This window comes from Pinus tabuliformis, chromosome X, assembly GCF_031772625.1.
Source record: "Pinus tabuliformis cultivar Carrire ecotype Pingquan chromosome X, CPIR1, whole genome shotgun sequence".
In the NCBI taxonomy this organism is placed as follows: domain Eukaryota; kingdom Viridiplantae; phylum Streptophyta; class Pinopsida; order Pinales; family Pinaceae; genus Pinus; species Pinus tabuliformis.
The window spans coordinates 1,696,719,479-1,696,863,657 of record NC_142308.1 but is presented as its reverse complement, the minus strand read 5'-3'; the positions used below and the strand labels follow the sequence as shown (position 1 = coordinate 1,696,863,657).

At 38.3% G+C, this 144,179-nt stretch overlaps 2 protein-coding genes across 2 annotated transcripts; both read right to left on the bottom strand.

Moving 5' to 3' along the window:
* Positions 1-26,345: 26,345 nt before the first annotated feature.
* Positions 26,346-134,434, bottom strand: LOC149146540 (uncharacterized). The gene is made up of 4 exons (XM_089449359.1): positions 133,950-134,434; positions 69,499-69,595; positions 27,037-27,096; positions 26,346-26,722 (listed from the first exon to the last, which is right to left on the bottom strand). Exons 1-4 carry the CDS (start codon positions 134,228-134,230, stop codon positions 26,642-26,644), a joined length of 519 nt encoding a protein of 172 aa, XP_089305485.1. The 5' UTR covers positions 134,231-134,434; the 3' UTR covers positions 26,346-26,641.
* Positions 123,568-124,324, bottom strand: LOC149146541 (uncharacterized). The gene is made up of 2 exons (XM_089446386.1): positions 124,188-124,324; positions 123,568-124,091 (listed from the first exon to the last, which is right to left on the bottom strand). Exon 2 carries the CDS (start codon positions 124,077-124,079, stop codon positions 123,663-123,665), a length of 417 nt encoding a protein of 138 aa, XP_089302512.1. The 5' UTR covers positions 124,080-124,091; positions 124,188-124,324; the 3' UTR covers positions 123,568-123,662.
* Positions 134,435-144,179: the final 9,745 nt, after the last annotated feature.

Genomic DNA, 144,179 nt, shown 5'->3' with positions numbered 1-144,179 from the left:
AAGAGGAAGTTTCGAATGAGGAACATACTGATGATGATGAAGTTGTAGAACTACAAGGAATGTGGGACTTCATTCTTCTGGATGAAGAAGATAAATATTCCTTACCAGTTACTACTAGAAGTAGAAATCAACTCGATCCTCCACAATCCAGTTCTAAACAGAAAAACCCAAGCCCAACTCCTAAAGATAAAATCGTAGGTAAGAAATCATCACCAAAGGCTACTCAGACAAACCTAGTCCAATTTGATTCAACAACTCCATATAAAACGCTTATCATTTCCGATGAAATGGAGTATAACATTGTTGAAGACGTGAAGAAAACTAGGGCTAACATTACTTTTCATGAGCTGAGCAAATTAAAGCATCAATAGAAACTTCTCTTGAAAGAGCTCCATGCAGTACCTATTACGCCTCTACCTGCCACTGTAATCTCACAAGCTACTCATGAAATGGGAAGATCCCCAATTGGTATGTCAAGTAAAGTCGATCCAAATGACATTGCTTTAATTGGAGGAAGGTCAAAATCCCATACTCCTCCTTTTCTCCTTACCTTTGAAGTTTTCAATAAAAATTTGCATAACTGTTTGGTAGACTTTGGTGCTTCATCTAATATTTTGCCTAAGACAGTATACGCAAAGTTAAATGTCCAACCTCAAAAGTCTGTAGTACGCATAGTACAGTTAGACCGGTCTCAAGTCGAGGTTATCGACGAACTTAATCAAGTGACCATAAGGCTTTCATCAAATCCAAAGGTATGTCAAGTCATTGATATACTTGTTGTAGATATCCCTGAATTTTATGGATTAATTCTTAGCAGGGATTGGTCAGAGAAACTTCATGGTTACTTTGCAACCGGTTGGTCTCTTATGTGGCTCCCTTACAACAGTAAACCAAACCAGATAAAGGTTGAGCGAGAAAGACACCAAAAGTATATAGTAACACAGTTAGAAGGAGAAAATGAACCTATAGCGTACAACAATAATATAATTGGAAACTATTTTGTTGATTCTTTCTTAAGGAATTTCAATGCTCATACTTCACCTTTTTTAGAAAATTCAGTTTTATCTCAGATAGAATTTTTTTCTCAAACGGATACTTCTAGATGCATTGACTTTGTAGATAGGCCTGTAAATAAATTTTTGTTTTGGAAATTATTTTTTGATGGCTCTAAGTCTAATGATGGAGCAGGAGCACGTTGTATATTAATTAGTCCAAAAGGAGAGAAAACCATGCTAACATGTAGACTCGAGTTCGATTGCACAAACAATACTGCGGAATATGAGGTTGTAGTTCAAGGGTTATACAAGGCAATCGGGCTTGATATCAAATATCTACAAGTCTTTGGGGATTCTGAGATTGTTATTAAGCAGGTAAGAAATACTATACATTGTCTATCAAGACACTTGAAGCGTTATCAATTGTTAGTACAAGACCTGACTTCACACTTTATAGCATTCAAAATTTCATCTATTCCTAGACTCCAAAATGCTAGTGTTGATCTCCTTGCTAATGTAGCTTCCAAGCTCATTCCCTCAAAATACTATTGTCCAGATAGATTCTCAGTTGAATTAATCTTTAAACCCTCCATCCCGGATAATGTCACCAACTGGAGAGTTTTTAACGATGATCCTGATATTGTAAGTTTACTGACTTCAAAAGGCTCTTACAGTAATCATATAATTGATGAAAACCAACATGACAAGCAACTAGAACAAGGAAGCACCAATAACGCTATACCCAAATCTGTATTCAAGTTGGAAGACCTTTATGAGTTAAAGGATAGATTCAAAAGGTCCACCAATTCAAAACTTCAGAGTTCAACTCTGAGATATGAATTAGTGAATCTAGGAACTGACATAAAACCCCAGAATATCAACTTAGGTCTTGGTCTAGCTCCCGAGGAAAATTCAGCTTTCATTCAACTGTTGAAACAATATAAAAATGTATTTGCCTGGAATTACGATGACCTAAAACCCTATGACACTTCAATCATACAACATACAATTCCAATGATCATTGACGAAAAGCCAGTCTAGCAGAAGTTGAGGAAAATCCATCCTAATTTAGAAAACCAGATTAAGTCCGAGTTAAACAAATTATTGAAAGCCAAAATTATTTTTCCTGTTCAACATTCTAAGTGGGTTTCCAACTTGGTACCATTCAGAAAGAAAAACAGAGATATCCAGATTTGTATTTACTTTCGAAATCTCAATAAAGCCTGCCAAAAGGATAATTTTCCACTATCCCCTATGGAACATCTATTACAAGCAATTGCAGGGTCTAAACTGATGTCATTTTTAGATGGATTCTTGGGGTATAACCAAATTTTAGTCCACCCAGATGATCAATTGAAGACGACATTTAGAACGAAATGGGGCACGTATGCATACCAAAAAATGCCACTTGGGTTGATTAATGTCGGTGCCACGTTTCAAAGGGCCATGGACATTGCGTTTAAATATTAGCGAATAAGTCAGTGGTGATTTACTTAGATGACATAAAAATTTATTCTAAAAAAAATAATAGTCACCTCAGAGATTTAAAGTAGATCTTCCAACGATGTCAAAAGTATGGGATCTCACTAAATCCAAAAAATTCATTTTTTCATTAAGTGAAGGAAAGTTTCTCGGATTCATAGTGTTTAAATCTGGAATCCATATTGATCCAGATAGAATTAAAGAGATTTCTAATATATCCTTACCCCATAACAAAAAAGCAATGCAATCCTTCCTTGGTCAAATCAATTTCGTTAAAAGATTTGTCCTCAACTTCTCAAGAATTATGTCACCTCTCCAAGCAATGATGAAGAAAAACTCTCTCTTCAAATGGGGTCAGGCAGAACATGAAGCGTTCAGCTTGATAAAGCAAGCGATTATAAATGCCCCATCTCTAGCGACTCGAAACTTTTCTGATCCTTTCATTTTGTATACATTTTCCTCTTAAAAATCATATGCTGCAATACTCACACAAGCCAATCAAGATAAAGTCGAAGCCCCAATTGCCTTCTTCAGCTCAAACTTGCAAGGAGTTGAATTAAATTACTCCGACGTTGAGTAATAGGCTTATGTTGTATTCAAAGCAATTAAACACTTTAGACCCTTTCTTCTCAAAACTCATACAAAAATAATAGTACCATTTCCAGCGGTAAGAAATATTTTGGTACGGAAAGACTAGGGTGAAAAGGGAGCAAATTGGTTCATAGCCCTGCAAGAATATGACGGTGAAATCAAGACAACAAATATTGTAAAAGGTCAAGGTTTTTGCAGGATGTTGGCTGGAGCATCGCACATATCAGAAATACAGTCCCCAGACAGTGAGGTACAAATGTATGAAGTAAGCCAAAACGATACCAAATCAAGATATGTTGATATCATGTTTTACTTAAAGAATGGATATGCTCCTTCACATTTGAATCATACAGAGAAAAGAGCACTGAGATTAAAAGCTAAGCAATATTAATTGTAAATGACATATTCTTTAGGATGAATTATGATTTTGTCCTTCTTAGATGCCTTGAGAAATCTGAAACTGAAAAAGTATTGCAGGAACTTCATGATGGACCAACAGGTGGACATTACGGAGAAGATGCAACATCACACAAAATCTTGCACGCAGGATACTACTGGCCAACATTATTTAAGGATGCACATAGCTATGTAAGAAGATGTCAGATTTGTCAAGCTACTGCTGGAAGACAGAGGAAACCATCATTGCCATTACAGCCGGTCAACATCGATCAACCATTTGAAAAATGGGGATTAGATATAATAGGTGAGACCGTTCCTCACTCTTCTAAACAACATAAGTGCATCTTTACAGCTACCGATTACTTTATCAAATGAGTAGAAGCAGTCCCACTCAAGTTAGCCAACTCCGAAAGTATCATCGAATTCATAGATCAATTTATAATTACCAGGTTTGGCTTACCTTCGGCTTTAATGTTTGATAATGTATCATATTTTTCTAGTAATTCTATGACTGAATTTGCACTCAAAAGAGGTTTTAAACTTAAGTATTTTGCCAATTATTATCCGCAAGGAAATGGATTGGTTGAATCAACAAATAAAAACCTTATCAGAATCATTAAAAGGACTATTGATCAAAATCATAGAAATTGGCATAAGTCTTTGATGTATGCTCTTTGGGCAAATCGAATAACTCAGAAAACTTCTATTGGCACTTCTCCACTTAATTTAGTTAATGGGAAAGAATTGGTCCTCTCAACACATCTAGCTATTCCTTCTTTAGCCTTAGTTCAATTCATCGAAGAAACTCCTTCCTCATCCTTGCAATTAAGACAATTGCAGATTCTTAAGCTAGAAGAGGAACAAGAAAAGGCCAGAATTACCCATGCGCATCATCAAAAATTAGTAAAGGCTTCTTTTGTTTCAAACTTGGTAACTAGAAGAAAATTTTAGCTTGGAGACTTAGTATTGAAATCAGATAAAACCCATGAAGAGAAAGGCAAGCATACTAATTCCAACTGATGTTGCTTGGATCATTTCAAATTGTTGAAATCAACTTTCATGTTACAAGACTTAGCAGGGAAAAGAGAGTCTTTACCTGTTAATGGAAAAATCCTTAAAAAATACTTTCCATAGAAGATGACCTCTTCTATTTTTGTAAATTATTATTTTTAGTTTTTTTTTTTTTTTTTTGATAATAAAACAAGTTGAAAAAGTTTACCTTTGGTTTCCACGAAAAGAGTAGTGTCTCTTTTCAATTTTGTTTTTTTTCTTGTGTAAGTGGAAGTGGTTAGGAAAATTAATCTTTATTTTTCAAACATATGGTCAAGTGCTATATTCCTGAAAGTTTTTACTTATTCTTTTGTTTCAACTTTACAAGTTTTGATTAAAAAACAACCTTAAGTAGAAGTTTGCTTCATATCAATGATGAAAAGTATCAATAACAAGACAAAGATTCTCTACAAAAAAGCTATTTTTAAAACTCTACAATTGCCATCCAGAAGAACTCTTAAGGAACCAATGACTTCCTCCCAACTTTAGGAAATTGCAAGATTCAAAGAGTAATCCATTTATGCACTTTAAACTTAAAGAATAAGAGGTCTCATCACGAGTCGACTTATCATGATCATAAAGATTATAACTAACTGAGATTGCTAAAACTGCATACCAGAACAGGGTAATGGCTTGAGATTATTTCAATCAAAAGACAAAGGGTCTCATCTTCAGCCAGCTTGTTCAGTTAAGTTATAAATCAAGTGAATGGCATTGTCAATTTTGGCCACCAAACCAAGACATTGTTCTTTAAGAATTAAAAGAAAAGAAAAAAACAATAAGTATATATCAGGATTTACCTTTGAAAACTGCATGCCTCTTAAGTAGGATATTGGATCATTGTTGGGTAAGAGGTAACCCTGTCGAGGATATGGATGTCTGCTGGCAGCAGAGGCTCTACCTATGACAAATCAGTACACCTAAACTGATCTACATAGATATCTTTTTTTTTATTTTTACAAACCAAGTAATGATTGATGTAAGTACAATCACTGACTTTGGGAAGAATATAATTAGAATTAGGATAGTTGGAACAAGATATGGTTGCTAGAAAATAACATTGTTTACCTTATATTTCTACAATAAAGTTTCATTTTCCAAAACCATTTCTATTTTAGAAGTTTTAGAAAAATCAAAAAACTATCAGAGATAACCAATTATTTCAAGTGAATCGCCAATTGTTGTGACCATCAACAACCTTCCTTTTTATTAGTGTTAACAATAACATTAATAAATGGGGACCCTTCCAGAAAATCAAAACTTAGCATTTAATATTGCCTTTTGTTTAAAATAAAACAATATATCAAAGTGAAACTTGCTAAAACGTGTAAATTTACCTTTTTCATACTCCAAGCGCTATATGACCACAAGACCTAAGGAAAAAGCTTTATAAGCAAAAGCTCTCAAATATTAAGTAAACCTTTCACAAAACCCACTTTTTAACGATAGTATCACATCGCAAAAAGGTTATGGCGGGCATCTCTTACACAAAGAACTCCTCGAAAACGTGATCTGCGAGAATGCGAGATCTTAAGTCCCACAACCTTATCACATCGCAAATTCTAAATTTCTCGATGCCACTTTACGTAGCACACTTCAATATCGCAAAATGTGATAACCTCTCACAAATCGCATATCGCAGCCGCCCGATGAAATAATGGTTGTTAATGATAATAGGTTTTGCAATATTGCAAAGCAAATCGCAAAATCATTTTATCGCAGATCTAAGGGCGCAGATTTCTATGACAATACTTTCCATCGTTTGATGCAAAGTTATGAGCATTAAAGCTTAGCTTAACGGTCCATTAGTGGTTATTTATTAAAAATGATTCAGATCAGGGTAAAAGGACCATCTCACGCAAGGTGATATCTTTGATATGATTTAAAGAATTAAAGCTTTCACGTCACCTTATTTTTCTATTGATATTTCCTGTATTCATTAGCATCTTAATCTTATCCTTGCTCTCTGCTTTCAATTTTCAAGAGCAGTACGCAGAGCATAATACACAACGATATGGGAAAGAAAAGCAAAGCACCTGCATCTGAGAAAACAGAAATGACTCCATTATTCATAGACACCACTTGTACTAAGGAAGCAGGGATATCTACCTGGGAAGCCACGTACCGACTGTTAGAAGAGGAAAACCTGAGAATTATGAAGGTTACAGTTACAATAGATGGACGCGGCTCTTCCGAAGCATCCCTAACTGAATTTCATGCTCATTTTTACATCGTATTGCGGCGAGGCCAAAGATACTCCCCTACACTAATATGGTTAAATGGGTCATAGATCATGCAGATATATCTGATAGAGAGTTCAAGACGGCCAGTCAACTAGTCATGGGGTCATTTACGCCAAGCAATTTGAGATGCATGTATCACTTGCCAGAACCTCAGGCTTCCTACAACAAGCAATTTGTAGAAAAATTCGCCAAAGACAACAAAGATTTGGTGGAGTGCATAAAAAGTTGGTCTGCAAAGGAGGAACCACTAAAGAAGGATAAAAATGGTATGTACACCACTGGCTCCCTTTGCTCTCCTTATTGTTTTGTCGCCACAATGTTGTGTAGATTGTTTGGAAGACCAGACATAATAAGTTTTCATCAGAGTGGTTACCTTTATTGGATGTGGCCACCAATGCCACCATAATGGATTGGGCCCAAATTTTATCAGATAATTTAGCCTCTGCCATTTTAGGATATCGAACTAAAAGAAATTTTTCTCAGAGGGTTTACCCTCCATTGTTCTTAAGTGCCTACATCATGTACACCATTTGTTTTGTCTCCGATTTTCCTATCATGGGGTGGAAATGGAAAATACATAACCCTCTTCCTATTCAAGTTTATCACAAAGAACTGTGGGAATCCAATTCCGTCCCACATTTCTACAAGATTTTTCATGGAGTGATGCTCCCTATCCATAGAATGCTCTACAACAAAGACGCCCCAAGATTCTCCCCAGAAGCTGAAGTTGACATTCTCCCTGTGGGAAGGTGGTTCGGGGAGGAGTTATTCACATACATTTAGGTATTTGGTAGCATTTCTTCGCCTCACGTGCTTCCTTTGTATGTCCCCGACAAACTAATGGCTAGAGAGATAGCTTACCAGACCTGTGGTGTTGGGGGAATGAGCAAAGTGCTCAAAGATTCTAAAAAGGCCATTTGGCCTCAATTCCTTGTATTCTGTGGGGCTTTTGCATTATTTGACTTAGTTCATGCTTTTAAAAAGGTTGATAATATGCTATGTTTACAGCTACCAAAGTTCCCGGGGAGGCAGTATGATCACTTTGGTGTTATAAGGAATTTTACCTCAATGGTCAAAATAAAAGTGTTTACCAATGAAGAAGATTTCTTTGATGATGTCTTTGCATAGAAGCACACTTTCAGAGAGGTTCTACATATGGCACAAATTCAGTTTGATCAAGAAAAACTTCAAAAGTTTAACAATTATAAAGAACAGAGGTTAACAAAGGTCCCATTGGACCAATTGCGCATTAAACCAATAAGGGAACCCACTCCCAGTATTAACATAAGTGGAAGTTCAGAAGAAGAGAAGTCTAAATCAAATTCCAAAAAAGAATTGATTGAAAAATCCGGTGAGCAGTCCAAGAGCGAACACAACAGAAGTGAGGGGTCAATTAAAGACACAGCTCAATCTAAAGAAAACCCTGATCAACAGGTTTTGTGCTTGAAACAAGCTGAGACTCTCGCTCCCCTTGCAAAGCCAACCAAGCCACTTGTAGTGGATCTAGAAAAGGAATGGGAGAATTTTAATGAGCTAATCAACACTGAAGAACAAAGTGCAAAGCCACTGACAAACCTAAGAGAGACAACCACGGAAATGATAGTAGAAGGGGCTATTAATACTCAAGAAACAGAGCATATTCTTGTTGCTTTGTCATTCGAAATTGTACTGAAAATAGAGGATATTTCTCCTCTGGATATATTTTATAGCACACAACATAAGGTTGTCATCAGGAGGCAAAGGAAGAAAAGAAAAATAGATTGCGTGCTCTCTCCAAGGCTGAACCTCTTGATGTTCTTTGGAAAGACCCAACTACAGACCCATCGGAAAACCTAACCAGGTTCTTTCAGATCGCAGGGGCATATGCTTCTGCAAAAATTGATAAAGCAACTGAAGTTCAAATGCTATTAAAAGAAAAGGAGGATAAGATTATGTTTTTGGAACAACAACTATAGCAGACCAGCATCAGTCAAGAAGCATAGATACAATTAGCAAAACTCCAGCAGAATTTCCAGCAAATGTAATTGGATTATCAAAGCAGTTTGGCCAATAAAGAAGAACAATTACGGACCATGATAGGACTGCATAAGGATGATCCTAAGATTGAAGAATTTATCACAGAAGCACTCACTCTTAGTGCCCAACTATCGCAACAGGAAGAAACACTCTGCCAAAAGATCTCGCAATAGAATTCCCATTGCGAAAAAAACGATAACATTACAAATCTAGTCGTAGATTTATGACTGGATTATGATTCAATTTTTAAGAAGGTTTCTGACTTTTTGAGCTGTCAGAGATCAAAGGAAGTATAAAGAGCGGAATTGCCCAGAATCGATGAATCTCATAAAGAAATGTTATTTGCAAAATGGGATTCCCGGCTTAAAAAAGCAGAAAAGGTGATGGAGGAAGCAGCGACAGCAGCAAACAACGTCATCGAGTGCATCAATGAAAATTTGCACAAGACAAATTTGATATCAGAGACCACTCCAGGATTCCTCCCAAAGGCACAATAGCTTCAAACAAAGTGGAAACAAACAGCAGAAGGCAAGGCTAAGTCAATTAAATAGGTAAGCAAGGTAAATTGGGACACATACTGGCAGTACCTGGTAAAGCCACATAGCCAATGGATGACCCTGAAATGCCTCATAACCTCCGCCGAGAAGATAGTGCCAACTCTTGCCAATTCCGTATTTGCAGGACAATTAAAAGCTGAAGTCGGCCAACCGACGCTCTTGAAGCCGATGATGGATATTTGCAATTTAAAAGAACAGATGCATGATTTATCATAGATACAGTTTAGTTTTATTTTTAGTTCATTTTTTGCTTAAAATGAGAAAGGTGGTTTAAACATCCTCATCTATTTGTGTAATATTTATTTTTAGATTTCATTATAGTAATATTTAAACCCCTCTCATGCATTTAAAGAGGGGTCCATAATTTTATCAAAAACAATTCTTTAGAACGCGCAGTTTGCCCCCCATTGAGGAGGTTTTGATAAAATGAATGGAACGAGATTTATTTTTATATGAGTTTGATGTCTGCTACTGAAATGCACTTTTGTACTCTTATTGAATGTTGAGTTATTTGAAGATAAATCTATATCGCTGAAGCTCATGAGTAGAACCTATTACCAATGATATTTTTATCTCCTAATACTTTTTACTTATGTGCCAAGTGATAAATTATTTTCTGTTATTGATATATGAAAGTTTGAATGTTCAGTTTTCATTATTGCACTTCTGTATGGTGATAACTATTCTTTTTATGGTGAGTATATGAATAACCCTTATGTGATATGTTTCTCATAATTGTTTCGGCTAACTTTTTATACGAAACAATCATTTTTAATGGATTCCTTTCTTGTAGTGATTGAATGATTTTTATTATCAATTTATGTTAGAAATTATTGTAGATCGCATAAGTAAAACATTACTCCCGGGATAGTTTAAAGTTAGATGTTTTCTTTCATTAGAATAAATTGCACATCTTATTTAAAAGGTAGATTAGATTTAGAATAAGCATTCACCCCATAAACCTTAAAAAGAGAAATATCATCCCGTTAGTGCACCATCATAAACAGATTGGGAAATTGGTCCCATCATCCCCAGTCGAAGCCACTATTCCAAACGGAAAAGGAGCTGCTTTCAAGGTCCGGACCGGGTGGTTATCCCCCTTGTTGTAGACCCGATTTTCGGGCCTTCAACACTGTGATACATACAAATAGGCATATACAAAGGATGAAGAATTTAAGTGTTTTAGCGGGTTTAAAGCAAGAGTCATGTGCACAATTTGTGGCAACACGGTTAAAAACCATCTTCAGAATGGGTTACTTTGTAGGTTAGATAAGTTATGTGTTCCTAAAGGTGAGTGATTGCAACTGATCAAAAAGGCTCACACCTCTAAAGTTGTAGGGCATTATGGTACAGGGAAGATAATGGGAAACTTTCAGAGGTATGTGTAGCAGCGTAGGATATATGAAGAGGTGGCTAGGTTCATAACAGGATGCATGATTTGTTGTACCAACAACCCTTGTAACAGAAAATAGGGCCTATATCATCCCTTTCTTGTACCTACTCATCCCTAGGAAAGGATTTCCATGGACTTTGTAGGAGGTTTACCAACAACCAAGAAGGGACATGACTACATGTTTGTGAAATTTGATAGGCTTAGGAAGATGTGTGTTCTAATGCCCTATAAAAATACCATTAGTGGGAAACAACAAGGGAACTTATTCTTTTGATAGGTCTGGGTGCACTTTGGAATACAAAGGAGCATCATTTCAAACAAGGGCAGAAGATTTCTCAATGCATTATGGAATACATTATTATAGAAAATGGACACAAAGTTGTTTCACAAAAAATTGTGTCGTGTGCAATGGATCGTTATATAACTTACAGTCTATCTTAGTAATTTTTTCGATGGAAAAATTGGAGCCATATGCTTACAAGGCCCATTTATGGGGCAAGTTCCGGTGTGGCGATTTTGGATTTGGAACCTTCCAAAGCGAGTTTGAGGCATAAAATAACACTTTTTGGTGACAAGACATTGCAGTCATAGACTATAGCCCTTTAATGTTGTTCTACACTCTTAAATCTTTCCAATGGTGTGAAAATATCCTCAATTAAAGTTCGTATGTGGAATTTATGCCCTCCACAAGTTCATATACATTATTAATGACTAGGGTATCAATTGAAAGCCACATCAACCCCCAATTTTCACACATTTCGGGCTAGTTCTTTGTGAACTTTTAAAAAGATTCCAAAGGGTCAAAATGTTAGGGTCCCACCCTAACCCCCTTATTTATGTAATGGGATCACGTCATAGTCAAGAGTCAATAAAGCCCATATTAATAATTGTAAGTGGTTAATCTGCAATTAAGGACGAAACCACAGTTAGTTGCAAATGGGTCGTAGTATTAGATAGATGGTATTAATAAAACCCACGGTATTGGCCTGTGGTATTGCATGTATGAGTCATATATAAAGGATAGAGACTCCCTGCGAGGAGCATCGTGTCTTATTTTGTAGTCGAGCTCTGCTCTATTGGAGGTTGCCCCCTTGAAGAGGCAAGTGAACATTACTCTCTGAATAATAAAATCATTGCTATTATGTGTTCTGGGTATCTTTTCTTCGCATATTCTGTATTTGGGTATCATTTCACAGGTTAAGAGCATAACACAAAAACCCTAATACTAATTGAGGGTTGAGGCATGGAGAAACTCTAACCCTAACCCTAAAATTCTAGCAAACTATGTTAATATTGGGCCTATTGTCGCAAAATATAGCAAGCCTTGGAGAGGGGTACCATTCAAGGCTATCACTAGACTAAGTGACAACAGTGGGGTAATGGCCCACTTTCACCACATCTAAAATCCCTTACTATTTATGGATTTTCACCAATGGGAGGATCCTCGGAATGTATAGAGGTCACCTAATAGGTATTCTAAGTTTAAAGGTGCAAGGTGACAAGGAGGCCTCCAAGGGAAAGACATAATTTAGGTATAACGCTACAAGAGGAGGCAATTCACTTTCCTTGAAAGGGTCCAAATTAGGGCAACCCAAGACCTAGAGTTTTATTGATAGGTTGAGAGTTGGAATCACCATAGGTCTAGGTGCAAAGAAAGGGATCCCAACATGAAACTCTCAAGAGGACCCCAAGTTGCAGCTATAACCAAACTTGGGTTTAAACTAGGGAAAACAAATAGGGAAAGAGAAATTAGGAATTAAATTGGAATGAATTCCAATAAATGGAAATTATTTTGTGGCAACCACTCAACCGTCTATGAATAGACTTTCCAAGACCTAAAATTCCTCCTCCTTGTCAATTCGCACTAGGCCCTAGCTAGTTTCTTGGCCTTAAGGGGGTCGAATTAGGAAAGAGAGAGAAAAGAGTAAATTTTATAGATAAAACTTGACTTGATCACCAACAAAGTATGGTCAATGTCTAGTCTTATGGTTGATGGAGCCTATGGATTCTTTAGGTTGGGTAAAACTTGCAAAGGAGTAAGGATATTTTGATGCCCTAGCATCAAAACTCTAACTATTAACTTTGTGAGGGACCAAAATTCACTTGGGAGAGATAATGTAAGATCACCAAGCACATTTCCATTCACATAAAACACAATGAGTAATGAATTCAATAATATGACTTAGCTTCCATAAAATTGATATTCAAAAAAATTAGGAAACAATATTCAACCTAGATCACCAATTTTTCCATACATTAGGCATGAAATCAGAAATTTTCAATAAAAAAAAAATATAAGACAATATGCATGTACAATCTGGTCATTGATCAAACTTAACTTCTCCAAACACAAGACAATATCTCCAAGACAAAATTTTCTCCATAGATCACATCTCTCCAATAGGAAAAGAGGTCGAAATTCTCAAGTAGAGAGGCCAAATTCAAAAGTGATGATGATAAAAAATGAAAATATCCTCTCCTCTATTTACATGAGGAGGACAAGTCTAATTTTTGGTCTAAAAGCCCCTAAAAGACAAGTAAAGAATAATGATGTTTTGATTTACAATCCAATCCATCTAGCTTAGACAATAAATCGAATGAGAGCCCACATGTGTGCGTCGCAAGGCCTCAAAAGGCTAATGTCATCCAATGAATGAGATTCATGTGTATGCATTAAGGATTTTGAGTCCCAAGTATGGTGTAGAAGCCTCTAAAAATTACTATTTGAGGGTTGGACCTCAAATATCCATGAATATCCCTCTATGGTCCCAAAAATCCACTTGGGGAACCAAAAGGTGGTCTCCTATGTCTTATACTACTCAAAATGTTCATTTTTGCTCCAACATTTAGGGCTTTCGAAGTGCTACTAGCCCTCCCATGTATCATAAGGGGAGAATATCCTCATTTGGTCCCTGAAACCGCTGCCACCACTCATATGGTGCTAGGTCGACATGGGCGCACGTTGGGTATAAGTGTATCATCTTGAAGAATCATCAAATATAGTCCAAAGTGATAGAATGTTTTGGGTGTAGGAGGTGCCCATGGGTAGGTGTGATATGGTTCTACTTCTCGGAGACCCAACTGGGTGTCTATGGGTAAGGTTCCCAGGTCATGGCCTATTGAACCACCTGTCAATCAAAACATTAAGTCAAGCGAAAATAACCAATCATCAGGGACAATACTCATTTTTGCATCTAAGTGAATCAAGATTGAATTTAAAGGGATATTTAAACTTCAAATATGACTTCCTTTCCAAAATTGGGTCTTTGAACTCGCAATGGTGTTTCCTCCCTAGGTAAGAGTGGCTAAAAATAACCCTATTAGGTGTTTCCAATGCCCAAGGGGAAGCAACATTTCCTCAATCCACCCTTCTAAATAATGATGGTATGGAGGGGAGAATACTCCATGGCCAAGTGCCATGGTCAAAGCGACCAACATGATGTGTATCCACATCTTCAGTGTATAGATGTGAGGAGGGAGAAATCATGGATGCATGAGTTACCATCTTGGCCTTCATTTTTCCATCCCTCTTGTGTGCCTTTTAAGATTTCTTGATTTTTCTTTGTGTTACTACTCATATATCAAATGGTTAGAGGATGCTTTGAATTATGTATAGAATTTGTATTAGCCCTTAATGATGAGTCATTTCATTGCTCATAAGGGTTGGGACATGCAAGGGTTATTTTCATGGTGTATAGGAGCAGCATATGCTAAGGAACCGGGTGATTTCCATAATGAGTGAGGAAGAGCTCATGCTATGTTTTTGCTCACATTTTAATGTGTATGTCCCTTTTCATTTTAATATGATTTTATTTTATTTTGTGGCCATAATATGCTTTTATTTTTCTTTTAGCTGCATCAACTTCCCAAGGTAAATTTATGGGGCCTACCCAGGTATGAGGATGTATGGGTGCCAAATATTAGAGAACCAATGGTCAATTGAACCTAAATAATGAAGGTGGAATATGGACTTTTAGTGTGAGATGGAAAGTGGTAAGTATGGAATAGGGATAGATGGAACATGTTATCTCAATCAAGGCCTCCTGAGTAGTGCCCCTCCTATACCCATTGGGCCGTTACGGGAGGTCCCATTGGACTAGGATTGAATATTAGCCCCCCATTTAAGGTGATTGAACGTGATCATGGTCAAAACCCCTCCTCCTTCCAGGTCACGCCATAATCAATATGAAAATCCCAAATACAAACAAGCATAAGCACCCAATTGCAAAATGAATAAAGCACCTTTTGATCGAAATCCCACTTTCGTTCATGATCTCTTGCTGGATGGGTGAGAAAATATATGACTAATGCATGCGGCGGAGATAAAATGGCATGTCATAAGCTAGTGGTCATTGTCAAGCGTTGCATGGCTGGTCGGATTGATGTGAAAAATAGGAGAAAAAATTTCTCCTAGAGGGTAACCCTTTTTGGTGTAATAGGGTCGTTAGGAAGAAAGGGGTTTCCTCCATTCTTTTTCTATTATTGTTTTTAGAAAATTAGAGCATCTAAGAGTAAAATAATAGAGAAATTATGAGATTGTATAGAGCCATCCAAGCCATAGTGTCCATGGAAACTCCATCGTGAGTTACCCTTTCTTTCTACTTCCATTTCATAATTAAGAAAAAGAGAGCATAGGTCTCACCTTCAAGCTAGGCTTCTCACAAATTGGGTTGTTGAGGTCACATCTTATGTTCATTTATGTGGATGGTGTGTTTATTTTCTTGTTCTTTCATTCAATTTTAGCTGTTTCCATAGATTTGAAAACTAAGCTAGTAATAATAATTTTGAAATCTAAGCTAATAAATAACACAATAAAATAATTTAGAATATTTGCAAGATATGTCGTGATGAACTATTCGTAAGTGGACTATTTTTCGACAATTTATTGATCATATTGGCATTATAGTAGTTTTGTTTGGGGAATTTGTGGGAAGTTGCAACATCTAGGAATTGGATTGAAAAGAATGTCTCATGACCCTTATCATGGTGGAACTAGCAAACAAATTTGGACCTCTTGGGGAGGTTGGTAGCTCTAACTCAGAAGTTAGATTGGATGAGGCATCGTGAGATAATGATGACCCAAAAAAGGAGCTCGAAGAGGAGATAGAGAAAGAGCCATCAAGTTCCAATCACATCACATCTTCACAATCCCTATTTAAAATGAAAGTGAAAATGGACATCAAACCCTACCAAGGTGAGCTTGATGTTGTTGGTTTTTATATAACATAGGGATGTATTTCCTGTTAAAATTGGAAACTAGGGCCAAACTCCATGTGGGTCATCTTATTTATGCCAGATGATATTTTTCCTTGATTCCTTTCGTCTAGAGGTGTAGGATTGATCTAACGATCATCCGATTCTGACAAGTATTTATAGGGATATGAATTTATTTGTATTTACTTGACAAATTGTCAAGGTCGGCCAACAGCGAAATGTGTGGCACACATGCTCAGCGTTTCATATAAATAAAAGTGAGGTTGACGTATTATTCACTCATTTCATCTCCCACACATTCTTCTCTCCTTAGCTGATTAGGTTTACACACAAGGAAGAGAAGCTCACACATGGGAAGAAGGAGGATGCAGAAGGGAAAGGAAGGAGGACGCAGGAAGACGCAGAAAGGACGCAGAAGCTGCAACAAGATGTTTTCACCAGTGTTGACCGAGTGTTGACTTTTCAGGAGTGCGGTTTTGGTGTGGCTGCCTCTCTTAGGCAGGCCGTAGTTTTTGGCACACAAACTGAGGCAATCTGACCTCTGGTTTGACCAGCGTGCACTGCCCTAGTTTGTGGTAGCAAGTTGACTTCAGTTGACTACAATTTGACTATGTTTTTCGGACTGTTTATGGGTTGCCTCTTCTTAGTGTTGGAGGCCTAGATGACTGGGAAATTGACCAAGCATATTTGAGGTCAATTTCATCTTGATTGACCAAATTTTACTTTGCTAGTTAGGGTTTGTTGTTGTCATAAAATTACAGATTTATGTATTTGTACTATTTCTCTCTATTGAACTATTGAAGATTAAAGAAGAATTGATCAAAGGGTTTCCCCACATTGAGGTTTGTCCCTGGCTAGCCACCACATCTGGTGTCTCTTGTCTTGGCTTGTTTTATGTCGATCTATTAATGTTCTATCTGCATTTTACTTTACGTTTATGTGATTGCTGAACAATGGCTAATAAGAAGAAATTGAAGCAAACTACACTAAGAATAAAACATACCATAAATTAACATGGTATCGGAGCTGAGGTGGAGACAAAGCCCAAGCAAGAACAAGAGCATGAGAAATCACTAAAGGTTATTGAAACAATCCTAAAGACTTAATGGGGTCCTCATCACACTTCCCCGCAGAACACAAGCTCCATGAGAAGTCCAACTATCACGGATGGAAGATGTCTCTCGATCTGACATTGGAAGAGCAGGAAGTGTTGGACCATGTGAGAGGAAGAATCATTGAGCCTCCATCAAATGCATTTGTTGCTGCTAGGAACAAGTGGACCAGGGGAGAAGTCAAAGCAAACAAGATCATCCGGGACTCTATCGACAAGCGTCTGGTGGCCTATGTTTCCAAGTTGAACACCTCCAAGGAAATCTACGATACACTGGTAAGCTTATTTAAAGTTAATGATGCAAATCAAGTTTTGTTCCTTAAGAATACGTTGAAGGAAAGTAAGAAGGGAAATGATGAGAGTATGCAAGCCTACTTCTTAAGGATCACCGAGATCAAGAATGATCCCCTATCATCTGGGGAAGTCATTCCTAACAAGGAACAGACCATCACTACTCTCGGAGGGCTCCCATTTGAATGGTATATATTCAAAACCACTCTTCTCAACAATAATGTAATCCCAGGATTTCAGGAATTGATGGTGGGATGCATTCAAGAAGAAACAAGGATGGAAGAGAAGGAAATGCCTGCACTTAGAGGCAATCTCGATGCATTCTCCTCTCATGCTAAAAGGAGAAATAATTCTGGGACAAAATCTAAGGGAAAGGTCGGATAGAAAGGTGGAAGGAAAGGTAGATGTTACATTTGCAACAAAATTGGCCACTATTCGAGGGAGTGCCCTGATAGAAAGGACACATCTCATGACGATGATCAAAATCACCCCCGAGGCAATTCCAACAACAATCAAAGGAGGCAGGTTCAATGGAAAAGGAAAGAGGAATGTTGGAAATCAAGGAAGTGGTCAACCCTCCAAGAAGGCAAGAAACTCCAGGTATGAATCTAACGTTGTTAACAATAAGCAAGATGAATATTATCTACCAGCGGCCCTCTCTACTACTTCTCCCCCGGACTCGCTGGGAAATTGGCTTATTGATAATGGTGCCTCAAGGCACTTCACTGGTTACAAAGAAGCTCTCTCTAATCTGATAAAGAATGAGACCAACATGGAAATTATTCTTGGAGACAACTCCAAATATCCCGTGAAAGGCGTAGGGAATGTCTCCCTTCAATTGAATCAGGGTAATACAATTCATTTGCAAGAATTCCTATATGTACCTAATCTCAAAAAAAACCTGGTGTCCATTTCGGAAATGGAAGACAAAGGCTACAAGGTGGCCTCCATCGATGGCAAGGTACGCGTATGGAAAAATAATTTCAAAGATGCTTTCACTATTGGGTTTCGGGTTGACTCTTTATATCACATCGGAGGAAGTCCGTTGGGTGTCATGAGCTGTGACACATCTCTTCAGTCTGAACTATGGCACCAAAGGTTTTCCCACCTTCATTGTAAAGCTCTACCTGATGTGAGACAAATGGTGATTGGGATGCCCGAGTTCAAATTAGAGCAATAAGGTGTATGTCCAAGATGTGCCGAAGGAAAGTTCAAAAGGGGACCATTCCCCTCAATCCATAGCAAGACCTTCGATATATTGCAGTTGGTTCACTCCGACATATCTGGTATGATGCATGTGAATTCTTTGGGAGGATATTTATATTACCTCACTTTTATAGATGATTATTTTCGCAAGACTTGGATATACTTCTTGAAAAAGAATGATGAAAAGTTCTCCTGGTTTCGTCACTTCAAAGCCTTGATCGAGAATCAAACCGAAAAGAAGATCAAGATCTTAAGGACTGATAATGGGACTGAGTATGAATCCAATAAGTTCCATGACTTTTGCAAAGAGGCTGGCATTAAGAGGGAGACTACAACACCATATACCCCTGAGCAGAATGATGTGGCAAAAAGGAAGAATCATACGATTGTGGAAGTTGTTCGCGTTGTGCTCCATGATCAAAGGCTTCCGAAGTTTCTATGGGCCAAAGCTGCGAATATTGTCGTATATGTTCAAAACTGATGCCCTCATCAAGCATTGGGTTCCAAGACTCCCGAAGAAATGTTCACTAGTGAGAAACCTAGCATATCTCATTTTAGAATTTTTGGAAGTCCTGTATATTTTCACGTGCCGAAAGAGAAAAGGAATAAATTGGGTGCATCTGGAAAGAAAGGAATCTTCGTGGGCTATAGCGAAAATACTAAGGGCTATAGAATCTATGTGGTTGGTCAAAGGAAAGTCGAGATTAGCCATGATGTCACCTTTGATGAAGATATGGATCTTAGCAAAGTTGACAATCTTCCTATACTAAGGAAATCTGGAGAAGTTGACACCAGGGAACTAGAGGAATATGAAGATGAGACGATGCCCGATGTAGAAGAACCTATGGATCCTATTGATCCCCCTCCGCAAGAGCCTTCCTCTTCTAGGAAGAGGCCTTCATGGCTTAGGGGGACACCTAATGATGCCAAAGGATACACTGCACCCAGAGGGGACTTTCCGAGAAAGTAAGAAGTCGGCCAGGTATCATGGATACTTGACCATCATGAGCACGATCATTCAGAATAAGCCTTCATCGTTCGCAAACGCTGTCAAGCATCAAGTATGGAAGGATGCTATGACTAAATATTACGATTCCATCATGAAGAACGATGTCTGGGATGTGGTCCCCAAACCCCAGGACAAAACAGTGGTTACTTTGAAATGGCTTTACAAGATAAAGCATGGCGTTGATGGAAATGTTGAAAAGTATAAGGCTCATTTTGTCGCTCATGGCTTCTCTCAGAAGGAAGGTATACACTATGATGAGATATTTGCACCTGTTGCCCGATACACCACCATCCGCTCTATCATAGCCCTTCCTGCTTCACAGGGATGGAACCTACATCAAATGGATGTCAAGACCACATTCTTGTATGGTTCGATCAAAGAGGAAGTCTATGTGGAACAACCCGAAATATTTGAGATTCATGATCAAGAATCTCATGTGTGCAGGTTGAAGAAATCCCTCCATGGGTTGAAGCAAGCACCCCAACCTTGGTATGAGAGGATCGATAGCTACTTGATGAAGTTGGGATTCACTAGGAGTGAAGCCCACCCTAACCTTTACTTTAAGGTTGAAGATGACAAACCTTTCATACTGGTGTTGTACATTGATGACCTCTTTCTGACGGGGGCAGACCCTCTCATTCACAAATGTAAGAGAGAGTTGGCTTCTGAGTTTGAGATGAAGAACCTGGGACTGATGCACTATTTCCTAGGACTAGAAGTCTGGCAGAAGCCAGGGGAGATTTTCCTATCTCAAGGAAAATATGTGGTGAAGATATTGGAGAGATTCGGCATGGTGGACTACAACCCTGTGACTAACCCGATGGAGCTTGACTTCAAGAAGTTAGGCGGTAGTGCTGCCGGACCTGTTTTGCAAAATGCTACCGAGTATCTCAACTCATCGGAGCATTGATGTTCTTGGTGAACTCTCGTCCAAATATATGTTTTGCAGTCAACATATGGTTGAGCCTCACCACACACATTGGATTGGTGCCAAGAATATGTTGAGATACCTTCGTGGCACAATCACTCATGGGTTGAGATATATTGCCGGCGATGTGAGACTACATGGATATATCGATGATGATTGGGCAAACAGTGTAGTGGACCAAAAGAGCACTTCCAGGTGTTGTTTCTCTTTGGGATCTACCTCGATACCCTAGATGAGCAAGAAGCAGAAGTTGGTGGCTTTGAGCACCGCTGAAGCAAAGTACATAGCTGCAAGTATGGCCTCTTGTAAGGCTATCTGGTTGCGAAAGCTCTTCAGTGAATTGTTTGGATTTACTACCGTGATCCTGTGTGACAACCAGAGCATGATTCATTTATCAGAGAATCTCGTATTTCATGATCGCTCCAAGCGGGGAGCCTTTATGACTTTGTGAGGCTATCTGGTTGCGAAAACTCTTCAGTGAGTTGTTTGGATTTACATTGGATACTACCGTGATCCTGTGTGACAACCAGAGCATGATTCGTTTATCAGAGAATCTCGTATTTCATGATCGCTCCAAGCGGGGAGCCTTTATGACTTGGTTGGATCATAAAGGACTTTTACCAAAGGAGACTGATATGTTTGCCTTAAGAGCCATTAAATATTTTGGCGAGAGGTAAAAGGCCCTAGTTACTCACATTTCCCACCCCAAAATGGACATATCTATAGACATACATCCGCATCACAAGCTCATGAACTTTTCTTATGGAGGAGAAATTTCAGCGAAAGGGAAATTTGGCGCAGCCAAGGAGAATACCTCTCTCACTAAGAGGAAGTGTTGACTTTTGCGTAGCATTGATAAATATTCCCGCATGCTAAAAGGCCTCCTAAGTTGGCCTAAAAAATTATGGAAATTAAAATAAAATAAATTTTATTTTAGGCATCATGTAGGCTCAAGAAGTCAAGTTGACCCAACCATGAAAGGGTGTCCTTGGTAAAATTTATCCATTCGGCTTTTATATATATACATGATGTGACACTTCATTTGATCACCCACTCATTGCCATCATCTATCTTCTATAGTGTCGACACATGGGAGCAAATAGAGGACAAATTGACTGAAGTTTGGACTTGGATTTTGGCACAAATTTCTAGATAATTTAGAATTGTTAACCTTGCTTAAAAACAAATTCTCCTAGAAGAAAGGTTGTTGAGTTTTCTCCCAAGTTTGGATTTCCAAAAGAAAAAATGTTCTCTATTGTGCATGGTTGCCTCTTTATGATCATTGTTCCCGCTACATTTACTATTAAAATTTTTGTGTATAATTGTTCAATTATATATTAGATAAATTGGTTGAAGATCATTAGGTCGTAATTATCAAATTAGAAGATTGGTTTTTACTATGCATATTGTAGAAAATTCAACAAATGTTCAGTTGAATCATTGGTTGTAGCAATTAGAAGTTTTGTTTTAGTGCCCATAACATAGTAAAAGAGTAAAATATTTCATTTGCTTGACTGAAATACAAACATAGACACCTAAGCTGGAGGGTGATCCACTACTAAGTGAGAGGAGTTTAAAACCTCATCAAGTCCCAATTCTACCATGTTGGGCATGTAGTGGACCAAAGCATATGTTCACATCACTTCAAGCAAAGGCAAGGGTGGAGTATGGAAAAGTACACCACTAAGTTCAAAAAAATGGTGATTATGTTGGGTATATTTCCAAGATCCAAAATGTACTCTTCAAGTATTTGTGGGGTCCACAATGTCATTTATGAAAAAAAGTGATGCTATTCAAACCTAGGATAGTTGATGAGGCATGTATCAGTACCTAGAGAATATAAGAAATAAGAAAAGACAACTATGTGGTTCCAAATAAGAAGACAACCAAGAAGCTTCCAAGGATGGAAGACGAAATGACACGGAAATAATATGATAAGAAGAGAAAAACTATTGCACATCAATAAAATGATTCAGACAACAACTACAACCATTGTAATATCAAAGGTAACATTGAAGATAAGTGTCAAACGTTGCTTCCAAGGTTAATCCAAAGAACTATAAGAAGGATGCTAAGAAGAACCTATTAGCATAGATTCAGGAACTTCACCTCTAGGATAGCGTCTCCATGGATTTTGCTGGTTGTTTTCAAACAATTAGGAAGGGACGTGACTATCTATTTGTGGTAGTGTGACAAATTCAGTGAGATGTGCATTCTTATGCCTTGTTGAAAGACCATGAAAGGACAAGAAACAATAAGCATGTTCTTTGAAAAAGTTTGGTTGCACTTTGGGATACCAAAGAGTATTATCTTAGATACGGATACAAAAAAAATCAAGGCAATTTAGACTACACCTTGGCACTAAGATGGGCACTAAGTTGAAGAGATCTACAACTTTCCATCCACAAACAGATGGGAAGATGATTGTGGTCAATCAAACATTGGTTTAACTTCTGCGTTCTAGTCAAAAGCATTAAATGACCTAGGAGGAAAATTGTATGTGCATTCAACACTTTATAACAAATCGGTCCACACTTTCCCAGTAAGTCCCCTTCTAAAATTTGTTTTATGTATTTGTTGCCTTCATCGTTGAATGCGTATGTAGGTAGCATGGTGAAGCAAGGGAAGACATCATATGAAATCCTCTTAAAGCAACAAAATGGTTGAAAAGATTAGGCAAATCCATTGCAAGTATATGAAACATCGAAGAAGTCATAGGAAAAGTACAAGGCCCAACATGATCAACGCACAATCAAGAAAACATCCAAGGCAAGAGAGTGGTTTTGGTTGAATTTGAAAAACAAAGGCTACAAGTTCTTAGTAAGAAGATTAAAGCTCTATGATATGGTCCTTTTGAAGTATTAGAGAGTGCAAGTGATAATACCTATCGACTCGGTGTACTACCATATATGTGCATTTATTCAATAGTTAATATGTTATTGGATTAAGGCACTGAGGAGCAAATCCTACCTATTATAGAGGACTTAGCACCATAATCTTTGGGAAATTTGAAAAAACATAAAATTTTGTGGAATAAGTCCAAAATTACCAGATATGGATAACATGAACTCTAGTAGATAGGGCTCAAAGGACAACTTCTATCTAAGGCCAAATGGTACTCGGGGAAAAAGGGAGGAAAAAAAAAAGTTTATTTACCTCATTCGCTAAACGCTTTTAGGGATCAAATGCCTCCCTAGAAGTGGAGGTATGATCCAAAAGAGATCATTACATAATTTGTCATCTATCTTGGTACTTTTACATGTAAAAATTGGAGGAATCGTCTTATAGGGCCTATTTTAGGGGCATGTCCTAGTTTGGTGAATTAGAATTCAAAACCTTTGAAAGCTAGTTTGAGGCATTAAACAACACTTTTTGGGGTCAAAACTTTGTAAGCATTATTCACAACCCCTCAACACTATTATGCACATCAAAAGTTCTCCAACTACGTGAAAATTACCTCAATTAGAGTTTATATACAGAAGTTATGTCTTCTACAAGTTAACTTGCCTTGTTCAACACCATAATATTAGGTGGATGCCACGTCAACCCCCATTATGCACACGTGAGTCTAATCACTAGTGGATATTCAAGAAGATTTTAGAGGTTAAAAAACCCTAATGTTATGCACACATGTGGAGCTAATCACTGGTGGATTTTCAAGATTTTAGAGGGTAGAAAGCCCTAATCCTAGTCAAGGGTTGAGACTAATGTATGTAAACAAGGTAAGTTATCATATTGTTATCTTCTTGAAACCAAACTTGTCATCACATGTTGAATTGCTTTGCACTCTATCTCAAGCTTATCAATTTGATATTTTTACCAAGTGACCAACTCTAGAATTTATCATCATCATCATGGTCTTCTTCCTACAAAGACATTCTCATAATTGTGTCAAAAATGGAAGTTTGTCTCCCCACAAATTCTCATGTCTCCTTAAACTCCAACAGATGCTCATTAATTCACAAATGGGCTAACTGTAGTTTTCCATCATCCCACATTCCAATTCTATAGATGATAATTGAAGGTAATTCTCTACCTAGGCTACCTTTGTTCTCCCACAAAACTTACCCCTAATTTCTTGCAATCTTACACTACTATCTCAATGCCCAAACTAACAATTCAATAGAGTTGTAATCATAACCAAGGACTACCATAAAATCAAAAAAAAGTATTCAAAAGCCACCAATTGACCTCTACAATAAGGCCAAGAAATTTCTCCCGTAAATTCCAAGTCTATCCCACCATTTCTTCCCATGAATGTTGAGCTCAACTATATCCACCAAAACTAAGTATGAAACAAGCAGGGAATGCACCAAAAACACAACTAGAGCCAAATACAAACGAATAGGAGGAATGACAAGCTTGACATGTGATATTATCCCACCTTCGTCTCCCTACAATGAACCTAAACTATATGTGCCTAGTCCCAACATCAAATACACTAGCCCAGTGTAGGAATGTGAGTGAGTTACTCCAACTTAAGTCACAACCTACCTGTAGAAGGCTTCATTAACTTGTATACTCGATGATTCCTATACCTTTTAACATGGAAGAAATCAACACTTGTAAACCTTTTAACATGGAAGAAATCAACAATTGTAAACCTTTACCTCAGATTGGAAGAAATCAACACTTGTAAACCTCTTTACCTCAATATATGTGCCTAGTCCCAACATCAAATACACTAGCCCAGTGTAGGAATGTGAGTGAGTTACTCCAACTTAAGTCACAACCTACCTTTAAGTAGAAGGCTTCATTAACTTGTATACTCGATGATTCCTATACCTTTTAACATGGAAGAAATCAACACTTGTAAACCTTTTAACATGGAAGAAATCAACAATTGTAAACCTTTACCTCAGATTGGAAGAAATCAACACTTGTAAACCTCTTTACCTCAATATATGTGCCTAGTCCCAACATCAAATAGACTAGCCCAGTGTAGGAATGTGAGTGAGTTACTCCAACTTAAGTCACAACCTACCTTTAAGTAGAAGGCTTCATTAACTTGTATACTCGATGATTCCTATACCTTTTAACATGGAAGAAATCAACACTTGTAAACCTTTTAACATGGAAGAAATCAACAATTGTAAACCTTTACCTCAGATTGGAAGAAATCAACACTTGTAAACCTCTTTACCTCAGATTGGATTGTAGAAAAGAGCCTTGCTAACTCGCAATCCAGAGTGAAGCAGCTTATGTGCTTTATAATAATTGCAGTCTCCAATAATAATCAAGCTCCTAATATGCCCATCAAAAAGCTAGAATCCTTAATAGAGAGGAAGTGCTTTAGCTTGATTTTTTATCTCTAAACCTAAAGCCTATTCAAAACTAATTTCATGATTTCCACTTGGTTCTATAGTCAATTAGCTCAAATATTGCAATGTAAAACACTCTATTTTATGTTAAACATAAAGATCATTAGTATACCTTGACACGGTTTGCGAACCAATTTTTTATTAAAACATTCATGTTAAACAAAAACGTTTATCTCAACAATTTAACATATATAATACCATAATTTTAAACCCACGAAAAAAATTGTATAAATAAGTAATAATCAAAATTATTATTTTGAAACCTTATGAATTATGGCACTCATGAATTATGGCACAAAATCAAAATGAGAATATATATATATATATATATATATTCCATTGCACCCAATGTAATCTAAGTTAACATAGCTGCATGATAACATATAGCAAAATAAATATTATTCAGTTTGGCAGAACCTGGTATTCACCTAACCACAACCTAAAATTGAATCCTTACTCTCAAACAATACGAAACTAATTAAATGTGCAAAATACTTTGCATTGAGAGGAACTTCGTGTAAAAAATTTTAAAACAAATCTAAGAGAATTGCTTTTGGAGCCCTTCATGCAACGAACTATTTTCGAGCAAAATAAAAATTCGCATCAAGACTTCCTTGTTTAACCGTCATAAAAATTCACTTTTGCAATTGTTTGATTGATATTTAGCTTGGTATTCGATATAAACAACATATATTCACGTTGTGCCATACACAACATTTACAAAATAGTTGGTAACCGAGGTTTCAAAATGTGCCCCCATGGCAGATAAATATTTCGTTGTACCTCCTACATTACAAAATAGATAACCTGAAAACAGAACCAAGGCTAACTGCCATCATTTTATCTTTTCAATTATCTCTGATATCGTTCCATCCAAATCCCACTGTTTTAGTTTGGTGAAAGGCCTCGGCATATCCTGCAAAGTCCACACCACATTATTAAACTCCGAAGCTTACATGGAAAATTATAGCCTACAATAGCTTAACCATTCGTTCCAAAACAGTTACTGGCCATGGAGAAATTCCAACGTTTATTACTTTCGTATTAAAATCTTCCCATATTGAAGTCCTAACACAATGTGATTTCTCTCTTCCATGAGAAAAGATATCAAAAGACCTACTATTAACAAAATGATTTGAGCAATAGATGAAAATTTGAGAGTCAAAATAGTAGGCCTCAAAAGATTAATTTGGAAGCACAATATTAAGTTCACGCTATTGCAAACAGTACCTGAAGAGAGAGGAATATGTTTCCTTCTCCATCACGAATCTCAAAACATCCTCTTCGCGGCTGCAAACATGAGGTCATAAGCATATAGAAAACCATATAATATTATCAAATTGAGAAAATATAACCGGAAAAAGACAACAAAGCACACTGCAGCAGTGTGAGTTGAAACAAACATTAACTGCAACCATTTATTTTTCAATCAGATTAGTTCAGACAGTATTTTTCCATGTAGGTTAGTTCACATAGTATTGCAGAAATTAACATCAGAATTCAAACCTGCTAATATAAAAAAGACATCAATTTCAAAGAAACCAAAAGATTGACCCATGAGATTATGATCACAAGCATGTTCAAACAGCAAGTATAGAAGGCATACTGACTTGGTCAAAATATAGAACCAACAATAGTGATAATTCAATAAGTGAAGTTGTGAATAACTCTGCAGTGCAGATGGCATCTATTCTACGGCTGAGGTCAGATACCATATAGTCAAATTTTAAGTAATCTTCACCATGCAGCACTGTGAAACTTCAAAACCTGGTTAATCAAATGACTTTATCATTCATATCTAGTCAAAAGAGGTCCAAGATTGTCAGACATTATCTCTGGCCAAATGATCAAGAACAAGATGTGTGCATATCAAAACATATATTATATAAGCAACAGTTTATTAGCATGACTAGAGCCAAAACAAGAACCCAATAGAGTAACATGGGCTAGATATACCGATCTGTTTCGTAGTCATTTTAAAGAAATTATTTGCAAACTATAGATTGATAAAATCTCCAGCATCTCACACATTTCGAGTTCCATGTAAGTAACCCAAAGTATAAAAAAGATGAGCACATAAGCATGTTTGTTGGAAAATTTTGTGGATGCTAGTATATGGTTCCATGGTTCCAATCCTTAGGTGCTTTCTCTATTTCATCTTGGAATGACTTTGTCACTAAGTTCAAAAGAAGATGGTTCAAAGAAACGGGATGTTGTTGAGTTGTACAAAAGCTTCCTCTCTAGTAAAAGAGAAAAAGAAGAACATGTTAAAGAATTCAATCAAACATTTAACACCCTTGTACACTTGATTCCCAAAGAACTAAGACCCCCAAACAAGGTAGTTCTCACGGTCTACTTTAATGCCTTTAATGGGAAGTTAGCATTTGATGTTAGGAACAAGAAGCCCATTGATCATTCTCAAGCCCAAAATATCACCTTTGATCTTGATCAAGCCATGAAGGAATCATCCGTTAATATTGTGAAATTAGATGATCAAGACACCCCTATAAAAGAGAATGAACCATCTCCTAGTGAAGACTTTGTGTTTGCCAAAAACCAACTAGTTTAAAAAGAAAAGGCACAAGGAATAACCTCCCAAGATTGTAGAGGTAGATCCTCGTGTTGACCATGTACATGTCAACAGTCTGAGAAGCAGAGAGTACAAAGCAGTGGACAAATTTTTTCAAAGATCATTGTCATCATTCAGCATCAATTTTATCATTGTAAACCCAATTTTCGCTTTTATGTTGTAAATGATTCTACTATGACTATTAAGCCATGTAATAACACCTAGGTAAGCCTCTGATTCTTCTCAAAGAGTTTCATCCTAGGGAGTTGTTTAACCTCCCCAAATTATGTGTATTTGTAAACACAGATAATCCGCAGAGTTTTCTCTCAGATATACCCCAAAGCTAGGGTGGAATTCTTTGACAATTTCTTAGGTGAGTCTTAGTCTTTATCGAGTCTATATATTTTTCATACTAGATCATCTGTTTTGTCGCAGAATTGGGTAAAGTCTTGAGAGTCTGTGTCAATGGGTATTTCCCCTTCTATGGTTGATAATGTAATATTTGATGTAAAAGTGTGTTTAGGAATAATTTAGTGAATGGTTATTCATATTTAGACACCATGACTAAATTATTTTATTATAAACACACTTGGAGGGTTGAAAAATATTTATTCTCCTCTTGAGTCTTTTAATTAATTTTTCTAGCAAAAATAAAAAGAAATAATTAGCTATTAAATTAATTATTTGAGTCAAAAAATAATTTGAGAGAAATTACATTCTCTCCAAGTGGAAATCTCTGAAAATTAGTGAATCAAAAAAGAATTAAATTTTGGAGATCCTCCACCAAGGGAAAAATGGATATTTTAAGATAAATTGACCCATTGGACCTTGGTGGGTATGTCACAATGAATTTTTTGAGGATATTAGTCCTAAATATTATTTTTTGAATTAATAAAAAAGGGTTTTTAAGAGAAATTCGAAATTTTCCTCAAAATAAAAAATAAAAATCCAATTGCCCACAGGGCGTAGAATAGGCGGTGATGTGGTGTACTGTTAAGTCACTCCGTGATGTGAAGGTCACTAATTCGAAACTTCATGGGCAAAAATCCAGTCATGTTAAAGGCTAGTGTGGCCCAGGCCGAGTGTGATCCTCGGGTGAATTTGATGGCTTAGATGCCCCTGGATCGCGTTTTCTCAAGCCACAAGTCAAGCATGGTGTAATTGTTAAAATTGACAACTAGGCCCAAACTCCATGTGGGTCATATTATTCATGGCCGATAATATTTTTATTAGATTCCTCTCGTTGAGAGGTGTAGGATTTATCTAAAAATCATCCGATTCCGATAAGTATTTATGGAGATATGAATTTATTTTGATTATGGAATAATTATCAAGCCGACCAGCGACTCATGTAGGCTCAGAAGCCCAACAGACGCATCTATTCATCATCAACACTTGTGTATAAATACAGGTGGTCTTTTCCTCATTTGGACACACTCATCTCATCACATCTCTCTCTCTCTCTCCTGCGCAGAAAAGAGACTCTTCTCCTACTGCGTAGAGAGAGACTCTTCTCTCACACGTGTAGAAGGAAGGGCGCAAATTTAGGGCTGCAACTGCAGATCCAAAGTTTGATCAGCGTTGACCATCAGTCTCCCTCTCAGAACTGCGTTGTAGGTGATCCTGACTCTCTGTGGAAGGCTGCATTTTTTGGTGAAGGAATCAAGCCGATCCAACGATCGATTTGCAAGATATTGCCTGCCCTAGTTTAGGGCTGACCTAGGATTTGATGCTGCTGATGTAAATCAGATTTATGTACTATTTCTCTCTGCTGAATTATTGAAGATAAAAGAAGATTTGATCAAAGGGTTTCCCCATATCGGGGTTTGTCCCTGGCTAGCTGCCACATCTTGTGTCTCTTGTCTTGGCTTGTTTTTTGTTGATCATTTAATGTTCTATCTGCACTTTACTTTATGTATAGGTGATTGCTAATCTGTGGACAATAATAAGAAAGATAAGTAAACTGCTCTAAGCATAGAACATACCATAAATTAACATGGTATCAGAGCTGAGGTGAAGACAAAGCCCGAGCAAGAGCAAGAGCAATCACCGAAGAGAAGATTGGCAAGGCTATCCTAAAAGAACTATGGGGTCCTCAACACTCTTCCCTATCGAAGACAAGCGCTGTGAGAAGTCTGACTATCACGGATGGAAGATGTCTCTCGATCTAACCTTAGAAGATCAAGGAGTGCTGGACCATGTGAGAGGCAATATTGTTGAGCCCCCATCAAATGCACCCACTGCTGCCAAGAACAAATGGAAAACCGGTGAAGTCAAAACAAAGAAGATCATTTGGGACTCTATCGACAAGCACTTGGTGGCCTACATCTCCGACCTGAACACCTCCAAGGAAATCTACGATAGACTGGTGAGTCTATTTAAAGTTAATGATGCAAATCAAGTTTTGTTTCTTAGAGATAAGCTGAAGGAAATCAAGAAGGGCAAAGATGAGAGCATGCAAGCATATTTCTTAAGAATCACCGAGATCAAGAACGATCTCCTATTTATTGGAGAAATTATTACAGATAGGGAAATGGCACTCTCAACCCTTGGAGGATTACCATCCGAATGTTAAGTGTTCAGGGCTACTCTTCTCAACAATAATGTAATTCCTGGTTTCGAGGAATTAATGGCAAGATGCATTCAAGAACAAACAAGGATAGAAGAGCAAGAAATGCCCATGCCTAAAGGGCCTCCTGCTGCCTTTTCTTCTCATGCTAAGAAAAGAAATAATTTTGGGACTAAATCAAAAAGAAAGGCTGGACCAAAGGGGGGAAGAAAAGGGCGATGTTACATTTGCGATAAAGCAGGTCACTATGCAAAGCAATGCCCAGATAGAAGGAACTCTCGCTAGGACGACGATCAAAATCCCTCTCATGGCAATCAAAGGAATGGCAAATCTAATAGCAGAGATAAAAGGAGTGCTGGAAATCTAGGAAGAGGACAACCATTCAAGAAGGCTAGAAATTCCAGGTATGAATCTAACATTGTTGACAATAAACAGGATGAATATTATCTACCAGTTGCTCTATCTACCTCTGCTCCTCCGGACTCACTGGGAAATTGGCTTATTGATAGTGGTGCCTCAAGGCACTTCACTGGTTACAAAGAAGTTCTCCATAATCTGATAGAGAAAGAAACTAACCTGGAAATTGTCCTTGGAGATCATATGAAATATTTCGTGAAAGGTGTAGGCAGTGTCTCTCTCAAATTGAATGAAGGTAATATGATCCACTTACAGGATGTATTATATGTACCTAACCTCAAAAAGAACCTGGTGTCCATCTCGGCAATGGAAGACAAAGGCTACAAGGTGACCTTCAGGATGGCAAGGTACGTGTATGGAAAAACAATGTTAGAGATGCCTTTACACTTGGGTTTCATGTTGATTCATTATATCAGGTCGGTGGAAGTCTGCTAGGTGTCATGTCTTGTGACACATCTCTTCAGTCCGAACTTTGGCATCGGAGGTTTGCCCACCTTCATTATAAAGCTCTACCCGATGTAAGACAAATGGTGACAGGGATGCCCGAATTCCGAGTAGAGAAAGAAGGTGTATGTCTGGGATGTGCCGAAGGAAAGCTCAAAAGGGGACCATTCCCCTCAAGCCAAAGCAAGACCTCTGATATATTACAGTCGGTTCACTCAGACATATCTGGTATGATGCCTATGAACTCCTTGGGAAGATATTCATATTACCTTACTTTTACAGATGACTATTCTCGATAGACTTGGATATACTTCTTGAAAAAGAAGGATAAAGTGTTATCTTGATTTCAACACTTCAAAGCCTTAATCGAGAATCAAACCGAAAAGAAGATCAAAATCTTAAAGACTGATAATGGGACTGAATATGAATCTAACGAGTTTCATGACTTTTGTAAAGAGGTTGGCATTAAGAGGGAGACTACTACACCATATACTCCTGAACAGAATGGTGTGGCGGAAAGGAAGAACCGTACGATTGTGGAAGTTGTTCGTGCCATGCTCCATGATCAAAGACTTCGAAGTTTCCATGGGCCGAAGCTGCAAACACCGCCGTATATGTAGAAAACCAATGCCCTCATCAAGCATTGGGCTCCAAGACTCCTGAAGAAATGTTCACCGGTAAGAAACCTGACGTATCTCATTTTATAATTTTTGGAAGCCCTGTATATTTTCATGTGCCGAAAGAAAAAAGGAATAAATTGGGTGCATCTGGAAAGAAAGGAATCTTCGTGGGCTATGGTGAAAATACTAAGGGCTATAGAATCTATGTAGCCAGTCAAAGGGAAGTCGTGATTAGTCATGATGTCACCTTTGACGAAGATATGGCTCTCAACAAGGTGAACAATCTTCCTACTTTAAGGAGCTCTCAAGACGCTGACACCAGGGAACCAAAAGAAAAAGATGATGTAACAATGCCCGATGTGGATGAACCCATGGATCCTATTGATCCACCCGAGCCTTCCTCTTCTAGGAAGAGGCCCTCTTGGCTTAGGGGGCTACTCGATGATGCTGAAGGACACACTGCACCCCAAGGAACCTTCCGTGAAAGTAAGAAACCTAACAGGTATCAGGGATACCTAACCATCATGAGCACGATCATACAAAATGAGCCTTCATCATTCTCAGATGCTATCAAGCATCAAATATGGAAGGATGCTATGACCGAAGAATATGAGTCTATTATGAAGAATGATGTCTGGGAAGTAGTTCCCAAACCCCAGGACAAGACAGTTGTCACTTCTAAATGGCTTTACAAGATAAATCATGCAGCAGATGGAAGTACGGAAAAGTATAAGGCTCGTTTTGCCGCTCGTGGCTTCTCTTAGAAGGAAGGTATAGACTGTGACGAGATATTTGCAAATGTTGCCAAATATACCACCATCTGCTCGATCATAGCCCTTGCGGCTTCACAAGGATGGAACCTACATCAGATGGATGTCAAGATCACGTTCTTGCATGGTTCGATCAAAGAAGAGGTCTACGTGGAGCAATCTGAAGGATTTGAGATTTATGATCAAAAATCTCACGTATGCAGGTTGAAGAAGGCTCTCATGGGCTGAAGCAAGCACCCCGAGCATCGTATGAGAGGATCGATAGCTACTTGAGGAAGTTGGGATTCACTAGCAGTGAAGCCGATCCTAACCTTTACTTTAAGGTTGAAGATGACAAACCTCTCATACTGGTGCTATATGTGGACGACCTCTTCCTAACAGGTGCAGACCCTCTCATTCACAAATGTAAGAGGGAGTTGGCTTCTGAATTTGAAATGAAGGACCTAGGACTGATGCACTATTTCCTAGGACTTGAAGTTTGGCAGAAGCCAAGGGAAATTTTCCTATCTCAAGGAAAATATGTGGTGAAGATATTGGAAAGATTCGGTATGGACTACAAGCCCGTAACTACCCCGATGGAGCTTGACTTCAAAAAGTTAAGTGATAGTGCTTCTGGACCTGTTTTACGAAATGCCACCGAGTATCGGCAACTCGTCGGAGCATTAATGTTCCTAGTGAACTCCCGTCCAAATATATGCTTTGCAGTGAACACATTAAGTCAACATATGGTTGAACCTCACCACATACATTGGATTGGTGCCAAGAATCTATTGAGATATCTTTGTGGCACAATTACTTATGGGTTGAGATACACTGCTAGAGATGTGAGACTACTTGGATACATTAACGCTGATTGGGCAGGCAATGTGGTGGACGTAAGAGCACTTCCGGGTGTTGTTTCTCCTTGGGATCTGCTTCGATATCCTGGATGAGCAAAAAGCAGAAGTCGATGGCTTTGAGCACTGCCGAAGTAGATTATATTGTTGCTAGCATGGCCTCCTGTGAGGCAGTCTGGTTGTGAAAGCTCTTCAGTGAACTATTTGGATTTACATTGGATACCACCGTGATCCTATGTGACAACCAGAGTGGGATTCGTTTGTCAAAGAATCCTGTATTTCATGATCGCTCCAAGCATATCGATATCAAGTACCACTATATTCGAGATATGGTGCAACGAGGAGCAATAAGGCTCCAACATATCGATACAGATGAACAGGTCGCTGACATTCTAACAAAGCCCCTAGGGAAGGTCAAATTCCTGACTTTCTGAGAACGACTTGGTGTCATTCAAAGGCCCTCTTATGAGAGTCTTGTATGATATATTGAGCTTTGGGAGCTCTGGGGGGGCGCGGGGTACTTATTGGAGCGACATATGACCACAAGGTGACTCACCATCCCCTGGTGGTCTACGTGTACAGGGTAAAAGAATCAAAACTTTCCCTGTGACACCCCGTGGTGACTATGTAGCAAGATGATTAGTTCTCCTGTAAGGTCTGGATGATGTGTTGTCCATGACGATTGTGTAGCAAGATGATTCGCTCTCCTGTGAGGCCTGGATGATGTGTTCTGCATGGTGATTGTGGAACAAGATGATTCGCTCTCCTGTGATCCAAGATGATTAGTTCTCTGTGGCATCCACTGGACTCTCTTGTAGGACAAGATGATTCGCTCTCTTGTGGGACAGGATGATTCGCTCTCTTGTGGGACAGGATGATTCGCTCTCTCGTTGACAAGATTGATTAGTTCTCCTGTCAAGGCATTCTACCCATGCACTCTGGGACTCATGGAAGTACCTCTCATCTGATCAATGAGAAGGGAAATGAGGATAGGGACCATAGTAGTACCGATGGATGCATCGTTGTATCTACTGTACTCCCTATGCTAGGGTGACCTTCATTGATCTGGGATCAATGATACTGGTCTGGGACCAGTGGTAGGAGTTGTTCCCACTATGACACTGACTTCGGGTCGGTTGAGAACTGGTCTGGGACCAGTGGTACACACTCTAAGACTGACTTTGAGTCAGTGGAGGATGGTATAATACATCCTCGATCATTTCTTCTTCTTCATAATTCGGACAAAGCAGAGCAGGGCAAAGTAGATCAGAACAGGGCAGAACAGAACAGAGCAGAGCAGGCAGAATAGCGCAGAGCAAAGCAGGGGTCAAGCTGTGTAGGGCAGTGCATTTCATGGATGAATAGTAGCGACGGACAGACGAATTGCAGATGGAGTTCTCCCTAGTTGAGAGGGAGTGTTAAAATTGGCAACTAGGCCCAGACTCCATGCGGGTCATCTTATTCATGGCTGATAATATTTTTATTAGATTCCTCTCGTCCAGAGGTGTAGGATTGATCTAAAAATCATATGATTCCGACAAGTATTTATGGAGATATGAATTTATTTTGATTATGGAATAATTATCAAGCCGACCAGCGACTCATGTAGGCTCAGAAGCCCAACAGACGCATCTATTCATCATCAACACTTGTGTATAAATACAGGTGGTCTTTTCCTCATTTGGACACACTCATCTCATCACATCTCTCTCTCTCTCTCCTGCGCAGAAAAGAGGCTCTTCTCCTACTGCGTAGAGAGAGACTCTTCTCTCACATGTGTAGAAGGAAGGGCGCAAATTTAGGGCTGCAACTGCAGATCCAAAGTTTGACCAACATTGACCATCAGTCTCCCTCTCAGAACTGCATTATAGGTGATCCTGACTCTCTGTGGAAGGTCGCATTTTTTGGTGAAGGAATCAAGTTGATCCGACGATCAATTTCCAAGATATTGTTTGCCCTAGTCTAGGGTTGATCTAGAGTTTGTTGTTGCTGATGTAAATCAGATTTATGTACTATTTCTCTCTGCTGAATTATTGAAGATAAGAAATAAAAAATAAATATAAAAAAAAATAATAAATAAATAAATAAAAATAAAAAATAAAAAATAAAAAAATTGATCAAAGGGTTTCCCCCTATTGGGGTTTGTCCCTGGCTAGCTGCCACATCTTGTGTCTCTTGTCTTGGCTTGTTTTTTGTCGATCGTTTAATGTTCTATCTGCACTTTACTTTATGTACATGTAATCTGTGGATAGTAATAAGAAAGATAAGTAAACTGCTCTAAGCATAGAACATACCATAAATTAACAATAATCTCTGATGAACTCAAACCACTTGACAAACAAAACAAAAAACAAAAAAAATCCAATCAATAGTGGAGATCAAGTTATTTCAATTAAAGATCGATCAATGAGATTATTTTGATGAGAATCAAACCAACTAGCCATTATTTTCCACTATGAGGGGTTTTCTTCTCTCATTTTCTATAAAAGGAAGCTATGAATCTCCTCATTTCATCATAGGATGATGTAACAATTATTTGATGTACTGAGTAGGGCTCTGTTAGTTTTTTTTTTCACTCAATGAAAAGTCTTTGGGGTTCAATTCAAGGTGTCTCACACTTGTTGATTTGTGATACGTGCTGGATGTTTTATTGATATGCTTTAAACTATAATGTTTATTATTATATTTCAATTGTTAGTAATAAAAACATCTATTGGTAGATGTATCTCGCCTTATAGGTGTTGGGCTACAATAAGCACTCTAAATCTAGCGAATTCTGGCAGGTATCTCAAGGCTTATAGATCTATTGTGTGAATCAAACCCTTTTTGTTTAATAATCTATCATTTGAAGTGCATTGAGTTTCAAGTTGCTCCAGCACTTGCCTCCGAGTTCACAGACTGTGAAGGGATCACACCCCTGTTTGGGTCCAAGTCTTAATCTAAAGAAAATTTTATGCAAGAGGACTTTGAAAAAAATTAAAAAATTATTTTCTCATTATTTTCAAATTTATTTACTTGTGCCATAAAGTTTTAATGTGCTAATAAGAGTAAGTTTAGTTTGTAAATATTGTAATATTTTGTGTAAATTATTTCTCCACTAACCCTTGTATTCTAAACTAACCAATTTTTTTTATAGCTATTGGGGTTTTTGGCCTTTTTTGGGGGTTTTTTTTGTACATATTGGATTTTGGGCTCTCTATTTCTCATTTGTGCAAGAAATAGCTCAAGTGTTTGAAGCAAAGATCATATTTTGGGCCATTCGTTCAAGAGGAGGAGGTTGATTTAGGTCGTAGAGGGTAAGATCTAGCTCTTCCAAGTCACATTCGCTCAACGTCTAGCTAAAAGAGGGAGGTTGCAACCCTTGGAGACATTTTTGCAGTGATTTTAGAGGTCAAAAATTAAAACTTTTGTGATTGCAATGGTGTCGTGGAGTTTTGAACTCTGGCCTGGCCACAACCCCTAAGAGCTCTCGTTCCTTAGCCGCAACCCTTCTGAGGGCTTTTCCCTCTAACTGCAAGCCTTAAAGGCCTATTTCTTAGCATTCGTAGGCCTCTAGGTCCTTTTCCTTGTGAGTCGCAACCCTAGGGGGGCTTGTAGCCCTAGGCCACATGCCTAGGTGGCTTTCCTTCCCTAGCCACAAGCCTATTTGGCCTTCTTCCCCTTAGTCGCAGTCATTTCTTGGCATGTTTCTAAGTTTGGCACTTGCTTTTGCCACTTATATTTGTGGTTGCAGGCTTATGGTAAGTTTGGCAAGGGTTTGAGTTGATTTCCATAATTATTTTGCCATTGATCCATTGGATTTTCAAGCTAACATTTGTTTTGCAAACTCATCATTAGTTTGAAGAAGTTTTCAAGGGCTCAAAGGTTCTCTAATCAATCAACCAACCCTAGAAGCGCTAGTCGTCCTCATCAAAAGGCTAATCAATCACTTAGTTTGAGGTTTATCAATCTAACATTGGTGTTGCAGTTGTGTGAAGTCTAAAGACACCTTAGGAACTGAACTAGCCATCTAGGCTCTTAGGCCAAGGGTTTTCTCTCTAATCCTATTTTCTTCCTCACTGTTTTAAAATCAGATCTGAAGTCATCCCGTAACAGTGGTAAAATCTTTAAATATAAATCCTAATCAAGACAAAACACATTAACATAAGCCAATAATCATCACATATTTAATCTCAAGTGATAAGAAATATTTATGTCATTGCATTTATGGTGTTCTAAGTGATTTTCAAGGACTGTCATATGGTGTATGAGGTCTGATACATGCCTTGATAACTCTGGTATAAGTCATAACAGTGATAAAAGGGCATCTTAGGAGCCTCTAAATGCATAGCAATTCATTTTGCGGTTTTGAAGCGCATCATTTCTCTTATCTTAAGCTACTGTCAAAGTGATTTAACTGGATTACTCTAAGGTTTCTTTTCATTTTGTGAAAATATAGTGAAGAAAAGTGAGTGTTGTCTTCTTGCTAGTCAATCCTTGCATTGCATCATTGGCATAATTTTGCTTTTGCCTCTATTTGCATCTTAAGATTGCAAATAAGTGCTCTCTAATGTCTAAAGAAATTGTGCTCGAAAAATCAACCTCGTTGTTAAAAAGTGAATCTACTTGCATATCTTGATCTAAGAAGCTTGAATGATTGTTAATGCTCTAAAAGTTCTCTTGGTATTGCGTAAGTGTATCTTGTTCTTTTTCTTTTGTTACCATTTAAGAGTATTAGAGCATTTGTCATGTTAAAGAGCAAAATTTCAAAGTAGTTGATTTTTCCTAATTACTAACGTGACATAAGATTGCTCTCGCTCCTTATTGTTGTCATTGAGATTGCTAATTGATGAGATCACCTTATAATCTCTTGTGAGCATCATATTTTAAGTTCATATCATCATCATCTTTGGAGCATTAAGGTAAAATTTCAATAATAATCAATATTGTGGTCTTAAGGGTGACTTCATTCAAATCTTATAATTAAATAATCTGTATTGGAAGTTACCAATTGTGTTTGAAGCCTTCTTGTCTCATTTTTGGCATTGCTCATTGTCTCATTTTTGGCATTGCTCATTGTCTCCTTTGATTTCTAATTGGCATCAAGTTGTGAGGGATCCATTGATAGATTTGTGTTACTTGCTTTCCATTAGATATTTGTTGATTTTGGGTAGCATCGGATGTGCTCTAGCTCCGAAATTTTGTGGAGGGGCTAGAACACGTGAGATCTCTAGAACCTAGAGATTGTTTAGAGAAATTCCACCCATATGAGGAGTTATTAAAATAATTAATATTTTTAATGGGTTCGTAAGTCTAAACTTAGGAAAATAAAAATATTAATGTGTATTAATAAGAATATGGGTGAGAAGGTTCTAAATGACAAGGATCAAGTTGTTTTAATCTTAGCCGTTGATTAGAGATTCAATCACGGCTGTTGATTCATCAACAAGAAAAGTATAAGAGGAGGTTTGAGGGTCAGTGGAAGATACACCAAATTGATCAAAGAGTTCGATTTTTCTGGGGCGAGGTTTGCTGAGAAAATCAAGCTAGTGATTTGAGTTGCAGTGAGGTGCAGTTCGACAAGGGAACTTCAGTGTGAGGCCAAAGAATACATAACAGAGAGAGTGCAATCCCAGAGAGGGTGACACAAAGGTCGTAGGGGCTGACGCAGGTGACGTAGAAGTCGTAGGGGCTGACGCAGGCCCTTAGAGGCAACACTAGGGAGATTCTGTGGGGCAGAGAGGGAGCAGTTCAGCAAATCGACTTTCTGAGCAAGGGAGGCTCACTGTGGGGGTGACACAGCTCCTAGAGGAGGTGACGCAGTTCCAGCGCAGAGCTTGGAGCAACCATCACTGCCCAGCACTGGGAACAGCCAGGTCATCTGTGGGGTTTGATCATCTAGTTGTTGAATTTGCCGAAATATCTGTCTCTGGATAGAGGTACTTCTGCCAGGATTTTTCTCTGTTGGGTGAGCCATATCTGGCACCCTAGTTGTATTCAAGAATCTGCTTAATAATACAAACCCTCTATACGTTGCATCAGCTTTCCCGAATTGGGTTTTTCCGAGGACAATTGTCCAAAAATAATGGTGTCCCTTGTGTAATTGTCTCAGTGTATTTCAATTCATGATTTGTATGTATGTGTAGGAGATGTTAAACCAATAATTGAAGTAGGGGTTTCTAATGTGTAGATTCAAAAAGTTTTACAATATTGATTTAGAGCACTTGTATTATTGGGATTATTAGTTCATTGGATAAATTTTGAATTGGTTTATAGTGAAGCACTTTGATTCACAAATCAAGTGGTCTACTTACACATTGCTTTAGTTGAAATTGTTCCTATAATTTCTCTCTAAATACTTCATTTACGCTCTTGTGTTAAGCATTGAATCTTAAGTGATTTAACTTGAAGTACTTAAAAATCATTTAATAATCTCAAAGCCATCACTCATATCTAGCATATCATTTTAGGACTATAAGTGCATCAATAAAACATACCTCCAAGCATAAGCTTGGTTGTAAGAAGATAGGACAACCTTTCTCGCCCAACTTGTGAAGTTCAAACCCTCATTTGTGGTTAACAAAGGTTAACTTGTTCTCTTGCAGACAAACCCTTGCAGGAACAAAGGCACTTGGGTGGTTAGAACCTCACGGGAGGTATCATTAATGAGGCTATAGCCTCCTCCTTGTGGGATTCTCTCTACAACCTACATTTGAGACTAACTTCAAAACAATTGAGAAAAAAGATTCACCTAGATAGGGCATTTAACTAAAAGTAACTAAGAGTTTGCATCTCACTTAGTTCTAGGACTTGCACTTCATTTAGGAAAGATTTGCATCCTACAGCAATTATTCATCCAGTAACTTGGATTCTAATCTATATTGAGCAAGTAAATAATTTGTAAAGGCATTGGTCTCATAACCCTAAGAAATCCTTTAATTTAATCAAGTTGTGCTAAATAATCAAACTTGCCAATTTTCCTTAACCAAGTTGCTATGACATGTAGTTGTGTCCCCCGAACCCATTATCTCATCCATAGGGACTACCTATGGAAGAATCTAGGGCAAATTAAGTTATCAAAATTCTTCTCATCATGATAACTATTTTTGAGGTACTTTTAACTTTTTCTCATTAGTACAATCTTCTCTTGTTATTATTAGAGTGTGTCTTCTTAGTACATCAAATAGTTACCAAAACAAAAGAGACAAGAACACAAGATGTTGACTTTCTGCCAAGGCTAAAACCTCTCACTCTTTGAGAGGAAAACCCACACAAAATTCTTGTTATAGAGATTCTAATTGACGAATACCAAGACCATGACCCTTGACCTATTTAGCCACTCCAAGATCAAGACACCAATCCTCTTCTTTGTTATTGTTGAGATCATCATCACTGATACTACAGTCATCATTGTTGCAACACTTGAGGCCATCACTATTGTACCACCAAAATCATTACCGTTGCACTATTGCTGCACCTTCACCGAGATCTTCACCATAACAACGAGATCCCTATACAGTGATATGTATATATACATATATGAGAGTTGCACTGAGATCTTTATCAAGATCATGACCCAATAACTATGTCTCCATCAAGATCATGATTGTGTCTATTCTGAGACCATAATTACATCCATGCTGAGATCATGACTGCGACTAGAATGTATGTCGAGACAGAGTGTGTCATTGTAGGATCACCGAGATCCTCTTCATCTCAAATATGCCAAGACTGTGACTACGTCTAGAAGGTATGCCAAGACAGTGATCATCGAGACTATAATTACATTTAGAATGTATGTCGAGACAGTGGTACCCATTCCGAAAAATACACAGATAACCCATCCAAAAGATAGAGAGATATCCATATACTGCACCATGGACATACTTCCAAAGTTACCTCATTGTGGCATACGAAACCCTTCCTATGACTGCCATCCGAAAAATACAAAGATATCCATACACTGCACCATGAACAGACTTATGAAGTTACCTCACTGTGGCATACGGAACCCTTCCTGTCACTGCCCTCTGAAACTTCGAAGGAATCAGAGTTATGCACCTGCCTTTTGCAAATACCCTAGTTGGGTATTTATAGTAGTTTGACCCACATATTAAGCCGACTTGACAGAGGGAACTGTTGTGTCTCTTTATCTGAGCCGACATGACTTCTTTTTATCTTGTTTGGAGGCCGACTTCTTCAAGAGGGATTGTGCTCGTCATTGGAGGGATTTTAGACATTTCTATAGACTTGTATACATTGAACATAGGCTCAAGAAGAGCTCTTCATACATGACATTAATTCTAGACTCTAAATGACAAATCCTATTATTCTAAAATCACTTGCTCATGAAACCCATGAAGCAAGTTTACAATAATAATTTTGTTTTCTTTAATTCATCATTTACATCAGCCATAATTACATGTCATTATGAAGACCGAACCTAGTTACACTTTCTTCAACACTACCCCCCTTAGCTTGTTTTTGGAAGACAGCTTAAACGAAGAGGGTCAGGATCAAAGTGACAACCCCTGCCCTGAGCGTTGTTGCATTCCCCTGTACAATTTGAGCGACAACACCTCCCATCATAGTTACCTTAGGTATAAAAGACCCTTTATGTTGCTTTAAACATTAATGATTGTCTTAAGGAATTGTATCTTAATTCTAGACCTCCAACTAGCCTCATGCCCTTAAGAATTATGCAAGAGCTAGGACTCTAGATATCCAGATTTATTCAAGTAAATGTATCATTGAGTCTAAAGAAGTTGAAGTTCATGGGTTAATAGAAGGGAAGAAACTATGTTTTTAATGTCATCCTAAAATGAAATCATCATGAATATACTCGTTGTACAAACCCCTCCCTCATGGGGAATGATTTTATCCAAGCAATTAGTGCAAGGCCTAAAAATTACCACTAACAAAAACAAGTCTAGTATATATGATCCTATGGGAGAAAATTGTTATGCTATGATATCTAAACGTGAGTTTACTATACCTATGATCACTTGCTCATGAGAATCTAGTGAAGAATTGAGGGAGGAAGATTATGAGTTCAGTGAATGGAGAATATTCAAGTATGAGCCCATTGAAACCCATGTGCCCTCTTGGATTTGGATAATGTATTTTGATGGGGCAAACTCAATGGCTAGTTTTTGGGTTTCTAAAGTTCTCATATCCCCATCCGAAACCTATATGGTGTTTTCCTTAAGACTCCAGTGTGAGTGTACTAACAACGTGGTTGAATATGAAGCTCTCTTACTAGGGACTTCTGGCTGCTCAATTAAGGCAAATTCAACGATTGATCATAATAGGTGATTCGTACCTAATTATCTTGCAAGTAAGGGGGAGTTTTAGTACCAAACATGAAAGGTTAAAACCACGCAGGGAAAGGGTTACTCATATGATTAAGGGTTTCCAAGAGGTTTCATTCTGAGTTGTCCCTCGATCCCTTAACTACATTGTCGATGCTTTAGCTGTGGCCGCATCAAATTCCAAATGCATTGATGAAAATATTTCTAATTTGGGAAATATGTGTCGTAGACACCATATACTGATCTTCCATTCCTGATTACATTGAGCATTGGCCCGTATTCAAAAGTGACACGGGGAGATAAATAATTGCCTCCAAAACCATGATGAATCACACACTGAGAGGAGGATTTGGTCAATGAGCAACACTTCAATAGGGATGACCACAATATAACCAAACCTGAAGATCACAATTCACCCAATACTATGGACCTTAACCTAGGAACTACATCTTCCCCATAAATAATCAAGATTGGAAAGGCATTGGCTAAGGAAGAAAGGGATGAGCTTAAATGATTGCTAAGAGAATTCAAAGATGTCTTTGCTTAGTCTTATGATGATTTGAAAGCATATAGCTCGGAGATTATACAACACATTATCCCTCTTAAAGAAGGGGCCAACCCTCTGAGGCTAAAATTAAGACGAATGAATCCTAAGCTTGCCCCCTTTGTTAAAGAAGAACTTCAAAAGATGGTTAATGAAGGTATCATTTCCCATGTTCGTCATTCCTCCTGGATTTTTAATCCCATGATTATCCGAAAGAAGACTGGCAACATTAGGATGTGCATAGACTTTAGGGATATTTACCAAGTGTGTCTAAAAGAGAATTACACATTGCCAAATACAAAAAACTTGCTACAAAGTATAATCGGTTCCCAAATGATGTCATTTTTGGATGGTTTCTTCGTATATAATCAAGTTGTTGTAAAAGAGGAATATCATTTAAAAATTGTGTTCACCACTCCATGGGGGACCTCTATGTATCTTACGATGCCCTTCGAACTACTCAACACTTGTTCCACTTTCCAAAGGGCCATAAATTTTGCTTTCAGGGACCTTATAGGGAAAATCATGGAAATATACCAAGATGACTTAACCATGGCATCCAAAGAGAGGAAGGATCATTGCAAGCATCTATGAAAGGTTTTTGAGAAATGTAGACATTATAACGTATCTCTCAACCCTAACAAATCCATTTTCGGGGTCGAACAAGGAAAATTGTTAAGACATGTTGTATCTAAAGAAGGGACTAGTATTGACCCATAGAGCATTGAAGTAATCAAGAAGATACCTCCCCCCAAGGACAAAGGATCTTTAAGGTCATTCTTTGGAAAGATCACTTTCGTAAGAAGATTCATACCAAACTTTGCAGAGATCGTCAAACCAATAAATGACTTGTTGAAAAAGGATGTTTCCTATACATGGGATATTGTGAAGAATAGATCTTTCGAGGAAATCAAAGAAAGAATTGATTTTTCCCCTGTCCTAGCTAATCTTGATTATGCTAAAAACTTCATCATCTATTTATTTGCTTCTAAAGTTATTATTGTTGGCATACTCATGCAAAAGTATGGTGAAGGAAATGACCGACCTATAGCCTTCATGAGCAAACCTCTTCAGGATATTGAGACAAAGTATACTATCACTGAAAAAGCAAGCTTATGCCCTTGTCAACTCTCTCAAGTACATTAGAGCATATGTGGGGCACAACAAAATATATGCCTGCGTTCCTTACCCTGTTGTGAAAGATGCGTTGTCACAAACTGACTACCTTAGATCAAGAGGGAATGGGTGGCAAAAATACAAGAGTATGACTTAGATATTTGTCCTAAGAAGATCATCAAGGGCCAAGGTTTGGCCGAAATGTTGACCGAAAGTAATAGTGAGGCTATCCAAGAAGGAGAGAAGGAGTAAGTATGCACCACCGCCATTGAACTTGAGAATTATGAATGCTATTCCAACATCATCTATTACTTGTGCGACTTATCTGCCCCTCCTCAACTGGTCAATGACAAAAGAAGAGCTCTTATAATGAAGGCAGTCAAATATTGCTTGACTGAAGAAGGCCTTTGTTGGATGACCCCTGACAGAGGGATTCTCCGATGTGTAAGTAAAGAAGAATCCAAAAATGTAATAAAGGAATTCCATGTTGGATTTTGTGGAGGACATTACGTTGTCAAGACTACCGCACACAAAATCTTAAGGGCAATGTATTATTGGCCACATATTTTTGTTGATACTTTGAATTTTATCAAGCGATGCCAACCATGCTCATTATTCGCTAGAAAACAACAACATACTGCTATGCCCCTAAAGAATGTCTTTGTGAATGTACCCTTTCAACAATGGGGTCTTGATTTCATCAGTGAATTCAAGGATAATTCAAGCAATGGGCATAAATGGAACGTCATTGCCACTTATTACTTCACCAAGTGGGTTGAGGCGATACCTACCAAGAAAGCGATCGATCAAAGTGGTCATGGATTTCCTTGAGGAAAGAATCATTACCAAAATTGTTGTCCCCACCAAGATTGTGACTGATAATGCAAAAGCATTTGATTTTATGGCCTTGAAATCTTGTGTAATAAAATATGGAATAATCTTGTTACACTCATCTAACTATTACCCTCAAGGAAATGACCAAGCTGAGTCCAGCAATAAAAATCTCATAAAAATAATCAAGCGAATGGTTGGTAAAAACAAATGAAAATGGGATAGCAAAATCAAGTACGCTTTGTGGGTCGATTGTACCAACGTAAAGGCCTCAACAGGATATAGCCCGTTTCAATTAGTTTACGATGTGAACCTAAGTTGTCAGCCCTTGAAAGCTTAAAGGCTTTTCCTGACCAACAAGATGTCATACAAGCCTGAATTGACCAACTCATCGAGGCTGATGACATTAGAAGGAAAGCCCTTGACCAGCTTGGCCGCAACCATGAGAAAATGAAGAACACTTTTAATAAACATGTCAAAAATAAAGTCGAAAACCTTGTTCTTTTATGGGAGAAAAAAGCTCGGTATGCACAAGTTGGACAGTCTATGGGTTGGTCCCTATAAGATATTTAATGTAGCTGGTATAAATTTCTAACATTCAAAAATTCTCAATGGAGAGTCCACTCCCCTCCCTGTCAATGGGCAGCTCCTCAAACAGTACTTCCCTTGAGGCACTTGATATTGTATTATATATGCATGTTAGAGTAGGATGCATTGCATATTGATTTTTGCTTTAGGAATTAGTCTCATATTATGTTATCATGCTAGATTAGGCGCATTTAAATTTAATTTGCTTTATAGAGTAAATTTTATTTCATGTTGATTTTACGAACTAACAAAAGCATAGGCGATCAAAGGATGCCATAAAAACATGTTGCGACACAAAGAGATACCCACCACCTATCAGTGACCCTTATAGGAGAATTTTTCTCCTAGATTTGTCTTCAACCAATAGCTAGCAGCCCCTTTACAGCAACAAGATAGCTTGACGTGCCACCATTCTCTGCCACCCGAGCTAGCCATTGTGTGACCTCGCCCATCTGTTATGATCATATGTTTGAAGGTGGGCCTCCCTACCCCGAAGGTATGGCTTTTCATTGTGTAATTTGGTGTTTATGCATTTTTTCTTGGATACATTTGGACATGGATTAGTGGGGTGATTCGGCGAAAAGAATGGCCTTGGATTGTACCCTTGTTCCCTTGTGCCAACTTGGTGGCTAATCTTGTATCCTAGTCTCGTGGGATCTCCTCTATTGGCTACTAGCTTTAAGAGTGGCACTACATGGGAAACCCGGATTGTGGTTGTGTGGTCCCGCTCCTGACACCACATATCTCACTCCCCTCTGCTCATTACAAGCCATTTCCACACTTTTCCCATCAAGGTCCACATTTGTCGATTGAATCCACAAGTTGTTGGTCTCCCCCTCCCCTTGTCCACACTTTGGGTCGGGCTTGGAATGATGCCCCAGATGTTGATGCAACTAAAAAGAAAGATAAAACCATAATTTGGGCCCTTACAACAAAAAATGTACCATAAAATGCAAAAGATGACCAAGACATAAAAATTTAGCGAGTGGGAAAAAGCCAAACATGAGCTCTACCCCCTATCACTGGCCATCACCTTGGCTCCCCGGGCCCTATGAGTGCCCCCTGCATCATTAAGGAACCCATGATTGTCCCAAACCCTGGTGGGGGATGAACTGCCCAACCTTAAGGGGATAATCACTACTTTATTATACAAATCATGCTCACATCCCCCTCAAGCCCTGAGCAGTTAAAATAAATAAAAATCAATAGAAGGAAAAAGGCATATGAAGAAGGGTGGAAAAACAATGGCTAGGGTAACTCATGTACCACGATTACTCCCTCTTACATTCATACACCCAATGTGTGGGCTACCTTCATTATAGCCACCCTTGTACCATGGCATGTGGCTTGGAGTCTTCCTTGTTGCCCCACTCCATTCCACCATCATTTCACGTGACACCTACCATTTGACGGATGTATACCATTCCCCTGTTACTCCCTTAGAGGTTGAAACCACCTAATATGGTCATTTAATAACCTCCCTTGTTGAGCTTGGTGGCACCTGTACACTCTAAAGTCCATTTGGAAGGGCATGCCACTATGACGTGTACACTTTTGCCCCTGGCTAGCAAGCTTATTTACTCAATTGCATTAATGGATTGTTGTACTAAAAGGTGAGGAGACGCATTAGATCTTATACAGGATTGCAAGTGGGTCTCTGTTTGGACTTGGTCTCCCTATAAGGCGTCCAAGCCCTCCAAAGAGTCATAATGGCAATTATAGGGTGAGCGTTGAGAGACATGGACCTCCACCATAGCAAAGCATTGATTGCCACGCCATGTGCTTCTTGATGATGCACTTGGACCATGTTGCCCAGACAACCACACATTTGCACCTAACGCTTGGCAACTAATCGAGGGCCCAGATGGGGTTTTGTCTCATCCAGAGCACATGGGAGGGCTTGTCTCATCTTCTAGTAAACATTAACAGAGCATTGGCATGATATTGAGCCACTTGAGACCCATGAGACCTTTGATTGTGCCCCACAACCACTTGGGAGCACCACATGATGTTTTTGCTTGGAAATCAGGGGGCCACCCCCTTGATTATCATTTTCGGAGCCCTCATCTTCATCATGGCACTTAAGACTCATTTGGGCCTTCCAATGGCCCTCTTGGCTGTTATTATATCATTTTGGCTAGCACTAAATGGCTTATTCTTCACTTATTGAGCTATTTGGTCGGCTTGTCACCAATAGGGTTGTTATCTGCACATTAAAATATTTTTAGAGGCTTAGTTAGGCTAGTTAGAACATTCAAACTTGTGAGAGGCTAATATAAATAAAGGAGAGATTCATTTTGTAAGTCATCATCATTTATATTGGGATTTCTCATGTAAAATAATTTGAACCTGCAATTGATGGATGAAATTGGTAGTTTTTGATGCATTTTGATGTGTTGTATTTTCGTAATCTTATCTTGGAGCTTCTATTTGCAAATTTGATGGATGGATACACTCGCATTATCTTGTAAGTGTTATTTTACGCTATATCGTTACATTGTTACATGCCTAATGTATGGAATGTCTTGTCATGATCTTGTATGTGCCCTATTTTAATGTGAATTCATGAAAACACTAGTCTTATTGAAGTATTGCATGCATTAGCAACTAGATAATGTGAATGAATGTCCTAGAGGCTCATTATGCATATTGCACCCTTGAATCTCCATCAAACTTTTGCCAAATGAAGTATAAATACCTATTGTGGTCGAGTTGTCGCCTCTTTACGGTTAGCAAGAGCTACATAGGTCTCCTTGATAGAGCGAAGTTCTCTCATCAAAGTAAATCTTGACTCCATTTCTCCCAATTGACAAGGCACCGAGCCTTAATCCTAGGTGATCCACCTTAACCCATTTCCTTTCATCCTTCACGAAAATCTACCCTAACCCTAGAAGCACCTTAGAAAGGTCACCTTGAGGTGTGAGTTCGTAGACCACTGCGATGTAGTTTCCTTTAGCTACACTCAAAATTTGAAGCAATTCCTGTGGCTAGTTTGAGAGAAACCTCAAGCCCTAGATTCAACATTGAATCCACCCTTAAACTTCTTTAATTAGCATCATTCCAAAGGTCATTTGCTCTTAAAAGCTCAAAGGAAGTTAATCATTTTTGTGACCTTTCTCATCCTTGCTTGACCTAGTAATCTCCTTAAAGGCCATCCTCTTGCAATCGTTACAAGTCCTAGGCCTTGCTTGGATTTTCCCCTAGGTCTCTCTATTGGTGTCAAACCCTTATATGTTAATCATCTTACAAAACCCTTAGAGATGTCTTTCCTCCTTAGGAAGCCTTAGGTATAGGAGTATTTCTTGCAATTGAATAGCCTTTCCTCCTCGGCCTAGGCCTCCTCCTAAACCTTTCTTAGAGAGCCATTAGCTTCTTTTTAGAGCATTGAGCCATTATTTGAGTCTCTCCTTTGAATGGGCCTTGGAAATCACATCATACCTTCCCATTGATCCTATCTTTCAAGTGATTTCATTTATACTGTGATTCCTCCCATCGTTGAAATTCCATAAAGAGCAGGGGGTACTAATTGAGGAGACAGTGGGTCTTTGTCCCTCTGTTGTCATTTGGTCTATTAGTTGTCCCTTAGGGACCTCTCCTAGGACCCCTACTAGATTGAGTGGTAATAGATACCAAAGCAAAAAACCATAATCAATTAAGAAATTAGATGACCTTAAAAACCATATGAAATAAAAGTTTCAACCCAAAAAAACAAAGCAAAAGCATTAACTACAAAATCAACAAACAGAGAAGTGTCAAGCATTAAGTGTTAAAATGGAAAACTTAGCTACACCATGTGCAACCTCTACATTGTTGATTTCTAGTAGCATCAGAGGTGCTCTAAGCCTCAAAATTTGCGTGGAGGCTAGGACACATGTATTCCAGAAAACATAGAAATTGTTTTGGGAAATTCCACCCAAACGTAGTTTTATTAAAATAATTAATTATTTTTAATGGATGCCTAAGTCTAAACTTAGTAAATTAAAATAATTAAAAGGTATTAATTAAACTTGGGGTGAAACTTCTAGAAGAAGAAGAAGATCAAGACAAAATGATCTGAGCCAAGGATTAGAATATAATATGGGTCGTTTATTGATCAACGAGAGGATTATAAGAAGAGGCTTGATGGGCATTTGGAAAATACATCGAGTGAGGGATCAGAGATCGAATTTCTCAAGAGAGCAGCGCAACAGTTGTCGGAGAGGTCATCGAGGAGATTTCTTGCAGTGAGGGGCGGAGATAGTTTCACAGTTGGAGAGTTTCCTAATCTGGGGATACATTGCAGAGGAAGCGGAGAGAGATCTAGAAGAGGCAGCGCAAAGCTTGAGAGGAGATTCGAAATTTGCTGGAGAGTCAAGTTCTAGAGCCAAAAGTCGAGGTGTGAGACCAGAAGGGCAAAGAGTCGAAGTTCCAAAGTCAAATCAACCAACAAGGGTGACGCGGAGCCTAGTAGATGTAACGCTGAACTGCGTAGGCTGACGCAGAGGCAGTGTGGGGCTTGCCATCCGAAGCCTGGATCAGTATTGAATCTCCAGTGATAGTGTGAGGTATTTCTCACTAATTTGTCTACCAGTCAGATTCTCTATATCGAATAGCCAATAAGGCATCCAAAGATTGTATTCAGAAACAACTGCATAATAATACAAACCCTCAGTTGTTGCACCAGTTTTCCCGCATTGGGTTTTTCCGAGCACAATTGTCCAAAAACAACAGTGTCACTTGTGTGTCTGTTATTTCTCCTTGCTCAGTTCTTGTTTCCGCATATTATTTATGTTGTGAAAGTTGCAGTTGTATTTATTTCGATGTTTACTGTGTAACATTGTAAATAACTTGAAAGAAAATTAGCATAGGAAAATAACATCATATTGTTGCAGTAGGGATTTGGGCTCCAAATTTTCACATGGTATCAGAGGGCATGTGAAGCAAGAGAGCAGACCGGAAGAGTCTGTGAGGCTCCAACTTAGGGTCCTCTAACTAAAACTAAATTTATTTAATTTAAACACAATAAGAAGGGAAATAGCTTATTTATAACTCAACATTTATTTGATGATAATAAACAATTAAAAATTATTTACAACATATTAAACAAGTAAGAATTTCATTGCAACAATTTACATAAGTAATCGATAAATGGAAGAATATTTGTTCCAATAGCTTGGTTGAGATGCTCCTGACTCTGTTGGAATGCTCTTCTTGGCTACCTGACTGAATTTACCTCCCAACCAACTAAAAATGATTTCCTAGCCCAGGGAACCTCCACAGATTCCCTAGCCCTCCGAACCCAAGTCCAACCAACTCTAGTGTGTCTAAGTTAAACCAACACTCTCCAATAGATCCAAGTTTGAATTCTCTCATTTATCTCTCCATTCTCTCCCTACTCTTTCTCCACATTCCTCCCCCCAAACAATATTCTCCAAAACCAAAACCAAAACCAAGGATCTCTCCCACTCTCCTCTCTTCCTCCTTCCTCTTTTATGTCTCTTCCTCCCATCCACCTCAACCACCTATCATTAATGTCACGACTACCCCCTCATCCTTTCATTTTAGTATCCTTGACTTTTCTTACCATATCTTATTCAAAGTAGATTTGAGAAGACACTTCAGGAATAAAATATGGATATTTCATTTAGAATTAAATTGGAGAAGACCATATCTTCTCAAAAGTAGATTTAAGCAGACATCTTGGGAGATGGATATTTAATTTGGAAATAAATTGGAGGAGACCATATCCTATCCAAAATTAAATTTGAGAAGACAACTTGGGAATTGAATAATAACAATAATAAAAGTCATATCAGTAAAATAGAATTACAGTTTCACAAATGTAAGTATACACCAATATTTATTAATAATTATAAGTCAATATTTTCAGGTTAATTAAACACTAATAAAAATTAGCATGATAGGATCAAGTTCGGCATTACAGAGCCCAACGTTGAAGAGAAGGAGGGAGATCGAAGTGTTGCGTAGGCAACAGATTGAATCCCTAGAGGGATTGCGCAGTCCAAGCCTAGAGGGCAAGATTCTCGAGGAAAAACTCTCTCTGAGTGAGTTGACAGAGAGGTAAGATTTCCAGTTCGTGATTTGTAAGTGGCAGAGGGAGCAGAGTAATAGCAAATCCAGTGCTGAGCAGTCTTTAGGTGAGACGCAGTCTTTTTTGCAGCAGTTGTTGCGGCAGAAAAACGTCAAAAGAAAGAAGAAGACACCCTTTGAGGGAATTGCTTCCTAAGTGAATTTTGAGCCAAGGAATTCTTTTTCTCAGTTGTTGAGCAGCAGTAGCAAGGGGTAGATCTACTAACTCCTGCAAGGAGTGCATAAGCCAGCCTAGTAATTGCACAGAGGAGAGAGGAAGCAGTTCAACTTTTTGTTAGCAAAGATGGCAGCTAATGGGCTAAGAGATCAAGATTGATTGGGCGGAGCATCCAACTATGTGATCTGGAAAGCTAGGATCTCCTGCCTTCTAGATAAGCATGATCTCAAAACCTATGTCGATAGTGTGGTAGTTGAACCTGTCGATGCCGATCCACTCAATAAGTACAAGGTTGAGATGGCAATGCTAAGCGATTGATCCTCGACGGAGTGAGGGATCATGTTGTATGTCACATTGTTGGCAAAGGGACGGCCAAAGAGACGTCAAATGCCTTGGCTACGTTGTATCAAAGATCTTCCGAGCAATGAGATCTACGAGGATGCAGAGGGGAGAACGCATTGACATGTTCTTATCGAAGCTTCAGGAAGTCCGAGATCAGTTGGCAGTTGTAGGGTCATCACCTCAGCTTATATAGATGGTGAGGTTGGCCCTAAATTCAATCTCAGAAGATTGGCAAGTATTTGTCCAGAGTATCCTAGGAAGAGAGAAATTGTCATATTGAAAAGGGTTGTGGGTTGCTCTTCAACAGGAAGAGATGAGGCGAGACTTAGTCAAGTGCAAACTTGATGGCAGCAGCAACAATGCGGCGAAGCCCAAGGAGGAGGAGGAGGAGGAGGAGAATGCAACCCTTGCATCAAAGGGGCAGCATGAGCAGCGAAGGCGGAAGAAGGACGTCCCAAAGATCAAATGTTTCCGGTGTGGTGAATTTGGTCACTACGCTACACAGTGTCCTCTCAAGAAGAAGGACAAGGACAAGAAACATGATTCGCAGGCTGCAACCACAAAGATCAAGGAGGAGTTTTCCATGATTTCCAAATACCTCCAACGAAGAGGTGGGGTGATCTAGTATTGTAGTTCGAAAGAACCACAGATGGGCACGATCCTTGAGGAGTCCACCTCTTGGATCAAGACCTTGCTATGAGAGCCCATACTAAATAGTAGCAAGATGGACCAGTGTCAACTGGTGCAGTCAGGTGCCAAAGTGGCAGATGCGGTGGCTAGTAGCAATCAGATACTGAGCAGCGCAGAGCTAGTGTTGGCAGCAGTACAGTCGGCATAAAGCAGAGTCAACAGCAGCGTCGAGACTTCAGTGACAGCACAGAGGCTAGCAACAGTCGGAACTCGAATGACGGATGCATCATACTAAACACAGTTGGTTCAGTGTTTTGGATGTTTTTCCATTGCAATTGTTGCAGAAGGCAGGAGTGGCAGTTGAAGCAGAGTTGCAATGCAAATGTAGTTGACAGCAGCAGCACGGATGCAGCATTTGCGCAGTAGTTGGTGCGCAGTGATGTCAAACATCAACAGCACAGAGGGAGATGTTATAGAGTCAGGGTGATGCTTCAACAGGTTGCATTACTAGAGCACATTCCTCGCTAAGAGAGAATGTTGATTCCTGGTAGCATTTGATGTGCTTTAAGCCTCAAAATTTGCAGGGAGGCTAGGACACATGTATTCCAGAATACCCAAAAATTGTTTGGGAAATTCCACCCGGAGAGAGTTTTATTAAAATAATTAATTATTTTTAATGAATGCTTAAGTCTAAACTTAGAAATTAAAATAATTAAAAGGTATTAACTAAACTAGGGGTGAAACTTCTAGAAGACGAGGATAAAGTCAAAATGATCAGAGCCATTGATTAGAATCTAATCTAGGTTGTTGATTGATCAACGGGAGGATTATAAGAAGAGGCTTGATGGACATTTGGAAAATACATCGAGTGAGAGATCAAAGATCGATTTTCTCAAGAGAGTACCGCAAAAGCTATCGGAGAGGTCATCGAGGAGATTTATTGCAATGACGACCAGAGATAGTTTTTTGGTTGGAGAGTTCCCTAATTCGGGGATACATTGCAGAGGAGGCAGAGAGAGATCTGAAAGAGGCAGCACAAAGCCACGTTGGGCAGCATAGAGCCACGCTGAGGCACCACAGAGCCTGAGAGGAGATTCGAAATTTGTTGGAGAGTCGAATTCTAGAACCAGAAGCTAGGGTGTGCGACCGGAAGGGCAAAGAGTCGAAGTTCCAGAGTCAAATCGACCATCAAGAAGGGTGACACAAAGCCTAGTAGTTGTGACGTTGCACTGCGTAGGCTGACGCAGAGGCAGTGTGGGGCTTGCCATCTAAAGCTTAGATCAGTATTAAATCTCCAGTGATAGTGTGAGGTATTTCTCACTAATTCCTCTGTCAGTTAGATTCTTTGTATCGGATAGCCAGTAAGGCGTCCAAGATTGTATTCAGAACCTACTGCATAATAATACAAACCCTCAATTGCTGCACCAATTTTCCCGCATTGGGTTTTCCAGGGAACATTTGTCCAAACAAACGGTGTCACTTGTGTGTTTGTTATTTCTTCTTGCTCAGTTCTTGTTTCCGCATATTATTTATGTTGTGAAGGTTGCAGTCATATTTATTTCGATGTTTACTGTGTAATGCTTTAAGTAACTTGTAAGAGAATTAGCAAGTAGGAGAAATAACGTCAAATTGTTGCAACAGGGATTTGGGTCTCCAAATTTTCACATATATAAATATCCAATATGAATGTGTTTCCTTGTATCCTAAGAACTTTTAAACTTGCATGGAGAAGATAGTACAAAATTTTGGTTGATTAATTGAATGTAGGGTTTCCACACATATCAACCAAATGCCCATTCCTATGTAGAATTGGAACTTTGTAGGAAAGGTCCATTTGAGATCCACTTGTTCGAAGATATGGCTCATATTCAAAAGATCTTCAACATCCCACATTGTTGTTTCCCATTTCTCCTCTATGCATTTTGTTAAAGATTGTCCTTTAAACATTTAACAAACAAGAATCCTGTGTTGTTTTTATTTCCCAAAATTGTATTATTAAAACTCAATTTTTCCTAAGTCAAGGGGCTGAATGTAGTGTGTCTACTCAATTTCCATTCCAAAGAATGGTACGCATATTGATCATTGTCAATAGGTCTCCAATAAAGATGAATTGTGTGGTCCATCTCCACAACTCTCTACAATCATAAGCAAATCTACTACAAGTAACATTAAAGTTTGTATATAAAAGCCTCCCATCGCTCAATAGGCTTCTACATCCTGCTCTCCTTCTAGTGCATTGCTTATTTCCTTCAGAGGGGCTCCTTGCCCATAAGATGCGGCCCTCAGACAAAGAGCTCCCTATCTGCAACTCTTTCACACTTTTGGAACAAGGATTTGACATGAGTTGCCTATTTACCTTTTAGGGAAACTACTTTCAAAGACAAATTCATTTGGTTTGATGTTATTGCTTTGATTAGATGTCTAACTCATCTTCTCATATTCAGACTTATTCTTCCACGAAACTTATTCTTCCACGAGATTCCATCAAATGCATACCTATGCTCTTTGAGATTGACTCTACCATGGTTTATCAATGCTTGTGCCATCTACACTCAAACCATATGTGTTAGCAGATAGTACTTCATTGTGATATCTCTTTCAGTTGATATGATTTCAGCTATGGGTTCCTTGCTTAGAAGTGGTGTCGATAGTTTCTAGCTTGTTATGAAAGTAGTAAGCATCAAATTTGTAATAATAGCATTGTTTATTGAGTAAAGATTTTACTAATGCCTCATATACCATGGTGGCACATAATTCTCCTTACATAAGTGTCTTGACATAGGCCAAAATCTTCTACTAGTGATCAAGGTGAATACGATACCCTATATCCTAATCATACGTAACATTTTTTGTCGTTTCCCTTGGCCTATCATCTCGTTTACATAAAAATATTATCTTGGCTTGTGTATGACTCTTATCAAATGCCATCTAACAACATCTAATGAATAAAACGAAGAAAAAATCGAAGCAAACATAAGTCAAATAAATCAAAAAAAGGTCTAAGAGGTAAAGAGAATGAAAAAATGAAAATAATAATGAAGAAAAAGTTATAACACTTCAATAAAAAGCACCACCCCCTAATGTCCTAATGCAAAATGAGGGGATTATTGATGTGATGTACCTAATGACTTGTTTCAAAGCTTGACCCATCATTATAGGTGGGGTGCCATACTACATTGAGGTCCATGCACCATGCATCAAGATTTATGTATCTGCATTGGGATCTACATACATATATTCAACCATATCTGCATACATTAAGATCCTTGTCATTGCATTGAGATTTGCGATAGCACAATGGTGATGATGACGATGCCACACCATCACAGAAGTGTGCACATAATGTACACGTGTCTACTTACAAAGCATGCATGGGCCACTAGGAGGAGTATTCTCACACATGTGTGTGGTTAAAGTTAGTTATGAGATAATTTTAGCACATATTTGGGAACAATTATCCTCAAGGCAATTATCATTTGAAAGTGCTTGTTGCCACAAAATCTAGTACGCCTAATGCAGAGCCTCACTTGGTAGGGTGAGATTGTTGATTTTTCAAGGCCTTCTAGCTAATAATTACTTCTAATGGTTTTTACTTTAAATCCTCTTGTATTCACATTTCATCATTAAGCAACTACACTAAATATCTTCAATAGTAGAACGAAAATTGATAGTAGGATCATAAAGAGACAGCAAAACACGAAAAAATATTTTACCCTAGGAAAACCCAACAACCTTTTTCTTAGAGAAATCAATAAATTCAACAAGAGATACAATCAGAGCGTCCACTCAAAAACAAAGTCAAATTGACCACAAATATACCAGAGTCAAACTTGGTCAACGAGAGATAAATTCGACCTCCTAAAATTTCGGCGTCTTGACTCAAGAATCGATCTACCACTACCTCAGAGAATTTTATTCTGCCCAAATTTGCTTTGCCTAAAAACTAGACTTGCTATTTCACTTTGATCTGCCCTTATCTCTCTTCTCCTTCTTGCTTGAACAAAAGTGATCTGAATTGCCTCTCAATTGATGAAGTCTAATGAGTATATAGAGTAAATGGATGAACCTAAATAGGTGCGTCTATAAGGGCGGGCCAACTTGATCTTTAGGAGGGTCAACATGATATTTTTCGAGGCAAAAAATCAAATTTAGAAATTCAAAATTCCCACTCTTTTGAAGTCGACATGAAAAACATGTTTTACATATATTTGAAGGGCTAAAACATTTAATTATGAAGACCAACCAACACTACAAAATTCAACAAAGACCTTATGGCAACAGGAGAAAGGGTTGCCAATGTCCCCTTAGCAACCTTCCTCTCGCTCTTTAACATAATTTCAACCACAAAGGAGGCTTTCCTAGGTCACCTATAAGGTATTCTAATACTAGGGCTCAAGGTGTTGCTTTTTTTATGGTCTAACAATAGATAAAGGGTTTGGTAAGGCCAAATATGACCAAAATCTTCAAAGTTAGGGTTCAAGCTCTCTAAGGTTAGACCAATAAGAGGGCTTCTAGAAGTTAGGGTTTAAATGATCTTTAATATTAGGGCATGAAATGGCCTATAGCAACCTAAGGAAAACCCTCCAAATGATCTTCAACAAGAAAGGAGCAAAGATTTCAACTAGAGACTAGGGTTGAACTAAGGCAAACACATTTAGGGTTGTTAGATATGCATAAACAATAGGAAAATAGAGTGACATAGCCCTTTTGTGGCTTGTAAGGATACTCACTATACTATATTTTTCTGGTATCTTAAGTTTGCCGATGTTTGCTGATTTTTTACCGATATTTTCTTGATTTTTACAATTTTTTGGTTTTAAGGACCCTCACTGATTTTAACCTGATGCCAATGTTCGCAACATTGGTTTATAGAGACTAGCCTACAATTCAGGGCCACCTTTACACAATAAAACAACAACTCCTACACATAAATCAGCTCCTAAACCTTAGTGATTGCCCTAGTTGTCTAGGAGAGGTAATATTAGGAAGGTTTTGTTTAGTTTTGGCGTAATCAACACATTTTAGACCAATACCTTATCCTACAAGGGCTAATGCAATCTTAATGGCACAAAATACCAAGGATAATGGAGTAAGTGGGATGCTCTAGGGCAGTCACTTCTAAAACCCTAATTATTATTCTTATGAGTAAAGAAATTAATTATAAACATTTAGTCATGGAACAAGAGAAATCCAACTTTACACATGAAAGCCTTCAAAATATCAATGATGAACAATAAACTTACAAAAATCTTCCACAAGAGCACTTCTTTCCAAAATAATGCCTCCAAGCAAAAAATCTCTTCTAATAGCGAGTAGCACCCAAAAAGATCACATTGTGCCCAATGTAGCGAGAAAGAGACGAGTGTGCACTCTCTCGAGAAGTAGCCAAATTATGTTCATGTGATGATGAAAAGATAAATGTGGGGGAAGCTCTATTTATGAGCCTTCTTGCACTGATTTTATGTAAGAACCTGAACCTCAAGCTAATTTCTAAATAGCAGAACCTAAAATAATGATTACAGAATTTTAAAGAAATTTTATCTAATGAATACTAACCTTTCTGCTTTGTTGAAAATCTGTCTATTGCAATTCTTGTCCAGTTGTCTGCTCTGCTGAAAATCTATCTGCTCCGCTGCAATTCTTGATCGGTTGTGTTACCAAAATGGCCAAAACCACCCTGCCGAACTGAGTACAACCTAGGTACTCAGTCTCAGAAAGCTTTCAGTTGAAGCAATCTGATTCCCCCCGTGCCCAAAAACATCAGTATAATCAAGACTCAAGTTTCCTTCATAACCGTACTACAATATCCAAATTGTTCTTTCCCCCCTTCAAAATGGTTTTTCCCTTCTCTCTTATTTTCTCATCCACCGCCTTCTTTTCCTTCTTCGTGTCAATATTATGGTTACATGTAACTTTTATGAAATCGAATCTGATTTGATTTCATTGATTTTTATTTGAATACGTAGTTTGATTTAATAAGGTTTATTTATTTTATTATTTTATAAATTTATTTAAATTTATAATTTTAATAAACTTATATTATTATTTTATTTATAGGCGGGTCATTACATTTTACAAATAAAACAACTAAGAAGCCCTATTGACAAATTTAAGTGTTCAACAAGAAAGAGGTTACGAGCCAACCTCATAGCTCCAAAATATAACAAATATGCCACAAAAGCCCACATGTGTGGGAATAAATGCTCCTAAAGTATAATGTCATCCTCCAAATGAGCGCAATAAGCCATCAACAGGGTATATAAGGGCTAAAAAGTGCTACATACTCCAAGATGAATCTCAAGGATAATGTGCAAATCGAAGTCACTCCATGCCAACATGTTATGTCAAGGCACCCTACATCACCCTCAAAGGAGGATAAGGCGTGACGTGGCACTAAATTGCTCAAGCGTTGGGGCTCCAAGGTGATGTACAGGCCCTACATTGTCATCTCAAGCATGACCATCATCATCTAGGCTCTGGAAGAAGTGGTGCCCATGAAATAGTGTTAAAGTTGGCATAAGGGCATCTCGGGTCCACTAGGCACATCAACAATATCTCCAACACCAAGCTTCATGGGCTCAGCATTTCAGCATTTGAGGATCCCTTGAGGTGTCAAGCATCAAGTGAAGTCATCAAATAACACAATGCTTTACCCTGAATAAGAAATGTTGCATCATCAAAGTCTCTCTCTCTCTCTCTCTCTCTCTCCCCACTAGATAGTATGACCCATGTTGCTCTGCTAAGGAGCTGGGGCAATTGCCTCAAAAAGCCTCTCCTACTGTGATGAGAACCACCTAGAAAAACCTCATCAACATCAAGTGTAAATCAACAATCATTAGGGAACAAAAACCACATATGCATCATAGTGGATCATGCTTAATGTTAGGGTCATAACCATTACTTCACAGAACGATCACCTTCAAATATCTAAATAGACCAAGTCCCATATAAGTGTCCCCTCACTTATGTTAAGGATGGCTAGATAGATAACATTATTCAGTGTTTCCAACCCCTGGGGAGAAGTTACAAGCCTCGAATTAACCCTTCAATCCATAGTGCAAATGAAGATAGTGGTAATGGAGTGGGTTGGACTTTAGGGCAAGATGCCATAGCCAAGTGACTAGCTAATGGTGATCCATCATCCTGAGTGTATAGATGTAAGGAGGGAGCAATCATTGAGGCATGAGATACCCTTTCCTCTACTTTATTTTTCCACCTCTCTAGTGTGCCTTTTAATTCTTTACGATAATGCGATATGTGTGCATAGCTCAAGAACCCACGCTTGCATTTGATACATTCAACATTTATTACCCCTTGATGATGAGGCAGTTCATCACCCATCAAAGTTGGGACAATACAAGTGTTTATTTTTATCGATGGATCAAGAAGTGCTCTAGGAACCGAGTGATGGCTAATGAGGGGATAACGCTCATGCTAGGTTTTTGCCCACATGCTAATTTTTGTCCTAACCATCTTTTGCATTTTGTCTTTTTCTTTCATTGTGACTTTCTTTTGCTTTTACTTTTCTTTTAGATGCATAAACCTCCAAGGCAAAGTTTTTTGACCCAAACTAAAGCATGAGGATGAAAAGGTGCCAATCCCCATGACCAATGACCACAAACCTAAAGAATGGATATGGAATAGAGGTAGCGATGGAAAGTGGCAAGTATGGAATGCCATGGACACGATACTTCAATCAGAGCCTCCCCAGTAGTTTACTTCCTGTAACTCTAAGGCTTCAAAGGAGGTCCCATTATACCAGAGTCAAAGGCTAACCTCCCATATGAAGTGAGTGAACAAGAATACAGTTTAGATTGTTCAAATATTTGAATCACCCCTTGATTCGTATTAGTACACCCCAAAACTTTTAAGTAAGCACATGATTACAAAATGTTTAAAGTACCAACTAATGGATGACCCACCTTCCTTTAAAAAGGAATACAATATGGGAGAGAGAAATTTGACTAGAGTGATAGATGGGGGATCTATAGCATTGTGTCATGTATTGATGAATAGGGCTATTGGCCCGCTAGTTGTCCAAGGACAGGAAGAATTTCTAGCATGGATTACCCACTTTTTAATGGGTAACAGTGCCCAAAATTCTAGCATATCAACACCATATGATGCAAAATGGCTATGAAATTTCCAATATGGGGTCATGATAGAAAATCAGGGAAAAAATGATCAAGTTAGGATTCTGTTGGAATTGTCATATGAAAATTATCTTTCATTTCAACCACATGTATGAACTAAATTAAGCATTTTCTCATTGTTGTTGAAAAATCTAGCAAGCCTTGGCGGGGACCCTACAAGGCCAATAAACTAGACCAAGTGACAACAATGAGGTAGTGGCCCATTGTCAGACAGCCAAAACCCCCTACTCTTTATGAATTTTCATTTATGGGAGGAGTCCTAATATGCAAGAAGGTCACCTAATTGGTATTCTAAGGCCGAGGTATAAGGTGACTTGATAAGGCCTTCCGCAAGAAAGACACAATTTAGGCCCAAGGCTTTAATGACGAGCAAATTCGCTTTCACTATGGAGACCTAGGGTTGAGAGCACAAGACCTAGGGCTTGATTGATATGTTGAGTGTCGGGGTGGCCGCCTACCAAAAGAAGGGATTTTGTGACAACGACGATCCTCTTGGCATTTAGACTTTCCAACTTCGGAAATTCCCTTCCCCTAGGAATTCACACAAGCCCTAGCTTGGCCTTAAAGGGGCTAAAATAGGTAAGAAAGGAAGAAGAGCAAAATTTATGGATAAAAGTTGAAGTGATCACCAACAAAGGAGAGCCCATGCCTTATCCTTGGGCGGATGGAGACTATGAGTTGATTAAATGAGCGAAAGGTTGCTAAGGAGGAAGGACAGTTGATGCCCTAGCATCAAAAACCCTAACAATTACCTATGCAATGGAATGAGTTTGATGGGATAGCTAGTTAAATTTCACCATTAGGATATTCATTCACATGTTATTATTCATGAGTAATGCATCCAAAAATGAGATCTACATATAATCCATCCATTGATCCAAGACAATAGCTCCAAAGGCAAACGAGTTGCTCCAAATATCAAAGTGCATGCATATGTCTCATCTCTACCACAATAAAAGAGGGCCAAAATTCTCTAAAGAGAGGCTAAAATCTCAAAGTTGTGATGATGATTTACAAAAAATGATCTCTCTGCTACTTATATGAGGAGCCATAAATGCCCCTTAAAACAATAAAATAATGACGCAACAAGTTATGTCACAAGCCGAACTAATAGCTAATGGTAAGGCACAAATGATTCCCTGCACATGTGAGTCAGAGGAAAAAATGTGCTAATGTCATCCATGTGTAGGTTATTTTGGGCATGCATTGAGGGCTAAGGGTGCCAAGTGAAGTGTAAAAGCCCTTTAAAATCGAGATATGAAGGTTGACCTTCACATTTCTATCAATCTATCTTTATGGGCCCTCAAATGGCATCTTGGGGTCAACATGTAGTCTCATGGGTCTCCAAGTGGCCAAAATGCATTTCTTTGCTCCAACGTTGGGGGCTTTCAGGGTGGTGCTAACCCTCCCATGTCTCAAAGTGTGAGACCATCCTCCTATGGGCCCTAGATCAATTGTCATCCCTCTAATAATGCTAAGACAATTAGGGGCATGTTGGGTCTAGGTGCATCATCCCATAAAAGTCAAAATCTAGGTCAAAGTGCTCGAACACTGTGGGATGGAGGTGCCCACGAGTATGGATGATACTCAAGTGCTACCTGGAGTCCCATGGTTATCAACGCCTCACTTGTGGGTGTCAATATGCTCCTCTAAAAGGCATGTGCCCAAGCTAAGTTGCCCAAGCCATGGTTGTGGAACCACCTAACACTTACACACAATATCTAGTGCTAGCAACTACATCACTAGGTACATTTAATCATTTTTGCATCTAAACAGAACAAGCTTGAAATTAATGAGCAATTTGACATTTCAAATAAGGTTCCCCTGTTAGTTTTTGTAGCATCAAACAAGTGTTCTAGTCTCGATTTGTGTCTAAGAGAATAAGGAACACGAGATCTTCAAAACCCATAAAAGGTTTGTGAGATAAGCTTGTGAAATGCCTTAATTAAATTGATTAGACATCATTTAAATTTTTCTTAAGTCTAACTTAGGAAAATTGGTTAATTAGTAATAATTAAGTAAGGAAAGGTGAGAAAGCTCTAGAAACTACACGAATTGAATTTGAGATATGATTTTAGTCGTTGATAACGATTTAATCATGGTCATTGGTGATCCAACGAGAGATTATAAGAGCAGGTCAATGAGGATGGAGAAGAATACACTCAAGCTTAGCAACGAGACACTAAGGGAGCGAGTTCATGGCTGATCAAGTTATCCAGTGGCAAAAATCGAGCAAAGAAGAAGAGCTTGAGCCAAAAGGAAAGCAAGAGTGAGATTGAGGGAGCAACAATAGAGTATTCCAACAGATATTTCGAGCAAAAGAGCAGCAAAACAATGAGGCCGAAATATTTTTGCAGGAAGGCCAAATAGCAATGCAAGCAGGCCAGAAGGGGGTAGAGTTGTTTGGCGGAGAGAGAAATTTTCTCCAAATTATTTTGACGATATTTTTGTTGAAGGATAACCAGTTTGGCGTCTCCAAATTTATGTACTCGGATTTTATTGCTGCATAATAAAATATAAACCCTGATCTATTGCACCAATTTTCCCTTCGGGTTTTTCTGCGAACATTAGTCCAAAAATATTTGTGTCATTTTTATTGTGTGTGCATCTATTTTTTCAGTTCCAATTTATTTTGCGCAGTGTAACTTTATTGTGAACAATTGCAATGTGATTTATTTGTTATTTGTCGTAAGAAATAAACTGCCAATTAATCCGTTAGAAAAATAAATTTCCAGTTGCTCAAATTCAAGGAAATTTCAAATTCCTTTTCACAATTAAGGGTATGAACTCGCAATGTTGTTACCTCCCTCAATAGTGGTTAATAGACCACCTTATTAGGTGTTTCTAGCATGCAAGCAGAAGTGGCATGTCCTTGTTCCACCCTTAAATTGATAAGTGTCATGTGAATAACAACGAGATGAAGGGGAGGAGTTCATGACCAAGCTCCATGGTCAACAAGACCAGCAATGATGGGCTCCTCATCCTAAGTGTATAGATGTAGGGAGGGAGCAATCGTGGATGCATGAGTTACCAACTTGCCTTTCGTTTTTCCATCGCTCTTGGGTGCCTTCTTATTTTTCTTGATTTTTCTTTGTATTAATGCTTGTAGCTCAAGGGGTTAGAGCTTGCTTTGTATGATGTATAGCAGTTTTTACCCCCTTAATGACAAGGCATCTCATTGTCCATCAGGGTTTGGGACATGCAAGGGTTCCTTCTCATACTATGAAGAGCAACATGTGTTCAGGAATCAAGTGATGGCCATAATGAGTGACGCAGAGCTCATGCTAGGCATTTTCCCACATGCTAATGTGTATGTCCCTGCCATCTTTTACATTTTGATCTTCTTTTGTTTCAACTTGTGGTCATCACATGCTTTTTCTTGTTCTTTTAGCCGCATCAACTTCATAGGGCAAAGTTTTGAGCCCTGCCCATGTATGAGGATGTATGGTGCCAAATCCCAGAGAACAAACGGTCAATTGAAACCCGAAGAAGGGAGGTGGAATATAGGCTTTCTAATGTAAGATGGAAAGTGGTAAGAATGAAATAGGGAGAGATGGGACTACGCTATCTCAACAAGTCGCAGCAGGATCTCCCTTCCTCATATGTTGATATCTCTTGAAGAATTGCATTGTCAATCAAGGAGTAGTCACTCAACCACTTACCTCTCCCATACAGCAGTCACTCGACCACTTGGGAAATTCATTGGCTTATTGGGATCATTTCCTTTGCCACTTGTTGTTCCTATTCTTCATTTGGATCTTCTCCCAAACTCTTATAAATTGTAACCCCCCGCTCTCATTATTCTAGTGTTGGAAGCTTGAGCTTGGGGAACCTCAATTGATGCTACTTTGTGTTTTCTTCATTCAATAAATATAAAACTTTGGAGGCCTAATGGTGCAAGTGTTCGTGGTGTGCTTGTCGATTTGAGGTAACCTTTTTGTGTTTATCATTTTCATTGCTTTCAATTTTCTAGCTTAGGCCCTAGTAGGGGCAATATTATCCAAGCGGAATCTACAAGTGGTTACTTCCTTCTCGACTTGCTTATATTCTAGGTTTGGTTGGGACATGCGTATTCTCGATTAAATACCATGTCTAATCTTGTCATTATGTTGTATTGCAAGACTTGTTCTAGTGTTTTATAAGTTACTCTCTAAGCTTGGAGTTGGCCACATTCTCAATTGAATCAACCATCTTCAAGCCATTGGTGGAGCATTAATCCCACCATACCAAATGATCTCCAAAGGGCTTCAAAAAAGGATCTAAAGACAGATTCAAAGAACCTGAAACTTTCTCCTTCCTTCCTCATTTGATTATCACATATTTCTTGGCTCTTTTCTTGTGCTTTACATTGTAAAAACAAGCATCTAAATCTCTATTTGGACTGTTGTCCTAACAGTAGTCCTCTTTGCTAAGAAAATACCAAGTCCCCTTGGCCTTTCCTTAGCAAACTAGGGTAGGAAATTGGTAGTGTGATAGTAGAATATTTACTATGTTTTGGGCTAACCCATGCTAGATATTTTAAAGTGTTTTAATCTCATTTTTTTCACATTCTAGCGTAAATTGTTTGCTGGTTTTTAGCAAATTTTCGCCTTTACAAAGGAAGATGTTGGCGAATTTCATCTGACTTTGAGGATTTGGAACACCCAAAGACAACCTAGGACATTCCTATTGTAAAAACCAACAAATCTTACCATAATAACCTCTTCAAAAGCTTCTTGATCCCTTTGATCTTTCAAGGGATCCATTGTAACTCCTTCAAGGGATCCATTGTAACCCCTTCAATCTCTTTTTCATCTCCTTATTCATGAGGAAGCTCTTATTCTTCTCTTGATTTTGATCCCTTTGTTTACAAGGGATCTAATCAAGCATTGTAACCATTCTTGGGAGTTGGGGGAAATCGCCTTAAGCATCCCTCTTCCCCATTTGGGGATCTTCTTCTAGTTGCCTCCTTTTGTGGTTGCTTTTGGTGGTTGGATTTAAAAATTTTATAGTAGATAATCACATCATAACATTAAAGTAGGTTGCATCCTTTTTTATTTAACATCCATTCAAGCAATCTCGTTAGATTTACTTTCATTTTATTGGAATAGTTTAATTCTAATCTAGATTTATATTTTGCTCTTAGATTAGACCAATTGTAATTTCTTGTTTTAGATTAAGTTCAATTTCATTTTCTTGCAAATAAACCTCCAGTGAGTTCCAACAGCTTGCTAGTTGAAGTAGATTAACTAGGGACCCTTCCTCTTCTATGACTTCTTATTCTGAGATTGGGGCCCCAACGAGAATAAGGCCTAAAGAGGAAGATAATCTTTGACCAAATTTAATTTATGCAATCACATTTGCATGTCATACACTCACACATTCAATCTACCTAAATTCAAGGGAGAACCTAACATTAACAAAAACAAACCGAGAGACATTTCAAAACATTTTGATTTCAACATTTCTTGTACATGGTTATTGCGTTTACTTTCAAAGAACTTTCATTTCGGGAATTTACATTTCCAAGCATTTATTTCAAGTACTTTACTTAATGCTTATTTAGAAATTGTCTTTCATTTCAAGCATATATCTTTGAGCAATAAATTTATAAGCAATTATTTTCCAATCATTTTACTTTCAAGCTATTGTTCTTTACTTGGAATATTTATGTAATATCCCCATTTTCAATTTCCTTTATAGTATAGCTAGGATGGAGTTCTGAGATATATGATGGCCAAGCCATACGAGCAGGTTTACATCACCAGGAGTCCCAGAGGGGCTTTAAGGTATTTCATGGTATCTTATGGCATTCACTTGGTGTATTCCATCATCTGCACTACTTGCCTTTTGTTCTGTGTCATTCTAACAACTTTCGTAAAACAAACTTAATATTGAACCTTGCTTAATTAATTACGATTGAGGTGGCATTTCTGGAGAATATTTGATGCGACACCTCGATGTAATAGCTCGTTGGAGCTGGAACGAGAAGATCTACAAAATGGGAGGATGAGAAGAGTCTTCCAATGGCCAAATAAAGCATGGTGAAAGATTTACCATTTTCCCAAATTAAAAGTGACTTTAATTAATCACTTAATTAAATAAAAGGAAGGGAAAATAAATAATTGAGGGGAAAAGGCCAAAAGTGAATTCAGTGAAATAAAATTAAATTAAATGTCACTTAGATGCGGTCAAAAAGGGGAGCTTCTAGAATAATATTAAAATAATAAAAATAAAATACTTCTAGAAGCTTGGAGATCTATCTATTGAGTCTTTAAAAGGAGGAGGAGGTGATCATTTGGGGACATCTTCGTTTCAACATTTGTCTGGGTAGTTCTCTGCTTTAGTCTTACGACGAAAACCCTCGGGCGAGTCAGCGAGAGTGGACGAGAACCCATCTCTCCCCTCAATGAATTCATCCATAATTCACAGGTGCACTTATTGGTTTGCAATTAGTTTTGGAGGGTCGGGGCCGCATTGGAGCAAATTCTTGGATGTCAATTTACTCATCTCAGCTATGTCTATGTAATATCATATTCAATAATTAAATAAAGCTAAGTTTTTCTTATGAGTTTGTAGCATTTCTGGTTTTCATATTGCAAATCTATTTTATTTTTGTCGCAATTTCATGGTTCATGTTCTGCAATTGCTTGGAGAAATTTATGGTACAAATTTTTAAGCAATTTCCTGAGAAATTTAGGCAAAATTATAATCAGGGATATTACAATTTACCTTCACAATTATTTTACATTAGGCACTAGTCTCTACTTGCTATATCTTATGCTTTCAAAGTATTTCATTCAATGATCTTCGTTGTTATATCTCTTATGGTGGATGGTTATGGTGGTTTACGTGCATTGATTATTTCTACATGCTTTGAAGTCATTTGCAATAAATTTTCATATTGATAGTTGAGTGTATCTTGGTCAATTATAATTAACTCAGAGAACTTGATTTACTTTTCTTAGTTTAGTAAAGCCTTAATTTATTTTGTCTCATAGGATCCCCCCCCCCCCCGCTTGGCTTCGTTAGGAGTTAGCCTGAACGGAGGAGTTGAAATTTGAGTGACAGCGACTCAACTCGAGACTTGCCCCCAAGGCCACACCAAGTGGTGGAGTCAAATCTTTTCTCCACAGAAAGAAAGAAGGGGGTAAAATTGTCCTAATGCCTTCTGAACTTCAAAAAGTTTGATTGGTGTCTCGTCCATTGGGCAATGGAGTCCTTGTTTCCCACCATCTATATCTAAGCAAGTAACACATAGTATAGCATATCAAGAATTCCATCCAATGAATCAAATCACCAATAGCGATATATGAAGGTTGGCCTCAATTTATAGTAAGGTCAAGACAAACTTGATTTATGATCATTAAATCAGTGTTTCTACCTTCAAACTATCCAATATTTCCTAAATTTTCATCTATTGCAAAATGAAGAAAAAAATGCGCTTTGAACTCTTTACCTGGAAAAAATAAATGTATACAAACCAAAGGAAATTCTAAGAGCTTATGGGATTATTATTCATAATTACATCAAGAGTTTATCTTCCAACCTAGACAAATTTTTAAATGATAGAAATGTATGGCCTTCATACCTTTTAAGAATCTTAACAAGGCTAGTGCTTTCTAAGGATTCATTGTGGCAATCACCATATACATTAATTCAATAGAACAAATTGACTATTTTCAAGATAAACTCAATTTGATATCCTTAACAAAAACACAAAGAAAAAGAATGACTAAAAACTTACCTTCTCTGGATTTATTTTCACTTCCACGTCATTTATTGCTCCTTTGAGTTCCTTTTCAACCTTTGATGCCCTTACCTTAAAACATTGGCATTGTTTACTGCAAAATATTTTATTGTTAGTATTTGCGAGATACTAGTTTAATGTGAAATTAGTTCATCAAACTCTTTTATATGGTATTTTTAAAATCATGATAAGGTATTCATATTTCTATCGTACACAACATCAAGAAACTATGAAATTTTAGGAATTACATTTCAAAGCAACGCCTTAAAAGAAATAATGACACATCAATTAATATAATAATCATTATTTAATGTGAAACAATAAAAGAAGATGCAGTGCATAAATAAACAAAATGTGTAGCATTGAAAATAAACAAAATAAGTCAAAACTACGGATAACGCAACTCCAAGTCACTCTTTGTGTTTAAAATGTATTTCTATCCACACAATTATAAAGAATAGCTTATCATATTGTTGAAACCCAAACATGAGTGTGGAATTCTTGTTAAATGTCATTTAAAAAATGAAAATGAAATGGAAAAACTTAAAATGATCTTGCTAAAATATGTCATTATTTAAATGGATATGACTTTCAGCCTTCGTAAATAATCTATACAGGTCAAGTTAGTTTCACTTCACCTCGATTTCTAAGTTTCTAATCAATTCCTTGTCAAATGCCAAATCTTTGAAGATTTGGATCGCAATTCAATCAAATCCTTATTTTGAATGTGTATAACATATCCTATTATAGCTATTATGAATTCATGAACCAAAAAAAAAGCTGCAAATGTTTACTCATCGTTATCGGCAATTGCAGCCCTTTAGCTATGTTTCATAACTTTTGGACTATTTTCTACATCATAGAGATATTTTGGAACATACACAAGAATTTCATATCATTCATTGGGAAATTGATTTGCATCTTCATTGAATGCCTTCCATGTTTTGTATAATAGTCAACAAGTATTGTCTGGTTGATTTATGGCTCCTAAACCTATATGTATTACAACATGAATATAAATTGTTGCTCTCAATGTAATATGTCAATCTTGTTTCTTGAAACCAAGAGATAAGAAAATATTATTGCAGAGGATGTTATCAAAGCAAATCCACAGTTTTAATTAGATTCAACCAAAGATAAAATCACATTCTTCAGACCCTCTTTCTTAGAAAAAAACAAACCATTTTTCAATAATGAAAGACAATGTTTTCAAAAATAAATGTTTTAAAATTTTAAGGCCATTTCATTTCTGGATTTAAACATATGAAAATCAATAAAGATCTTGGCTTAGGAGCCCAGACTAATTCCTGAACATTTCCCTACATAATCATTAGGGATTGTTTGTCTCAAACAAGCACCAAATAGCATTTATACTAGACATCAAGAATTGCAAATGGAGCATAAAAAATACTTCTATGTCATATTGCACAACAAAGACTTCACACTTAATGTTAGACTAACATCTTTTCCTAGCAATCAAACACAACATCAATTGCAACAAATTATTCACAAAAACTTATCAAAATGGTGTCTTGTGATAGCAACCTTTTTCTTGACTCGTTATATGCTTCTTGTTTCCTTAAGCTTGGAACTAGAAGGCATCATCGTTCATGGGAGTTGTACACAATGCCACAAACCTTGGAGCAACCATGCCCCTACCAAATGGGTGATACCAAAAACCTAAGTATTATTATTGGAAAAGATCTCCATGCCTCCTCCACAAAATGAACCCCAAATCTGATCTTCATGTGTTTTCTCTGATTCAATCACTAATACTTATAAATGCCATGTTCACTTAGATTAAGTTCCATCATAAATTTAGGCCTCTTGATATATGCAAGTAGAAATTACAAGCATGGTTCAAATATTAGAGGTAGCATCTAATCTTCTCAGAAAGAACAGGTATTTGGGTTGTTGATTGCATGCAATTCTTATTATAGTTTTGATTAAGACCAATTGTCTCTCCTTCCACCAATAATTTGAAAAGAAGACAATCATGAAAAAATGTAAAGTTTTACTCTTTAATCCTTCCTATCTAAACCATTCTTGCTTGTGTTCTCTTATCAAGTTAAAAGTAGGAAAAGTTAACTCCCTTTAATTCAATTCTACCAACTATTAGATGATCAACACTTGCATCAAAGATGAAATCCTTTCATTCATGTATGATTTTTCTTCACAAATCCATCCAGCTCAACCCCCATTTATATGAATTTTTTATAGTGTATGTGGATGTCAACATACATACCAGAGACATATATTTCTCAACAAAATTTTCCTTGTGTTGAGAAAATCGCTCATCGACCCTAACTCTTCCACTCTAATTTGTGTGGTGACACTCACAAGCATGGCATGTCAACTCTATCTCTAAACATGTCGACCCTATCCAACCCTTTTCCAACATGAGTCCTATCACCCACCAAAATGGGTAATTCTAAAGGAGAAAACTTATCTCCTATCTTGGATAGCCAACCAATCAACATCCCTACACACTTAGTCATTGATGATGATATGCCAATTGCCTTCACCATTTTCACCAATCATACACCTCTCACCATCTGGCATTCGTCTTCGATGAATGCGGGATACCACTCAACAGGTCTTTTGCTTAAAATCAAATGCTTTTACTTAATGTTTCGGGCATTTGGTATTAGTATGGATAAAGGGTGATCTGGACGATTGACCGATCTTCCCTGTAAACTTGTTCTCTAACCTTACCAAGGGGTTAATCTTTAGACTTAAGTCCAGTGGAACCTCCCCCAAGACCTTAGAGTCAAAGGAGGGACACCACTCGGAAAAACTTAGATTGAAGTATTGTCTCCATTTTTCCTTTTTCATACTCAACATTTTTCCATGTCATGTTATTCCCTTAGATATCATCTTTTTTCCTCGGGTTTAACTGTCATTGTTTCATTGGGATTTGGCACTCTCTTATCTACATCCTTGAGTCGGGTTGGGAAACATTGCCCCAAATGTTGATGCAACTAAAAGAATGAAAAAGCATAAGGTGGCCCCAATCAAAGAAAAAGAAAAGTCAAAATGCAATAGATGGTCGGGACATAAGTTAGCCTATGGGAAAAAGCCTAGCATGAGCTCTACTCCCCTCACTAGTCATCACCTAATTCCTAAGTGTTTGATGCTCCATCCATCAAAAGGAACTCTTGCATGTCCCAACCCTAATGAGCGAGAAGTTGTCTCATCTTAAGGGGTAAAACAAATGTTATTTCATAAACAACGAACTTTGATCCTTGAGTTATGCACCAATTAGAAGCATTATATAAAATAAGTAAAAGACACAATAAATGTTGATTTCTAGTAGCATTGAATGTGCTCTAAGTCTCAAATTTTGTAGGGAGGCTTAGCCACATGTATTCCAAAGAACCCAGAAAGCGTTTTGGGAAATTCCACACAGAAACAGTTTTATTAAAATAATTAATTATTTTTAATAAGACCTTAAGTCTAAACTTAGGAAAATAAAATAATTCAAGGGTATTAATATACACTGTGTGTAACTTGTAAAAGAAGACAAGGATCAAGCAAAAATGATCTTAGTCGTTGATTAGCTTCTAATCTGGGTCGTTGAATGTCAACGAGGAGATTATTTAACGAAGCTTGAGTGTCACTTGGAAGACACATAGAGTGAGTTCAGAAGTTCGATTTTCTAAAGCAAAGCGACTACCCGGAGAATTTCGATAGTGAGCTTTTGTAGTGAGGGGAAGAGATAGTATCCAGAAGAAGAAAGTTTCCCTGGGCCAAAGAGTACAAGGCAAAGAGGGCAGAACGACAACCAGAGAGAGGCAGATGTTTGCCCACGCAGAGCTGACGAAGTGGTAGCACAGGCCTTAGAGGGAGATCGAATTCCTACTGAGGAAATCAAGTTTCAGACGTCGGGAGCAGAGGTGTGAGACCAAGAGGCAAAGATTCGAATTTTCCAGCCAGCAGAGGGTCCGAAAAAGGAGCAGCATGATAAGCAGCAGGGGTGACGCAACTGCGTGGGGCTTACACAAAGGCTCCAATTCAACGTGATCAGACTCAAATTCTCCCAGTGATAGGGTGAGAGCATTTCACCATTCGTTTTTTCCAGTTTCTCTCTGTATCAAATTGCTAGCTGAGCATCCAACGAATTGTACTCAAATTTACTACTGCATAATATTAAAACCCTCAGAGTTGTTGCACTAATTTTCCCGCATTGGGTTTTTCTGGGGACATTTGTCCAAAAAAATACAGTGTCATTTGTGTTGTATCTTTCTCTATTGTTTTGTTCTTGTTTTGGGCATATTATTTAATTGGTGTAGGTTGCACTGTATTACCTTCGATATTTATTGTAGGACGCAGTAAATAATTTGTTTCAGAAATTAACAAATAGGAGAAGTTTAATCAGTTGTTGCAATAGGGATTTCGGTTTTCGAAATTTTCACATGGTACCAGAGCTAGTGCAAGTGAAGCAAGAAGAACAGTGCCAGAGAACCCAACGCTAAGCAGAAGAGGGAGATCGAAATCGCTGCAAGAGGCAGCAGTTCGAAACCCAAGAGGGTTTGTGCAGTGCTAGCTGGAGGGTTGATTTTCGAGGCAATCTCTCTTTGAGTGAGTCGACAAAAAAGAAGGGCTACCAAATCGAAAACTTGTCATGGCAGAGGGAGCAGCGCTGAAGTCTTAGCGTGACGAGGAGTTGGTGGGACGCAGTTTTTTTGCAAGTCATGTTGTTGGGCAGAAAGACGTCAGAAGAGAAGAGAAGCACAGTGAGGGAACTTTTTCCTCCTAAGACTTCCCGCCAAGAAATCAATTTTCTTGTTAGCTGAGCAGCAACAGTAAGAAAAGGAGCAGTTTGACAATTTTTCATGAAAGAGATAGCACCCAGTGGCTTGAGCGATCAGGATAGATTGGACGAAGCATCCAACTATCATCTGGAAGGCAAGGATGTCATTCCTTCTAGATGAGCATGCCCTCAAGATATATGTTGACAGCATGGTGGTTGTGCTTGCAAATGCAGATCCGTTGAAGAAATACAAGGCAGAAATGGCGAAGGCAAAGAGAATGATCCTAAACGGCGCGAAGAATCATGTTGTCTGTCACATCACTAGCATAGGGACGACTAAGGAGATGTGGGATGCGTTGTCTACGTTGTATCTGGGATCTTCCGAGCAACAGAAGATGTACCTTGGGCAAAAACTGAGATTTGCTCAGATGCAGAAAGGGGAGCGTGTGGATCCCTTCCTCACGAAGCTTCACGAGGCCCGAGATGAGTTATCAGTTGTGGGGTCTACATCTCAAGATTCTGAGTTGGTTAGATTGGCCCTAAATTTTATCTCATATGAATGGCAAGTCTTTGGCCAGAGTATCCTGGGCATGGCAACTTTGCCAAATTGCGCTGAGATGTGGGCAGCTCTCAAGCAAGAGGAGTTAAGGAGAGACTTGGTCAAGTGTAAGCTTGACAGAAGCAGCAGCAGTGGGTCGAAGCCCAAGGAGGAGGAGGAGAATGTAGCCCTTACATCAAAGGAGCAACAAGAGTAGCAAAGACGTAAGAAGGACGTCTCGAAGACAAAACGCTTCAGGGGTGGTGAGATAGGTCACTACGCAACACAATTTCCTCTCGGAAAGCAGGACAAAGATAAGAAGCACGATCCGAAAGCTTCACCTGCAAAGATAGAGGAGGAGGAGTTCACCATGACAGCAGAGATACCTCCAGGAAGGAGGTGGGCTAATTTGGAGTTGTAGTTCGAAGGATCTACAAATGAGCAGGATCCTTGAGGAACCCACCTCTTCGATCAATACCTTGCTACGGGAGCCCAATTTTGTGGTAGCAGGATCGACTAATGTCAGATGGTGCTAAGGAGTGTCAGAGAGACAGTTGTAGTGGCTAGGAACGCCAGAGACTGAGCAATGCAGAGCAGAGTTGGCAGCAGTGCAGATGGCACAGAGCAGAGGTCAGTAGCAACACAATAGATTCAGAGAGATAGCGCAAAGACTAGCAGCAATCAGGGTCCAGCATTCACATAATATCATACTGAACACAGTTAGTTCAGTAATTTGAGATGATTTTCCATTGCTAATGCGGTAGCAGTAGCGATTTGCAGTGCAGAGGCAGTGGGCGGTGGTAGTGCCAGCAACAGCATGGATGCAGAAATTTAGAGGGAGTTGCAGTATGGATGCAGTGTTGACAGTGGTAGGGTTAGCAGCAGTACAGATGCAACATTTGCGCAGTGGTTGGTGGACAACATGTCAGACATCAACAGCGCAGAGAGAGATGTTACAAAATAGAGTGATGCTTCAACAGGTTACATTGTTATAGCACATTCCTCGCTAAGATGGAGTGTTGATTTTTGGTAGCATCGGATGTGCTCTAAGTCTCGAATTTTGCAGAGAGGCTTAGGCACACGTATTCCAAAGAACCCAGAAAGCATTTTGGGAAATTCCACTCAAAAACAATTTTATTAAAATAATTAATTATTTTTAATGAAACCCTAAGTCTAAACTTAGGAAAATAAAATAATTAAAGGGTATTAATATAAACTAGGGATGTAACTTCTAGAAGAAGACGAAGATCAAGCATAAATGGTCTTAGCATTTGATTAGCTTCTAATCTAGGTCTTTGAATGTCAACGAGGGGACTATTTAAGGAAGCTTGAAGGTCACTTGGAAGACACACAGAGTGAGTTCAAAAGTTCAATTCTCTAAAGCAGAGTAGCTGTTGAGAGAATTTCAATAGTGAGCTTTTGCAGTGAGGGGCAAAGATAGTGTCCAGAGTAAGGAAGTTTTCCTAGGCCAAAGTACAAGGCAAAGAGGCAAAACTACATCCAGAGAGAGGCAAACACTGGCCCACATAGAGCTGACGCAGTGGCAACGCATGCCTTAGATGGAGGTTGAATTCCTGCTGAGGAAATTGAGTTTCAGAAGTCGAGAGACGGCGTGTGAGACAGGGAGGCAGAGATTCAGATTTTCCAACTAGTAGAGGGTCCAGAGAAGGAGCAGTGTGATACCCAACAGGGGTGACGCAGGAACTGCGTGGGGCGCAGAGGGTACGCAGAGGCTCCAGTGCAATGTGATCAGACTCAGATTCTCCCAATGACAGGGTGAGAGCATTTCACCATTCATTTTGTCCAGTTTCTCTCTGTATCGAATTGTTAGTGGAGCATCCAAGGAATTGTACATTGATTTACTACTAAATAATAAAACCCTCAGAGTTGTTGCACCGATTTTCTTGCATTGGGTTTTTCCGGGTACATTTATCCAAAAAATATTGTTCATTTGTGTTGTATCTTTATCTATTGTTTTGTTCCTGTTTTGGGCATATTATTTAATTGGTGTAGGTTGCAGTGTATTAGCTTTGATATTTATTGTAGGAAGCAATAAATAATTTGTTTCAGAAATTAACAAATAGGAGAAGTTTAATCAATTGTTGCAGTAGGGATTCTAGTTTTCAGAATCTTCACACTAGAGGGGTGGAAAATCAAGACGAGAGGGGTAGCTCATGCGTCCACGACTGCTCGCTCCATTACATTTATACATGCAGGATGTGGACTCTCATTAATCAATCCCCTATCCATGGCACTTGGTCATGAAATCCTTCACCTCCATTGCCACATACTTTCATTAACACCTATGGATTAAAGGGTTGACCTCGAAAATACCACCTCCCCATGGGGGCTAGAAGCACCTAATAGGGTTGACTACTTAGCCACTCCTACAAACGTAGGGAACACTTTTACGAGACTTGGCCTAGTTAGATATTTGAAGGTGATCGCAGTCTGAAGTATTAATATATCCTTAACAATTAAGTTAGGTCCACTTAGATGCATTTATGATCTTAGTCTCTAATGTTGGTTGCTTTCAGTTGACTTTGAGATGGTTTTGCCAAGTAGTCCAAGGCAGCTAATGCCTTGAGCGCACACCACACTACATAATGCATGTTGGCACACAATCTAGCAAGGGTCCTAAGAGGGGTACGTAAGGGACAACTACTAGACCAAATGACAACAATGTGACAAAGACCCATTGTCACCTCAATCACTGTCCCCTGCTCTTTACGAACTTTCACTGACAGGAGGTGTTCTGATATGAAGGAAATCACTATATTAATAAGATCAATAACAAGGTACAAGGTGATTTCCAAAGCCCATTCAAAGGACAGGCTCCGATAATGGTTTGATTGCCTTAAAGCAAGACAACGGCTCTCCAAGAAAGGCTTAAAAGGAGGATCAGATCTAGGAGGAAAGGATATACAATACAAGTGAAATACCTAGATCAAGGCTTCCAAAAGAAATAAAGGACCTCTCATAGGGTTTTGTGAGATAGTGATCATACAAAGACTTGGGACCACAAGCGAGACCTCGAGGGTCCAAGCAAAGCCTAGGGTTTGCAAAATAAAATAGGAATAAGATACCCTAGGTCAAGCAAGGATAGGATAGGTCAAGGAATAATTAACTTCCAATCAGTTTTCAAGAGTATTTGACCTATGGAATGTCGCTACCCAGAGAAACCTAGGAGCAGAAATGACGTTGGCGCTAAGGCTCGAGGTTTCTCCAAATCTAGCCATGGGATTTGCTTCGAACTTTAAGGGCACTTAGAGGAAACCTCAGCACAGTAGTATGCCAACTCGATCTTTGAGATGACCACCTTGATGCATATTGCACTAATGTCTAAGGGACCTTCTAGGGTTAGAGTAGAAAATGAAAAAGTGATAAAAATAGGCTTAAGGGTGATCAACTAGAATAAGGACCCAATGCCTTGATAATTGGGAGAAATGGAGTCGAGATTTACTTTGATGAAGGACCTTCGCTCTATCAAGGAGTCCTATGCAGCTTTTCACTAATCCTAATGAGGCAGCTACCCAGCAAGAAGGAATTTATACTTTGTTTAGCAAGAGATGATGGAGTTTCAAAGGTTTGTGAGACAACACAAGCTCCTAGGAACATTCATTCACTTTATCTTAACATGTAACACATGCAATACTTCAAAATCCCAATGTTTTCATGAATTCACATTTCATTTAGGGCACATTAAGATAGTGACAAGACATCCCATACATTAATCATGTAACATAGTAAAGATATAGCATTGAAATAGCACTTACATGAGAAAGTGAATATATCCATCCATCACATTTGCAATTAGAAGCTCCAAGACAAGAATAGCGAAAATCCAAACATCAAGATGCATCGAAAACTTCAAATTTCGTCCATCAATTAAAGGTCTGAATTCTTTTTGCAAGAGAAACCCAATCCAAATGATGATGATTTACAAATGAGGATTACTTTTATTTATATTAGCCTCAAGGGGTCTGATGTACTCTAATTAGCCTAATATGCCCCTAAAAACAACTTTAATGTGCAAAACAACAATCTAATTGGTGTCAAGCCCACCAAATAGCTCAAAAGTACTCAACAAGCCTTCCTAATGAGGCCAAAAGAAAAATGGTGCAAAAGTGTCGTTGGAAGGCCTAGATAAGTCCTCCATGTGCCAAGATGAAGTGGAGGGCTCTCAAAATGATGACCAAGGTGTTGGCCCCTTGGTTTCCAATCAAAACATGTGTTGTTCCCAAGTGGTTGTGCTACACAATGAATGGTCTCACGAGTATCCAACTGGATCAAGCAAGTCGATGCTCCATCAATAAGGGCTAGAATGATATGATACAAGCCCTTCGTGTCTCCCTAAGTGAGACAAGACCCCATTTGGGCTCTAGATCAGCTGCCAAGTGTATGGTGCAAGTATGTGGCTGACTGGGCAACATGGTCCAAGTGCATCATCGTCTTTGTATAGTTAGGGTATCAGCAAGTAATGTGTGGTGTTGAAGAAGCCCCTAGCGTGGCAATCAATGCTCCATTGTGGTGGAGGCCCATGGCTCTCAACGCTCACCCTACAAGCACCATTATGACCCTCTGGAGGGCTTGGATCTCGTCTAGGGAGGCCAAGCCCAAGATGAAGACCCACCTATAATCCTATATAAGATCCATGTGTCTCCTCACCTTCCAGTACAACGATTCATTACAACAATTGAGTAAATAAGCTTGCAAATAGGGGCCTAAGTGGCCATTTCAAAGTGGCATGTCCTTCCAAATGGGCTTTAGAATGTACAAGTGTCCCCAAGCTCAAGAAGAGAGGTTACTCAATGGCCCTATTACGTGGTTTCAACCTCTAAGGGAGTAACAAGTCCATGGTACATCCGTCAAATGACAAGGATCATGTGAAATGATGGTGGAATGGAATGGGGCAACAGGGAAGGCTCCACGCCACGTGCCATGGCACAAGAGTAGTTATGATGGGGGGAAACCCGCACATGAGTATATGGATCTGGGAGGGAGCAATCGTGATATATGAGTTACCCCAACATTTGCTTTTCCATCCTTATTCATATGTCTTTTGCCTTTTATTGATTTTCTCTCCTTTAACTGCTTGGGCTCCAAGGAATGAGAGTATATTGTATGATAAAGCAATGAATACCCCCTTAAGGTTGGGCATTTCATCGCCTACCAGGGTTGGGACAATCAAGGGTTCATTAATGATGCAAGGGGGGGGGGGGGGGCGCACATAGTGACCCCAGGAACTAGGGTGATGGCCATGATGATAAGGTGTAGCACTCATGTTTGGCTTTTGCCCACATGCTAAATTTTTATGTCCAAACCTGTTTTTGCATTTTATGGTACATTTCTTGTTGTAAGTAGCCAAATTAAGCTTTTAAATTTATTTTTAGTTGCATCAAACTCTGGGGCATCATTCCAGGCCCAACCCAACGTGTGGACAAGGAGAAGGGGAAGCTAAATCCTTGAGGACCCAATGGACAAATGTGGACCTAGATGAGAAATTCATGAAAGGGGCTTATAATGAGCAGGGGGAAGTGATATATGTGGTGTCAGGAAATGGGACCACACAACCAAAATCGAGGTTTCCCATGTAGTGCCACTCCTAGATCTAGTAGCCAATAGAGGAGATCCCACGGGACTAGGATGCAAGGCTAACCGCCAAGTTCGGACAAGGGCACAAGAGTACAAACCAAGCTCATTCTTTTTGTCGAATCCCCCCACTAATTAATGTTCAAATATGTCCAAGATAAGCAAGCAAAAATACCCAATTACATAATGAAAGGCATAGCTTTGGGGTCGAAAGGTCCGCCTTCAAACATATGATCATAACAGATGGGCGAGGGCACATAATAGCTTGCTCGAGTGGGGGAGAATGTGTGAAAAATCGTTGTCTTGAATTTTACTGCAGCAAATGATATTATTGCTTCTATTTGTTAAATTGATTAAACAAATTATTTGCAATTTTCTACAGCAAATATCAAAACATATACACTGCAACCTACACAAATAAAATTTGCGGAAAATAAATGGAAGGAAAAATACTAGCACATATATAACCACAATGACAATTATTTTTTGACAATCGTCCCCAGAAAAACCTAATGTGGGAAAACCAGTGCAATAGATGAGGGTTTCTTTTATTAATCTTCAGCAATAATTTATGTACAAGATATGGATAGCCAAAATAGAGGAAGGATCACTTAGATAAATTTACTAACGAATTTCTCACACTCCACAATGATTTTTTGACCCCAAAGAGGACCCTCTGCCCTTTCGTTGTCCTCTGTGTCACCCCCTGCATAGTGACTGCGTAATGCCTACATCACTCCTCTACGCTAATGAACTACGTCCCCCCTCTATGTTGCCCCTTCTAGCTTTGTCATGCACCCTCAGACTATTGTTGATGCCTCTCTCCCACCTACAACTCAGTCTCTGACTCAATTTTCTCTTGTCGAACTTCAGCCACTGAGAAAATCAATTTGCTTGAGCAACTGAGTATCTACCCTAGTGTGTTCTCCATCTACCCATCAACTTCTTATAATCTTCTTTTGGAGCACCAACAGTCAAGATTAAAACATAATCAATGGCCCAGATTAATTCCCTGTCGATCCGTGTGAGTTTCTAGATGATTCTCACCACATCTCAATTAATACTGATTAATTAAACGTATTCCCTAAGTTTAGACTTAGGAAATAATTAAAAAAATGGTTAATAATTTAATTGGGACACTTCTGGGTGGAATTTCCATAAACGATTTCTAGGTTTTGGAGAACTCATTCATTCTAGTCTCTCCACAAAGTTTCGGGGTTAGAACACATCTGGTGCTACAAAAACTAATAAAATGGTGGCACATCGAACTATTTGGTCACTACACTGGGCTATTGGCTATCAGCTAAAGAAAAAACTAGGAGAAAATTTCTCCTATAGGGATCACCCACTGGTGGTGGGTAATAATGCCTAGACCACATTACAATTCCAAAGAGCATGATGATTTGGCAGGAGCAGCGTTGCCCTTTCATAGCAGAGCATTGAGCACTTTGATGACCTAAGTAATTGAAGCATATCCCAGAGCACCCCAAAATGCCCCCATGTTGGCCTTGACACTACTCGATGGCAGTGCCTTGATCCAGATCCCAGATGAGGATGGTCATCGCCCAAGATGACTGAGGGGGGCTTGTTGCACCCAATGGAGCCATAATGTTACACAAAGATGGCACCACATTATCTACTTGGCTCCCATGGCGATGAGGAATGGCATCCACAGTTGGATTTTGGAAACATGGAGCTACTTTGTTGAGGCTTGATTTGACAATTTTCCCTCAAATGGAGGATGATCATGATGCTCAGGGACCTTTGTCTACCTTCCACTGCATTGATGGAGCATTTGGAGAAGGGCATGACATCATCCATTTTTAAGGCTTACAACTCACACATGTGGGTTTCTTTTGGTATATTTTGTTGTTGAGCTAGTGGGTTGGATTGTAACACAATTTACTTTATGTATACGCAAAAAATAAAACTTGCATAGGGCTTTTAGTCATTAATTAGAGGTGATAAACCTCATAAACTAGATGATTGCCTCTATAATTTGTTCATCATCACATTTGTGGAATTCAGCCTCTCTAGTAAAGACTCGGCTTGCTCTTTGTACCCCGCTACTTATGGAAATGTGATCTTATGTGGATTTCGTCTATTGGAGACTAGTGTTCGTTGTGGAGACATCATTTGTGATTGAAGTAAGGAGCACTTTTGGATATATTGAGTATTTTTGTTGAATACCTTTTATGGTTATGCATGTAGTGGAATATTGTTGGGGGCTTCTATTTTCCTTGTCTAAATGCATATGTTTACAAGAAATTCTTGGTAATTATTGGATGTTTAATCTTGTACCGTTGAACTCCCTAGAAAACCTCTAAAAGAGTCCTTTTCTAGTCAATTTATCCCCTCATAAAATCAGGGCTAGGTTAGGAAGTGAAAACTAGGGTTTTGCCCCTTAATAACCTCAAAGACTTCATATTTCCATGGTTAAAGTTTCTAAAACTCCATCACCCAAATAGGGAAAATGCATTGGCAACCCATTTGATGATCAAAAACTCTAAACCTTTATCTTTTATCTCTTTTCCTATTTTCAACTAGCGCTTGATTTATGGAACGTTGGAGCTAACTTGGCATTATCCCACCATGATTGACAACGCAAACTCAAAAAACTAGCATATTGCATAGTGAAAAGCACCTCATTAGGGTTGATGTCATAAACCCTATGTGATTTAAGGCCTTACAAAACCCTAGCTCTATACAAGACCTCAACTTAAGACTACTTGAAAGTTTGTTACTCCATTGACTAATCATATCGTCTAAAGCGAACCTTTTCCCTTTGCTTGTATGCCTAAACGTATCAATATTAAGTTATACCATGAAACCCTAGGCCTCAAGCCCCATTTCTAAGGCTTTTTCATAGGTACATTATTCCTTATTACAAAGAATAATGCCTAGTTCCAAGTGAGAGGTACCTTGATCCAACCTCCTAAATATCACCTTGATCCTATTAACCTAGAATACCTTTAAGTGATCTATACTAGGAAGCCTCGTGTGTGCTGAAATTCCACTAAAGAGCAAGAGGTGGAGTGCTAAGGTAACAATGGCATCCACCTCATTTGTGTCTTGGTTTGGTTCTTGCCTTGTGAGGCCTCTCACAAGGCCAGCTAAATTTTGCAATAACAAGGCTTGTTGCCTCAAATTCTAGCCAGCCTTCTGACTATTAGTTTTTGGTAGCAGCACACGGGTGTTCTAATCTCTATGGTGTCTAAGAGGCTAAGGAACACGAAATCTCCAAAACCCAGAAAAAGTTTTGCAAGAAGAGCCTTAGAAACAACTCAATTAGATTAATTGGCCAATAATTGAATATTTCCTAAGTCTAACTTAGGAAAACTAGTTAATTAAATTAGATTAATAGAGGGTAATCGATTTTTCTCTACAGACTTCCAAAAAAGTGATTTGATGGAATCGAGATGATTTTAGCCATCGATTGAGATGTGAGCATGGTCGTTGGTTGCCCAACAAAAGAATATAAGAGCAAGTCAATGGGGTTTGGAGAAGATAAACAAAACATAGAAAACATGTTGATTTGGGGTAGAATCGGATGTGCTCTAGCCACGAAAATTGGTGGAGAGGCTAAGGCACATGAGATCTCCAATAACCAGAAAGGGTTTGGGCAAAATTCTAAACAGTTTGGGAGATATTAAAATAATTAATATTTGTAATGGAGTCCCTAAGTCTAAACTTAGGGAAATTAAAATATTAATGTGAATTAATATAAAACTGTAGACTTAGGGAAATTAAAATATTAATGTGAATTAATATAAAACTGTGTTAGAATGGTCCAAAAGTCATGGATCAAGCCAGTTCTAATCTTAGCCATTGATTAGGGACTTAATCTCGATCATTGATTTGTCAACGAGAAAAGCATAAGAGGAGGCCTGAGGGTCTCTTGGAGAACACACCAAGAGATCAAGATTTCGACCTTCTGAGGTTGGGTTTGCTGCGAAATTCGAGAGTGTGATCAGATTTGCAGCTAACGGGTAGTGAATACAAAAGCAAAGGGGCAGAAATAGCACCAGGAGGATCAATGCAGTAGCCGGAGAGAGGGACGCAGAAGCAGTCAAGGGTTCACGCAGAGCCAGCCAAGGCTCACGCAGAGCCAACCAGGAGCTGCGTAGTGCCTCAGAGGGCCAGCGTGGGTAACACAAACGGCCAGAGGGCTGACGCAGTGCCTCCAAAGGTTGAGCCAAAGTGACGTTGGGTTAACTCTACGCCGAAGAGAGGATGACGCAATCCCTAGACGCTGACGTTGGGGTTTCGTGGGGTAGATTGGAGTTGTGCAGCTATCGGAGTGTTTATCCTGGGTTTCGGCCGAAATATTTGCTTCCGAGTAGAGAGATACTACTACCAAGATTTTTATTTGTTGGGTGAACCGGATTTGGCACCCAGATTGTATTCTGAAACTGCTTAATAAATCAAACCCTTAGATAGTTGCATCGGTTTTCCCGCATTGGGTTTTTCCGGGGACATTAGTCCAAAAACAATGGTGTCACTTGTGTGCTTGTTTCTATTTCCTTCAGTTGATGATTTGTAATGTGCTAAGCATGCAATTGTATATATTTCCAGTATTTACATGGTAAATAACTTGTTAATTAACAGAACAAGAAGGAATAAATCAGTAAAGTGGATGAAGGGTTTCTAACGTGTCAAACTTGGAAATTCCAACATGTTATCAGAGCGTGGTTACAGATCACAGTGGAACTGAGGACATCAGCCGAGCAGAGCAGCAGCACTAGAAAGCAGTTGCCCCGAGTGACAGAAGTTGTTCCTAGCAGAGTAGCAGCAAGGAAGGGGTGACACAATGCCTGCGTCATCAAGATTGAGCCAAGAAGAGGCAGCGCAAAGGTTGAGGGAGGCAAAGACAAACTCACGCAGATCCACACAGAGGCCAGGAGCGCTGACGAAGTTGGTTGAAAAAGCTGATTTGCCGGTGTCGGGATTGCGCAGAGCCTAGGAACTCTAACCTTCAGTTTGTTGGGGTTTAGGAGGCTATAGGTAAGTTGCAAAGTGGCGCTGGTGGGGTACTGTAGTCAGAAAAGTACCTAACAGTGCAAGACCAAGGAGGAGGGAGTTGCTACCGAGGGTTTCTAGCCAAGAAATCCGGACTAGTGGTGCAGCAGCACCAAGGATCGGAGTGGGGGCATCTCGACATTGGCATAAGGGTTTCCAACAGGGAAATCGAGGCTCAGAGGGAGTCATACCAAGAACTTCCAGGAGGGAAGTAGAGCAACAGTGAGATGGCAGTGAACGGGGTAAGAGACCAGAACAGACTGGACAAAGCCTCAAACTTCGTACTTTGGAAGGCCAGAATCTTATCTGTTCTAGACAGGAATCGGGTCAAGCACTTCGCCTTAAGGATGATGGTTATCCCAGTTGACCCAATTGATAACGACAAGTACGAGGGGGCAATGGCGAGGGCCAAGAGCATCATTCTTGACAGGGTCAAGAACCATGTAGTACCACATATTGCAGAAAAGGAAACAGCAAATGAGATGAAGGAAGCCCTAAAGAAATTGTACCAACATACTTCTATGCAGAGAAGGATGTTACAAGAAAATCAGCTACGATCATACCATATGCAAAAGGGAGAACAGATCGACCCATTCCTCGGTCGATTGAAGGAGATCCAAGATCCGCTGACTTCCATAGGGGCAATGTCGAATCCAGAATTGATGGTGAGAACAGCCTTGAACGCAGTCTCAGAAAACTGGGAGGTGTTTGTCCAGAGCATACTAGGCAAGGGGACCCTTTCAGATTGGGAGGAAATGTGGGTTGCTCTTCGCCAAGAAGAGATCAAAAGGCTGAGCAAGGCGGGAAGCAGCGACAAGGGGATCAGAATCAAGAAGGAGCAAGAGGTGGATGTTGCCCTAGCATCTGAGGGAAAGCAAGAGAAACGAAAGAAGGACCTCTCCAAGGTCAAGTGCCTCCATTATAGGGAGTTGGATCATTATGCGACCCAGTGTCCAAGGAAGAAGAGCAAGGGAGAGGCTTCCAGGACCAACGCTGCGCCAACAAGGGCGGAGAAAGAAGTGGAGACAGATGATGACTGTCCCATGAGTGCTCACACACCACTTGAGAGGAAGTGGAGAGACATGGAGTTGTAATCAGGTGGGCTACAGACGATGAGGGGCCGGATCCTCGAGGTACCCAACCTCTTGGATTATACCTTGCTACGGGAGCCCCGAAGAGGAGTAGCAGTACTAGCAGATGTCAATAAAGACGGATGCGGATGGAACAACAAAGGGAGCTACAGTGCAGGATTACCACGACAGCGTGAGGCAGCAATGCGAGAAGCACAGGAGTGTTGCACCAGTACAAGATGGCACAAAGAGGTGTGCAACGGTGTGAGATGCATGGAGTTGTTGTAGCAGCGCAAAGGTCAGAGAGGGAGCACTTGTCAGCAACAAAGGGAGTTTCAGCATCAGGAATGTTTCTAGAATGACGAAGATGACAGAGTTGGGAGATCAATTACTTACTTCTCAGTAACTGGGTTACAGTGCAGCAGTTAGCAGTGGTAGTGCTATGGGCAGCATGATGTAGCATGATGAGAGGGGTTGCAGTGCAAATGCAGCAGTGGCAGTGGCAGGGCCATGGGCAGCAGCATAGATGCAGAGGGAGTTGCAGTACAAATGCAACAGCAGCAGTGGTAGGGCCATGGGTAGCAGTGCAAGATGTAGCAGCGCAGAGGATGTTGGGCAGCAAACCTAGCATCAGCGCAGGTGTAGATGTCGGATGATCAAAGTGATGCTTAGTGAGGAGTATTACTAGAGCACGGTCCTCTCTAAAACGGAGTTTTGATTTGGGGTAGCATCGGATGTGCTAAAATAATTAATATTTTTGATGGAGTCCCTAAGTCTAAACTTAAGGAAATTAATACTAATGTGAATTAATATAAAACTGTGTTAGAATGGTCCAAAAGTCATGGATCAAGCCAGATCTAATCTTAGCCATTGATTAGGGACTTAATCTGTGTCGTTGATTTGTCAACGAGAAAAGTATAAGAAGAGGCGTATAAGAGGAGGCTTGAGGGTTCACTTGGAGAACACACCAAGAGATGAGGATTTCAATTTTCTATGGCTAGGTTTGCTGAGAGAGTTGAGAGAGTGATCAGAGTTGCAGCTGAGGGGTAGTGAATACAGAAGCAAAGAGGCAAAGATAGCACAGGGAGGATTAGCGCAGTAGCTAGAAAGAGGGACGCAGAAGCAGCCAAGGGTTCACACAGAGCCAGCCAGGGTTCACGCAGAGTCAACCAGGAGTTGTGCAGTGCCTCAAAGGGCCAGTGTGGGTGACACAGAGGGCCAAAGGGTTGATGCAGTGCCTCCAAAGGTTGAGCCAAAGTGACGTTGGGCTAACAATGGGCCAGAGAGACGCTGACGCTAGGGTTTCGTGGGGCAGATTGGAGTTGTGAAGCTGTCGGAATGTTTATCCAGGGTTTCAGTCAGAATATCTGCTTCCGAGTAGAGAGGTACTACTGCTGAGATTTTTCTATGTTGGGTGAGCCGGATTTGGCACCCAAATTGTATTCTGAAACTGCTTAATAAATCAAACCCTCAATAGTCGCACCGATTTTCCTGCATTGGGTTTTTCCGAGGACATTAGTCCAAAAACAACAGTGTCACTTGTGTGCTTGTTTCTATTTCCTTCCGTTGATGATCTGTAATGTGTTGAGCATGCACTTGTATTTATTTCCAGTATTTACATGGTAAATAACTTCTTAATTAACAGAACAAGCAGGTAGGAATAAATCAATAAAGTGCATAAAGGGTTTCTAACGTGTCATACTTAGAAATTCCAACAAAACATTTGAGCAATTCAACTACCAAGTTGCAATGATTCAGCAATGATGCAATTGAAGCTAGGGGGACACCAAGCAACGAGGTTTCAGCAGAGATTTGGGAGGAAAATTTCCAGAGAATTTCCCTAGTGATTTCCAATTTCCAAAAGAATGAAAGAGGTCGATTTATCTGCAAAGGGAGGTCGTAGTCAACTAGTGCGAGTAGCCAACTTGATAGTGTGTTGGCAGAGCAGCGCATTTCAGAGAGCCAATGCCAGATCTATCTTACAAAGGCAAAGCGAGTGGGACCAGGATCACTACTGGAGGCAGAACGACTTGCAAGGAAGGGTTCCTATGGAAATTATCCTCAGCCAACAGTGCGCACTTCAGGCAGACAATGCGAGTGGCTTGGAGAAGGATGAGTTGGTTTGGAGAGGAGATTTTGAATCTCCAATTTATTTTGTAAATGGAGATCAGTATTTACCAAAACTTTTCCATCATCCGGTAATCAGATCATTGTACTCCTAAATTGTTGAAGAATTTATAATTATAAAACCCTCATTTGTTGCACTAATTTTTCGCTTCTGGGTTTTTCTAGAGACAGTTGTCCAAAAATATTGGTGTCATATTTATTGTGTGTGTGCAATATTTTCTCAATTCCAGTATTTTATTTTCCACAATGTTCTCATTTGTGAAAATTGCAGTAGTGAATTTATCAATATTTGCCTTAAATAAATTTATAAAAGACAAATAAACTGCATAAGTTAGGAGATAAATATCCAATAGCTACAATTGTAGAAATTTCACAGTGATAGGGCTCACAATGTGAGGGCCAGACCCTAGAGCGACAATGAGGAAGATTGCCATTGTTACCTCAACAAGCTTCCTCCTATTGTTGACCGAAGTTTCACTACAAGGGAAGCTATCTAGTTATAAGGTTTCGAGTGATATAAATAGACTGGGCAAAGATACCTTATGTTGGACAAGCCTTGACTCTTTTGATAAAGACCAATGTATCATACACCTAGACTAGATAAAGACCTCGACACCCTAAGGTTATTGATATGCAATGATAAGGGAATACCTAACATACAAAAGTAAAGGAAAGAGTTTCCTTATATAGATTTTCCACAACATTCTGATCTGCTAGTATGAACAATCTGAAAACAAATTTTATTTTTGCATAGACACAGATTTTCTCTACCAAATAGCAACAGAATAGAACAAAAATAATTGCACAAATTCACACAAGAAAACAACACAGTTTTTCTAGGGAACCCAATAGGGAAAACCCTCGCTTGCTTTAGAATTTTATTGAGGAAAACCAAGCAATAGATCTCTTACAAATAAGCATGCTTTAATAGAGAATACAATATGATCTCTCAGCTTTAGTCTAGGCTTGAAAAAACCTGCGATATGTTGCTCTTCTTCCTCCTAACATGCACACTAGATGCTACTATTGCCTAGCACAAATCCTTAGGAAATAGACCCCTAGAAATGCTCTCCACAATAACTCGGACAAAAAACTCTTGGCTTGTTCCTCTACAAGCTCTCTTGCTCACAACCTTGTGCTCAAGAATGATGATAATGAGTGTACCTTCAATCTCCTTGTAAGCAATTCGATTTGGCTATTGTTAGTGAATTTGCTAAACTGAGAGTTGAACTGGAGCTTTTAGTTAACAAAAGTCAACACACTTAGTTAAATGGATCCTCCTAAAATTTAGGATGCTAACTCCACTAGAACATTTAGTTCCCGATTAAACTCACACTAGAAGACAATTAACTTGGTCTTCCACAAACTTGCACTAGTCAAACTGCTTCTTGAAGGCATCCACGTCACTAAGAAGATCACTAAATCAATTCCTTGAATTAAGGCACAAATCAAGGAATACATTCCTTCACTACTTTTCAAAAACTTCAAGATTAGATCAACAAAAAAATAATGTCTATCCACAAATAGGCTTCACGTTGAAGCTTGACTAAGGTTTAGAGTTTTCAAGGCACAAAATTGATTAAAGGAGGATGACGTCAACCCTATTAAAGGAAATCATAACACAATATATGCTAGATTTTACACTAAAGAAGTATAGTAAGGTAAACCTTAGGTTCTTATCCACAAACATGCATCCACAATAACCCACAAGAAAATTTGCCCTAGAAAAAAAACCCTAGCAACTTGCCTTAAAAAACCTCGAAGGTATAGGAAGAGAAAATATTTTAGTTTTGAAGATTTTTTATCAGCACGAAATTATCGGTACCTAATCCTACTTGGGTTGATGGAGTCTTAGGACAAATTTTAGGGAAAAAGGACAATTCTTAAGAGTAAGGGGGGGGGGGGGGGGGGGGGGGGGGGGGGGGGGGAATATGTTTTCCACTTTGTAAAACACTAACTATCTTTTTTGTGAGAGAAGAAATTAAATAGAAGATGCACACTAGGAGTTCAACTATGGATTTCAAGGAAGTATTTATTTAACATGCAAAATTCAACCAAGACTTCAAATAAATAATATGTTTTTAGATTTGGATCATAAATAAACCCTAGCATTAATACATTCACATAAAAAATAATGAAAAATGAGCAATAAACTTACAAGTTCTTCCAAGAAAAGACCTTTCAACCTCAGAAAGGCATCTCAAATACAATAGCCAATCTCCAATAGCAAATGCTCCATAAAATCACATCTCCACGAAGCAACAAATAGACAAAGGTGATTCACACTCTTCTAAGAGAGGTCGAAATCCCAAGTATGATGATGAAAAAGAGCAATTGAGGAATCCTCTATTTATATCCAGGTTTATCCCTTCACTTTATAAAATAATATTAGCCTATTAGCCCTAAAACAAGTTAAACTTTGAGTTCTTGACAAGTCAAGGGATTACAAGCCAACCCCATAGGTCAAAACGATAAAGTAATGCCATAAAATCCCACACGTGTGGGTCAATGTCCTCCAAAAACATGAAATCATGTGCCATTTGGGCCATAAATGCTACAAAAATGCATGGAATGGGCTATTAAAGATGCCACATCATCATAATCAACTCTAAGTTTTGAGGGAGACCTCAAGAAATGCCTCTAAATGCCCCCATGGGTCAAAAACGTGCTTTGGGTGCATGGCATGACATCATCTCTCTCCATTGTCAGGGATCCAAGTGTGAGTATAGGTCCTCCCTTGCCATCATGGGAATGACCATCATATCTGGACTTCGGATCAAGTAATGCCCAGCAAGTACTGCCAAGGCCAACCTGGGGGCATCCAAAGTCGTTAGCTACAACATCAAGTAAATCCAACACCAAGCATGAGGAACTCGACACTTCGACATCTGGGGTGCTCTAGGTTGTTAATCATCATTCGAAACCATCAAAGTGCCCAACGCTACTCTAAAGAAGCAATGTTGCATCTACAAGGTCATCACTACTCTCTAGAAGTTGCAAAGGCATATTGTGTAGTGGAGTGATATAATGTACCCTCAAAGGCCTCTATTGTTGTGTGAAAGACCACCTAGAAAAACCATCTCAAGATCAAGTGAAAGCCACCAATTATTAGGGACATTGATCATAAACACGACATAGTGGACAATACTTAATTGGACTAAGATCACCTTCAAATATATAACTAGACCAATTCTCATAAACGTGTCCCATACCTATGTTAGGGACGACTAGATGGTTAAACCTATTAGGTGTTTCCAACACCTAAAGAAAGGTGACATGTCCTACGCCAAACCTTCAATTCATTGGTGCTTGTGATAATAGTGGTAAAGGGAAGGGAAGAACTTCAAAGCAAGTTGCCATGGCCATGGGCCTAGCTAATAGAGGGAGGAATTGTGGAGGCATGAGTTACCCCTTTCCCTGGCCTACTTTTTCCATCCCTCTGGTGCACCTTTTACTTCTTTCTGATAACGCTTTTTGCTTGGTAGAGTAGCTTAGGAGCCCAAGCTTTCTTTTAATGATTTAGCATTTATATACCCCTTAATGATTAGTCATTTTTTTCTTGTCATCCTTGGGACATGCAAGAGTTCCTTTATCATGTGATGGAGCATCAAGTGATCAAGAAAGTGGGTGATGGCTAATGAGGAAGGTGGGTGATGGCTAATGAGGAAGGTAGAGCTCATGATCGGTTTTTTCCCACACGCCTGTTTGGTCAATTTAATGTTCTTAAATTGCAAGCATAAATTGTCGAACAGAGTTGGTAAACTTATGAAGTGTAGGTGCACTATATATGCTAGAAGCCTACTCTTTCATTTTAATAAGATAATAATTATGTTTGTTTTGAGATTTTTGTTGTTATCTAGATTTTTAGTAGAGTTAAATTTCTACAAATTAATATATGGAAATTAAGCTACTATTAGAACAAATGGGAGTTAAACTACTGTTAGATTACTTTATCAATTCATGTCTAATGGAGTATCATTCTAAAATGACTTAAGTTATTCATCCTAAAATTATATAAACAACTTGCTGCTATGAAACAAAGTATTGAATTTCAAAAGCTTGTCTACGAAATATATACAATTTTGATTTTAAAAAGCATGAAAGAAATTTTTATTTACAAATTGCAGAGTGATATAAATTCTAATTCTAGAAAGCATGAAAAGATTAACTGTGATGAAGCGAAAAACGTTGAAGGACTAATCTATTAAACGACTGCAAGCATAACGAAATGCGAAATGGTAAACAAGATAACTGAGTTTATGCGAAATAATGAAAACAATGAAGTAATTAAACTAAAATGCAGTGATAACAGAAAGCAATTTGAATGAAAGCAATTCTAAAGCACGAAAATAAACTAAAACCTTGACTATCTGCAGGGGCCCTCCGCATCCAGTAGGTATGATTCACTATCACATATGTATCGAATCAAAAAGGTAACTTCAAATTAACACAAGAACAAAGGTTTGGCTCACAATTTCTTCAGCAATTAACTTAATACTTCCTCCTTTATCTGTTTCAATGGTGTGTTTATATAGTGATTACAATGTAACTTCATGGAGATTCATATGGCTAAATATCAGAACTGAATGGACACCTAATTGCCACGAATTTGATGAATCACAGTCCATTCCAACCTCTGTTTGCTTGACTGGGCATTTATTGACACATAGGTGCACTATTTGCTCACGCAATTGCAAAATAGGACTCCCAAAATATCTCCCAAATGGTAACGAATTTGGGAAAACTGCTCATTACAAACTTAATTGGGCTCGTTCTGAACAAAACCCATGTTTTTGTTTTCTGAGATTCGCTTTCATTTGCTCAAAAAAAGCATTTGAAGTTGACTGGTCAAAACTGCTGTGATTTTCCCTTGATCTTTGCCTGGAGGTCCACATGTGTGAGCTGGGTGGAATTTGACCAATCACAATCCATATTGGAGCTTCTAGAAATAATGCCCATGTGTCGGATTTCATTCTAGAGTGGTGCTACTACCTCAACCATGGAGGTAGCTACGGAAACTTGATAAATCTACAACAACTTGAACTTCCAAAACTGTCATTAGTAAAACCATGCAAAAATCTTCTTAATTCATTAAAAATAAAGGAAATAAAATAATAAACCATGTATGCGGAAATTTGGTGCGTTTTATGGAAGAATATGGTTAAAAATGCTAACAACGGATGAATGGAATGATGTAAAATGGATAGTTCGGTTAATGAAATAATAACAATTTGGAGGCCCAACAATGCCACTTAATGCCTCGACTGCATTTTAACTTTCCTTTTCTTTCATTGTGGCCATTTTATGCTTTTAATGCTCTTTTAGTTGCATCAACCTTCAAGGCAAAGTTTTTCAACCCAAATTCAAGGATGAGGATAAGAGGGTGCCAATCCCAATGAACCAATAACAACAAGCCCAAAGGATGGTGATGAAATATGGGGAATGGTAAAAGGTGGTGGGTATGGAAAAATAATGGACAGTAATGAACCATGGCCATAATATGTGGTGTGGTGCAAGTGCCATGACAAAGGCATCGAACCCATCAATACAACATAAATAATATCATCTTTAAATAATGTCATCTATAATGTGCCCACTAGCTTATAAGAAATGAATGGTGGTCATCTGATCATATTTTCAACAAAGAATCCACTAGGACAGTGCATTGTACCATTCATTGGAAGATCATCGACACCGGCAAACCACAGGGGTGGTGCAATCTGCAATGTATACATCAATTTGTGTGGAATTCCCTCCACGTGTCGATCATCATACGACAGTTTTTCATAGAGCCTTAGAACTTCGTGGACCTAAGGGTGACTTTACTTTTCCATCTTCCTAGTACCCATCCACATGTTGGGCATTTCTTTAGTTTTTCATCTTCATCTTCATTGTCTTGAGGAGTGTTTCCCGCATGTTCCAACCTGATCCAATCACTGATAGGTATCAAAGTATGGAGCAAATAATAGAACCAACGCAAAACCAAGTTTTCTTAAATCATAGGGGACCCAACAATGCCTTAGTACGTTTTTAGTTTAATATTCAAAGAATCAATCTATTTCTCTCATACGCATGCATGTGGAGTCTAACACACGCAATCATCACGTTTTTTTCTATTTAATTTCAATCCCTTGTACATCGGCCATACGATCTCTATCCATGAATTCTCACACACACATCCTTTTGTCTTCATGCTAGTAGATTCCTTGTAGTTATGCATTTTACGCATAGATCCAGTACAAATTTCCTTAAAGTATTACCAACCAGCAACCATTGATTTAGAAATTCCATCCAATAAAAGCAACAAAAGTGACTTGGATATTTACGAACTTCGTTATTGAAAATTTTCTCTGCATTGTTGAATTTCCGACCATTTTATATTTGACAAGATCATCATCTCAAACTAGCTACAACCTTGCTTTGGCGCAATGCATGCTAAAGCCGTTAGTTTTATCCAACCTGTGAATACCATACTGGAAACATAAACTTGATCTACAATGCCATCAAACCCTATGGGTTGCGAGCCTTTTTTGATCAGTACGTACTTTGCACAGGAGAATTATCAAGGCTTAAATCCGAGAAGCCATTAGCAGTTCCTCCATTCACATTGCCATATTTACGAAGAATTATGCTCAATCACGTTGGTGCTTAGATGAGTTGTTTTGGATGACAACTATCCACCATTACCATTAACAAACTCTGCCTCTAGAGCTTCAACTTCCTGCGCAAGGGTCCAAACCAAACAAAGTCCACCAATAACACTAGTGTCCTGTAACACTAGCATTATGTCATACATTGGCATACTTTTGTCACAGCGCATATTGTTGTTGATTTTCTGACAAAATTTGAATACCTTTCTGACTTGTATTGTATCTTCAAACGCATATAACATTCCTTGGGATTCCTTGTTTTGTAACTGTTTTGGCACACCAACGCAAGCTTGATTCCTTAACTATTTCAAGACATTGTGTATGTAACTCTCTCAACCTACGTCGCTCCAGTTCGGGGTATGTAACGCAGTCTATAGTTTGGCATCCTCCTCTGACATCCTTTACCATAATGCACACTATAAAATCAATATACCTCATATACAATCATTGATATACATCTGCCAAACAAAGACTAAATAACAGATGAATCAAAGACTGAAAAATGTTCTCGCCATCTAACGACTAAGTAACACATACCTCCATGCTTTCTCAAGTCTGCACCATAAGACTACTTGTTACTCAGTATCAAAGAACATCCCTGACTTTCTAGACTGTGTAACAAATGACAAGTAAATACTCGAATTTTTATTTGCTTGCCTGGCAAATGACTATAAACCAATCAAACCAATGTAATATTGATGGTCAAATAACTAAATTTCAGCCTTGAAAATACATGATTTCTTAGGCGTTTATTTATCTAAATCCTCTGCCATCAACAAGAAATTACTACCTACCATACCCTATGAGGAGGTCAAAACTCTCGCCTATTGAATTCCCTTCACGAAAACCAAGTCTCACCTTTCGAAAAATTCGTAGAAATGTTGACTTGAGATCAAGTCCGGTCACAAGTTCGGGAAAATGCAATTTTTCTATTTACTTTGATTTTGTGTTTGCCACGCATCGATCACAACTAAGCAACAACTCCTCGTGATTTGATAGAATCAGCATCACTCACCTTCTCTTTCTCTGCTACCATCTTTCGTTCAATCACATTGATTGTCCACTGGCTTCCTCACTGAAGGCTTCTTCATCGAACCTTGTCCTTTTGGATCAGTGATCATAAGCATAGCCATCCTCATTGCTCTGCGTTTTAAGTTGTTTTTGCTTTGACCTTTTTCATCCAACATATTTTGTTGCATTGACATTATCTTTGTATGAAATAATTGCTTTTGGATTTTCACAGTCTTCTCCAAATACTTGTACTAGCCAAAATCCATTGTAGCTCAATGGTTGCTAGATCAAAACAAAAGCTACATGTACTTGCTTCAATGTTTTATTGACCTTTGAATAGGAAACACGTAACAAAGATATTGTGACTTATCTTTGCCTTCATTGTTTATTCATGTTTCTCATTCATCGTTTGCGTAGACAGTATTCTTTTGGTTGTCGGTGGATCTTCACCAAATTTAATGGTAACAATGTCTTCCAAAGTTCTTGCCAGCGAATGTCCATTCTAACTATTGTGATCCTCCAACAAGCTTTTGCATGCATTTTAGTTGAATTTTTGCTTGAATGCATTGTCCATCTTCAACAAGAATCGTAGTGGCTATTGCAGACTAGGTTCCAACTCCCTTTGTGTTCCATATACTTGGTTCTATGCATAATGGTTTTGATTTTGTGTTAAATATATAGTGTTGTTCATGTAGTTATAGCATCCAAATGTTGCGGGGTCATAGCAACACAACATTTCAACGATAGTCCTACACACTTCTCACTTCCATAGTTAGCCACATAATGAAGAGTTGTGTTTTTATTTTGTTCAGTGCATCAACTACCACTCTTGTTGCAAGTTAAATTCTTCAATACATTTCACCATATCCGTAAAAGGAATATTTGTTGACCTTTAAACTAGCTCCAGTTCTGTATAGAAATTTTCCACATAAGTTCGGCACAAGGTCTACATTAAGGTCCTTATGCAAGATGGGCAAAGTCTTCACCAATATTTTCTTGTATAGGCCTAGTAGGGAATATGGCCCAGTATCAACACATAAACTCAAATATTTTTTAGTCTATCTATCTGGGTCAAAGTCTCCAATAACACCTTGTTGAGATCATTGAACCATCAAATAATCCATCTCAAGTCATCAAATTTTCATTTCAAACAAGAAAGTTATACAAACTCATGTGCTCTAATGGAATTTAAGAATATTAAGAGCAGATTGTTTGTCTACACTTAATAAATGCATGGTTGGCTTTAACACTCAGTTTTTTGCCTAGATTATACCAAGTCTAAAGTTAATACCAGATGTTATGACTACCCTATGGCTGATATATTTTCATTCTTCATTTTGTTCATTGCTCTCTCCTACGCTCTTTATTTCTCCTTTCACGTATATATATATATATATATATATATATATATATATATATATATATATGATACATACATATATATATATATATATATATATATATATGTACATACATATATATATATATATGTAATCCTATAGATAATATATAGATGTACCTACAGAGATAGGGAACCAGCCACTCAAGCAGGACAGAAACAGGCACATACATATATATATATACATATATATATACATACATATATATACATACATATAAATATATGTATGTATGTATATATCATTACATAATGGAAGAGCAGATTGTTTGTCTAGACTTGATAAAGCATGGTTGGCTTTAACACTCAGTTTTTGCCTAGATTATACCAAGTCAAAGTTAATACCAGATGTTATGACTACCCTATGGCTGATATATTTTCATTCTTCATTTGTTCATTGCTCTCTCCTACGCTCTTTATTTTTCCTTTAACGTATATATATATATATATATATATATATATATACATATATATATATATATACACACACATATATATATATGTATGTATATATATATATACATACATATATATATATGTATATATGTACATACATACATATATATATATATATATATATATATATACATACATACATACATATATATATATGTATATATATACATACATACATATATATATATATTTTTTGCCTAGATTATACATACATACATATATATATATATATGTATATATTTTCATACTTCATATTGTTATATGCATCTCCTACATCTTTATTTATATTTTATATATATATATATATATATATATATCTTTTATTTGTGTATTCATAGAGGTTGTTCTATAGTCAATGTCCCACCATCTAAAAGATGCAAGTAAGTTTTCTACCATAAGATTAACTATCCATAAAATCTTGCTTTAGCTCTTTTAAAGTCACTTTATCTTTTATTGAAGTTACAATTTAGTGGATAGTTCATAAAGTACCATTGTAAAAGTGACTTTCACTTATTTTTAAAAGTGGGTCACATAAAGTAATATTTTTTTAAAAGTGACCTAATTAGATTAAGTTTGGAAAAGGGGGGAATTTTTTTTAAATTTAACATTATCATCAACTTCCAAACATTCACGTGGTTTCTTAGCATATTCAAAAAGCCATAACTTCTTCATCTAGAAGCCAATTTTTTTAATCAACCTAATTTTTCGAGATATTTCCATTTGAACACTTAGCATCTACAGTTTCTATTTCTTTTAAAATGGAAAATCCATCCCTAATTATTCTTAACAACACCAACTACTTCCAATGGCTATCCTACATGGTGGATTTACTAAGAAGTAAAAGTCTTTATAGAATAGCTTCAAGCCAAGAGTCTAAACCTAAAGATGGAGATAAGCTAGCCAAATGGGAAAATAAGAAAGATCAAGCATGTGGGTTGATAGGGATGTCTATTTCTCCAGACCTTAGATTCCATACCACAGAAATTGATACCCCAGATGAAGCAATGAAAAAGCTCAGTATTGTTTTTGGAATTAAAAATGAAATTAGAGCCCATGAACTCAAAAAAGAGTTGCTTACTTCGGACCCCAATAATTTTTCTTCCATTGAAGATTTTTTTTGTCCAAGTTCAAGACCCTTGGACTTCTCTTGGAAGGTGTTGAGGTTAAAAAAGAAGATGGTAGCCTTATCTATTCCATTCTTACTAAAGTTAGGACCAACTTACTCTATGTTTGTTTCCACCTTCCATTCCACTACAGAGGTCTTTATTTCTCAAGGAAAAGACTACAAGTCCCCCTCTTTTGATGTCTTTTTTGATTATTTATAAGAGAACAAGAAAAACTATTACATCTTGGTCTTATTAATACTGGAAACTCTTCTAATAAAGCTTTAGTAGCCCAGCAACAACCAAGTTCAAAGAATCCTAAGAAGTAGCATCCTAAAAAGAATGGTCCTAAGCCAAACAAAGGTCCTAAGCAATTTAAATGTCAAAATGAAAAACCAACTCAACAAAATGATAAGGCAAATAAAAACAAAGGGAAGAACATTATAGACATTGCAACTTTTGTAATCGTGATGGCCACTTAGAATCCAAATGCTTTAATAAGATGGAAGCCTTGGAAGCAACAATGAAGAAGCATAACATCCATTTGGAGCACTCTTCAACTTCAACTTCATCTTCAGGAATAGCACTTTCTGCATGTGGTTGTCAAGCATCACAGTCTGGTTATGCACTAAATGTATCTTCTTTTTCTCATTCTCATTAGTGGCTCATTGATTCTGGAGCTTCTTATCACATGGCCAAAAACGAAGCCATGTTTTCTTCTTTAAATGATTGTAACACCAAAAATATATATGTTGGTGATGATAGATCTCTTAGTGTTGTAGGGACTGGAACTATTCATTTAGAAAATGGTCAATTTAATGATGTATTAGGTGTTCCTACCTTATCTTGCAACCTTCTATCTATATATCAGAGATATCATTCAGGTGAAGGTAAAACCGTCGAATTTTCACCTCATGATGTTGAAATTAAGGACTTAGGAGATCCTAGACAGATTTTAACTACTGGCATTGCTAATGATTCTACAAGGTTGTATAAGTTTGACAACAGTAGGTCATCAACTCTTCCCTCGGTATTTGTTGCTCATAATGATGAACTGAACAAACTTTGGCATGAGCAATTTGTTCACTTAAACTATCGCTCCCTTCAAAATCTATGTAAAGAAAATATGGTGATAGGTCTTCCTATGGTACCTTACAGAGATGGTGTTTGTTTCAGATGTATACTCGGAAAACATCATCAGGATAGTTTTGAAAAACGTGCCTTTTGGCACGCCTCAGCCCCCTTACAACTTGTGCATGGTGATTTATGTGGTCCACTTCCAGTTGTTTCATTCTCTGGTCACAAGTATTTCTTAACTTTCATTGATGATTTCTCCAGACGCACTTGGGTATACTTCTTAAAACTCAAGAATGAAGTCTTTAACATGTTCTTGGTCTTTAAGGCCTTTGTTGAGAAACAATCTGGACATCAAATTCTTAACCTAAGATCTGATGATGGCGGAGAATATGTTGACAACAAATTCATCATCTTTTGCACTGAGCATGGAATTCAATTGCAACATATTGCTCCATATACTCCACTGCAAAATGTTGTAGCTGAAAGGAAGAATCGCATCTTAAAGGAAATGGCTAATTGTATGCTTCAATCTAAAGGATGTAGTCTTAATTTTTGGGCAAAAGCAATTAACTGTGCATATTACATAGTAAATCGCACTCCTACAAAGGTTTTAAAGAATATCACTCCAAAAGAAGCATGGAGCTCAATTAAACCAGATGTAATTCACTTTCTTGTTTTTGGAAGTGAAGCATGGGGCCATATTCCACATGAGAAACATAAAGCCTTAGAACCTAAGAGTGAAAAATGTATTTTTGTTGGATATTCTGAAAATGTCAAAGGATATAAACTTCAACCTAACTCCAAAAATATAATCATTAGTATGATGAAAATATATCAACCTATAAGCCCAGTTCTTCTACTTCTAAACATATTCCTTCTTCAGATGATGGCACCTTCTCAGGATCTTCCTTCAACTCCTCAGCTTCCAAAATGGGTCTGCGCTACTCAGGGTGCAGAAGATGCGCTTGTAGGTGATCCTACAGATTAGTGTCGTACATGTTCTTAGTTCGATAGAGCCTCTTCTTTACTGGCTCAAGTTTCAGCGAATTATGACCCTAACACATTTGCAAGAGCTTCAGGCCATCCAAATTAGGACACAATTATGAATGAGAAATATCGTTCATTATTGGCAAATGATAAATGGGACCTTGTTCCTCTTCCAAAGGGATGAAAACTTATTAGATGCAAATGTGTTTGCAAAACCAAGTTTGGACCAAATGGAAAAGTTGATAAACATAAAACTCGTCTTGTTGCTAAGGGTTTTTCACAAGTTGAAGGCATTGACTATACTGAAACCTTCTCCCCTGTTGCCAAAATTAACTCTACCTGCCTTGTTCTTTCCTTCGCTACCTCTTTCAAATGGAAAGTCCATCAAATGGATGTTAAATCCGCCTTCTTGCATGGGGACTTGCATGAAGAAATATATATGGAACAACCTCCCGGCTTTATACAAAAATACTCTAACCTTGTATGTCGACTTAAGAAATCCCTTTATGGTCTCAAGCAAGCCTTCTCAGGTTTGGTATGCCAAAATGGATAGCCTTCTTTTAGATACTAGCTTTTCTAGGTGTCATTATGACAATCATGTCTACACCAAGAAAGTGTGCAAGTCCCTTATGATTCTTGTTCTTTATGTTGATGATCTTATCCTTACTAGAAATGATCCCAACCTTATAAACCATGTGAAGTCTAGCCTTAAAAAGCAATTTGAAATGACAAACTTAGGACACTTGCATTATTTTCTTGGTCTTCAAGTCTTGCAATCCAAAGAAGGTATTTCCCTTTCTCAATCCAAGAATGCATGTGATATTCTACGCCACTTTCACATGGAACACTGTAAGCCAACCCCTTCTCCCTTTCAGTCTGGAGTCAAACTTTCACTCACTTGTACTACCCCTAAAGTTGATGCTACCTTATACCATCAACTTGTTGGAAAACTTTTGTATCTGACCCATACCCATCCTGACCTTTCCTTTGTTGTTGGCCTTGTTGCTCGGTTTATGCACAAACCACATGAAACTCATTAGAAAGCAACTAAAAGAATACTTCATTATGTTCGAGGTACAGTTCAATTTGGGATTCATTACAGTGCAGGAGCATCTCCTCTATTGGTTGGTTTCACTGATTCTGATTGGGTTGGCGACCCTAATGATCGGAAGTCTACTACAAGTTATGTCTTCACTCTTGGTTCTAGACCCTATTAAATAAGCTTGCCAGAAACAAAGTGCCATTTCTCTTTCTTCAACAAAAGCAAAATATAGTGACACCGTTCAAGCTAGTAAGGAAGCCCTGTGGCTTCATCAGATCCTATCAGAGTTTGATTTTCAGCGGCAGCACCCGACTACACTTTGGTGTGATAATCAAAGTTCCATTCAACTATGCAAAGATCCAGTCCAACATAAGCGCAACAAACACATTGAACTACACATGCACTTCATTAGAAAGTGCATTCATGACCATGTTCTTGAAGTGCAATATTGTTCAATCGATGATCAAGTTGCAGACATCTTTACAAAGGCTCTCACAAAAGCGAAGTTTACTAAACTTTGATTTATGGTTGGAGTTCAGGAAGTTGTCATTAAGGGGGGGATAGGCTCTAATGCCTTTGGTTTTCAGCGGCAGCATCCGACTACGCTTTGGTGTGATAATCAAAGTCCCATTCAACTATGCAAAGATACAGTCCAACATAAGCGCAGCAAATAGATTGAAGTACACATGCACTTCATCGGAAAGCTCATTCATGACCATGTTCTTGAAGTGCAATATTGTTCAACTGATGATCAAGTTGCAGACATTTTTACGAAGTTTACTAAACTTCGATTTATGGTTGGAGTTCAAGAAGTTGTCATTAAGGGGGGATAGGCTCTAATGCCTCCTTCCTTCTCCTATTGTGTCATCTTTGTACATCCTTCAATCCTATCCCAAGTTGTTCTTAAGGGGGAATGTTAGGATATTTTGACACATAGGAAATAATTAAGTATAACTTGGTCTAGTGTATAGTTAGGTAAAGTGTGTTTCTTTAGTATGTACTTTTTGTAACTTACAACCTGACGATCACGATATGTTCTAGACATAAAGTGATCTAACGGTTATGATATGTTCTAGACATAAAGTGATCTGACGATTCATTCTCTCCTTGGTATTATGTTAAAATTGGAAACTAGGGCAAAACTTCATGTGGGTCAGCTTATTCATGGCTGAAAATATTTTTATTAGATTCCTCTCGTCGAGAGGTGTAGGATTGATATAAAGATCATCCGATTCCGATAAGTATTCATGGAGATATGAATTTATTTTGATTATGGAATTATTATCAAGCCGACCTACAACTTATGTAGGCTCAAAAGCCCAATAGTCGCATCTATTCAAACACCAACGTTGTGTATAAATACAGAAGGACTTTTCCTCATTTGGACTCACTCATCTCATCACATCTCTCTCTCTCTACTGTGCAAAAACGAGTCTCTTCTCTACTGCGCAGAAAAGGGTCTCTCCCTCACACAAGTGAAGCCGGAAGCTGCTGAAACTGAAGCTGTAACTACAGAAATAAAAATTGACCTGCTTGGACTAGAAGATCTCCTCATCTGAACTATGTTGTAGGTTCATCTGAACCTCCTCTGAAAGCCGCAACTTTTGGTGGTGGAATCAAGTCAATCTGACGGACGGTTTGCAAGATATCGACTGCCCTAGTTTGAAGCCGGAAGTTGCCAAAATTGAAGCTGTAACTGCAGAAGGAAAGATTGACCTGCGTGGACTAAAAGATCTCCTCATCTGAACTGTGTTGTAGGTTCATCTGAACCTCCTCTGGAAGTCGCAACTTTTGGTGGTGGAATCAAGCCGATCCGACAGTCGATTTGTGAGATATCGTCTGCCCTAGTTTGATGATGAAGCCGCTAATGCTGATGCTGCTGATCTAGGGTTTGCTACTGCTGATATAAATCAGATGTATTGTACTATTTCTCTCTGCTGAATTATTGAAGATAAAAGAAGATTTGATCAAAGGGTTTCCCCACACATTATCGAGTTTGTCCCTGGCTAGCCGCCACATCTTGTGTCTCTTGTCTTGGCTTGTTTTCTGTCAATTGTTTAATGTTCTATCTACAATTTACTTTATGTACATGTGATTGCTAATCTGTGGAATATAATAAGAAAAAGAAATAAATTGTTATAAGCATAGAACATACCATAACTTAACATGGAATCAGAGCTGAGGTGAAGACAAAACCCAAGCAAGAGCAAGAGCAATCACCGAAGAGAAGATTGGCAAGGCTATCCTAAAAAACCGATGGGGTCCTCAACACTCTTTCACGTCAAAGACAAGCTCCGTGAGAAAGCTGACTATCACGAATGGAAGATGTCTATCGATCTAACCCTAGAAGATCAAGGAGTGTTGGACCATGTAAGAGTCAATATTGTTGAGCCTCCATCAAATGCATTCGTTGTTGCCTGGAACAAATGGAAAAACAGGGAAGTCAAAACAAGCAAGATCATCCGGGACTCTATCGACAAGCACTTGGTGGCCTACATCTCTGACCTGAACACCTCCAAGGAAATCTACAATACACTGGTGAGTTTATTTAAAGTTAATGATGCAAATCAAGTTTTGTTTCTTAGAAATAAGCTGAGGGAAATCAAGAAGGGTAAAGATGAGAGTATGCAAGAATACTTCTTAAGAATCACCGAGATCAAGAACGATCCCCTATCTATTGGGGAGACTATCACTGACAGAGAAATGGCACTCACGACTCTTGGAGGATTACCATCCCAATGGTACGTGTTCGGGACTACTCTTCTGAACAATAATATAATTCCTCGTTTCGAGGAATTAATGGCTAGATGCATTCAAGAAGAAACAAGAGTAGAAGAGCATGAAATGCCCTTGCCTAAAGGTCCTCCTGCTGCCTTTTCTTCTCATGAAATATTCCGAGTCTAAATCAAAAGGAAAGGCTGAACCTAAGGGTGGAAGAAAAGGACAATGTTACATTTGCGATAAAGTAGGTCACTATGCAAGGGAGTGCCTTGATAAAAAGGACTCACACCTAGACGATGATCAAAATCCCTGGCAATAAAAGGAATGACAAATTCAATAGCAAAGGTAAGAGGAGAGTTGGGAATCAAGGAAGAGGACAACCATTCAAGAAGACTAGAAATTCCAAGATGTATTAAATGCACCTGACCTCTGAAAGAACCTGGTGTCCATCTCGGGAATGGAAGACAAAGGCTACAATGTAACCTTCAGTGATGGCAAGGTATGTGTATAGTAAAATAATGTTAAAGATGCCTTTACTCTTGGGTTTCGTGTTGATTCATTATATCAGGTCGATGAAACTCGGATAGGTGTCATGTCTTATGACACACCTCTTCAGTGCGAACTTTGGCATCAGAGGTTTGCCCCCCTTCATTATAAATCTCTACTCGGTGTAAGACAAATGGTGACAGGGATGCCCAAATTCCGAGTAGAGAAAGGTGTATGTCCAGGATGTGCTGAAGGAAAGCTCAAAATGGGACCATTCCCCTCAAGCCTAAGCAAGACCTCCAATATATTACAATTGGTTCACTCGGGCATATCTGAGGCTGGCATTAAGAGGGAGACTATTACACCACATACTCCAAAGCAGAATGGTGTGGCACCATACGATTGTGGACGCTGTCTCTATGGGTAGATGATGTGACAATGCCTGATGTGGAAGAACCGATGGATCCTATTTATCCACTTGAGCCTTCCTCTTCTAGGAAGAGCCCTTCATGACTTAGGGGGCTACTTGATGGTGCTCAACGAAATGTTGCACCTCGAGGAACCTTCCGTGAAAGTAAGAAACCCAATAGGTATCAGGGATACCTGACCAGTGTGAGCACAATCATACAAAATGAGCCTTCATCATTCTCAGGTGCCGTCAAGCATCAAGTATAGAAGGATGTTATGACCATTATGGAGAATGATGTCTGGGAAGTAGTTCCCAGACCCAAGGACAAGACAATTGTTACTTCAAACTGGATTTACAAGATAAAGTTGTAGCAGATGGAAGTACAGAATAGTATAAGGCTCGTTTTGTTGCTCGTGGTTTCTCCCAAAAGGAAGGTATAGACTATGATGTGATATTTGCACCTGTTGCCAAATATACGACCATCCGATTGATCATAGCCCTTGTGGCTTCACAAGGATGGAACCTACATCAGATGGATGTCAAGACCGCGTTCTTGCACGGTTCGATCAAAAAAGAGGTCTATGTGGAACAACCCGAACAATTTGAGATTTATGATTGAAAATCTCATGTATGCAGGTTGAAGAAGGCTCTCTATGGGCTGAAGCAAGCACCCCGAGCATGGTATGAGAGGATCGATAGCTACTTGATGAAGTTGGGATTCACTAGGAGTGAAGCCGATCCTAACCTTTACTTTAAGGTTGAAGATGATAAACCTCTCATACTGGTGTTGTATGTGGATGACCTTTTCTAACAAGTGCAGACCCTCTAACTCAAATGTAAGAGGGAGTTGGCTTCTGAATTTGAAATGAAGGACCTAGGACTGATGCACTATTTCCTAGGACTTGAAGTGTGGCAGAAGCCAGGGGAAACTTTCCTATCTCAAGGAAAATATGTGGTGAAGATATTGGAAAGATTCGGTATGACGGACTACAAGCCTGTGACTACCTCGAGGATCTTAACTTTCAGAAGTTATATGGTAGTGATGTCGGACCAGATTTGGGAATTGTCGCTGAGTTTCAAAAACTCATTCGCGTTGATGTTCTTGGTGAACCTCCGTCCAAACATATGTTTTGCAGTTAGCATTGTGAGCTCATATTTGGTTGAGCCTCAGTGGATTGATGCCAAGAATCTTCTGAGATATCTTCGTGGCACAATGCTAATGGGTCAAGATACATTATCGGAGATGTGAGACTACTTGGACATACTGATGTTGATTGGGCAGGCAGTGTGGTGGACCATAAGAGCACTTCTGGGTGTTGTTTCACCTTGGGATCTACTTCGATATCATGGATGAGCAGGAAGCAGAAGTCGGTGGCTTTGAGCACTGCCGAAGCAGAATATTGCTGCTAGCATGGCCCCCTGTGAGGCAGTCTGGTTGCGAAAGCTCTTTAGTGAGCTATTTGGATTTACATTGGATACCACTGTGATTCTCTGTAACAACCAGAGGTGGGATTCGATTATTGAGGAACCTGTATTCGTCGATTTCTCCCGCAGATAGAGACATCATCTGGGATTTGGTAAGTCGATGAGCAAGGAGATTCCATCGCATTAAGATGATGTACAGGTCAATACACCTTGTCAAAGCCCAGAGGAAAGATCTAATCTGTGATTTTCCCAAACGACTTGGAGTCGTCAAGAAACCCTTGTACAAGGGCCCTGCATGTTGCATACATTGAGCTCAGAGGGCTTGTGGTTCTTACTGGAACAACACATGACCACAGGGTGACTCACCCTCCCCTAGTGGTGCGCACTGGAACAAGATGATTCGCTCTCTTGTGGGACAAGATGATTCGCTCTCTTGTGGAACAGGATGATTCGCTCTCCTGTGTAGCAGGATGATTAGTTCTCCTGTGAGGTCTTGATTGATGTATTCTCCATGGCGACCTAGATTGATGTGTTCTCCATGGCGATTGTAGCAGGATTGATGTGTTCTCCTGTGAAGACAGGATTGATTAGTTCTCCTGTCGAGGCATCCTACCCATGCAATCTGGGACTCATGGGAAGTACCTCTCATCTGATCAATGAATAGGGAAATGAAGTTAGGGACGATAGTAGTACCGATGGGCGCATCGTTGTATCTACCGTACTCCCTACGCTAGGATGACCTCCATTGATCTAGGATCAATGATATTGGTATGGGACCAGTGGTAGGAGTTGTGCCATACTATGACATTGACTTCGGGTCGGTTGAGACTAGTCTGGAACCAGTGGTACATACTCTGAGATTGACTTCGTGTCAGTGCAGCGCTGGTCTGGGACCAGGAAGAGTGGTACATATTATGACGTTGACTTCGGGTTGGTTGAGACTGGTCTGGGACCAGTGGTACACTCTAGAAGACTGCGATACTGATCTGGGACCAGTGGTAGGAGTGGTACTTACTATGAAGCTGACTTCGGGTCGATTGAGACTGGTCTGGGACCAGTGGCACGCACTCTGAGACTGACTTTGAGTCAGTGGAGGATGATACTGGTCTGGGACCAGTGGAGTTGAAATCACTATGACGCTGACTTCGAGTTGGTTGAGACTGGTCTGGCACCAGTGGTACATACTTTGACACTGACTTTGAATCAATATGATACATCCTCGACCATTTCTTCTTCTTCATAATTCGAACAAAAGCAGAGCAGAACAGAGCAAAGCAGAGCAGCGCAGAGCCATACAGATCAGTACAGAGCAAGGGTCAGGTTGTGCAGGGTAGTGCATTTGATGGATGAATAGTAACGACCGATAGACAGATTGCAGATGAAGTTCTCCCTAGTTGAGAGGGAGTGTTAAAATTGACAACTAGGGCAAAACTTCATGTGGGTCATCTTATTCATGGCTGATAATATTTTTATTAGATTCTTCTCGTCGAGAGGTGTAGAATTGATATAAAGATATCCGATTTCGATAACTATTCATGGAGATATGAATTTTTTTTGATTATGGAATTATTATCAAGCCGACCTACAACTCATGTAGGCTCAAAAGCCCAACAGTCGCATCTATTCAAACACCAACGTTGTGTATAAATACAAGAGGACTTTTCCTCATTTGGACTCACTCATCTCATCACATCTCTCTCTCTCTACTGTGCAGAAAAGAGTCTCTTCTCTACTGCGCAGAAAAGGGTCTCTCCCTCACACATTTGAAGCCGGAAGCTGCTGAAACTGAAGTTGTAACGGCAGAAGTAAAGATTGACCTGCGTGGACTAGAAGATCTCCTCACCTAAACTATGTTGTAGGTTCATCTGAACCTCCTCTACAAGCCGCAACTTTTAGTGGTGGAATCAAGTCAATCTGACGGACGGTTTGCAAGATATCGATTGCCCTAGTTTGAAGCCGGAAGTTGCCAAAACTGAAGCTGTAACTGCAGAAGGAAAGATTGACCTGCGTGGACTAAAAGATCTCCTCATCTGAACTGTGTTGTAGGTTCATCTGAACCTCCTCTGGAAGTCGCAACTTTTGGTGGTGGAATCAAGCCGATACGACAGTCGATTTGTGAGATATCGTCTGCCCTAGTTTGATGATGAAGCCGCTAATGCTGATGTTGCTGATCTAGGGTTTGCTACTGCTGATATAAATCAGATGTATTGTACTATTTCTCTCTGCTGAATTATTGAAGATAAAAGAAGATTTGATCAAAGGGTTTCCCCACACATTATCGAGTTTGTCCCTGGCTAGCCGCCACATCTTGTGTCTCTTGTCTTGGCTTGTTTTCTGTCAATTGTTTAATGTTCTATGTGCACTTTATTTTATGTACATATGATTGCTAATCTGTGGAATATAATAAGAAAAAGAAGTAAATTGTTATAAGCATAGAACATACCATAACTTAACATATTATCGATACTTGATACGTGGCTTAACCCCTGATTGGTCCATAATCTCAATTTAAAGAGCATGGAGGGTCATTTGTCTGGGACCATTTATGAGAGAAGCTTATGTAAATTTTCTTTGCATTAATAATATTGCCTGAAGTGGCCGTGTTGGCTTAGGTAGTGAATTGTTTCCCCCTCTAAGGGTTTTAACCACATCAAGAATATTTGTGATCTGTTTGTGAGCAGTGTCCTTTGGTGTTCAAACTAAGGAACTTACCCAGTAAATTCCTACAATAAATAGCACCTTGTGTGGCCACGAAATGAAGGAAAATACTTGTCTTTTGGTGTTCATATTTTTCTTAGCATACATTTTGCAATCAATAACCTTATGTCCAAAATCGTTGCACAAGTAACAGTAGCCATAGAAATGATTTGTGTGCCCTGATGATTGATGGTCTTCTTGTAGGTAGAGGTGTCCTTTGATTGCTTGTTTGAGGGAACTTAATTGTCTATTACACCTTTTGCCAATTAGTCTTGATTTGATTACTCTTACATTTTATTGCTACATGTCCAAGTTTATGGCAGGAAAAACACTTAACATCTTTCAAAGGAGCAAAGGGCCTCCTTTAGAACCTTCCAAATTTGCTCAACTCATCTTTGGGAGCAAATGGACTTCTTGCAAAGGAAACTTTCTTATACAGGGCTTTTTGGAGCTATAGTATTATCTTCAATGACTGCCTTTGAGCTATTGCTCTCCTCTTCTAGCTTTTTATATAGTTTGTTCTTTTCATCTAACTCATTTCTTATTGAAACAACTTCAACTTCTTATCTTTCACATTGTTCCTCTCTCCCCTTTAGCCGACCACTGATCACCTCTTCAACTCTTCTTGCTTCTTCTCACTGTGTCTTTAGGCTAATGATTTCTTCCTTGTACTCATGCTCTCTTTAGTCACATATCTGCAACAACTTCTTCTTATCTATGTTTTAATTTGTCAGTCTTTCTATTTCAACCAAGGCTGAGTCAAGTTTAACATGGTTTTCATCTGTTTTTTCCTCATGAGAATCAGGCACATTCACACTAGCAGGACATGTCTCATTCAACTGAATAGTTTCTTTTTGAGAGCCAGTTTTCTTCTTCTTCCTTTTCTTCTCGTTTTCTCTGCTGCTACTACTAGAATCTTCTTCATGCATGACTTGCAACTTGTCCTAGATTTCTTTTGGAGATATGAGATCTATCACCATATCAAGATCCAAATTGTAATTATTGTTATGAATTGCACATTTAGTCTGAGCATTCCACTGTTGTTTTTTATTGAGGGATCATTACCATACCCATCGCATACTAACTTCCATACATCAGGTCCATAAGCTATCAATTCTACATTTACCTTTTCTCTCCAGTCATGAAAGTTTGCAGTGCTAAGCACATGTAGACTTTGACAATTTGTGATTCAACCGGGTCTACCTTACAAATGTTAAGCTAACATAGAAGGAACCATATTTGATACTAATTAATGAATATTTAGCAATTACTAAGAGGGGGGATGAATCAGTAATTTGGTCTTTTATAGGGGCCCAAATTAGAATTATTTTGACTAATTTTAATCTTTTCTTTTGCATATAGCAAAGTTGCATATGTGATTCGTAAACCACTGTGGATATTCCACTGGACAGTTCGTCACAACAGATATGATAATGATATATTCAAATATTCAAATTTTACACTATTACAGTTATATTTAATTTCTAGATTTATAGATTTTACTGTAATTAGTGCATGCATGCGAATGGAGAAATTAAACAAAAAATTAGAGAACCGCAAAATAAGCTCACACACATAAGACACAAGATATGCTCTCTGGGAAACCCTTTCGAGAGAAAACCCAGCTGGAAGGTGAGGTCGCTTCGCTCTCTTTCTCTGTCTGGAAATATCGCTGCAGGTACAAAGAAGTAATGTTTGTGGCCAGTGCACTCCTACGGTGCACAGATCCTCTTTGTGTGCTCTACCTCCTATCTCTCCTGGTTATCTTTGCTCAGCTATGGAACAAAATGCTCTCGAAAAAATGGAGTGCCTCTTCCTCCTAGTGGCCCAGTTATAACAAAGCTCGATAGCCTACTAGTGGTTAAGTTTGACTACATCAACTCTTAACTAGAATTACAAAATAGACTCTTCTAGTGTCTTTTACATCACAAACACGTGGCTAGCCCCTTTTCCGTGAATAATGGGGGTTGACGCGGCATCCTCTCGAACTATAGGGGTGAAATCAAGAAGGTCAACTTCTGAGTGGCATAAATTTTGCATACGGACTTCAATTGACGCACTTCTTGCTCCGTCGGAAAGGTCTCTGTGTGTAGAATAGCATCAAAAGGTGTTGTGCCCAAAAAACATCGGTTGATGCCTCAAAACGCTCTCGGAAGGTTTCAAACCTCAATTCTCCAAACTAGGTCCCACTAGTAAAAAGGGTCCCGTGAGCTGATTCCTCCACCTTTTCCACTCCAAATGCATCGAGATGGATGACAAACAATATAATGATCCAATTCAGATCAATATCTGTTTAGTATTTAACAATGAACTCAACAACATACACACAATCAAAACCTTCAACACATGTAGACACCAAATATAAGTGGAAACCCATAAAGGGAGAAAACCACAAATTATCGGCTAATGTGAAGGCAAGTTCCTACTCCCCTTATTACATCAAAGTTTTTGCAAGCTTCTACCTATAGGAGGCTGCTACCTCAAATTTCTTCTCCAAGCTACAATTTGCTAGGAAGCTCCTGCTCCGTCTTTTACAGGCTACAACTTGCTCTTTTTCAATAAACTGCCTGAAAGGAAACTACAATCCCCTAATCAAATTACAAATTGATATTTTTTCTTACCTGGTCTTTGTCTCTATTATAAACTCTATGTCTCCTTTCTTTTCAACTAATTATATTCTCTACTTCTCTTCTTAAAATCTACTCCACTTCTGCTCCTCTTTCTTTACTAGGTTGTTCATGAACTCCCTCACACAATATTCAATCTCTAACATTTCAACCTTCCAAAATCACATATTTTATAAACAAACTTTGTTAGTTGTTAGTATTCCACACAAGAATATCAAGTGAACAATCTTGTCTCTTTGCATTCCACTCATTTGTTTCCAAATTCTTTCAATATTTGAATATTAAAATACATGAAATGAATTTTGAAATATTCAAATGACATGCATTAACATAAGCCAACTTTAATGATTGCAACAGCCAAACCATTAACTTGCATCACAACATTAACTTGCAACTTGCATCCTCTTGTATCACAACATTTTTGTGTACCTCTACACCATAACCCTTCAACATACCTCTATCAACTGACCTCTACAACATACCTCAACAACATAACTAGCTCAACAACATAGCCCTTAATATCACAACATCTGAGCAAGCATTCATGATTAGCAACATACCTCTAACAAACTTTTCATGATCAACAATTGTACATAGGGGCAGCAATACATACTCAGCTTTTAAGACACACTAGCTTGTAGCAGTACATTAAACCTTCAACAACACCATATGTGCAAGCACATTGGTGGCCATAACTCTAACAAGCAACATACTCAATTGCTTCACAACATACTCAGTAACCCTTTGCAACATACCTTGTTGCTCAGTACATCAACAACTAGAACATTACAAGCATAATAATCATGCCATCAACTTCAATTGTGGGATACCAATGCATACCTTAACTGACACCCTTTGCCATCAATGACAACTATGCCAACACTAACAAACCACCGGTGCTTGTCAAACTACTGACAAACAACCAGCGAGTGATATCACCCTCTCTCATATCAATTGGTGTATTGTCGCCGAATTTTAACTCTCAAGACTCTAGGCATGGCACAAGGGTGGCAAGTGATGAGACCAAATAACATACTTGGCCTACCATAGCAAGGTTAGCATGAAGCCCTTCGTCGGTAGCCAACTAAAATCGACTTAACCAAATAAGAAACATGGCCTGGAAATTGTTTATGGATATTGAGTTCTCATATAAATACCTCTATGTGAAATATGTTGCATGTTTAATTTCCTTTCTCTATTGCACTTTGGATAATTGACAAAGGTTCTTGTAGTGTGTGTCTACATATGAATTAAATATCTAAATTTCAGGAACATATTGATAGAGTTTAACAGTGCTCAAATTATATCTTTCAAAATCACGCATATTATTAAAGTTATTTGTGGTATGGATGCCAAATCGTATTGTGCATAATTAATGTAGATTACATGTAGGAACACACACACATAAACAATTTTATAATATCAAAATTGTCCTCCATGGATCTCGATTTTTCCGTTAAAACAATTTCATTTGTCCTACTTAATTGCGCTCTGCCAAGATGGTGTTGTAAACACCTAAGAAAATCATACATATGCGTATTGAAAAATTTATTGGCTCGTGCCCTTATTTTATTTTAGCCTAACTATATAATGCAAACATTTGTTTTTAAGATATATTTATCGCCAAATCTACTTTGCATACGTATGAGATGTAATGGCATGTGAAATTGTGTGTTGTCGTGAGAAATTTATTGGAGCAGTGCACCTCAGTTTTCAACAATGAAACCTAGAAAATATTAATGCATAGGCATTCACACATTACCATAGTCATGTTTCATATATATATATATATAGCTTAGGAATAGTTGCAATCGGCTTGAAGCGAAGTCTAGCAAGCAACAAATCATCAGGCACAATAATCATTTTTGCATCTGAGTGAACCAAGCTTGAAAGTAATGGGCTATGTGACACTTCAAACAAGACTTCCCTTCCAAATTTAGGACCCTGAGCTCGCAATGGTATTTCCTCCCTATTGACCACTCATGTGTCAACCACCCCTTTGAACAAAGTGCAATGCAAAGCAGTCAAAATTTTTCCAGATTTCATCATCATCTTACAGCATATAATCATCGTATTGTAATCCAAATTCTGTTGCCTTAGGGGCCTTGATGTAAAAATGATTCTAGTATGTTTATGAAGCCATGTAAAACATCTAGGTAGGCCTGTGATTTTTACCAAAGAGTTTCACTCTAGGGAGGTTTTTACCCTCTGCCAATGATTCGTGTTTTCTAACCCTTATAATTGGCAGAGTCTTTCTCCCAAGCTATGCCCCAAAAGCTAGAGTCAGCCTTGATGGTCAGGTCTTAGGTGAGTCCTAGTGTATCAAGTCTATGTAAATTGTCATACTAGATCATCTATAAAGTGTCACGAAATTTGGTTGAGTCTAGAGCTCATGTTTTAATTGTTAAAATTCCCCCTTCTGTAATGGGTTTGTAAGTAATATTTTTGTAAAGATGTAAAAAGTATTGTCTATAGGAGTTATAAGGAGTATGAGTACTTAATTTTACACCTCAACTCCTAAACTATCTATTTAGACACACTTTGAGTGTGGAAAAATATGTTTAATCCCCTCTAAAGTCATTTTATTTATTTTTTAACAAAAATTGCAAAAATAATTAATAACAAATTAGCGAGAAAATAAAAATGAGGGAATAAAATTTGCTCCAAGAGAAAAATAATAAAAATGAGATCAAACTGAAAAGTCCCATATCCAAGGCAGAAAAAACCCACAAAATATTCGTTGGGCCAAAAGGAAAATATTTTCTCAAGGGAATCAAATTTTTTGGGTCCAAGTGGTTATGTTGCAATAGGGAATTTCAAGAAAAAGATTTTTAAAGATTTTCCAATGGTCCAAAACCACCTAGAAGTCAAAGATTGGTCCATCCAACACATTCATCAAGGAAGTCAAATTTTTCCAAGGATTTGTGCACCAGTTATCAAGGGTTCAAAAAAAAATTTGACAAGGATCAAGCCATGGATCAAGTCCCACTAGCTGTTTTTTCCACTTGGTGGATCTCATGCTCTCATTCTTCTATATAAGGAAGCTCTAAGCTCCTCATTATACAATCATGTAATCTTGAGCTCTTGGTCAATGAAGCTCTGTTATCATTGTAACATTTTTTTAAGTATATAATAAAAAGTCTTTGGGGCAAAATTATGGTGTTATTCTTCAGTGATATGGTATACTCTCTTTAATCTCGTGTTTAATGTTCTATTAGTGCTTTATATTGTTATTTCCATTAGCTCTTGAAGATCCATTGGTGTATAGTTACCTTGCATCATTCTTTAGGTTTGGATAAGCACACTAGGTGGAGCAGATCTATCGGTTTTCGGTTAAACCCTTAGAGTCCTCTATCACTGTGCTATCCAAATCTCTGTGGATCTAACAATTATCTTTCAAGTGTGAAAAAATATTTTTGGTTGATCAGATCTTAGATACTTGGGGATATTCTTGATTGAATCAACCAACTTTTCAAGCATAGAAGTTGAAGAACCCATAGTGGGTCTCTTGAAGACTTGTCTTTTGAATAAGAGAAGGGGTTTTCCTCACCATTTGCTCTAGATCTAAATTAAAAATCTTTTCAAATTTATTTTAGAGCTTTAATGAATAGATTTGCTTCTTAAAGAGCTTGTATTATTGAATTTGTGAATAAATCTTGTGTATATATTTCCCTCTAACCTTGTATATATTTCCATCCATTTGTATATATTTGGTTGGGTTTTTTCTTGAGTTTCTATTGCATATTTGAAGGAGGGTTTCGATTTGGCTTGGATTTATCTCTATATATTGTTTGCAAGATTGGATCTATCAAGATTTGGAAGGAGATCGATTTCTCAAGCTTGGATTAGCCTCTTAAACCTAGACTGCTAGGGTTTTTGGAGAACAACGAAATTTTTGAGGGGCTTCTAGCCTTTCTTGGACGGCCGCAGGGATTTTTAGGGCTTCCTTAGCCTCGAGATCGGATTTTCTCAAGGGTTTTGCCTCTATAAAAAAAATTGCAAACTTTTTAAGGGATTTGATTGGGGTTTTTAGCCTTCATTTTGCTTCAATCTCATTTTGAGCTAGCCGCTAGCTTGGAAGGGTTGTTCTTGGGCATCATGAGGGTTTAAAAAAAAATCACTCATATCAATTGTTTGAAGTCTTTCTTGTAGGCCACAAGCCTCCTAGGCCTCTTTTCTCCTAGTTGCTAGCCTTTTAAGGCTTATTTCATTGCCATTTAATTTTATTGCTAACCCCCTTGGTTTTGGGAGTGTCTCATGAAAAAAAATTAAGGTTTCATCATAGATTCTTGGCACAAAATTCATATTTCAGGGCTTGATACAATTTGCAAATTTTTTAAGGGAGTTGCGTACATTTTTGGCTTATTTTCTCTAGGTCAAGGCCTCTTTTCCTTTAAAATTAAAATTGTGATCATTTTTTGGCTGGCCAAAAGGGTTAGAGGCCTTCCTCCTCAAGGTCGTGAGCTTGTTTGATGACTAGTGGTTTCATTTGTTGAAGGTCAAGAGCCCTTCAAGTTTTTGATCAATTATTTGAGGTATTTGCAATCATCTTTGGTGATTGGTCTGATCTATTTTTGTAGCTTGAGGAGGTTGTTTGTTAGGTGATTCATCATTGTAAGCCTCTTTGAGTTTGGAGAGTCCTTTCCCTTGTCAAAAGGGCTTCTCCATTGTAAAATTATAGTAATAGAGATCTTTTTCTTGAGGGAGATTGGGATCTTTATCCCATGGTATCTTGCCTCGTCATGTAGAGGGAGGCATCCTCTTCCCCTTTTTCTCTTCTCTTAGATCTAGTTTACTAATGTGTTTCTCTTGCATTGTTAGTTTATATTTTGTCTCATAGTTGCATTCATTAGCTACTTGATCCATTGCTTTTGGAATTATTCTTGTCTTTGGTTTCATTTGCAATTTGAAGATTTTAAGTAGTCTCCTTCTAATCTTGTTAGCAATCTCATTTGTCATCATTCACATATGCTTTCATTGTAAAACTTTACTTGTTTTCACTGTCTAACATAAGTAAACCCACCTTAAGAAGTATTGTTAAAGACATTTGAGACATTGTTCTAATTCTCTAATCTAATTGCATATTTTTTGTTTCACTGAGTAACATTTAACTTGCTTCATTGATCATCATTATTGTAAGCTAATCACCTTGTGCTCATAAGTAAATCTTGAATATAAGTGTATTGGCTCTTTTCTATGGAAGCATTATTGTCATTGATTCTCATTGAAGCATTGTTGTCATTTGCATCTGAGATCTAGTTTGCATCTTAAATTTACCTCCAAGCATAAGCTTGGTTGATAGAAAGTTAGGATCACCTTCTTCATATCCAATCTGAGAACCTTGACCCTTACTCAACGATTAAAATGAGTGACCTTGTAGTTCTCTTGTGGCAATCCCTTGTAGGAACGAAGGCACTTGGGTAGTTAGAATTCCTAGATCGGTATCATTAATGAGGCCTTAGCCTCCTTCCCCAACAATTATTTCTACAACCTTGTTTAAGACTTGCTTCCATAATTGAGGAGAAGGCCTTCACCATAGGGATAGGCATATAAATAAAATCAACCAAGATCTTGGATTTCACATAAGTAGATCTTGAATCATCATTTTGCATCTCAATTGGTTATTCTAATTGGTATTGTGAACCTATCTATTACTTGCAGATTTTACATTGTTGTATTTGTCGTTTTCAAGTCTATTGTTCATTGAATATCATCTTTACTTGAAGTGCAAGTTTCTATTTACATCTGCAAGTATATTTCTTATTGCTCATATATCCAATCATTGTAATCTTTTATGTATCGTACTAACTTGGTTTTGCGGGATTACTCATCTTGTAATTTGAGATATAATTATTTTGTGCAAGTACTTCAATTTGTATTTGAGCATTGTCATTAAGGCACTTATCTCTCACCCTTTATCATTCTAAGTGTCAAATTGATCTAATTAAATCTATCTCTAATAACTTACAATGCTCAATAATAATAATTCACTTGTCAATTAACATTAAATCAAGCTGCCTGGAGGAGTAATTATCTTTCCCTTGGTCTCCTAAAACTTCTTGTTCCAACAAGTTTTCCTTTATTTTTATCCTTTAGGGACTACCCCCCTTAGCTTGTCTAAGAGAGAGCTTAAACAAAGTGAGTAGTGAATAGGTGACAGCGCCTACTCTGAGCGTTGCGCCTTAGGTGTACACTTTGGGCAACAACACTCCCTAGGTAGGAATGGCTAAACAATAACCCTATTAGGTGTTTCCAACCCTCAAGGGGAAATAACATTTCCTCAGTCCACCATTCAATCAATAGGTGTTATGCAAATAATGATGGTAATGGAGGGGAGAAGACTTCATGGCCAAGTGCCATGGTCAAAGGGACCAACGTGATGGAGATCTACATCCTGAGTGTATAGATGTGAGTGTTGGAAAAAGTAACTATGTTCAGCCTTCAATAATGTACTTGAGTCATTATGTAAAGTACTTGTCAAAAGAATAAAGAAAAGAATTTTCATTATTAATATTATGACTTGTCAAAGCATGGGTTTCATGCTTGGGTCACCATGTTTTAGGTCAAAGTCCCCATTGAGGACTTCTAGGATTTATTCTGAATCTATAATATTATTGTACATTTAAAGAGACCCTTCTTGGGCTTTTGAATCATGTAAAAAAGTTTAGTATTGAGTCAAATATGAATTATGGAACCTCCACACCATGTCGACCTAGGGGAAGATCAAGTCGACCTAAGACCCTATTCAACCCCACAAGAAGCATATAAAAGGAAGGACATCAAATTCATTTGGAGCATCACTTCTCATCAAGTTTGAATTCTCTCCACTGGGCAAAAGTGTGAAAATCTTGTTGTTGGGCAAAAGTGCGAAGTGATAGCTGAGAAAATCTATTGCCAAGAAGCCGAAATGAATGTGAATTTGGGTGAGTCTAAGCAGTCAAGGAAAATCGAAATTTTGTTGGAGGTCTCTCTCTGTTTCGTGCTCTGGATTAGGAGATCGAAGTCTTCCAAGTTGGACTGTTGTCGGAAGTTGTTAGTTGTTGCAAGTTGCTGCATAGTCAAAGTTGTTGGGAAGAGGTCGATCTTCTAGAGGCTGACTTGGTATGGAGGGAAGGTTTGGTCTTGGTCTAGGGTGAAGAGTCTCAAAGAATACTATTTAAAGGAAGAATTACTTTCACTGGGTTTTCCCCTCGAGGGGGGTTTTCCCCTAGCATGTGCCTACATCTTGTATCCATTGTTTTATGTAATGCTGCTTTTGGTAATTGCTTGATGAACTAAAGAAAGAAGACATAAAGAATCGTAATAATAAGAAACATCACAAGTGATTATCAAGATCGAGAAAATATTTACTGCCTTTTTTATCTTCCAATATGGTTTCAAAGCTTTCGTGAAGAAGAAAAAGGCAAATCCATTCATAAGCACTGTCTCAAGGAAATTGTTTATTATATTCAAGGAAGATGTCTAACTCAATCAAGGGTGAAAAAAAGCTTGAGAGAGCATCTAACTTCAAATCCTGGAAGAAGAGGATTGACCAAATCCTCAAGAAGAACAAGGTGATGGATTTGGTAAAAGGAATTGTAAAGAAGCCTACAAAAAAGCCAGTGATGCCGACAAAGCGAAATTCAAGGATTTAGAATTGGTGGCCATGATTCTATTCGTAGAAGGAATAAAAGACAATCGTGTCCCATTCCTAGCGAACATCAATTATGCTTGAGAGATGAATGAAGCCTTGTCGAACTTGTTCACTATTATGAACATTGGTCATGTAGCAAGTTTGAAGAATGAGCTGAGGAATACGAAAATGACTAAAGAAGATATCGTGGAAACCCTCTTTGTGAAGATAGCTAGATTCAAGGATGATCTCTTGGAGATTGTTCCAAAAAAAGATAAGTATCTCATGCCTTTTCAATTTTGGGTTCATGTATTAATTTAGTTTTGATTATGTTAAATACTAAGCACCATTCTCCCTCTATTGCCTTGATTAGGGAAAACATCTGCAAGAAGGAGGATCTCTCAAGACAAGTTTAGTCGAGAAACAAAAGGAAAAACATCTGCAAGAAGGAGGATCTCTCAAGATAAGGTTAGTCGAGAAACAAAGGGAAAACCTCTGCAAGGAGGAGGATCTCTCAAGACAAGGTTAGTCAAGAAACAAAGGTATGTTTTGAATACATTGATTGAAAGGATTATTCATTTGATAATCTATTACTAACTTTGTTATGACTAGTTGTATTGAATCCTAGTGATTCTTGTTTGGGTGATTCATCTCTTGATAAATCTACCCACCCCACTCATATACTTGATAAACTATGGATAACCCTAAATAGGTTCTGGAAAACCCTAACCGAAGGGTATGCTAATATGAATGTTTGAAATCCTAAAGCTGCTAAGGGTGATTGCAAAATGCTAGTTGAAGTTTTATTGATGATGTCTTGTTTGGGATTTTGGTGTGATCTGGAAATCCTAACTTGTTAAGGTTGAATGATGAGGTCTAAAATCTTGAACCCTTGAAGTTTTGGTAATGTTGGGTTTGCTATGTTTCTACATTGGAACCCTAGCTCATTAGGTTTCAGTGGAATGTGTCAGTAAGACCCTTACATTGTCTTAAAAATGTTATCTTTGGTATGTGTGTGTTTGTCTGATCAAACCCTAGTGTAATCAAATTGATTGTGTGTCTAACTCTTATTTGATATTGTTGTGAAGTTGGGTTTGACTAACACTTGATATGAAATGTATTTGCATGATGATGAAATCTAAGCATGTATAGATATGTCCCTTTGGTTGAAATCCTAATTTGGTCTAGGTCAAGCTGTATTAATGTTGTTGGACATATGATATGCTTATGTGTTGTTATGAATTCCTAGATACGTGTTGACCTAGTCATTGATGGTCATGAGTTTTAAGATTTAATGGAAGTCCTTGTCTAAGATTCTCGGACTATGTTGCCAGGAAACATGGGTTCGGGGACGGGTACGTCATTTTTGGAAACAGGGTGCGTGGGTTCGTCGGGGGTATATATATATATATATAAATATTATATTTTATATATTATAATACATATGAATTTGTATATTTTTCAACTTTAAACAAGAAAACTAAAATATTTATGATTTAAACTTTAAATATTTAAACATGCACATCATTGAACATTCAACATTCACAATGAAATTTCAAAATTTCTAGTTTGATATCAAGTGCAAATTGGAGTTTACATATTAATAAGAATCATGATATATGTCCATTGTCATACTACATTCAAAATTTGTCTTGAGGCATCTCCAAACAAGAACTGGGAAATTTTAAAATACTAAAATAACAATATCTAATGGTGAACAATGGCTTCCTCAAGCGATGTCATCAACATCACTTAAATCTTCAGTTAGCATGCTCTCCAGGTAGGGATGACTCTCATCTTGAGGCTCTTGCTCATCCATAGCAATTAGAGGTAGCTTAATAAGGCCATCTGGTTGTATCTCCTCGTCCACACACATAGCATCGTTTGTGTATTGGTCCCATGTCTTGAAAGGACCCTCGTATCCAGGGTCTTTTCGAGATATGAGACGAAGAGTGCTATGAATGTACACTAAGTTCTCTGCCTTCTTTGAGCCCAACATATTTCTTTTTACTAAATGGATAAAGGCATAACTACTCCAATTCCTCTGGCAAGATGAAGAACTAGCTACCCAAAATATTAGGGGAAGCCCATTAAATTAATTAAAAAATAAAATATAAAAGCTAAAATGAACCCCAAAGAACCCAAAAGAACCTGATTTTGGGGTTCCAAGTACCCATCATCAGGGTTCTCCGTACCCGTCAAGACAAAAGAACCCAATTTTTTTTAATGAAGAACCCGGTTCTTATGGGTTCTTCTCAGAAGCACCCGAAACCGAATCCAGTACTTTGGGACGAGAACCCGGGACGGGTTCGAGAACCCCACCCTCGGGTTCGGGAACCCATGCAACATAGTTCTTGGATGATGATATCTGGAAATCTAAGGTATTATAGCTAAACCCTAGTGAAGTTAAAATTGTCTAATATGTGTGATATAACAATCTGAATTCCATTGGATGATCATTGGAAATGAAAATCTAGGTTTTTGCAATTAAATCCTAGTAATGACATTGTCTAGTGTGAAATATATCAATCCAAGATCTATGCATGTAACGATTGTTGAGATTGTGGAAATGGAATTCTAAGGTTTTGAGTTAAACCTTAGTCAAAGTAAATCTCTGGAACATGATGATTTGAGATTTGTATAAGATTGTTGAATTTGTGAAAATGGAATTCTAGGGTTTTGGAGTTGAACCTTAGTCGAAGTAGAAATCTCTGATGAATGTTAACTATATGATAACTTGAGATGTGTGAGAGATTTGTTGAAATGTGAATTTTTGGTTGAGATTGATGATTGCTCAAAAATCGAGGGTTTGTAACTAACCTTAGTAGTAGTTGGTCATGTTAGTGATTGATTGATGGTTGATTGAAAATCTAGGGGTTGGAACTAACCCTGGTGTGGGTTGGTCAAGTTAATGACTATGTTGTGAAATCTAGGATTTGTATGAATCCCTAGTAAGAAGTCTAACATATGTAATTTGAAAGATTGTTAGACAATGTTGCATTAATTGTCGTCGGGATTAAATCGACGTGGGGAAAAAATCGAAAAAAAAATCGTAAAAATCGGGAAAAAATCGTAACATACAAAAATATTCATTTTTTTCAATTTTTTTAATATCTAAAGCATCTACAACATAAAATAAATACATTGACACATAAATATGATAAAAGAACTAATATATAAGATGTTTAATATCATTTCTAGTGCTACATCACACATAACAGTGAATCATGTCTTGAATAGTAAGTCCTGACTCATGACTCCCAACTCAGCCTCAAAATATCAACAAAAAAATATAATAATGTATCTCACGAGTCATAATGTCATATACAATTAAATGAACCAAATAACTAAAGTCTAATACTATTGATTTCCTCTACCCCTCTTGCGAGAAAATGCAATAACTTTCCCTTTCCCTCTAGATGTAGATGCCGGTGGAGTTGGCAATGGACTCTGCTGTGCTCTAGAAGCTGAAAAACTAGGAGCTATAGGAGGTAGACCACGTCCTCTACTGGTGGCAGGGGTAGCCCGGGTAGGTGGTGTCACCTCCTCCTCCTGTTGCTCTGCCTCCTCCTCCTCCTCCTCCTCCTCCTCCCCCTCCACTACCTCTTGCACTAGCCAATCATCAGCAGACTCCATGAGAGGCCTCTCGGCCTCAACCCTCCCTGCAACAATGGTGTCAATCCCATCCAATGAGATGGCCTCCATATCAGGTGTCCTCTCAAGTTGCCTCACCCATAATCGAAGATTGTAGTAAACGTAGACCATGTCATAAGTCATTAGGACTCCAACCTGTACAAAGATCATGAAATACTAATTATAAAAAAATATATAATGTTTAATGAATTCAAAAAATTATTGGAAATTTGCAATATTTTAAGTCTTAACCTGTTGCGCTTCTTGTTGTGTATTTTTTCAAGTACACTCCAGTTACGCTCACATCCTGAGAAGCTACATGTCTGGCTGAGGATTAGAATGGCAAGCTTTTGTAGAAGGGGTACCCTAGCACCATACATTCTCCATCATGCATCTACAACAAAATTACAAATAAAATTTTAAATAAACATAAGAAAAAAATGAAATTTGAAATTTGAATCAAAGTATGAAGTTATGAACTTGAAGAGACAATGAAACTTGAAACAAACTAAAAAATACCTAGCATTTTAGTCGTCCTATCAGTGACGGCCATGTCAAAGCCAAATGTGCCACCTGCCATCCTGTATGTCTCAATTTCTTTGGAGATTTCTATACGTTCTGTTGGAAATCGCACCATCCTCTAAACACAGGTTAAGAATCCATCCATGATCTCAGCATCAAATACGAACCCACATGCGTAAGAAAATGCGGGGTTCAGATAGATCCCTGCAGCATGAATGGGACGATGGAGTGTGTTGTTCCATCGTTCATCAATCACTTCCCATAAGAGGAGTTGTCTCTGAAACCCCTCATCTCCCTTATCATCATAGTAGGCCCAAATGGATTCTTTCGCCCTGTGCATGGCCTCATACAAATAGCCCATTGCGGATTTCTCACCATCAACTAATTGAAAAACCTTTACCAAAGGTTCAGTAACAGTGCACACCTCCTACACTCCCGCCCAAAAGTCTTCCTGGTATGAAACTAGTCTGCATATGGCCTCTCCCTCTGGTTTGCGGCTTATTGTCAAAGCACGCCACTCCTCTGAAAGAAGCATTCTCTTCACATCCCACATAGAATTCAAGAGGGATTGAAGAGATATGAAACTGGTGACAAACCGTGTAATGGCGAGGCACACCAACTCTTTGTTGTTGGTGAATTTTCTCATCAAGCTAAGCATAGATGTATGATTATATATAAATTTTGTAATGCTTTTTGATGACTCAACAATATCTTTGACAAAGGAAATTTTCCATGTGTCCTCCAACATCAAATCAATACAATGTGCAGCACAAGGTGTCCAAAATAAAGTAGGATGCCTCTCCATAAGCATCCTGCTAGCAACAACATAATTTGCAGCATTGTCCGTTATGACTTGGACAACATGTTCTGCACCCACCTCCAAAATAAACACATCCAGCAAATCACATAAAGTTTTTGCATCTTTGATATGTGCAGATGCATCAACAGATTTCATAAACATAGTCCCCTTGGGACAACTAACCAAGAAGTTTATAAGGGTTCTCTCCTTTTGGTCAGTCCAACCATTTGACATCACAGTCCATCCTGTTTGTGCCCATGATTCCCTAAACTCCTCCAATCTTTTGGTGCAGTCAACCTTTTCATTTTGAAGAATCTGGCCTCTAAATTCATGATAAGAAGGGATTTTGTACACTGGGCCAACATATGCAATAGCATCAACAGCAAGCTGAAAAAATGGATTATTCCTTATAACGCTGAAAAGAATATCACTCCAAAGGAGAAATTTGGCCAACAACTTACCAGCTTGTTCTTTCTCAGTTTTTTTAAGCATTGAAGTGATAGATGGTTGTGAACCAGGCGTGGTTCTAGGAACAAAAAATGATGAGGCAGCTATCGGGTTGGTTGATGCTAAAGTAGAACCAGTGCCACTTCCTTGTTCACCTGAGCCTAACACAGACTTTGTTAGTTGCTTCTTCATTTCTGCTTTGGCCTCTCTATTGTGCTCTAAATTTTCCAATGATCTCATGGCTTTTCGAATGATTTTAGGATTTGTATTTGTGCAAGGCCGTACATCAAATCCAGGAATTTGTGCAAGGTGATACTTCAATCTGTACACCCCCCCGACATATGCTGCCCACACAACTTGCAATACAAGTTCATTTTATCAATCCCTCCATCGGGATCACCAAATTCCCACGGAAGGTCCAATTTACTTAGCATGTTTGACTTTGAACTTTGAACTTGAAGTTGAATGGTGATTCGATGAACCTATGGCAAAATAAGGATTACAATTTACAAGTTACAAACTTACAATTTACATTGTACAAAAACTAAAAAAAAAATTACGTACATGAGTAACATAAGTTATAACACCCCGGATGCAGGTGGTAATTAAGGCGAGTTTGGTGATGAGACGGGGCGACGGCGGGCGAGGCGGCCACATGGCCCTCTGCAACCATCCCAAGAACAACATGAGTGATATTCATGGCACCTCGCAGGTTGCATTTAATGCCTGCTCTAGCCGAGAAAAGGCCATTCCCTGCATAACTATGGAACCGAAGCACATTTCAATCACCTTGCCCCTGTTTCACTGTGCTTGCCCTCCGCAAGCGGGAGAGCCGACTAAGCCAACCAATACTGAGCACAGATGCTGAATTGTGTGTTGTCTTGACCTGGGTAATGGCTTCCACCATTCCCATACAAACCTCTGCAACTCGGCTCTTGTCCCTCAGCACCCTGTAACCTCTGCTCAAAATTCTACTGTCAATTCCTCCTCCGCCCCCCTGACTCTTCCACTGCTCCTATCTCCATCATGGTTCGCCACCGAATGCGCAGCCGTCAAGGTGGCACGCGAGGTGGTAGCTCCCGCTCTACTGCTTTGCATAGCCACAATTCGGCTTCCCCTTCCTCCTCAGCTGAAAATCCCCGCCATTATAGTCTTGCAGGTCTTTATCCGAATACCAAAAGTGGTAGAGGCAGAGCCTGCCTCCATTGCTCTAGACGCGACGAGGCGGCAATCTGCACTGCTACCTTTCCTCTGCCTCCGCATCAGGTCCCTCACACGACGCAGTTCCGGTTCCGTAGCACTCTGAATTGCCCGGTCATTGTTGCCACCGTCTCCATCTCCATTTCTGAAGAGACTGAGCAGCACATTCCCATGACTGTGTCCATGGAGGAGACGAACAAAGCGGGCCCAAGCCGGAACAGAGACAACAATGACGAGCTGGAAGGTAATGGAGGTCGGAACAGAAGACATGGGAAAGCCATTGCTGGCAGCTCGCATGATGACTTGAGCGTTCCAAGTGACACGCGGGCCATGGAAAGCCGTCTGGAGGACACGTCGAGCCCACAGGTGGAGGCTGGAAGCAGGGAAGAAGGACATCAGGAAGCGGAACGTGGCGACGCGGACAACCCGTGGGCATGTCCAATCGTGGAGGAACCTGTTCCAGCTGACCTTGAGGCGCGTATCACTTCTGCCAGGTGGCATTTCATTTAGTTCTGGGTCTAGTTTTTGTCTTGCTTTTGTGTCATCAAGGTAATCTGCTGGTTGGTTGGTCTAGTCAGGACAATCTGTTGTTTTTTTGGGTGGTTTTGTTGTTGTTTATGATGGGTTCGTCTCATCAGGAAAACTGTGGTTTAAATCTGATTATTTTTTGGACAGTGCTTCTTTTGGACTAGTTTCCCCTTTGTAGGGGCAGTCTCAAACAATTTTCATGGTTGTGTGTTGATCAAGGCCGAGACCCTTTACTGCCCGGATACTCTGTAACTATTCTTGTATCATATCAATAGATTAACCTTACTTAGAAAAAAAAACATAAGTTATAAAAAAACACGTGGAATTTTTGACAATTTAAGAAATTTTAACAAACAAAATGAAAAATCAAATGACAAAAACCCCATCAAGATTCAAATCAATTCAAAAATATTTGATAACCCATTGAATTCTTTTGATAAACAATGGGTTATCCAGATTCCAAACCCAACCAAAAACATAGAAAAAAACCAAAACAAAGTTACAAAACACAAAATGTTGGTGCCCATACCGGTTTGATGGAGAAAATTTGTCTCCTCCTTAGTTATCACTCTGTTTTTCTCCTCCAATCAGCGGATTCAACTCCCAAACGACCAAGAGGTCACTCCAAGAGTCCAAAACCTCGTCGTTGTCGATGTGTCGCTGTCTGCTGTGCAAATGAATTAAAAAAATCGTGATTTTTTGTTATATAATGCGTTGTTGGAAAGGGCCACGATTTTTTCAGGTTGAACCGCAATTTTGATGAAAAAATCGCGATTTTTTGAAATAATCGCGATTTTTCGAAATAATCGCGAATTTTTCATAAAAAATCGCCAAAAATATCGTTATATTTATCGGGTGATAATATCGCCGATTTCAAAAAACCGCGATTTTACGATGCAATTGCGACTAGTGCAACACGGTTGTTAGATACTTTGTAGGTCTATATTTGTGAAATTGTTTCTAGGGTTTATTATATGTTGAAAGGAAGGAATGTCAGACCTTTGGAAGTAACATTGAAACTCTAGATGTAATGAAAGTTGAAGTAGTCTAGGGTGTATGACTAAGTCCCTCACAGGATGTTGAAGAGTATGTCTCTTGTTTATAATTAAGTCTGGGGATCTTATATGTATATGAAATGCTTTCGAGATTCTCATATGGTTAGCATCATGCTTCTATAGTTTTGGTTGTACTTGTTATCTAAGTTGTGCAAGTACACAATCTTCAACTTGGTGAGGATGCTCGATATGACAAGCATGATGTGGTTGATGATAACTCTAATGAAATGGTTGGAAGCCACAAAAAGATTCTCCTATTTCGAAAAAGAAGAAGTTGATCTCCCCGAAAAAGCATGAATAGAAGAGATCTCCCTAAGATTAAGAGGAAGTTCGTATAAAGAGGTGCTTCCTAGTTGAGATGCAGTGACAGATATGGTTCTTTGCTTCATGTGTCATGCCCTAGACCAGGACTAACAGCCGTAAGTCTGAGTGAAGGCCATGAGCAGTAAAAGGAAATTGGATAATGCATTTTGAAGTGTTGTTGAAAGGAAGAAAGCAAGATTTGATTGAAGAATATGTCGTTGCATATGAAGTAGTAAAAAATTGTATGATTGACGAATCTTATGTCAAAGATTCAGTTGATAGTCCTACTATGGAAAGTTGAGAAGCAACATTTGTTGCCTAGAAGACCCCGGAGGTTAGTATTTGATTATGTACATGTGAAAGTACGTTATTGATTAGGGTTGTGTTTGTACAAGTGAATCTCTCGAAGGATTTGATAGCATGTAGGTTACTAATCAGTTTGATTGGGAGAGATTAGACACTCTTGATCTGTTATCAAGGAATGTTGAGGCTCTGCGAGTGAAGCAATGTTTGGGCAAATGTATCGCTGACACTTTGTGTTGATGTTTGGGTCCCAAGTTCAAAAGGTGGCATTGTTCATTAAGCTCTAACACGCACCTGGATTTTGGGTTGGCGGTTAGCAAGTAAGCCTAATGGTACCTAGAGGGGCTGAAAGATTGAGTACCTTAGTCCCATTTGGATAGATTTCCCTAGTCAGAATCCAGTCCATGGCATTGTGGTGCCTAAATTGTCGAGCAGCTAGTTGGATAGATTGCCCTGGTCAAGAATGTAGTCCTTGGCAGTGCAATGCCTAAAGTTCTCCATGTTTCATATAGTTTGAAATCTTCCTTTGTATATGTACATTATGAATACCTCCCTATTTAAGAGGGAGCGTTGGAAAAAGTAACTATGTTCAGTCTTCAATAATGTACTTGAGCTTTTGAATCATGTAATAAGGTTTAGTATTGAGTCAAATATGAATTATGGAACCTCCACAACATATCGGCCTAAGGGAAGATCAAGTCGGCCTATGACCCTATTCGACCCCACAAGAAGCCTATAAAAAGAAGGACATCGAACTCATTTGGAGCATCACTTCTCATCAAGTTCGAATTCTCTCTATTGGGTAGAAGTGCGAAAATCTTATTGTTGGGCAAAAGTGTGAAACTCTTGTTGTTGGGCAGAAGTGCGAAGTGGATAGCTAGGAAAGTCTACTGTCAGGAAGCCGAAGTGAATGCGAGTTTGGGTGAGTCTAAGGAGTCCAAGAAAATCAAAATTTTGGTGGTGGTCTCTCTCTATTTCGTGTCCAGGATTGGGAGATCGAAGTCTTCCAAGCTGGATTGTTGTTTGAAGCTCTTAACTGCTGCAAGTTGCTGCATAGTCGAAGTTGCTAGGAAGAGGTCAATCTCTTGGAGGATGACTTGGTGTGGAGGGAAGGTTTGGTCTTGATTTATGGTGAAGAGTCTCAAAGAATACTATTGAAAGGAATAATTACTTTGACGGGGTTTTCCCCTTGAGAGGGGTTTTGCCCTGGCATTTGCCTACATCTTGTGTTCATTGTTTTATGTATTGTTGCTTTTGGTAATTGCTTGATGAACTAAAGAAAGAAGAGATAAAGAATCATAATAATAAGAAACATCACAAGTAATTATCAAGACCGAGAAAATCTTTATTGTCTTTTTGATTTTCCAACAATGAGGAAGGAGCAATTGTGGATGCATGAGATACCAACCCAGCCTTTGTTTTTCCACCCTTCTTGTGTGTCCTTTACCTTTTCCTGATTTTTCATTGTATTATTAATTAGCTCAAAGGGTTAGAGCTTGCTTTGTATGATGTATAGTGGTCATATTTCCCATCAATGATGAGGTAATTCATTTCCCATCGACGTTGGGGCATGCAAGGGTTCCTTTCATGGTGTATGGGAGCTACATATTGCTCATAAACCTGGTGATGGTGATAAGGGATGGGGTAGGGCTCATGCTATGCTTTTTTAAACTTGCTAATGTGTATAACCCAACCATCTTTGTATTTTAATATTTTTTCTTTCATTTTGCTTTTGGCCAATATATGTTTTTTCCTTTTCTTTTAGTTGCATCAACCTCTCAGGGCCAATTTATGCACCCTACCTAGGTATGAGGATGTATGGGTGCCAAATCCCAGAGAACCAATGATCGCCTAAACCTGAAGAATGAAGGTGGGTTTTGGGGCTTGTGATGTAAGATGGAAAGAGGTAAATATGGAATCGAGATTAGATGGAACATGCTATCGCAATCAAGGCTTCCTAAGTAGTGCCCCTCCTACAACCATTTGGCCATTAGGGAAGGTCCCATTGGACTAGGATAGAAGATTAACCCCCCCCCCCACCCCGCCCCATTTAAGGTGAGGATTGAGGAAACAAGATCACAGTCAAAACCCATCCTTCTACTTGGTCACCCCATAATCCATGCAAAAATCCCAAAGTACAAACAAGCATAAGCACCCAATTGCAAAATTAATAAAATACCCTTTGTTTGGACGCCCACCTTCGTTCATGTGCTCCTACAAGATAGGTGAGAAGTCATATGATTAATGCAAGTGGTGGCGATGAATAGTGGCACGTCATTGCTAGTGGTGGTTGTCAAGAGCTGCTCGTTGGTTAATTGGATACGAAGTGTGGGAGAAAAACTCTCCTGTGATGTCACCCACTTTGGTGGATAACAAGGACTTTAACATTTGAACTATAATAATAATTAATGTTCCACCAAATTTGAAGGACTTGTGGCAAGACCCCCAAATTCCAAGGGGCATCACAGAGGGTGCGCCAACAACCCCAACATAAGGACTGCAAGCCAAACATACATAAAAACAAAAAAACAAAAACAAAATATTTAAAACTAAACGAGAATTTTATCACAATTAAAAAAATCATTGTCTTTGAAACTTTGGGTTTTACCAATGACTAAAAATTAAGGACTTAATACCCATTATAGCTGAACACACAATAACCAAAGCAATAAAGACATCCAACATGTTAGCTAAAGCACCAGATGCCACCATGATAGTTAAGGGTGGTGTCTCCTCCTAATTATGCTTTGAGGACCAAATGAGACCTTCAAAAGATTCAAATCCAATAGTAGTGTCCCATCTTACATTTGCATAATTATTTGGTCATTCACCTTCTAAAATGGGCCAAGGAATACACAAAATCTTGTCACTATTGAATGTGCATTGGTGCTCATCAAAAAGACATGGCTTGCGTCACCTTGTTTTCTTAAATGCTTGGCCTATATGATGCAAACATTGTTAACCCAATCCATGTCAAAATTGATGTGACCACACTACAAGAGAGTTTGGTGGAACGTTGCTTGGCAAAAGTGGAAATTTTCTTCATTTCAAAGCTTAGCCCACTCAATGCAAACCTGGTTAACCCAATCCATGCCAAAATTGTTGTGCCCAACCTAAAGAAGAGTGGAGGGGAACATTTCAAAGCAAAGGTGAATTTTTTTTCACTTCAAAGCTTGTTGTTCAAAAAAACCCAACTTCCACCTCCTTGATGTACTGGTGGGTGAAAAAATGACAAAAGAGAGGGTTTGGGAAAGTTATATAAAGAAGAAGTGGGATGAGTGAGGGTAGTAGGGCCCTCACCTTGTTTTAGGTGAAAAAATGAAAAAGGTTTGAGGGTCTAAGGGACCATTGATCCTAGCACATAAGGCTATTCCCAAAATTCAAAAATTCCAATAGTTAGCATAAATAGAACTTTCAAAGGCTGAAATGTTGATGTCTATCAAATCAGCATAATGGTAATTCAAGTTCTCACATATTTTTCTCCTGCAGAAATGAATAACATTGACACAAAGATAGCACTTTTCTTGTATTGAAAACTTTGAGTTCACAAAAAGAAAAACTTTTCTGACATTGGAAACCTCTTGTTCACATAATCCTAACTTCAACTTCCTTAATGTGTTCAAACTAGCGTGTTGTTCACATAATCCTAACTTCAACTTCCTTAATTTGTTCAAACTAGCGTGTTGTAGACAAGGAAGGACAAAAGTTGAGGTTTGGCACGATTATATAGAGAAGGGAAGCAAGGATGATGATGGACAGACCCTCACCAAAAGTTGAGGTTTGGCAAGATTATATAGAGAAGAGAAGCAAGGATGATGATGGACAGACCCTCACCTTGCTCTAAAGGAAAAACAATTGAACAACCAAAAAATGTTATAAATATATGTGTGTGTGTGTATGTTTGTTTTCGTTTTCTTTTTTTAAATGTATTCTATAAAACAACCTGTAAGGAGCATCCTAGGACTTAAGACTAACCCCCAAGTATCAAGGAGGTCTATTTTGCAGGGAACGCCCACAATAGTCCCTAAGTGCGAGGGGCATTCGCAATGAAGTCCCCAAGTCTAGTATGAATAAGGGAAGATTCCAGTGAAGCCTCCAGGTTTAGGATGCATTGGGGACACATCCTAGAGTACCTCCAAGCATCAAGGGCGTTCCATTTTTTTTACACATTTATTTGCAATATCTTTTATTCAATATTGTTTCATTAATAGAACTTTAGAAGCATGTTTGAAAGGTTAAAAAAAAAGTAAATAAAGGGTTGAAAAGAAAGCTCTGATTATGAAATATATATCTGAAATACATAACTAACTGCAATTCACCAGTTATGACAGTAAATCACCTTGCAGAACCTCAAATAATTATATTTGAAGCACATAATGAAGGTTTTGAGGACAGATTAACCACTTTTAATTCCCCCTTTCTCCAGCTCAATAAACCAAAACCGGCAAACTAAGTGTACACATAAACGCCAATATCGACACAGGCATGTAAATATAGTTTACAATACCCGCTTGTATGCATTTATGTTCCTATCAGTCATTTGTTTAGTTTCCTCGCTTCCTCTCAAAAGCGGAAAGCTGGTGGGTTTTGCTCCGAAGCACACAAAACCCACCCTCACAGAAGCACTTTCTCAAAAGCCGAAAGCTGTTGAGTTTTGCTCCGAAACAGACAAAACCCACCCTCCCAGAAGCACTTGGCAAAACACGAAAACACCAAGCTCATTAAAACAAAACATAAAAAATGGGGGGAAAGATGCATTCAAGCCCAAAAGCTTATGCATGTTAATATGAATACAGATAGAAAGATAAGAAAGTAAACCCACAAATAAATCATTTGCTGTGGAAAGTAGAAACTTACCAATGCTCAACGACGATCTCTCTGGTCTTCTTGACAGGGGCAGTGGAGCCATTATTCTCCAAAACCGCTTCAGCTTTCACTTCTTCTGAGAGTTTCTTCTCAGCAGGATCAGGCTTGGCTACAGACCTTCCACGACCAGCCTTGGCTTTCTTAGTTAAGGGCTTCTTATCTTCTGGCTCTTCTTCCTTTGGCTCTTCCTCTGCAGTAACTGAACTCGGCTTCTCCTCCTCTTTGGGCTTGGATTGTGCTGTGGCGCGTCTGCCTCTCTTCTTGGGAGCCATTGGAGCTTCAATTCAGCAACTGTTACTTGCTTTTCCTCGCTTCGAAAGGCAAAACCCTCACAAATGTGCTTCTATCGTAGTGGAGCTCTGCTTCTAATTATTGTGCTCATATAACTTTTCCCTCCAAAATCCACGGACCTGGCCTATCGAACGAACGTAGAGCCTCTGAGCCCCTCAAGCCAAGGATTCTCGTGCCGAAAGACCATGCCGTCCTTTCGTCGACGTGGCATTAGACATTCCGCTATCGACCGAACGAATAAAGCAACGGTCTGGATTTAATGCTTCCATTATACACCATATTGAATGGTATTTTATTGCAAAAGGGAAACAAAATTCCAAAAGTAACGGTTTTTTTTAATTTTTAATACATCTAATCCTCCTTGCATTGCGTTCCAATCCATAGCGGACCGAGTGAATGATTTGATTACAGGGGTCATATCAGACTGCAGAATCCATAAAGAGGATGAACGACGCGTGCAAAGAGTATAAATCACTGTATATGTTTTAAATATGGTTGATAATGGTAGTAAAATGGTTTTTTATTCAATTGAATTTGAATATGTTTAATTGGAAATTATTTGTTGATTTTTTTTTAACAATTTTTTATATTATAGAAAATGAGATGATTTTAGTGTGATTTTTTGGAAGTTTTTTGGTGAGTTTTTTGTTAAGTTTTTCTAAAATTTGGTAGTAATTTATTGAAATCACAAGTTTGATAGGTAATCCCTGCAAAATCAAAGCGTCTTAGGGTTTTTAGGGTGTTGAATCCAAATATGAAGTTAAAAAACCATTTTAAATAACACAAATCAAGACTTAACCTCAAATTTTTGAGCGGGATTCCAGCACCGGAAAATCCAAAAAATCACACTAAAAACAACTCCAATAAAAAATGTCTAATAATTTGAATGGATGTTTATGTGTAACATCCACTTAAAATGAAATGTAAGACATTTCTTATAATCTACCCACATTTTTCAAAAAAAAAATTATCAAGATAATTCTAATTATTTTTTGTTTTTTTTATATTTAAAAAAAAAATATATATATATATATATGTATTATATTCGTATAATTTACACATATTATTTAGATTTAATTTTTATTATATTCTTTTTATGGTTTATAATTATAATGTTTTATTTAAACTTTTAGTGGTTATGGATAATATTTATCTATATTTTAGTATTCATTATTTTTCCTTAATTTGATAAAAAGGTTTTTTTATTTTTATTATTATTTTTTAATTTGATTAAAAAAAAGTTTTTATTATTTTTTCTTAATTTCATAAAAAAATATTTTCTATTTTTTATTATTATTATTGTTATTATGTTGATTTTAACTATGATGAATCGTTATCTTTTGGAGTAGTTTGGATGAGGTTTACGATCAAACTTAGTGGTTGCCACTATAACACCAAGAGTATTTCCAAGAGCCCATAAGTCAAATATAACATCAAGAGTATATCCAACAGCCCATAGGCCAAATATACTAGGAACTTATGATTTAGCAAGAGTGAGACTATCGCTTGCATTGGTTCATGTTCATCTTATTACAGCGTTAGTCATTCCCCCCCCCCCCCTTTTTTTATCATACTTAATCTTTCAAATTGTGAGGCAATGATTATAAAATAAACCAATTAGTAAATCATATTACAAGTTTGTAACTCACATCATCTTGAGCTCCCCCCCTATGTTCATTAGGTACATGAAATTCAAAAGTTGTTCGCATTCCTTTTCTATATAACAGGGATCGTTGCAAACTCTTTCCCAAAGAATTTTCATATTTGTTGTATTTGATCCTTATCTTACCCTCTATATACTTACTAGGTTGGTGTCAAACTAATGCCCTTTCGAGTATTAACAACCTTGTTCCAACCCCGATACTATTATCATGTCACTTTCAATTTAAGTCTCATATATGCCACTTACTCCACCATTCCCGAGACTAATCTCATTACCATCATATAACAAGCCCAAAATAAACATGTAATGAATTAGATTAATCAAGTAATTTATAATCAACATGCAATTATCAACTAATTAACATCAAATTTCAAAACTATGAGTAGAGACAACTTACCTATGATTTCAGTTGAAGTCTGCTAACTGCAACAAAGTCTTGGGGATGACTCTCCACCCAACCGTAGGCTCAATTGCACAAGATTTTGCTACAACTGGCCACCCCCGAGTCCTCAATCAATGTACTACTGCCAGGGAATCCTTTGTCTTAAAACACTATTCTCCCAAGAGAATGAATGATAGAATCTTGGAATGATGGAATGTCTCCCATCTTCCTCACCATCTAATAAATAGAGCAAACATTAGAAAGGGAACCACATGCACACACTCCTTGTGTCCACATGCAACTTTATTGTTTTCTTGTTTTATTTCTTTTGTTTTACTTTTTGATAGCTTTATTGTTTTTTTTTATTTTCTTGTTTTATTTCTATTTATATTTATTTAGAGCTTTAGTATGGTTATTTATGATTTTATTATTATTTATTACTATTTTTTTTATTCTTTGTTTATTATTTATTTTCTTGTATTTTTTAATATTATTTATTATTTATTAATTATTTATTATTATTATTATTATTTATTATTAAGGGACATTACATACTCTCCCACTTTAAGGAACTTCGTCCCGAAGTTAAGTTAAATTATTTAACATTTTATTTTATTATTTATTATTTATTTAACATTTTATTTTGTTATTTATTACTTCATGTTCGCACTACACCCTCTGCTGAACTAGTATAACCAGCAAGCATCGAAAATTTCCACAACACCTGGAAAATCTCAAGGAATCTCTGTCATTTTTCCCACTTTCGGAACCAGGCATAAGCCTCCTCGGTCTGTATCCTAGTCCAAGGCTGGCCCCAAGGTTCACGCCTGACTCAGACCTCATCTGCCCCAAGGCAGGCATCCGGTACGGTACTCAATGACTCCGGGCATCTCGCAAGGCTGGCCCACTCCCTCCACAACTACTAAGGTGCACAACCCCAAGCATCGAAGTCCTTACACTCCCACCAGACTCTGGCATCCCAATCCAATAATAGTCACCTAGCCTAGAACATCAGGCACTTGGCCTCCTCAAGATAGTCCCATAGCCCTTCAAGAGCTATCCATCAAGAGCTACACAAGGCAAAGGAACCACTGGCATATATAGTGTTGGTTGAGTTTGTCCCCGACCCATATGGTGTTACTTATTCTCCCTCGTGTGTATGGGCTCGCACAAGATCATCAAATAGACCGACCCTCACGGCCCATTTGTGGAGTCCTGTCAATCATCACACCTCAACATGCAACTGCATTAGCTATACCATCATAGTATCATAGAAAATAATCCACATGCCAAGTCTTGCATGTCATCATGAGAACATTCATCATTGTTAATCACAAAATAACGAACTGCGTGCTCATGCATGTCATAAATTTGTATGCAACTATTACATGCTTCACTTCATGAAATACCATCATAAGTTATAACATCAACATATTTGCATCAAAGATATATCATGACTTCACATAATAAATGGACCTCATGTCAATAAACCTCATATTATAGCATCATAATTCCTATGCCACGTTATGCATATCATATCCATCATGAGTATTCAACATTAAATACCTATCATCACGTAGTAAATGAATATGTCAATATACCTTGACATACCATCATAAGGATAAATCATCACTATAAGAACCACATGTGCATCATTATCCTCCTACCATTATATCACGAAATCTCATGTAACATTATACTCAACATCATATCAATCAATTAAACTAAACTGAAATCATAGTGAACGATTTAGATGTATCTTGATTTATATGTTGCATAAAAAGTATCTGTCTTAGCTAAGTAAGCACTTCTAATTAGCTCACCACACATTTTAATCAAGTAAATAAGGAAAGTCATTAAAAATAACATCTGCATATTCCCAGGTAGCTGACCCTGGGCTATATTGGTCCCACTGGACCTTGACTTGCTCAAACTCACGGTTCCTGAGTCGACGAACCCGGCGGTCTAGTATACAGAATGGTTCGACCTAAAGGACTCCTTCCTCGGAAACCTACAATTTTTCAAATTTCAAAACTTGGGATGGGTTGGGTACATATTTTCTAAGCATAGAAACATGAAACACATTATGCATCCTTCTTAGATGGAATGGCAGCTCGAGCTTATAAGCAATTGGTCCAATCCTTTCTAGGATCATGAATGGCCCAACAAATCTAGGGGATAACTTTGTTCCCTTACCAATCCTAAAGGTACTTTTAAAGGGTTTGATTCTAATAAAAACTTGGCTTCCTTCCTCAAAGTTTCTATCAACTCTCTTTGCATCAGCATAACTTTTCTGGCAATCCCTGGCTTCTTTTAGTCTCTATTTAATTGTCGCCATTTGTTCTTCCATTTCTTGGAGCATTTCAGGTCCCAACATGACTCGATCCTCTAATCGATCCCACTAAGGGAAGGTATTTCTCCCATTGGTTTTGTTGATCCATGACATACATTCTTAGCATGTCCTTTAACACTCGGTTTACTCTTTCTATTTGCCCATCTGTCTCTAGGTGATATGTTGTACTGATCCCAATTTGTTGTATTTGATCCTTATCTTACCCTCTATATACTTACTAGGTTGGTGTCAAACTAATGCCCTTTCGAGTATTAACAACCTTGTTCCAACCCCGATTCTATTATCATGTCACTTTTAGTTTAAGTCTCATATATGCCACTTACTCCACCATTCCCGAGACTAGTCTCGTTACCATCACAAATTATTTGACAGCCTATTGCAACTTACTTCTAGTTCATTGGTTTCTCCAACAAGTATTTTATTTGATAATTCTATTGCAATTCTCAATTACTTGACTTTTTCAATTCTTCGTGCTATGCTTTATGCCAATTACTCTACTCTTGTAACCCATCTTTATGTAGCTCTGTTATGTTCATGAAGAGACTTTCTAATGAAAATTTTCATTAATTCTCTTATCAGTTTGTTTTTCCTCAGTCATGAAATCTATACCAATGAGTTATTCCTTAAATGAATAGTTATCATTAAGTATATTGAAGCGGCTTCCTTGGGTATACCATGTTAGGTCCCTATAATACTAATGTATCCCTCTTATTGTTATTGTTGTGCCAATGTAGCCCTCGTATTGTTATTGTTGTGCCCCATAGAAGCCCACTATTGTTATTGTTATGCCCCATAGAAGCCCACTATTGTTATGTAGGCTCTGATTATATTGCGACCCCTTAGACTCCTATATATACAAGGGAGGTCTTGTCATTTGTACCATCCAACAATTGTTCATTTATGTAATGTAAAGGAGGCTCCCCCCTCGAAGAGGATAATTTTTAAGTTGTTGATCAATCTATCTATGAGTTGGTTGCATAACATTTGGTATCAAAGCTTTCTGAGGGCTTCAAAACCACCACATTCCAAAGATAAATATGAGGAAGTTTGATGGCAAGGATTCGGTAACATGGATACTACATATGGAGCAACATTTTGATCTACAAGATGTGCAACCCTCACAAAAGGTATGTATTGCACATTTATATTTAAAAACCAAATAGTTTGTATAGTATAGATGCCTTCGTTCTCGTAAACCACTTGTCACCTGGTCAATTTTTACAAAGGAAATGATAGCACATAATGAAGATACAAAGATCAACACCTTATTTAGCCAATTGATAAATCTCAAACAAAAAGGTTCAATGGCGGAGCACATTGAAGACTTCCGAAAATTGAATATTAGGATAACCGATCTTCCAGAGGAGCATATGATTGATGTCTTCATAGTGACTTCAAAAGATAACATCCAACATGAGGTTTGTCTTTGGGAACCTTATTCATTGGAGAAAGCATTCAGGGTGGCAATAAAAGTTGAAAGCAAAATTATGGCAACAAGGAAGTCTACCATTCACAACTATAAAGATGGAAATGTTGCTACTCATAGTCTTCCACAACCTACAAGGTTGACACCACAACAATTAGAGGAAAAAAGAGCAAAAGGGCTTTGTTACAGTTGTGATAGAAAATACACTAAAGGTCATAATTGTGTTGAGAATAAATTATTCTACATAGATTGTGAAGAGGAGACAAAAAAGGAACAAGAAACATCAAAAGAGGAGGATATACACTAAGAAACAACACTAGAGAAAGAATAAATGAATCTAACCATATCTTGTAATGCATTGGTAGGAATTACCACTCCTCTAACTCTCAAGATTGAAGGATATATCAAGAAGAAAAAGGTAATAGTGTTGATTGATTTGGGTAGTACCCATAATTTTATTCATTGTAAGTAACCAAGGAATTGAATTGCTTCCTATATCCAACACGAGAGTGTCAAGTGATGGCTGCAAATGGAGGAACTATAAATTACTCTGGAAAGTGCCATAATATCAAACTAGCCATGGGGGAATATGTATTGAATAGTCCAATGCTTTCCATCCCAATGGGTGGTGATGATGTTGTACTAGGAGTCCAATGATTACAATATTTAGGGACGATAACTTTCAATTTTCAATAACTTTTCTTGATTTTTTTTTGGAAGGAAAGGAATTTGAATTAAGGGGTATCGCAAGGAAACCAAAAAAGATAATCAACTCTAATGGCATGGCAAAGCTTCTAAAGAAATAACAATCAGGCATAATTGCACAATTATGCTCACTAGAGGTTCAAACATTGAAATAATCTATTTCTCTAGATCTCCAAAAAGTCTTGGAGAATCATTCCAAGGTGTTTGAGACTCCCAAAATCCTCCCACCTATTCGTGATCATGATCATGTTATTCACTTGATTCCAGGAAGTGTTCTTCCAAACATCAGGCCTTACAGATATCCTTATGCCCAAAAGAGTGAAATTGAACGTATGGTTGTAGAAATGTTAGAGGCTGGTATAATTCAACCTAGTCAAAGTTCTTTCTCTGCTCCAGTAGTATTGGTGCACAAGAAGGATGGATCATGGTGTATGTGTCCAGATTATAGGGAGCTCAATAAGCTCACTATTAAAGATAATTTTTTCATTCTTGTCATTGAATAATTGTTGGATGAATTACAAGGAGAAATTTACTTCACCAAGTTTGATCTTCGTTCAAGATATCATCAAATTAGAATGAAGTCTGAAGACATTCTGAAAACAACATTTAGAACTCATTAGGGTCATTATGAATTTTTTGGTCATGCCTTTTGGCCTTACTAATGCACCTTCCACATTTCAAGGTTTGATTATTTTCAAACCCTTCCTTAGAAAATTTGTGTTAGTACTTTTTGATGATATACTAATCTACAACAAGTCTTGGAATGATCATGTTCAACATGTTGACATGGTGCTCAAACTATTGGAGGAGAAACAATTATATGCAAAAACTTCCAAATGTTTCTTTAGAGTACATGAGGTGGAATGTTTGGGTCATATTGCATGCCATGAGGGTGTTAAGGTAGACCCTAACAAAATTAAAGCCATTAAGGAATAGAAAATCCCCACAACAATAAACAATCTTCGAGGATTTCTCGGGTTGACAGGGCATTATCACAAGTTTGTTAAGAATTATGGGAGAATATCGACACTTCTAACATCATTACTAAAGAAAGATTCATTTTCTTGGACTCTGGAAGCAATGAAGGCCTTTGAACATCTTAAAGAGGCAATGTGCCAGGCACCGGTCTTAGCTATGGAAAACTTCACAAAAACTTTTATTGTGGAATGTGATTCTTTTGGAAATGGAATTGGTGTTGTTTTAATGCAAGAAGGAAGACCCATTGCTTTTGAAAGTCGTCTAGTCAAAGGAAAGTATTTACACAAACATATTTATGAGAAGGAAATGTTGGCAATACTACATGCACTAAAGCAATGACAACCTTACCAAATGGGAAGACACTTCAAGGTAAAAACAGATCATGATAGTCTTAAATACTTTTTGGACAAAGACTATCTTCAGAAGAGCAACAAAAATGGGTGACAAAGATGTTGGGTTATGACTTTGAAATCTTCTACAAAGAAGGGAAGCAAAATGTTGTTGCAGATGCACTCTCAAAAAAGGATGAGGATGTAGAAGCATTGCTTTGTGCCATTTCTATTATCCAACCTGAGTGGATAACCGAAGCAAGGGATGAATGGAAGAATGATGAAGAGGTGTGGCTACTCATTCAAAAGTTGCAATAAGATCCCAATACATCTGATACATTTAGATAGATAAATGATTCATTATGGCACAAAGATCACTTATATCTTTGTAAGAATTTCCAACCCAAACAAAAGATTCTTTTGGAATTTCACACCTCTCCCTTAGGAGGGCACTCAGGATTTTTAAAAACTTACCATAGGGTCGAAAAAGATTTTTTTTGGATGGCCTTAAATTTGATATTCATAAGTTTGTGGCGGAATGTTTGGTTTGCCAACAAAATAAAGTTGAGGATATTAAGACCTCAAGTTTGTCACAACCTTTAGTCATTCCTAGTTGGCATTGGGAGGGGGTATCAATGGATTTTATCACAAGTTTACCCAAGTTTGAAGGAAAGAGTGTCATCATGGTGGTAGTTGATAGACTTACCAAGTATGAACACTTTTGTGCATTATCTCGTCCTTTTAAAGCTAGTACAATTGCTACTGCATTTATAGAAACAATTCAAAAGCTTCATGCAAATCCAAAGATTATAGTAAGTGATAAAGGTCCCATTTTCACTATAAATTTTTAGACGAAATTATTTTCTTGTCTTGGTACTCAATTAGCTCATAGTTCATCTTATCATCCTTAATCAAACTAAGATAGTGAACAAATGTTTGCAAGTATTTCTTCATTGTTTTGTATCTGATAAACAAACACAATGGGTCAAGTGGTTAGCTCTAACTGAATGGTGGTATAACACTTCCTTCCATACTGCAACAAAAATGATCCATTTATGGCATTTTATGGATATCATCCACCATCCATCACATCATCTTTAATAGAAAATTCTAAGATTCAAGTAGTGGAAGATCACATCGAGCATCAACAACAAGTTCTCCAACTCTTACAAGGTAACCCCACTTTGGCGCAGAATCAAATGAAACAACAAACATATCAACATCGATATGAAAGAAGTTTTGATGTAGGTGACTAGGTATTTTTACGGTTACAACCATACAAACAAATGTCTCTCAAGCAATCTAACAAGGATAATAAATTATCACCCAAGTACTGCGGTCCTTACAAGGTGTTGCAAAAGATTGGTACTATGGCATATAAATTGGAGTTGCTCGCACCTTCTCAAGTACACCTAGTTTTCCATTTCTCATGCTTAAAGAAGGTTATCAGTGACAAGTTTCCAGTTCAAACAGTGTTTCCATAACTTGACAAAGAAGGAAAAATCATATTTCGGCTTGAAGAAATCATGGAAACAAGAACCCAATAGCTATAGAATCGATCAATTTCAAAGTATCTCATTAAGTGGAAGAACTTACCCGCTGAAAATTCCACATGGGAGGATGAGAATTTTATAAATAAGCATCCAAAACTACTCAAGCATTGAGGACAACATTTTTTTGAAGGAGAGGGGCATGTTAGGTCCCTATAATACTAGTGTATCACCCTTATTGTTATTGTTGTGCCCATGTAGCCCCCATATTGTTATTATTGTGCCTTGTAGAAGGCCACTATTGTTATTGTTGTTCCCTTACATTATTATTGTTATGTAGGCTCTGATTATATTGTGACCCCTTAGACTCCTATATATACAAAGGAGGCCTTGTCATTTGTATCATCCAAGAATTGTTCATTTATGTGATGTAAATGAGGCTTCCCCCTCGAAGAGAATAATTTTTAAGTCGTGAATCTATCTATTTGTGAGTTGATTGCATAACATACTAATACCCCAAATTGTTTGCAAAGGTATTACAGGGTTTTAATCATTTCCAATATATTTTTTATTATGTGTGTACATTATACCTTATTATATACTT

What these genes read in the sequence shown, in the direction of transcription:
- LOC149146541 (XM_089446386.1), bottom strand. Translation starts at nt 124,079, where the DNA reads ATGACTTATGACATGGTCTACGTTTACTACAATCTTCGATTATGGGTG.
- LOC149146540 (XM_089449359.1), bottom strand. Translation starts at nt 134,230, where the DNA reads ATGGCTCCCAAGAAGAGAGGCAGACGCGCCACAGCACAATCCAAGCCC. An exon ending in GAGATCGTCGTTGAGCATTG is followed by an intron (nt 69,596 to 133,949) that starts GTAAGTTTCTAC and finishes AATATTTTGCAG; the next exon opens with TAAACAATGCCAATGTTTTA. An exon ending in TGAAAATAAATCCAGAGAAG is followed by an intron (nt 27,097 to 69,498) that starts GTAAGTTTTTAG and finishes TCATGTTTGCAG; the next exon opens with CCGCGAAGAGGATGTTTTGA.